The sequence below is a fragment of the Tachypleus tridentatus genome, chromosome 2, assembly GCF_004210375.1.
Source record: "Tachypleus tridentatus isolate NWPU-2018 chromosome 2, ASM421037v1, whole genome shotgun sequence".
Lineage (NCBI taxonomy): Eukaryota > Metazoa > Arthropoda > Merostomata > Xiphosura > Limulidae > Tachypleus > Tachypleus tridentatus.
This window is the reverse complement of record NC_134826.1, coordinates 99,084,539-99,228,717: the sequence shown is the minus strand read 5'-3', so window position 1 is coordinate 99,228,717 and position 144,179 is coordinate 99,084,539. Positions and strand designations below refer to the sequence as shown.

The window sequence follows — 144,179 nt, the reverse complement described above, 5'->3', positions numbered from 1 at the left end:
TCAAGTAAACAACTTCATCACTTTTGATCCACCAAGTGAACAATGTCATTCTTTCTGTTCCATCAAATGAACAGTTTCATTCCTTCTGATCCATCAAATAAACAACTTCATCCGTCTGTTTCATCAAGTGAACAACTTCATTCCTTTGTTCCATCAAGTGAACAACTTCTTCTTTGTGTTCCATCAAATGAGCAACTTTTATACTACCTCTCATCTCATTACTCTTCTTGAGTTCCCTTTATTTTACTTCATAATGAGAAAAATTAATCTCTGTTGATTTTCTAAATATAATAATTACCTAATAACACTTTTATCTGAATCGTAAACGCAGATTGATAAGCAGCTATGTTATATTTGGAAACAAAGAACATTTCGCCATCAAATAAAAAACAAGAGATACTCGTCAGCATTCAATGTGAGAAAAGGCTGAAATTAAATGGTTTACAATAATAATAAAACTACTATTTATATTTTCAGTATAATACATAATATTCAGGTAAAGAGAGAAACTCCAAGAAAATTAGTAATCCAATAGCAAAAGGTATGTTTTTCTTCTTTCATACAATCACTGACATTCTTACGTCGTTGAACCAATCTGTTTGTATCAGTATAATTTAAAACTAACTAAGATATGTTTACTGAAATTATGTTCAGTAAACTTAAACATCGTAAGGGAAAAGAATTAATAAGAGTGTTTTACAACTTAAAGTATACCGAGTGAACTAAATTCTGCTGATCTCATATCATATTAAAAATTAACTATCTGGTAGTTAGAGCGAATGATATACAACTCATATTAACAAGTTTTTATTTTATTTGTCTAATTTGTTGCATGTTTAAGAAGTTGTTGATCAGTATTTTTCTAAGACGTTTTATCTTTAATTAGGCTAAGCGCTGCTACTTACAAATGACTTGCTTATTTTCAGGACTATTGTTTTCCTTACGCCTGATCTGAAAGTCTTTCCTTATTGTTTCGCTAGCTAAATAATTTGAAGTATTTTCTGTATAATAAGAATTATTGTTTTTAATATAGTATTAAACTACTTATTAATGAGTGTTGTCTTTAAATTGTTGTCGGAACAAATCCAATAGTAATCCAATGCCTAAAACAAAAATCAAAAACATCACGCAAGGCACGTTAGAGTTGAAATGTTATAAGGCGGACGATCAAATTCTACTATTGTTCTAAATAAGAATAGCTCAAGAGTTGGTGGTTGGTACCGTTGACTAATTGTCTTACTTCTATTTTAGCATTGAAAAATAGGTATGCGAAAGAACATATATAATCCTGGAGTAGCTTTCTGTAAATATCCAAAAACAAAAACGTATTTGATATGTAAATATTTTATAAATTTATAATGATAAGTTCATTCAATATTTGATTTATTTATCTGGAATGAAGTGAAAACCTAAACAATGCACTACCTGTGCACTGCAGACCAAGGGTATCAAAACTCGGTTTCTAACAGTGTGAATGTGTGTGTTTTCTTATAGCAAAACCATATCAGGCTATCTGCTGAGTCCACCGAGAGGAATCGAACTCCTAATTTTAGCATTATAAGTCCCTAGACTTACCGCTGTACCAGCAGGGGACTTCTAGCAGTATCAGTCCGCAGACATACCGCTGACCCACTTGTGTGTTATCCAGTAGTGCAGAAACTTAGATAAATGATTCGTTTTGGCAAATATCTGTTTTTGTCTTTAAAGAAAACTACACATACACGATCTTAACTCGAAATTTGTTAAGCTGATTAAAAATAAAAAAAATATCATTGCTTACCACAAAATAAAACACATTACTTACACTGTAGATTAGAGTGTATAACAGTTAGTAGTCCGGTATGGCCAGGTGATGAGGGCGCTCGACTCGTAATTTGAGGGTCGCGGTTTCGAATCCCCGTCCTACCAAACATGCTCGCCCTTTCAGCCGTAGGGGCGTTATAATGTAACAGTCAATTCTAATATTCGTTGGTAAAAGAGTAGTCCAAGAGTTGGCAGTGGGTGATGATGACTAGCTGCCTTCCATCTAGTCTTATACTACTAAATTAGGAACGGCTAGCGCAGACAGCCCTCATGTAGCTTTGCCCGAAATTCAAAACAAAGAAACCACAAAATAAAACATATATTACTTATACTATAGATGGAGTGCATAACAGTTCGTAGTCCGGTATGGCCAGGTGGTGAGGCACTCGACTCGTAATCGCGGGTTCAAATCCCCGTCACACCAAACATACTTGTCATTTCAACCGTGGAGGCATTATAAAGTGATGGTCAATCCCACTATTCGTTGGTAAAAGATTATTCCAAAAGTTGGCGGTGAGTGGTGATGACTGCAATAATAATAATAATAGTAATGTTTCGGACTTAGGTAAATAAGCCAGAAAGGTAATTTTAGTGTCTTAGCTTAATTTGTTGCCAGCGAGAGCTAAGTTCTCAGATCCTCCTGGCAAATATAAATACTTCACTTCTGGCAACTCTTTTAGTTTGGTTTGTTTTGAATTTAGAGAACAGTTACACGAGGCCTCTCTGGGCTAGCCATCATTAATTTAGAGGGAAGAAAACTAGTCAGCACCAACTCTTGGGCTACTCTTTTTACCAACGAATAGTAGAATAATCGTCACATTATAACATCTTCGCGGCTGATCATGTTTTGTCGGTCGGAGACTCGAACCCGCACACGTCCTAGCCACCTGGCCACATAGGTCCACTTTTTTAAGAGCCTGTAAAAAAGTGATAATTCACAAATCTTGTTTCTTATAAAATGCTGATTTTTTTAAGTGGGGAAAGGAAAGAGAATGCTTCTTCCAAACTTAAGACGGTATTTTGGGTTCTCACCTTTAAATTTATAGAGTGTTTTGAGACGCAAATCCAAGGTCTGCCGGAAATATATATCATGTTTTCGAAAGCTGTAAACTATAAAAACAATGGAACAGTTTGTCGGCAAGCCTATACAACTTAAAAGATTGAAGAATGAATGCTGCTAGCCTATCTTACTGTACTATTAGTATGTTTAGAAAAAGAAGGATGATAATAAAGACAGTGAAGAAAAGTAGTAGATACATAAACTAGTACAAGAACGATTTTGTAACGAACTTGCCGCAATGATTATACCCTGAAATTATTCTAATTGTTCCTACCGGTCGAGACGATACGCATGATTGACTACAGATGATTTCCAGATTAAGAAGCGTTTATTCAAGTTACCTGAGCTGTAAAGTAATTGTGTCGTACATGTCAATATAATTGTAATAAGGCCCTATCCGTTGTGTTGCTGAGCTGTCTGTCTGATGTTAATGATATTATGAGCCATTGTTCAAAAAAAGAATATATATACACATATAAATAACTGAAACTTTTAGTGGTAGTTGTTAGTTATGCTATTAAAAAGCTGACACCACCATCTGTTTCTTTATTTTACTTTGTCTAGTGGCACAAGTCATCTCACTTGTGCACAAAAACTACTTAAAACATAATAAAAAAAAGTTTCGATATTAAGTTCTAGTATATAAATTGTTAATAAGAAATGTGCCCATATTTTTACTTCACGAAGTACTACATACGTATTGATAATTTGTCCACATTTGAGAGACATTTCGTTATAAAATACTCACATGTCTATATTTACATATGCAAATTCCGAGACAAAAGTAGCAGAAATCGAAGCATTTAGGGTTTTTGACAGCTGTCACAATGAACATGATTTAAAATATACTCTTCAAAACAAGAAACGCAAAAGGGATATTTTTATTATTTTAAAGAGAAATATATGTAATAACGTTACAAGCTCAGAGTATGTGATGCTACACGTGTTAAGGCACTGATTGTCAGACCAAAATGACAATAAAAGTTGTGCACTTTGAAAACGGAGGAAAACATCGGATTTTTCGCCAAAACGCATGCGTGTCCAATAAAGTTGTTTGAGAGATCTGCATGTTCTGCAAGTGCAACATGTGCAAAATCCCTATAAAAGTGACGGGTTCTCGGTTTCCATAGCTCAGTGTTAAGCCACCGACACGCAATACAGTTACGCCAAGACTGACTGAAGCACAACGCAACAACGCCATTGAATCGTCACCAACAACATGGATCAACTCGTGATCGTCCACGATCTGGCAGACCTCGTGTGACCACGCCCGCACAAGATCGCAACATCCGGTTAAGTCACCTTCGGGATAGGACCACCACTGCGACGTCTACTGCCTCAACCATACCAGGGCTGCGTAGGATTTCCGATCAGACCGTACGCAACCGTCGACGAAACTCTTAGGCCTCATGTGCAACTCATCATGGTGAACGTCAACGACGTTTTTCAACATGACAACGCCCGTCCTCACACAGCCCGACTCACCACTGTCTTCTTGAGACACCACAACATCAACGTTCTTCCCTGGCCCTCCAGATCACCAGATTTAAACCCCATCGAACATCTTTGGGACGAGTTGGACCGACGTCTGCGACGGCGACAACCTCAATCGCAGACTCTACCTCAGCTTGCAGCAGCTTTGCAGGCTGAATGGACAGCCATTTCACAGGATGTGATTCGTCATCTCAAAGCTTCCATAGGCAGAAGATGCCAAGCAGTTATTTATGCTTACGGGGTGCATACTTGTTATTGACGTTGAGTGACGTTAAACTTCACCTAGTGAGCGTGAACTTCGCCTTTGCAGACTTTGGATGTTCAGCAGTGAATGTGCAAAGTTTCACACATGTCATACAGAACTACCCGGAATAAACTTGTTAACAATTTGTCTCATATTTTGCCTTTTGCGTTTCTTTTTTTGAAGAGTATAGTTCGAACCTTACAGCTTTACTTTCAATTAATAACAAAATATGTGTCTGTAAAAGCTGTTTAATAGAGAGTTAAACAGCCTAAGTTTTTTCCCACATTTAGTAGACATCACTCGAATATATTAATAAAACCTTAGGTGCGCTACAATGATACGTTATTTCCTTCTACGTATAGGTATTGATGAGCTTTGGCGTCGTTAATACTCGTGTGTACTTACACTTCATAATATCAAACATTGACCATGTCTGATTTGTGTTAAATGTTAAGATGACAGTGTAATTATTTTAACATCGTTGTTTCTTTCAGAATAAAGCCTTTCTGTAAATATTGTTTCACCCAACCAAGTATGCTCCATATCCATTTGCTTTGGTTCTCATTTTCCCTCTAGGTCATTTAAATGGTGTTTTCAAAGATTTCTGTCTTATTCGCCTTCTGTACATTTGCATTTTCAGTTCAAATACTGACAAAAAGTATTATGTTTCGAGTTTTCCTTTAAGGTTCTAAAGATAAGTTATAAAGAAAAACTTGTAAATGTAAAATATTTTTAATTGCAGCTAAAGAAGTGAATAAGTTTTAAAAAGTTATTTTCATTACGTTTAACTAGGGTCATCAGATGACAATATTAGGAAGTACATCTGTTTCGTAAAGGAAGTGAGTAAGCTATGTTCAGAAAGTGGCTCTACTTTAGGAATTACACTTACTCTATATAATTACTCTGGGCCTCATTTAGAAAATGGGTCTATTTCAGGAAATACGCCTACTTAGATATCAGGCTTTATTCAGAAGGCGGACCTTCTTCAAAAATAGGGTCTATTTTAAGCAGTAATCTATTTAGTGGAAATGTGGTTGCTTTAGGAAATGAAATTGGTTTATATATGGTTATTCTTTATTACGAAGTTAGATATTTTAAGAAATAACCCTATTGCAGAACATTTTTTAGACAGCTAAATATTCAAGAACTAACAAAAATAATGTTCTTGTGTCCAGTCAGAAATTATGTTGAACGATAAGCTTGTTCTTTGAATAAATTTATAGTTTAAAAGTTACCTTTAAATACCAGTAACAAATTCCAGTATTTAATTTTCGTTGAAATCCAAAGATAATGTTTTACATTTGAGTTCGTGATGTTGTTGTTGTTATTTTGAATTAAGCACAAAGCTACACAATGGGCTGGCTATCTGTGCTTTGCCCACCATGGGTATTGAAACCTGGTTTTTAACGTTGGAAGTCCACAGATATACCTCTGAGTTACTGGGGGGCTTGAATTCGTAAATACATGGATATAAAACGTGTCATTTGTTTAATTAATGGCCTGGCATGGCCGAGCGCGTAAGGCGTGCGACTCGTAATTCGCGGGTTCGCGCCCGCGTCGCGCTAAACATGCTCGCCCTCCCAACCGTGGGGGTGTATAATGTGTCGGTCAATCCCACTATTCGTTGGTAAAAGAATAGCCCAAGAGTTGGCGGTGGGTGGTGAAGACTAGCTGCCTTCCCTCTAGTCTTACACTGCTAAATTAGGGACGGCTAGCACAGATAGCCCTCGAGTAGCTTTGTGCGAAATTCCAAAACAAACAAACAAACAAATTGTTTAATTAAGTTTTCTAGAAGTACAAACCTATGATAGTCGGTTGTTTTAGGTACTGTGCAATACCATATTGCACGTTTTTCAAGTGTGTACTATTTTATACTGCACAATTCTGTTTTACTTTAGGCACTACGTGATACTAAGAAATTTAGTTCTGTATTATGTGCAATATGGTGGATAAAGTTTGGATTTGGATTATGTTTTACATTACGCTACGAACATTGCGTTTGAATTAGAAGTATATAGCACGAAAAGTTTGAGTTTGTAGTAAATGCTGGTTGCACAAAACTTGGGTTTGGATTTGATGTTGGATGGGAAGTCTGCTTTGTGATTTAATCAATGAGCTAATCAGCTACCCGAAATTTATTTATATATTCCTACATATTAGAATTATTTGGAATTTTATTGGATAGTTAACATGGTTCACTGAAAAAAACTTTTGCTTTACGAATTTTTCAACATGCTTTGCAAATTTAGATAAGGGTGCGAGTGTAGATTTGATGTATCTTCATTTTCAGAAAGAATTTGGTAAATTGTCACATATAAGACTTGTAAAGAAAATTATCTCTATAGGTGTGATGGGTAAGTTAACTGATTAGATAGAAGTGTGGCATGATGGAACAAAAAACAGTGGGTTGTTATAAACGGAGTTCAGTCAAATTGGATTAATGTTGCAAATGGTGTATATCAGAGCTCAGTCTCAGAAACATTGCTTTTATTTGATATACGTTAATGACATAGATGAAGGAATGGTTAATAAACTACCTAATTTTGCTGATAATATCAAGGTATTGGGTGTTGCTGGATGTAAAGAGGATGCTGCAGAGTTACAAAATTATTTATATCATTTAGTGAGTTGGGCATAGGAATGGAAGATGGGTTTTAATTATCATAAATGCAAGGTCTGATAGATTGTTATCATAATTTGAATTATAATTTGGACGGGAATAACCTTAACAGTGTTGTAAAAGAAAAAGATGTTGGTGTAATGGTTTATCACTTTCTTAAGCCATGCAAGCAGTGTGCTGTTGTTAGTGTTAGGCAAATAGTGTTGATGCATCAACATTTTTCATACTTAGTAGCAAGAATTATATAACTAGGGGACTCAAATATAGATTTAGGCAAGGTAGAAGACATCTTCAACTAAGACTTTTATTTTTCAAAATGGGTAGTTGGCCTGTGGAATTGGTTCACTTTGGATGTTATAGAGGCAGTAAATTTGAGTGAGTTTAACAACAAACATAATAGTTATATGAATGATAAGGGCTGTCTTTAATTTTTTTATAGTTTTTAGTTTGGCTCAGAGGATGGGACATCCGAGACCCTTGTTAACCCAAAACATCATGTCATATTTACACCTCACGAAACTGTTTATGAGGGATTTTTTCAATTACAATAATGAAATATTCCTATAAAAGATACGCTTATCAGTTTTTAACACACGTTCCATCATATATTTCATGTTCATAATTGGGAAACATAGCTGTTTAAATAATTGCACTAGTCATTCAACATATTTGGTTTTAGTATAATAATTTAAAACCTACACATTAGATGAATACTAGTTAAAATAGAAAAGTTAACAGCTTCCGTTTAATTACAAAACTTAATGATATTAATAATCTTCTAGTTACTGCACATTATAGTTGCCACGTAACACCCTATCTCAGAGTCGAATTAATCTAAAGGCTTCCTAAAATGTATCTAAAAGAGTTAGTGTGGAAATTTACTTTTACTATATTATTACTGTATTTAAAGCACGAAGCTCCACTGTGTATAAGTTAATGCATATACCAAGAGGTTGATGAATACAACAGTTCACAAACTTTCACACTAAGGGACGACATCAACAAGCGTGAGCTCTTTTTTTTAGGCTATCCATTTAAAAATAGGGACAGATAAACGAAGACAACCCTTTGTGTAAATATTATGTGAAACTTCTAAAACTCATTATTATGTTGTTAGTGCAGAATTGTAAAGAAATTCTCGAGGATAAAAAAAAGTGAAATATCGTGTTTTAATGGAACTATTAGAGCTCTGAGGCCTCAGAAAAACTAAATTTGCATAGACTGAAACATCAATTGCCACACGCTAAAACAGAACCAAAAAGGTTGTCCCTATCTATACTACAACGTAGCGAGCAAAACGTTATATTCTCCTTCTTTCCAGCAAAAGTAGTCCATAAACTGTCACAAACGTCAATGAAATATTCTGGAAATATTTAAAAATATTTTTAAATTTATCGTTTTTCTTGATCCGTTTAAGTTATGTTAATGGAAATATCAAAATCAGGACACAGGGGGTGTTTCGCTTCTAATTTATATAAACTTATACGGTAATCTCAAATTATGATAAACATGAAAGTAATCCACAAGGTTCTACGGAACAACCTAGTTCTTTATGTTGTTATCATTTTCAACGTGGGCAAGATTTAAGCCTTCTGCCCAAGTCGGAGTTAACTGTTTTGTGAACCTTTGATAGAAATGATAATACGGTTAATGTGTTATTTATATCCTTAAAGACAAAACTAAACGAAAGTAAATAAGAGATTACAAGCGTAATCAATGATATAAATATCTTTCATCGCATCGTCATGTGAAACTATATACCAGAAAACTACAAACACACACATAGACACACACATAAATATAACAATCAAGTCTCTTTACAGTCATGATTTTTAACTTATTACTTATTACTATCTCTCCAATTCACCTGTCAGTGTAATTCGTTGGTTGAGTATTGTTACAGCTTCTAGAATCGCTCCCCATCTGTCTACACCACTTCGTCCTTTACAGACACGTAACCCGAGGAAACGCAATTTACGTTGTAGTTTTTATGTGACTAAAATTACTGTTATAAAATATTGTTACACGCAACTAATGTTATTGTTTATTGTCACTCTGACGGCAATGGTAGAAAAAGTGCATTTTGTTTCTAAACTTCAATTTTAACAAACCAGATATATATCTACGGGAATATTACTTGACAACGTAAAACGTTACGCAGGTTAGAATATAAAAATTAGAAACCCTATAACCTTCGAAAGTATACCTTTCTTCATTAGGGACAAACCGGCCTTTAGGGTAGCTAGTAATTAAGATTGCCCTTTTATCTTTATGTATTTGATTTTTCTTTCATGTACTTATTTCCTTTCATTCCCCTCTCTTTATAAATTATCTATTTTCCCTCCGGTAGCTCAGGAATAAGTCTGAGAGCTTACAGCTCTGAAAGTTGAACATCGATATTAACGATGGAGAAATGAAATAGAAAGCCTATTGTGCAGGTTTTTGTTTTTGTTGTTCAACAATAAACAAACATATTATTCATTTTAGTAACTTAGGTTGTTCTAATGTAGAATATGATAAAGGTTCATAGTTAAGTGATAAGAGGTAATCACACTTTCTGAAAACGATGTTTAACTAATATTTATGACCACAGATGCCTCCTATAAAGTCAAAGGCAATAAGTTTAGCAACTATGAATTTGGTTTAAGTCGAAATTTCAGCGATAAGATAATATTATGCAACCACAGATAGACTCGTATGAAAAGGATATAAGTGTATATGTGTATCGCATCCGTTTTCGAACAAGGATATTAGTATGAAATGATTTAAACGATGAATCAGAGAAACTGCTTTTTTCTAAAATGAAAATTTTCAGTGTTTTCTGTGGCAGTGACAAAATCGCAGAATAAATGATTTGTACAATACAAGATTCGAAATGACTTTCCAAACCAGGAACAGAGTCCTCGGTCGCAAAGTGAAAAAACGGTTTAAGTAAAATAACTTTCTGATCCAAAAGCCATTACTATGATGAAGCTCAGCATGTTTCCTAGTTCCCTTAATAAAATAATAAATAAATATTTGAAACTGATGAAAACTCACCAACCAAAATATTAGAAGTTTCAAGATATAACCCAAAACTAACAGTTGTTTTAATAGCAAAGACTATCAAATAAAGTACAATCACAATAATTTCATTTAAGTTCTCAGTACAGCATGAAAGTAATATTGTACTCTTGATTTGCTTAAACATGTTCTTACCCGATGTTTACATATAGTGGAGGATTTTTTAGCGTAAAGCTACACAATTGACTATTTGCGTTCTGTCCACATCGAGGAATCGAACTTTGCTTTTTAGCTTTGAAAATCGGTAATCTTACCGTTGACCAACTGACATCCCTTGTAGAAACTCGATAGAATAGAAACTGGAGATCTAGACAATAGTTCTAACCAAAAGAATCAAACTGAGCAAAATCTACAATGGAAAAATAATTCAAATAGCAGGCATGACCACAATCATCGTTTTCATAAAGTGTGATTATCTTGTAGTTTATTTGCATATAGAATATCTCGGTTTTATTTCTCATCCATAAACACATAAATATTTTTATGATAACTTTAATGATGTCAATTTTAGTATTTTATATCACAATAATTTAGTTTCATTATTATATTAGTTACCAAGTGTTTCGTCTCTCGCTTGGACAACAGTAAATCTTCAGAATTACTACGTTAAAATCAGGGGTTCAATTCCTCTCGATAGCCACAGCAGATAGCCCAATGCGGTAACTAAAATACATACCAAGTGTTTTATATGTGGATCTAATGGTGGTCTATAATGTGAAAAATCCTACTGTACAAAACATACTATTTGAATAATTTTACAAAATTTACTCAATAACTGTTGCTGACAAAGAGGTGATTTAGAGTTGTGAAAAATGCTTGGAATATGAAAATTGGAAGGAAACTTGGAAGTTTGAAACATAGACACATTATTGAAATAAAGTCAGAAACTTTAGATATGATCAAAATTTTAAAACATGGCTAAAATATTAAATCAAACTCCTGAATGTAAAATAAACAGAGGAATTCTTGAAACAAAACCAAGATATTAAAAAATAGGAATCTCAAATAAAGACGAAATTTGCATAACACAATAGTGTTTGAACAGAGAAAAATGAAACAGTGTCAACTTTTCGAAACATAATCAGAATACTGATAAATTCCGTATATTGAAGCAGAGAGTCGATTTTAAAACAAAAACAGAATTTTGTGACAAATTAAAATGTTTAAATAGAGAATATTATTTCACTGTTAGTTAGAAACTTTTAAATAAAGTCAGAATATTGAAAATATGATCAGAACTTATTTCGGACTCATTTGGTTGTTCATTATTTCGCTACTTCTAACGGTCTTATAGGGTTGGATATTCATTGTTTCGTAACTTGTGTTGACCACATAAAGTTATTTAATGTTTTATGACTTAAGCTAGCTTTGTACTGATTGCTCGGTATTTCATGACTTATAATGATCTTTCAATACCTTCAGTGTTTCATGACTGGTGTTAGGCTTACATGTTTATTCAGTTTTTTATAAGCCTTGTTGTATTTATAAGGTTTTTCAGTATTTCTCTTCTTATTTTGGTATTAAAAGTGTTATTCAGTATTTTATGATTTGTTAGATTTCAAAAGCCTAATTAGTGTTTTATTTTTACCATAGATGTAGTTTTACTTGTCTTACTGAACCCCGCGCGACTTTACTAAAATGTTTAATGTTTAAGTGATTAAATTATTCGGTCACCCCATAACGATTTTAAAAACAACCAATAAGTTTCCTCGCACACTTCCTTAAAAACTTTCTCATGCATATATTAATCACGCTAGAGAAATATGGATAGAAATTAATGAAATGAAATGAAAATAGAACGAAATCAATCATTCATTTTTAGCACGTCAAACAATTGTTTGTTTCACGCATAAAAAGATTTTTATCAATATATTCACACTTATTCTCGATTACTGAATCGATGTTTAATAGAGTTGTATCTGAGACTATCGTTGTGTTATCAAGTTAAACGTTTTCGTGGTCACTTTGTGTTAATTTTCTTAGCAATATACAGTGTTTTAATTCACATACTTCATTTAAAATTTCAAAGTTTAGTAACTACAATGTGGTTATTAACTATTCCCGACCCAATATAATCGAATAGGATTATTTCTAGCCTCATATATGGGGTAAAAGAAATGAAACCTGATATTTCATGTAGAATCACATAGAAATCTATATTTCTCAATAGAACTCAGTTTCAAATTTTGAAGAAATAGTTTAACACCCACTCATCCAAGCTAAACTGAAATCAATGAATCTTTCCTGAATTAGCTTAACGTTCACAAGTTTTAATCATGTATTTCCACTTTAATAATAAATAGAATTCCTAGAAATACACATATTGATATTGCAAACGTTTTGAGCGATTTGTATAGCAGATTTCATAAATTTTATATATTTGTATTATAAATTAAATAGGTATTTTAGTTTAATATTTATGTTTTATTGCAAGTGATGAAAATTGTTTTTAAATATATAATATTTCAATTTTACATGAAACGTTTAAGCGATACCAACAAGTACCAAGTGTTATACATATATGCTGATACATACCAATTACACGTGTACATTTTTAACTCATATATTAACATTCCCAACCATCAAAGAACACTTACCTTACGCATGCCATCATTCCCAATCATGTAACAACATTTAACATAGCCATACTGACATTTCAGCCATCGAACGATACTTACCATACCCATATTAATATTTCCAGCCATTTAGGAGCGATTACCTTACCCATACTTAGTCATATATCAAAACTTCTATACCTGCACTATGCTGGTTATCATACTAATGTTTGTTTGTTGTTGTTTTTAACTTCGTACAAAGCTATATTAATTTAGCAGCGTAAGACTATAGAAAAGACAACTAATAATCACGACCCACCGCTAAGTTTTGGGCTACCTTTTTACTAACGAATAGTGGGATTGACCACACATTATAACGCACCCACGGCTGAAAGGTCGAGCATGTTTTTTGTGATAAGAATTCGACCTCGCGACCCTTAGATTACGAGTCGAACACCTTAACTACCTGGCCATGCTGTATCATCATATAGTGAAGAGAGAATGATTAATTCTAATATTGTCAGTTAAATATAAAAACCGAAAACCAATTTACTATTACACAAAAATATTTTGGAAAGAATAACATTTCACTTGTGTATTAATACTTATCAGGCCAATTAAAAAACACAACAAGAACATACAATTAGTTTAATTTTTAAGGTTTCTTACTCAATGAAGAAGTATAAACGCTACTCACACTTGTGTTTCCCACATCATAGACGTAGTGCACCAAACATAAGTCATACTTTAACATCCATAGGATAAGATTTACACCACATGTACCGACTTAAAAAAAAGTCCAAATAAAACATTTTAAACTTATTAATCAAAATTAACAGTTATACACTACATTCTTCATCAGACAAAACTAAATGGGCCTGGCATGGCAAAACGCGTAAGGCGTGCGACTCGTAATCCGAAGTTCGCGGGTTCGCGACCGCGTCGCGCTAAACATGCTCGCCCTCCCAACCGTGTGGGCGTATAATGTGACGATCAATCCCACTATTCGTTGGTAAAAGAGTAACCTAAGAGTTGGCGGTGGGTGGTGATGACTAGCTGCCTTCCCTCTAGACTTACACTGCTAAATTAGGGACGGCTAGCACAGATAGCTCTCGAGTAGCTTTGTGCGAAGTTCCAAAACAAACAAACAAAACTAGACAGTCCTTAAACTGACTCTAGATATTTTAAATGATAATATAGTTTTAGATTTTGTATTGAATTAGTTTTAAATTTCTTCATACATAAATATGATGCATTCCTAGATTAAACTAACACTTTTGGCACAGCGGTATGTCTGCAGACTTACAAGCGGTAAAAATCGGGCTTCGATACTCAAACGAACAATAAACTCGCACTAAATTTCAGTTGGTCAGATAATTTTTTCTATACATGTTGGTATTTTTCTTACCGTGGCTCAAAACCTGATAAGAAAAAAAATCAAGCGTATGTTGAAACACCTTAAAAATCTCTATTTTTTCATCGAAATAAAAACAGCACAAATGGTTATACGAAAATAATCATACTAAGTAAACAAGTCACTTCTGAAGTAATTATGAAGTATTTCAGTTTCTATAATTGCGCTCTCAATAATAAACTTTTAATGAAGAAACGTTTCAGCAAGTGTAGCATCCAGAAGCTCGGTTATAGTAAGCACACATTCGACTGTTTAATGACAGAGAAAACTTAGCTTATTTTGATTATATTTATTTTGGACATCATCAGAGGTTAAACGAAGTAATGAGAGATATAACTACATATACTGATATGTAGTTAAATTATTCATTGTGTTAAAAGTTACATACTCTCAGAAATCATTTTAGATGCATGCATCTATGCCGCTTATGACCTTCAGAGTTTTGTTGAACTAGAAAACCTAATCAGCAGCAGATGTATCTTCCGTGATGACGAGAAAAACCCACTTGTAGAACCTGACGATGCCCGAAGAAGGTCGAAACGTTGTTCGCTCCTCTACTAGTTCTTTCTATAGCCATACCACCCGTTTTTAAATATATAGATGTACCTTCCAAACAATATACTTAAGGTGTTTTTATGAAGCAATAACGACGTGTTTTTGTGCAAGTTATAACTGACTAAACATCTGCACGTTTAATTTCAGAATCACATCTGAACTAAAGAAATATTCGAGTGTAAGGTAGGGTTATTATACGGGTATTTGCTGAAGGCATGATGTCACATATATGTCTAAGCCAACGAAATATTCACTCGCAACTTAGAACTTATTAGAACTTCATTTCACTTCTTTTAATTAAGAACCGAAAGTACAACAGTGTGTATCATGTCGGACTGTGGGTCCAAGGGTCAATCAAACGCATCATGTTACTTAGATAATATTTGCAAATCGTACACCACACTTTGAAGCCGAGGATGAGTTATAAAGGTGGCGTTCAAATCCCAATATTTGGTCTCAAAACTAGCTTTCGATTTGGTCAAGTAGTTCAAAATTATGAAAGATTGCGCAGGTAACCCTTAAGCATATATAGCTTTGCGCATGAATATCAAAAAAATATACACATTAAAAAAAAAGTCTTACTTACTCTCTTACAAATACATCTGAGCGAGTGAAATTTTGACATGTAATCTACAGCTTACCACTGGTTTATTTTCAAATTTCATCTCCTTTTTTTTTATATGAAAACGGATCCTTGTGTAATTGACAATTGATCAAATCCTTATTCATTAATAATTTCATTAAAATTGCAGTACGTACCATGAGCACTGACTATACAGTTGTTATGTAACTTCATTTTTGCAAACTCTATGTCTTATCTCATTTTTATAGACTGCAAGTGTGTTGAAGTCATTTCTTGAACTGTAAACTTAATTGTTTCTTTACTTTATAGTACATAGATACTTGCAGTAACATTGTTATTATCCATATCTGTTATATATCCTGTTTGTTTGTTTGTTTGCGTAGAATTAAGCACAAAGCTGCACAATGGGCTATTTGTGCTTTGCCCACTAAGGTATCGAAAACCGGTTTTCAACGGCGTGAGTCCGAGGACATGCCGCTGTGCCACTGGGGGACGTTTGCTCTATAACTTATAGCAAAGTAATTTTACAACTGGTGTAACATATTTTCTTAAACTAACAATACAATAATTTTTATATTTATTTATTGCCCATTTTGCGATTTTTATTTTTCTTCCTAACTTTAACCTGAAACGACCTCACCAGTATCAATAACCCTACAGGTAAAATCCGTAGTTTTTTTTTTTTAAATTGTTTGTTTTTACACGTATAAAACCTTTGAAATTAAGAAATCATGGTAAATTTTTCATCTGCGTTGATTAACAAAATAGGGGAATAAAAGTGTTTTATACTGATATGTTTCATCATAAGAAGTGAAAATACAAACAAAAGAGACACCTTTTATTTCCTAGTAGTGGTAAAACCGAGTGTAGTGGAGTACGGAAAAATAACACCTGGCAGAAACTTTCATATTTAAATTTAATTATATACTTTGTCAAAAGTCAGGTGCAATTTTATTATACTGCACTACTTTATAGATAAAGGAATCAAGAAATACATGTACTCTATATTACAAAGAACTATCTGGCTCTAACATCTCTCTCCTTTATTGTTAATACTTGCTGTGCACTTGTACATATTCGTGCACACGTAAAGTTTGTGAAAATATGCAACCTGTAAATAATGATATTATATTCAAATATATTCTCTTAGTATCAAAAATGCTTTGAGATAATTTTGTACAAATTATTTTATTAATAATAACTTGCTTTCATAAACAAGACCTTAAAGATTCTGTCATGTTTCTAACAAAAAATCAACACAGTGTTACTATTAACTTAACAAACATGTTTCTAACAAAAAATGAACACAGTGTTACCATAAACTTAACGAAACAGAAATGCTCAGTCAAATTATTGCAGCAGCATTTCCGGTCTTCAAGTTTTTATGGCATTACAACTGAAAACTGTAATTAAAGTCAAAATTATTTTATTTCAATTAAATGATAAGATTTTTGAAACGGAATATCTTTATTTGACACATGAATCATCTAAGTAAAAATCAATGGTACGGAATACAGTTTCGATAAGACGGGTAATTTTCTAAACTGATCTGTGGGCGAATAACCTCTGTCGGTGGTAATAAAGTTGTTCTAGTTTATTTTTCTAACTCTAACTCTATAAGAAGTGACATCAGAGGCTTCTCTAAGTTCTCCGCTAGTAGAGCGGTAAGTCTACGGATTTACAGTGCTAAAACCAAGGGTTCGATTCCCCTCAATGGATTCAGCAGATAGCCCGAGGTGGTTTCGCTAAATGAAAAAACACACACTGCTGTAAAACGTGACATGCCACGTTTTTAAAGTAAACTAAAACGTTTTTATTTTCTGTTAGACAAATGTAAGAATGTAGAAATGTCATATCTCATGCACACACGTTACGAATATCCTAGACATGATAAATCAAATATCAAAATCTATACGACAAATCAATACCACTAAAACAGAAACACGAACATTCACAAAACCACAAGACTACCAATATTCGTTTTATAATTTATAAATTAAAAGTATATATTGAGTGTAGGAGCACTAAATGACCAGAACAAAGACACTTAGAGCTCAGATGTAACCGGCGCTAATTTTTAGCAACTTAAACTAGCTGCATATGCCAATACAAGGGCTTTGTCCAGCTCTTTGAAACGGATAAAAGTTTTGATGGTCACAGTTACAACACACCCATAACTGAAAGTGCGCGAGATTTTCAGCGGATGGAGGCGTAAACTTTATCTGAGGCCAAGGAATTTAAAAAAACTATGTCACGCTTGGCCCTTAGAGTTATTAAGTCAAGGTTTTCGTTTTTAGTCTTTCGGAGTTGTTCCAGAAATCAATCTTCTGTCATTGTACCTGATGCATCCCGGACATATAGTATTCTGTATTTAGAGCAGTGTACTTATTGTTATCTTATAACTGAGAAGTTGTTAAGTAGCAAGTAAAGTGACTTGCGTACAGCGAAGTTACACATAACTCATTTCAAAAGGGCAACACATCATATTACCCATACAGTACGATATAATTATTAGTTCTCTAGCTTCTAATTTAGTATCTTAGAAATTAAGTTCAGATCTTTAACACATCAAAAGTTACTCAGAAGAAAATAGTTACTCTAATCTGACTACAGTTAGAACTGAGGAAAGGACACCCTAAAGGTACTGTATCCAAAGACTATAAATCCTCTCCTATTTATTGTAGCTAAGTCTAATTATCGGATGTTAACAGCCACGCCGTATCGTATTCCTTTAATTTTGGGTTTGACATTACCTAGTGATAAACATAATGAGCTGAAAGCATAAGGTCAGGCTCAGGTACGCGAAATACAGTTAAACACGTTTTATAATTTCATCTCTAAGCTCGTTATAAAGTTGTTGTCAATCTTTCTATTCTATTCGGCATAGGTGTTACTAACTCAAACTTCTCCCTGCACTCAACAGTCCTAAATTAGGGAGGGCTGTATGTCTGAACCTTATGCTCTCTACTCTAGACATTCAGCTAGTCCACTTGTCGAATAAGATACCGATTAGTTCGAAAGTACTAATTGGCATCAGTTTCCACCTAATTTTCGCATATATCGTACAATTCGTAAAATATTTTTCCTTCCCACCCTTTGGATAACTTGTTCTGTCATCGATCGATGATGCAATATTCAGCTTCTCAAAAATCATTCAGTATATATAAATATGTTTCATATTTAATGTGGCAAGACACGTCATGTTAAGAAACCACTCGTTGGTTCGATATATATCTATATGTGTACTCTATAAACCCTTAATACCAAAACTAAAACGATTATTGATTTGATGCACTCTAGATCAGTTTAAAAAATCTTGCGTAAGGAGTATGTGTTTTTTTGAATTTCGCGCAAATTTACACGAGGGCTATCCGCGCTAGCCTTCCCTATTTTAGCAGTGTAAGACTAGAGAGAAGGCAGCTAGTCATCACCACCCATCGCCAACTTTTAGGCTACTCTTTTACTAACGAATAGTGGGATTGACTGTACAATTATAACGACCCCACAGCTGAAAGGACAAACATGTTAGGCGCGACCTTCAGCTTACGAATCGAGCGCCTTAACCACCTGATCTTGGCGTACCCTTAGGTAAGAAACTTCCAAAGGTGTTTTTAGTGTGAATTGTAATCTTAATTTTTTGTTTCAATCTTTTATTTTGTTGTAAAATATACCAAAGAGTTATAAATCATAAAAATATTTCTTACGAATACCTATCCATGTTGCTTTGGAGGAAGTACGTTCTTTTATAATTTATAATAGTTAGACCTTTCTGTAGCTTTACGTAAAAATTCTATACAAGCGAAACATATACTTTTATGATGAAATTTGTTTCGCGTTATTTACAGATGCACTCGTAACAATCTTTTATGTATTCAGACGACCAAATAAGAATGATAAATCCTATCACAGCTTATTCCTCTTTAGAAAAGTGGTAAATTTAAGGACTTACAGAAAAAAAATTATATTCCTCAGGGTGGACAGTGTCACATAACTCACTGTGTAACTTTAAGCGAATAAAACAATTTAGTCCTGTTACAGTTGACTTTATTTTTTAATTCATAATTAGGTTAAAAATATATTTAATTTACTTATTAAAGCGTAATTATGTCGTGTACGTTTCTCAAAGAAAGTATACTGTTTTATTAAGTTGTTTCTAATTCAAGAATTCCTAACTTTCAATTTATCGATTAGCTGCAAAAACCACCAGTCTAAAATATTTTATTAATGCTTTACATTTTGCGTTTTATTGATAAATTTTATATCTATTAAATTGTTTGTAAGAAAACTAAATTTCTTCCATACTGGCTCACAATTATGCCCACCTAGTGGTATAGTAGTATGTGTGCGAGTGGTGGGCAAAGCACAGATAGCCTTTTCTGTAGTTTTGTGCTTAAACTACAAACAAACAATTATTACTCCTGAATAAATTTTACAACTAAAGAATGATAAGCAAAACCATCTGCATATCAAACTATTTAAATATTTCTTGTTTTTATTGTTTAGAATTTTAATTAATATGTTTGCTTTTACACGGTGTTGGTGCCTGTTTTCTTTCTTATAGAAGAGAGGAAAGAAACAAGTACAGGTTTTACAATATACGTATCTCTAGATAAAAAGATATACTTGATAGACTTCTGCATGTCCTAACAATATGTAATAGATACATGAATAGATATTGAATGGTGTACGTTGGTAAATGTACTCGTTGTAATACACGTGTACCAATAGTATTTGTAATTGTCATTTGTAAACCTACTTGGTCCAGTTTATAAATATGAATGACAAATGTCGTTTCTCAAATAATGTTGGGTGGTGTTTCAATTGATGTTGAATTATGACTGACATTGAATTAACTACAAGGGTGTATCTTGTTGTCTTTATCAAGGGATTTGCATTATATTCAGAACGTCAAGTCGTTGGGTTGTGTTTATTAAAAACTTTAAAAATGGAATGTGCAGGAATAACATTTGGTTTTTAAAGACAGCGTGAATAATAACATTAAATATGGATTTATTTATTGAATAGAAACTTCTAATACTAGTTTTTATATAAAATGTGAGATAAGCGTTTAGCGGGGCTTCTGGTGAACTTTTCTACATACCAAATATAGTAACGATAAATATCTACCAGGTTATTTTACCGCTTCACCTATTTTTCACAGTGTACCTTTCAAAGAGTAAATACTTACAATATCGAAACTGCTGCTAACGTTTTCTGATCAATGGTGCAAAATTAAGGATAGTATTGCCCTGAATCCTGATTATCTCTGACGAGGCCGAAAAGGCTTCGTGGGCTTGAGAGTGAAAAATTAGTTCCAAAACAACATCTATTATAAGTTTTATAAAATTATTTATAGACTATAATATAACGTGGACGTTTATTTTTTTCTTTTGGTATAAAGTGTTTAGAAAGTACAAAATATGCGAAAACATTATTTGATAAGAACTATATAGGCATATCGTTAAAAGACTAAGAGAAAGTTAGTGATGTGAACTAGATATATGTATTTTTAAAACCAAGATAACATTATTTTATATCAACCATATATATATATATATTAAAGACAAAGAGAACGTTAGTTGATATGAACTAGATATATATTTTTAAAGGTCAAGAAAACTTTATTTGACATAAACTAGATATATATATTTTAAAAAAGGCCGAGAGAACGTTTATTTATATCAACTAGATATATATATATATATATATATATTGAAAAACGAAAAGAACGTTATTTGATATCAAGTAAATCTATACATTTTAAAAGACCAACAGAAATTTATTTGATATGAACTATATATATATATATTTTAAAAAACGAAGAGAATATTATTTAATATTAATTATTTAATATCATACATATTTTAAAAACAAACAAAGAAGAAAACGTTATTTGATATACACTAGATATCTATATATATTTTAAAAGACAAAGAAAATGTTATTTGATATTAACTGCCAATTAAATGCCAAGAGAACGTTATTTCATATCAAATAGATATACATATATATTAAGAACGAATAGAATATTTTTTTAGATCAGATGTCATGAATAAAAACGATGGAATCATAATTCTGGGCTAGTTTAAAGTTATAAGACTAAAAATCATGTAAACATAATTTGATGTCAGCGTATCACATTAATTTGAAACACAATGAAATTGTAAGTTGTACTAGCTTAATATACCCAGAAAGCATTGTTTCTACAAATGAGAAATTCATCATTGGAAATCATCATAACATATCCAAACTAAAAATCGTTAATATGCAAAATGATGTTATATAAATATGTACAGATTTGAAGAAAAAAAGAACGTTTTCGATGTCAGCTTAATATATCCAGCCAGAATAAAAACCATCAAACTTCTTTTGATGTCAACAACCACATGTAACAGTTTAACGTCTCCAGTCTAGGAACATTGTCAATATTCTTGACTTAGAATTAGCATAGTTATTTTTTTTTAAAAAAAAGATAGACTAATGATGTCATCTTGTAAATCTTATAAATCATGAAAATGTCATTTGATTAAAAACCCACTTGAAATAAAAATAACAAAACACATTATTTAACACCAAATTTATTTAAAAAAACAGGCACAAAACTAAAGTCCATGTGGTCAGCTATTGGTCAGTTACCTCTTTCTTTTTTTGTGAACCTGACGATGACCGAAAAAGGTCGAAACGTTGTTCAATGATTTACATAAAAAAAATTTCTCAACCCATACCAGCCGTTTTTACATATATAAGGTACATACTATGCAAAAATTACATAATTTATAAAATACAATGTAACAACTGCCACGACTTATATATTGAAGAAACAAGCAGAAAAATGGAAACTAGATTCAACGAAACCAAAAAAACAACATCTTTACACGTTTTTGAACAAAACAAATAAGCATAAAATAACCGTAGTAAACACCCAGATACTAAGTAGGGAAACAAATATAAACAAAAGCAAAATCAAAGAAGCCTTACTTATACAACAACTAAAACCACAATTAAACGAATATAAAGGAACACCTTTATGCCTATACTAATTGATAACCTAACATTTAACTTTAACGCCCCTAAACTAAACTAACGTGGCAGGGGTTCAGTTTAGAGAGAGAGAAATCAGAAGAGTTCTCTCTCCAACTGAGGTGTTCAGGAACTTTGTAGTTTTTCATCGGCTAAAAATATCTAGTTTAAAGAAGAAAATATTATTCGACGCTATCCTAAAATTTCCAGATTACAACTATGATGATAACATCACTTGAAGTCAGTGTAAGTTATCGATATTTGACTTATACATGAAGTATACATTATTATATATTTGATTAACATATCTAGTGTAAAAACCGATGAAACATAGCTTAATACCATCTTAAAATATAAAAACTGAAAATCAGGGAAACCTCATTTGGTCTCAGATTATCATTACCTTATTAACAACAATGAAAATATCTAGTTTAAAATAACCAAAAGATCAAATGATGCTATCTGAATGTGTACAGCGTAACAACCATTAAATATATATATATTGATGCTTAACATAAACGGATAAAATATTATGAAAAAAAGTTATTATAAGCTTAACATATCCAGTCTGAAAACTATGAAAATATTATTTGTTGACAGCTCAGCATATCCTCATTTAAGCATTGAAGTCATCAATTTATATCAGTTTAATGCGTCTAAATATAAACCATGAAACGTCATTTAGTATCAGTTTAGCATATTTAAATGTAAACTATAAAATATTATTGATGTCAGTTTAACACATTTAAATATAAACCATAAAACAGTATCTGGTGTTAATTTAAAATATATAAACATGAACAATAAAACATAATCTCGTGCCAGTTTAAGATATCCAGTCTACAGACCATGAAAACACTATTTGTTGTCAACTTAATGTTTCAAGTCTGAAAACCATACAAACATTATTTGATGTTTGCATTGAATACCATAAAAACACAATTTATTGTAAGTTTAAGGTACTTAGATATAAAACTATGAAAACATAAAGTAAATCATTTAACATATCCAGATAAAAGACTGCGAAAACGTTTTTTGATGTCAGTTTAACATATGGAGATTTAAAACCAAGAAAGCATTTCGTGTCAGCTTAACGTCTTTTAAACCCAAGTTGTTCTAGTCACTCTTAGATGATATAATGATGTTTTACCATGCGTTCCAAGTTGTTGTGAATGTTTATTCAATACTCATCTTGTGAATATTCTTCATCAAATATATAAAAATAACTATTGACCAATATTACTACTAGATCATCTATTATTCCAAGCTCATTATATGTTACACGTATCCAAAATGACTTTTATTATACTATTAAATATAATAGCACGGTTCATGTAGTGAGCCTATGTAATATTCAACAAAAGAAATATTTTCTGAATAAGAATGAAATGATTTTTTTTTTCAGCAACACATATTTCTGATCATACAATTGTTGTGCACAGACATTTCTAGGCCATATATGACATGATAACTTTAAACATAACGTAATTAGTATGTACTCTGCGCTACTGAGGTTCATGATTAACTTAATTACATCCTAATAGATGTAACACGCAATTAAAACTTTTGTAATCGCAGTGAATTGTAAATTACGTCTGTTGATATCAATTACCTAACTTTTATAAGCGATAAACAGAGTGGCATTAAAAGACTAAACACAGCCTCTTCTATTCTCATCTCTTTCTCTTGTTACCAAATAAATGTTCACGTCTTCTACTGTTAGTTACATCACACAACAGAAAATCAACTCCCCGAAACGAATTTCTAAGGTAGAAAGGAAATAGAAGTGTTGACACTAAATGGAGGAAAACAGGCCTTCAAAAATCTCATTCCAACAAACAAGAGTTACCATTGTTATCATTACTCTATCATAATGCAACGATTAAAGTGGAATCTCTGCCCAACAATTACACTCTGATTCTCTCTCTGAGTAATAACGTACATGGAAATAACAGCAAGTACTTACCGTGGTTTCCGAACCATTGTATGTAGATGTTAAGCGTACAAGTTCCGGGGGAAATCAACCCCTCTCCTCTGGGCCTTCACACACCAAATCGCTTAAAATATCATGTGCAGGATGTCTAAGTATCACATAAAGTACTGAGCTAGTGGAAGCGTAAGAATGGAATAATACTTCAATTGGTTATTAAATGGATACTTCGCCGTAACTTATAAAACTATGTATCATTTACTTGTAATTACAGCTGTTTTATGGTGCGGATGGAATAAATCACCACTAAATTCGTCAACCTTCATGCGAGAGCGTTAGAAGAAATGTTCCCTTACAATTTCAAACTATCAACTCATGATCATGTTGGTTTCATCTCGATTTATTTACGACCTGTAATTGAGATAAAAACTATTCATTTTTTAGCAAACATGTAGCCAAGCACTTTAAAAAAAATCAGTATCGGTTTAAGACATTAACAAAATGCTAAGATAAAACAGTCAACATTACAGTGATGTCGAGAAACCCACTTGTTGAGAAATTTATATGCAAAAACGGCTCGTTTGGGTTGAGAAAATATTTTACATAGAAGAACGAACAACGTTTCGACCTTCTTCGGTCATCGTCAGGTTCACAAAGAAAGAGGTAACTGACCGGAAGCTGACCACATGTTTGAAAGGGGTTGTGTAACTGTGTGTCGAAATGTAGAGGGCGGTATTAGATGTTTGAATATATAATTTTATTTATTTTATTATATTAATATAGGTATAAAGGCGTTCCTTTATATTGGTTTATTTTGGGTTTAAGTTATTGTATAAGTAAGGCTTTAATTTTGCGTTTGTTTATGTTTGTTTCTTTATTTAGTATTTGAGTGTTTTCCATGGTTATGTTGTGTTTATTTGACTTGCAGTGTTCGAAAACGTGTGAAGGTGACTTTTTATGTTCTTTGAATCTGGTTTCCATTTTTCTACTTGTTTCTCCAATATAGAAATCGTGGCAGTTATCACATTGTATTTTATAAATAATGTTGGTGTGGTGTTTGTCAGTGTAGTTTTTACATAGTATAGACCTCAGTTTTGTGCCTGGTTTTTGAATAAATTTGGTATTAACTGGAATGTCATATTTTGTTACTAATTTTTGCCAAATGTTGGTTATTTGTTTGCTGATGTCAGGAATATATGGTATACAGCAGTAAATGGTTTCGTGGTTTTTTGATTCGTGAGCTGTATTTACTTTAGTTGGTTGATTTTGCTTTCTGTCTAGGTGTGTGCGTATAATGTTTTCTACGGTTTGTGGAGGAAACTTATTGATGTTGATGAAGTATTGTTTTATTTTGTCTAATTCATCGTTAATTTTATCTGGTGAGCATAGTTTTATGGCTGTGTTTATTTGGTTTCTTAGTATGTTGAGTTTTGTTTTGTTTCATGTGCTGAGTCCCAAGGAATGTATAGTCCAGTATGGGTAATTTTTCGGTGGATTTCTGTTTTGAATTGTGTGTCAGTTCTTGTAATTTTGAGGTTAAGAAATGATATTTGATTGCTTTCTTCCTGTTCACATGTGAAGTTAATGTTGGGATGTATAGAGTTAATGTGATTGAAAAAATTAAGTATGTGTTCTGTAGATTTGAATCCCGCAACCGTGTCATCTACATATCTGTACCAGTATAGTGGTGGATGTAATGCTGTGTTAATTGCTTGTGTTTCAACTTGTGTCATAAAAATATTGGCTAGAACTGGTGATACTGGGTTGCCCATGCTTAGGCCATTTGTTTGTATATAGTTTTGGTTGTTGAACATGAAGTTTGTCTTTATCGTGGTGAATTCTATGAGGGTTGCTAACTGGTTACTGGGAATTTCTATAGTTGGGTTAGGGTCTCGGATATAAAGTTCTAAGGCTATCTTGCAGGCTTCAGTGGTTGGCTTCGTAATCTGAGGGTCGCGGGTTCGCGCCCGACTCGCGCCAAACATGCTCGCCCTCCCAGCCGTGGGGACGTTATAATGTGACAGTCAATCCCACTTTTCGTTGCTAAAAGAGTAGCCCAAGAGTTGGCGGTGGGTGGTGATGACTATCTGCCTTCTCTCTAGTCTTACACTGCTAAATTAGGGACGGCTAGCACAGATAGCTCTCGAGTAGCTTTGTGCGAAATTCCAAAAACAAACAAACAATTTTACATTCGTGTTAGCCAACGGGATATTGTCCTAACATAATTATACCCACTAAGTATAAATGAAGTAGCAAAAAGTATTTACAACCAACTGAAACCTGATGTTTTTATATTACTTGAAACGTAATTACATCACAATACATCAATTGTAAACAACTGTTTTACTAAGCTCACTTTCATTGCATAACATTTTGGAATCGCGATTAATTCCAGTTTTAGAACATAGAAAAAACAGGGCGTATCATAATATTTAACTACTTCTTGAAGGTGTAGGAATCACTGAAAAGTAGATTAAATGATTTATAAACGTTCGCTGTAAATATATAGGCCTGGCATGGCCAAGCGTGTTAAGGCGTGCGACTCGTAATCTGAGGGTCGCGGGTTCGCATCCCCGTCGCGCCAAACATGCTCTACCCTTTCAGCCGTGAGGGCGTTATAATGTGACGGTCAATCCCACTATTCGTTGGTAAAATAGTAGCCCAAGAGTTGGCGGTCGGTGATGATGACTAGCTGTCTTCCCTCTAGTCTTACATTGCTAAATTAGGGACGGCTATCAGAGATAGCCCTCGAGTAGCTTTGTGCGAAATTCAAAAACAAACAAACAAACCTGTAAATATGCTTATACTGATTACTTTATGTTAAATTAATTACCTTTGTTGTTTATAAAACAAAAGGTTACGTTATTCTATATTTGCTGTATAGTGAATGTGACCCAGTTATTATTGTGTAGGACCGTGAATTGAAAGGTTCAAGTTTTGAGACCTGATATACTGCTGAGCTTATTCTGCTGTTATGTCTGTGATAGTCAATACAGTTATTCGCCTAAAGCAGCTGCGTAGGCAGTGGGTGCAGCTGCCTAGGTGTTCTTAGTGAAGGATGTGCTTGAGCCCTGATATCTTCGACCTTGCTGCTACTGTGCCGCATAGAATGCTGTTCAAGTGGAAACATCGAACGTCAAAACTTTGGGTTTACCAGGTAATATTATCTCCTTTCGCAGTATTGTGATACCAAACAAACTTGTTCTTTCAATCGTGGAGTGGTTATAATGTTTCGGCCAATCCCACTATTCGTTGGTAAAAGAGTAGCCCAAGAGTTGGTGGTGGATGGTAATGACTAGCTGCCGTCCCTTTTAGCACACACTGCTAAATTAGGGACGGCTAGCGCAGATAGCCCTCGTGTACTTTGCGCGAAATTCAAAACAAAACCAAACCCAATCACAATATTGTGAAACAAAGAAAACAATAATACTTGTCACAAAATAATAGGAAAATGTTTTGCATATCTTGAATTCTCAAAATTTAAAGACTAGAGTAAATAACATCGAACTCGCTTTTGTTCTATTTATTTAGCCACCTACAGCAAAGGTTTTCACTTTGTAAACTACGCAAGCTCCGTGAATGAGATAAATTAATAAATCACTTTGCCGTGTTGTCACAAGCACATTATCTTCCCAACATACACAACCCTGATTTAAGGTAATAAGTAATATTTTGCGTTTATTTAATACCTTAACGCTTATGTTATTTTTATTAGGTTAATTGTTTAGTTTATACAAACTGGTGTACACCAACGTATGATGAAGACGTGTAAAACCTTGTGGATTGACAAATGATACACAAACGAACACCAACTAACTAGGTAATTCCCAGGTGCCTTCGAAGTTTGACAGATATTATCTGGAACACATGAGGGAAATATTCTGTCAAATTCGAACGTGCATCTTGAAGATAACCTCGAAATTTTTAGATCAATAGACTGTTATAGGGAACACTGAGTAGGGAGGCACCCAGTGGGTAACATAGGGGTATCATATCTTGTTGCCAAACCTACTATTCCAACCACAGTCTGGAGTGTCATATAGAGCCTTTAAAGTTATGTAGGTATCAATAGAACAACACAGAGAACATATAAAACACTGAAATCTGAACGCTATTCCACTTCCCCACACACACCGATCTGATACTCATCGAGGGATCTTAATGATGCGGACCACGTTTCGTTGAGATATTTCAAGACTATAGGCGTAAAAGGTTGGCATGCAGCTAGACAATGGTACAGAATCCAAATAAACGCCAACATTCCTATGATACTTCAATGATGTCTTAAGGGTGTGTGTCAAAATTGGTACTTTATTTAATGCAAGCAGAGATTGGACAGGGGCAGAAATATTCGGGATAGAGTTTCTTTTCTTGAGAATTTGACAAGCCTTTAGAGTTCCTTGTCTTCTGATTGCACACACAAATCTAACTCTTTCCAGGTACTAATTTAATCACTGAATACAAAAGTGACGTATTCAGATAATAATAATGGTTCGAAATAAGGATGGTGTTAAAAATAAAAATTAATATTAAATTTAAAAGGTGTCCCCCGCTGTGACAGCGGTAAGTCTACGGCTTTATAACGCTAAAATCAGGGGTTCGTTGTTCCCTCGGTGGACACAACAGATAGCCCGATGAGTCTTTGCTAGAAGAAAACACAGACATTTAAAGTAAAACTTAACAATTAAAATGGTCAAAACAAATGCAAACTTCTTATTTTTTACTCATTTAGCATACTAATTTGTACATCTAATTAAAAGAGAGCCTAACATTAGCATCGCTTTACTTTCGATGACACTTTAAAATAACTAAAATTAGAAAGTGTTGTACATAGAAACTAGAATACCAACTTCAGTATAGCCTGCTGTTATTAATTTTATATTAGTTCACCAAACCTAAGTATCAAATGCAAAAAACATAAATAAAAGACAACCAAAATGTGATAGTTAAATATTTATGAATAAGTATTTCTTCTTGTTTAAACAGTGTTGCAGCAACACACTTTTAGGTAACGGTAAAGATATATCTAACTATAATTTGGTTTATTGTAGTAATAGCATTACTTAACAAAGTTATGTCTAAACTTACTGAAAACATTTTACCTCCATATTATGAATATTGTCAAAACACTCAAACTGCAATATGACTCAATGTTACATAACTATATGATGACAAAGTGTTTTTAAAATAATCAAACTATATTATGTTTGAATGTAGTGAAAATATTTAAACTATAACATGACTGAGAACTTCCTACCTGTATCATGACAAAGTTTTGTTAAAACAGCAAGGTAGTATAGACACTATTGTACGACGTGACAATAACACTGTAATACAAAGTGATATGTATATTTTAATATAAACAATATACATACTATGATACTAAATAATGTAAACACAGTACGATATCAAGCGATATAGACATTACGATACAAAATAATATAAACATTCTTATGCAAATTGATATAAGCACTGTGATACAAGTTGATATAGACACTGCGGCACAAAGTGACACAGACACTGTTATATGAAATAATATATGTGCTGTGATACTAAAAGTGATCTAGGTACTGAATTATAAAAAGTGATCTAGACAGTGTGATACACACTTATATAGATACTGCAATTCTAAGTGTTGTCGATATTGTGGTACGAAGTGATGCAAACATTGAGACTAGGGTGTATGTCAGTGTGAACCCTTTTAAAACTCTTAAATCTTGTATACAAGAGAAACTGTTTTCTTCACTTTAAACTTCATATATATTTAAATTAAGCTGCGGTACTCTTTCTTTGTTACGGTTATGAACTTAAAAAACTGTTGCGGGTGAATGCCATAGGAAAATTTTAGCTTCCACCCAATTTAATTATAACATAAAGTTTTAAGAATTCATAATATACATAAGCTGAAAACGTAGTGTATATACTCCCGGTTTCTAGCTTTTCAAGTCTGAAGACATACTGCTGTACCGCTTGGGACGAAAATTTTGCAATGTTACTTAAAAGACCAGCATTCATTGTTTCAACAGTTGATGATATTTTCGCCTCTAAGCCTAAGAATATCTCAAGGTGTTCAGTCAGTTTAATATAATTATATTAATTCAATATAATCACATTAATCTAGCGTTGGAAACCAATGTAAGTAACAAAATTAATATAATAAACATTAATAATAAGAGAAATAATAAGCATTCTAATAAACACCTGTGATTAAATTCTACGATTCAAATATACATAGTAGTAAAGTGCATTGAATATTTTCGGATCCTAATAAAAAGAAAGACTTAATGGAGTTATTTACAAAGTCTTTTAGTAAAGAGTACTGTGCCAGGGTTTTACAGGTCCGAGATTCTTTAGAGTAGGTGTAAGTTGTTGGCGATAAATTTCAACAATAAATGGAAAGCACACAATCCACTTGTTTTAAAACAAATCAAATGTTCGTACAAAAATGTGTTTCATTATTCGTTATCACGGTTGTATCTCGAGCTTTAACTAATTGTTTCCTTTTCGTGAAAGTCCACACGGACACAAGCGGGTTCAATAATTTTGACAAGAAACACACTTTAAAGATTGCCCATGACGGCTAAACTAACAAATACACAATCTAACTTCACTTTCCCTAACTTACCTTTTACTAACTTACTTTATTTTCTTCTTGTACTTTGTATCTGCAGTATTTATAACACGAAACAAAAAAGAATCTAGATATGTCTAGCCCTCTAGTGACAACAATATTCGCATGACGAGAAAAACTAAGGAGCTTGGAGTAAGTTGACGTCAAAAATATTACAAAAGCCTATTACAACATTTATGTTTAGTTTGTTCTGAACTTTACGCAAAGCTACACGAGGGCTATCTACGCTGTTTACAACAATTAAAGTACATGCAGAACGTATGATATGTACGGAGCAACGTAATGAAACTTGTCATAACTATTTCTTTTAAAATAATTACTTTTTACATTCATGTTGCGAAACTGAACAACCATTAAATATTAAATCATTAAATAAACTACTGGAATTCACAACAGTTTTGCATATTCAATAAAAATATCTTCTTCAAGAAAAGTATTTACAACTTTCTACACCATATAAAAAGCCTGTTTTCAGTTTATACATCATACCTATTTGTACAGTCTGTGCTAGCGTTTGCAATCCCTTTCATGGCTTCAATGTAGAGCCTACAGTTCTGTAATTACAAAGCCCACGTATGCAAGGGTCTGATTTTCCTTCTATATGATGAACTCCTTCCTGTATAGATAGTTTCAGAGCTTCCGGATGGTAAATATGATGGTTAGACAACAGCATTGTACTTACATAATTTATTGGAAGCATTCTTTCTTTGTGTTATTGTAGGAATGCTGTTCCAATTCTAATGTCTGAACAATAAATTATTTGTTGAAGTCCATCATTTTAAAGAATGGCAAACTTCGCAATATGCTCTTTAACTTCTAGAATAAGGCCCAACATGACCATATGGTTAGAGCGCACGACTCGTAACCTGAGGATCGTGGGTTCCAATCTCTGTCACACCTAACATTCCGGGTTTTTAGCCAAGGAGGGCGTTATAATGTGATAGCCAATCCTACTATTAATTGGTAAAAGAGTAGCCCATAGAATTGGTGTTGGATGATGATGATTAGGTGCCCTCCCTCCTGTTAAATTAAAGAATGACTAGTCCTCGTGTAACTTTACGCGAAATTGAAAACAAACAAACTTCTGGAATACCAGCTGTTGTGATTATTCACTTCACCTTATTGGGTAGACCTTTCTTGGTCAGGTCAGTCAAAGGTGCAGCAACTACAGCATACTTTGGGATCAACTTCCTGTAGTACTATGGTAACCCCAGAAAGGGTCTGACGTGCTGCCTAGTTATTGGTGATGGTGCACCTTGTATATGGGTCAGCTTTTACTCTTCCATAGCTATATGCTGATCGGCCACCTTGTTTTCAACAAACTATAGCACAGGATAGCTGATGTAGCACTTAGATGCTCTGGTGGTCAGACATGTTGCCCTCACACATCTTAACAGCTCTCTAAATATCTCCAGCTGGTCTTCCTAGTCGGTTTCTGATGTCTAACATGTACTAGTGTATTTTCTTCACTTCTGCATTTCTTTCTCACACCTATAGCTCTTTTAACGTATGCTTTAGACCTTTATTGGCACATCTTCTTCAGTATGATCTTTAAGATTCCATTAACTCTTTCACAAAGTCTGTTACATCTAGATTTGTACGAGGTGATAAAGAGCTGTCTAGTACCAATGAGTCTGCACACCTCTTGTATCAGTGCCGAAGTAAATTGTGTCTCTCTGATACTCAGGACGTTTTCGAAAGCCTACTCTGGAAAACACTTTTAGGAGAGCTTCCACCATTCTCTCTGTCTCTATTTATGCAGTGTTGTAGTTTCTAGACAGCATATCATATATTCGACTACTATTAGCACATACCTGTTGTTCTTGTCAGGAACACGTGCTAATGGTCGGGTCACATCCACAGCTACTCTGATGAATGGCTCCTCAATGAGAGACATTTCACCCAATAGCACCTTAGCTGCCTTCTCACCAGGTATTACCCTCTAACAAATGTTATATGACCTGCAAAATTTGCTAACATCGCCGATAATTCCTGGCAAAAGGAAGTTGCTGGTGATTCTGTCTACCATTTTATTTGCTTCTAGATGTCCTCCTACAATCGACCAATGAGCTAGCTTCCTCACTTGATTGTGATATTCTGTTGGTACTATGATCTGCTTAACTTCATCAGTATAAATACCTTCATAGACCCGGTTCAGTACTTTCTTCTAGTCATCCAGTCTGTAAATTGCTTTCTCATTTTGTCTTGTGTTTGATTTTCTCTCAGGCATCTTCTCAAACTTTTCGCAGTGATGGGTCTTTCTTCTGGGCTTTTTTTCATTTCCTGCAGACCAACATTTGAGATATCACATGTTTTTGCTTACAGGAGCTTGAAATATTGCTTGCTCTTCCTTCCTTGTGATCTTATATTAACTACAAATGCCTCACCAATCTCCTTTCTCTATGATTCCTCCAAAGTTCAACTTCATGGTAAACTTACAATTATCAAGACATAGATAGATGCCTTCATCCACATGTCCTCAAGGTATCCCATATTATAAGGAGCCTCTAACTTTATTTTTGCCATGGAAAACATTCTTACTGTTTTATCAATCAGTACACAAAAATGTATCTTGTCTGTCATTAGGTCTTCAGGTACAGAATTGTTTCTAATTGCTGCATTACTGCACCCAGTGTCTCCTTAGACCTTCACTATCTTGTCCCCAGCAGAGTCGTTGCCTTCTGGAAAGCTGATATTTGTTGGCACCTCTCAGTGTTTGTCTCATACTCCAATTACTACTAGTACTATTGACCCATTTGCTAACGTGAACTAACCATCAGTAATACACTTATTGATAACTGAAATAGCACTTTCTTTCTGTGATGAATCTGATAGGCCTCTTTATTCTGTTTCTTCTGGTAGCATCATCTATGGTGATAGTACCTGTTTTTTGTTTGTTGCCAGCACTGTCTTTCTGGGTAACTCCAGCTGCTCTATGTTGTAATTTCTGCTGTTGTTTATTGATGACAGACCTGCACACACTTGCAATGTGCCCTATTTTAAACAAAGCATTGCATCTCCTCTACCTTCCGCTTCTGATTAACCACCCCTGGTTCTGACGTTAACTGATTGTTCTTAGACCTGACAGTTATACTTTTTCCATGGGCTTTAATATACTGTTCTTCCAGCTTGATCCTTTCTTCCACGTCTTTTGATGATCTCTCTTGTAGAAGCAGTGCATGTTAATTAGATCCATGGTCATGAACTTTTCACATATTAGTAAATTTGGTAATCAAAATAATTTTCATACTTGATCTTGTCAAATCATCTTGTAAAGTTTCGCTACAGACATGCCACAAACTGAATTACCATTGCTTTAGTATCACTTTTTACTTTCCTGAACTTTTCAACGAAACCTTCTTTGGTGAGTTCATAGATTTCAGCAAGGCTACTTTTAACTTGTCATATTCCATGTCATCGTCTGATGTCATGCTTACGTATACTTGTAGGCCTTTTCCTGAGAAAAAAACAATGACATACTGCCTTATCACCTTTTTCTTAGTTCTGATTTTTGGAAAATTTTTCATATCTCTCCAGGAAAGCATGCATGTTGTCTTTCTGTTAATCAAATTTGGGAAGCTTGAATATTTTTCTCTTTATTTAGAGTAAGCTTGGTGATCTTAGTTTGAGGTCTTATTCTCTCTATTTCCAGTCTCTCCTCTCTCTCCTTTTCTTTTTCATTTTTCTCATTTTGTATTATTATTTTTGCTTTCTTCATTTCCTTTCTCTCTTTTGGTCTTTATTTTTCTCTTCTCTGTCTCTCCTTCTCTTTCTTTTGTTCCTTCTAATCTCTGTCTAGTTCTAACTGTTGTTGTTTAATAAACTTTAGTAGATCGTTATTATTAGGAAATACCTCTCACCTCTCTCTAACGATTTATCAAAATCAGCCAACATGACTTTATAGCGTGATTCTAATTTCTATACTATTTTCGCTACCACTACAGTTGTGCGTATACAGGCCTACGTACACAGTTGTTCACGTCTTCTTTTACTACCGTTTACAACTATATAATCCTGGCTATCTTGCCAAATGTCAACTTTGATTAGGCTGGGATTCTTTACGTTAGGTGTCTGTGACTTGTTGGCAATAGATGTCAATAATAAACAAAAAGCACACAATCCACTTGTTTCAAAATAATATATTCGAAACAAGTCAAACATACGTACAAAATTCGTTACCCTATTGGTTATCAAGTTTGTATCCCAAGCTTTAAATAACTGTCTCATTTTCGTCGAAGTCCGCGTAGTCAGGTTCAATTACTTTGACAAGACAAATTCTTCTTCTTTATCTCTGTTGTTCCAATACAACTCTGATACGCACTTTAAACGTTGCCCCTCAAAGCTAAACTAACAAACATGCAGTCTAATTTTATTTTCACAAACACTAACTTCTTTTTGCACTCTGTATCTGCACTTATTCATAACAAGAGCCAAAATTAATATCTAGGTATATGTAACTCTCTAATGACAACAATATTTACATGGCGAGAAAACCTGGAAGCTTGAAATAAATTGGCTTCAGCAGTATTACAAAAACCTATTGGAACAATTAACCTGCATACAGGACTCGTAAAGAGTTACGTAACAAAGTTTGTCATAACTATTGCTTTAAATTAATTAGCTTTAATGATATTTTTATTTCAACTAAATAATCATTAAATATTAAAGTACTAAATAAACTAACTAATAACTCCTAAACTAAAAATTATTATATATCCAACATACTCGAATTTGCTTTAAACTTTGAAGTGCTTCTACGAATACTAGTTGTAAAGTAGATCGAGTTATCAAAGCGAAAATGTTTGGTGTGATGGGGATTCGAACCCCATTATTCGAAACCCAATATGCATTTTTGTAGAATTACATTTACAGAAGATCTTGAAAAGTCTTTTCTTCAGTTTTAATTGTTTAGTTATATTCCTATAATTTCTCAGTAGTGTTAAAATTGAAATTAAATATCTATATATCCAAAAATGTTACAAAAATACACAGCCTTTCATAGGGTGTCCTACCTTTTTCACATGACTGCACTATATCTGTATTAAGAAAAGGTCTTGTGTGTGTGTGATTACCATAATTCCAAGAAGAAAGAACCTAGAAACTGAAATTTTAAACTCATACTAAGTAGATTTTGAGAGTATGCACATGGGTATGATTATTTATCCACATGCATGCATGAATACATTTATTCTTGAGGTAATCAATCGAAAATCCATATAAAAAATATATGACTCGCCATAGCTTCAAGAACAAAGAACCTAGAAACCTAAAATTTTACATTCATATTAAATAAACCTGGAGGATGTGCACCTGGGTGTTATTACTTATTTAATAATTACCTTCATTACAAATATATATATTATGTGTTTGTGACTATAATATTTCACTTTTAGTAGACAATATACAGTAAAAAATTAGAATTAATATATATATATTATAATAGAGTAAAATAAATTGTTCGCTGAAACACACTGCTAATTAATCATCTGGAAAGAGCACGGACATAAAATGAGTACTAACAAGCGCATTTCTTATTCACGAGTTATTAAAAATCGCAAAAACTCCTGATCTCAGCTTTCCAATCAACATACTTAGAAACATAAAAATACTCACTATTTTTATTTGTTTGTAATCTATTTTACAAATGAAGTAACAAATAGCAGTTGAACATAGCAAAAAACAGCGTAAAACCACCTGAATAAACAGCACATCTTATGATCGCATATCAGTGACTCCTTTTCACGTAGTATTACACTACATTTTAAACTTAATTCATATTCTTAAGAGTTGCACTTCTACTACCCTGCATTAAACCCATGGTAATTGATCATAGTGAAAAAGCGAACGACAAGGCCTGTTTGAATATGACAGATGGCAAGGTTAATGATCTGTGTAGCATAGCAACACCCATGATCTTTAAAAAACATGAGCTTGGCACCCGCCCCTCTTTCTTTTCAATTAGAAATCCCCCATAAGTATTATGTCGCAACCTATGCGCCATCTGCTGATCAGCAACAGCATTTATAGCACTAACAACTATAAATTAAAGAATAATAAGAAAATAAGGTCAATAAAATAAGAATACAATATCCAAAGTTTTTACGTAACTGGACTTCTCCTTAACAGAGAGTTTCTTTCGTTTGGTTCTTAATTTCGTGCAAAGCTACGCAAGGACTATATGCGCTAATCGTCCCTCTTTTATCACTGAAAGACTAGAAGAAAGGTAGCTAACTAATCATCATTACCACCACTAAATTTTGAGCTATTATTTTAACAAAGAATAGTAGGATTTATCCCCACACGGCTGAAAGGGCGAGCATTGTTGTTGGACGAGAATTCGAACCCGCGATCCTCAGATTGCTCGTCAAGCTCACTAACCACCTGGTGATCCCGGCCGAGATGAAAGTACTGTAAAATTATAAGTTACATCTGGAAATGGTTGAGTTTACATGCGGAGCACAGCTTTTGAGCCATTTTTATTCAATTGGAGATGGATTACAGACACACAACTCTTAGCCTTTTTTTGTTTACTTGAAGATAGCATTCACACCTTCACCTCTTAGACCATCTTTGTTCACTTAAAGATGACATTCAGACACATAACTGTTAGACAATCTATATTCACTTAAATATAACATTCTAAAACTCCTAAGACATCTTTATTTATTCGTATGTTACATACAAACACATGAATTTTATTGAAACCCATCCTTGCTTATTCGGAAATAACATACAAACACACAGGTCTTAAGCCATCATTATTCATTCGAAAATAATATACAAAAACAATTTTCATACCATTCTTGTTTACTCTAAATAATATTCTGACACAATTTTTGAACTACCTTTTTCATTTGAGGATGGCATACAAATACCCACCTATTAAGTAATCCTCTTTTCAGTAGACACATCTGTTAGACCATTTTCTTTTACTGGAGATGATATTCAGCTTTTAAACATCCATGCTCATTTGGATATGAGATACTGACACACAACTCTTAAACAAGCAATGACTCATGCATTGAACGCAATTTGTCTGGTTAAAATCTAGAAGTATCTTATTCAGTTTGTATCCTAATCACTGGCTACGTGAAACTCAGTGTGCTTTAATGATTGTTTGTGTAATTACTGTAATTTTTTGTTATAAGGATAGAAAATTGATTGATGATTTTTTTCAGAAACAATCTCTTTATAAACACAATGGTCAAATGAGGGAAATGTTTTATTACGTTATGTACAGATATATGAATAAGCATACTTACAAAAAAATTATTAAATAGCGGCGAGCCAATTTCAATAAGTTTTTCAGAGAAAATAATATTTACTTGGCTTACATTCAGAAATGAAATATAAACGTAATATTACTATTACGCATCATATTACTGTACTGAAAACCAGATTGAACCAAATTGTGTAAAATTTACACTACAACATTAAATACGTTTATATATTTTAAGACATTTATAAAATATTGTAAAAGTCACCTTGATAACCGTATGTTTAGGAACAATCTCACTTTGATGTACTTCACACCTGTTATTACATGCTACGATTTGCCCTCAAGTAATAAAGTTATAAATCTCATAATTTAAAATTACATACTTTGAGATAACACATCTAATTATGTGATAATTATTTCCACGTGTTTTCTTGTTTTAATCAAGTAACAACACATGCATGCAAACAAAACAACGATTTTTCTTAAGAACTCAGTAGCTGTTCCCTTAAACTTTAACCCGATGTTATATTGACAGAATTCCATTCTTTGAAATATAGTAACTTATTTCTCTACAGGAACTTTAAGTATGAGATTCCACGCAATATTGAACAACTGAACATTGTTAGAGCTTTCAGTTTGATTTTCCTCAAGCTAACTGGTAAGTAAAGATTGAAGAAGTTTGTAGTTTGTTTATCCACACACTAATGGTGGTTAGAGATTGTAGGAGTTTTTTTTAATTTCATTTTCCACACACTAATGAGTAAATAGATTTACAGAAGTTTCCAGTTTAATTTTCTGTATACTGATGATTAAGTGGGGATTGCAGTAGTCACTAATGTGATTTTCTTCACGCTAATGGTTAATTGAGATTTACAACAGTTTTAAATATACTCTTCAAAAAAGGAAACGCAAAAGGCAAAATATGAGACAAATTGTTAACAAGTTTATTCCGGGTAGTTCTCTATGACATGTATAAAACTTTGCACATTCACTGCTGAACATCCAAAGTCTGCAAAGGCGAAGTCCATGCTCACTAGTTGAAGTTTAACGTCACTCAACGTCAATAACGAGTATGCCCCCCGTGAGCATCAATAACTGCTTGGCATCTCCTTCCCATGGAAGTGATAAGATGACGAATCACATCCTGTGGAATGGCTGTCCACTCAGCCTGCAAAGCTGCTGCAAGCTGAGGTAGAGTCTGCGGTTGAGGTTGTCGCCGTCGCAGACGTCGATCCAACTCGTCCCAAAGATTTTCGATGGGGTTTAAATCTGGTGATCTGGAGGGCCAGGGAAGAATGTTGATATTGTGGTGTCTCAAGAAGACAATGGTGAGTCGGGCTGTGTGAGGACGGGCGTTGTCATGTTGAAAAACATCGTTGACGTTCACCATGATGGGTTGCACATGGGGCCTAAGAATCTCGTCGACGTATCGTTGAGCCGTAAGATTCCCTCGAATGTGCAAAAGGTCTGTTCTGGCATTGTAGGCTATGGCAGCCCACATCATGACGCTGCCACCACCATATCTGTCAACATCCTGCACACAGTTTGCTGCAAAACGTTCACCTCGGCGACGGTAAACACGGGTCCTTCCATCCTGCCTACGAAGCATAAAACGTGATTCATCGCTGAACCAAACATGCCTCCATCGTCGATGAGGCCATACCCGATGTGCTCGAGTCCACTGCAGCCGTGCTTGACAATGTTGCTGGGTGAGGATGACGCCTCTGACTGGACGTCGAGGTCGGATTCCTGCATCTCGTAGACGGTTTCGTACGGTCTGATCGGAAATCCTACGCAGTCCTGGTATGGTTGAGGCAGTAGACGTTGCAGTGGTGGCCTTATCCCGAAGGTGACGTAACCGGATGTTGCGATCTTGTACGGGCGTGGTCACACGAGGTCTGCCAGATCGTGGACGATCACGAGTTGATCCATGTTATTGGTGACGATTCAATAGCCTTGTGATGGTGCTTTGGTGGACACTCACAGCTCTGGCAACATCTGATCGAGATTCGCCTGCTTCCAAGTGACCAATGGCGTTTTTGCGTTGTGCTTCAGTTAGTCTTGATGTAATTGTATTGCGTGTTGGTGGCTTAACACTGAGCTATGGAAACCGAGAACCCGTCACTTTTATAGGGATTTTGCACATGTTGCACTTGCAGAACATGCAGATCTCTCAAACAAATTTATTGGACACGCATGCGTTTTGGCGAAAAATCCAATGTTTTCCTCCGTTTTCAAAGTGCACAACTTTTATTGTCATTTTGGTCTGACAATCAGTGTCTTAACACGTGTAATATCACATACTCTGAGCTTGTAACGTTATTACATATATTTCTCTTTAAAATAAAAAATATTCCTTTTGCATTTCTTGTTTTGAAGAGTATATAATTTTTCATCAGTTACAGAGTAACTGAAAATCACAAGACACTAAGAAATTCACCACTTGGTCTTGGTAATGCTAAAGGCTTTAGGCATTATTTATGCGAAAAAGTCTCACGACAAACCACATTTTAAATATATATATGAATAACTGAAATTGATGACTATAGTTCTATGAAATTATAATAAATTAAATGTGCAAAAATTAGTTACCTACAAAACTAATAATAGGGCATTCTTTTGCTTCAACATATTATATATGTATAAGGCTATACAGAATAAATCTGTAATAGTCTATCTAGTATATTGTCTGGATTTATATGTTTGGAGCGTTGTGTACGGTTGTCTGTACGTTGCATATTTATGTTGTCATTTAAATAGGTATTTGAAGAAATAAGTTAATAGCATTAATACTACTAATTCATTCTTGTGAATTACTGTTTGAGGCATAATTTTCTTCAGTTGTGCATGTTACTAATGAGAGATGGAGTTCCCCAAAACCTGTCTAACGACGCATCGAAGAATAGATTGGGCTGCACGTTTCTTACTCATCGAGAGAAAAAAAACAAGTACATTATCTTAGGTTGTTTACATATTTTGTACACGCGAGAATGAATACAACTTAACAAAGTAATTAATGTTATATCGTTAAAGCATTTCTATTGAAATAGCTTTTTTTTTTCTCTTACTGCGGTTATTCAGTAACTTTGTTGCGTAAAATAGAAATCCTTTAACTGGGGCTACACAAAACTGTTAAGTTATTCAGTGTCTACAGATTCAGAAGGTGGTGAGCCTCACTTAGGATGCATGATGTAACGAGGACCTTTGGCTGAGAAACCTTGGAAACCTCTCGGTGTAAATTTCTTTGTTAAGTTATAACGAATTAACTGGAGAATAAAAGTGTTTATTTAACCAAATTAGTATTCTTCCCAGTGTTCGTTATTCTACGTAAAACTAATTGTAACCTTTGAAATGCAAAAGGATTATTTTAGCATCAGTTATATATGAGATAATGAAATGTGGCTCAGTAACAGTGTGTAGGTTTAAGATCAACTTGGATACTCGTTGTATTACTATAGTTTTTCCATGGTATCCATAAGAATTTAAAATACAAAATCATCAAGTGATCCATAAGACTCATTAGAAAATATTAGATGAACAATAAACATGTTCGAGAGACCACTTTAATTAAAATGAGAACCATACAGAATGTTGAAAGTTATCTAAGGAATGCAGAATCCAAAGAATCTAGTTTAGTCCTCTTGAAAGAAGAAGAAAAAAAGATGAACTATTTCGTCAATGGAACTCATTCTATACTAGTCGTACAGAATAATGTTTAAAATAATCCGGCAGCATTTAAGAAGGGTATAAGACCAGAAACTGTTCATACACATTGATAACCATTAGATAGTCATCTCCTGAAATTCTACTCCTTGACGACTGTATATGTTTATCCATTAAAACTTTGCCCTAGCACTGATAACATGTATATATATTTGCAATAAATTTATACCAAACCAAACTTTGCCTTTTGACAATTAAATATGGTTAATATGGTTATCTAATAACGTCTAGCCCTTCGAGACTGAAAACGCTATTTACCTAAACTCTAGAATTTGAGTAGTAAACACAATATTATTCCAAAAACTCTAGAAATTACAACTGTATACAATTATCTACCAAAATTTTACTCCTTGGCGATTATATACAGTTGTTTCCTAAGATTGCTACGCCTTGTCAATTAAAGCAGTTATCCATTAAACTTTATGCATTGACAACATCATAGGTCATCCGCTAAATCTTTGAGCTTTGACTAATGGATATGGTCATCGACTAAATATTTGTTCGTTGTCAACCGACAAATGTTATCTACTAAGTATACATTTATTTACTGAAACTGACGGCCTTCAAAACCGATTACGGTTATCTGCTAAATATTTAAATCTTGACCAGTGAATGTCGTTATCGATTAAAACTCTGGTCTTCGATGAATTAATACGGTTTTCACTGGACAATTGAAATTACCAAACAAAATTCAACATGTGTTAATTATCAGTGTTCATTTTATTTTTCCAATAACGTATCCAGGTTTTTCTTAATTCAAACTGACAAACTCATTAGATACTGAAACAAATACATTCTATTCAGTACAAAGAGGAAACAGTTGAACTGAATTATATGAAGTTGAGTTGATAGATAACCAAAACTAGTACACCTGCCACATGTTAAGAAGTAACTATTGTTTCACAGCTAAACACTCAGTCGTTTAGTCCTCCATTGGGTTCTATGTCTAAAATAGATAGCAGGAATACTCGCATGATGATTTGTCATGTGATGTCACTGATTACTACTGACAGATCAGCATGAAGCATCCACCAATGCGATGATCGTGAGTGAAGATAAGGTTTTCTATGTTTGTTATTTTACAGGTTTGGTACGATGAAAAATTACACTTTACATATGTCGCAGTACATCACTCATTTCTTCATTTACAACGAAGATATATAACCACTGATGATGCGTTTCAGTTGTTTCGATGATTGTCGAACAAAGAAATTCACATAACCAAAAGTATTCAGAACGTAGCTGTTATGAATCTACCGCATCTCAATCTTTTTAACTGTCAATGAAAAAAATCGCAAAATAAAATATATTTAATTTCCAAGTGTATATAACTGTAGCTTCTGTTTGTAGTACTTTGATTGCTGCAATCCAATCTTGCCTAATTTAAAAAAATATATTTAGAGCTGCAACACATGCATAACCATAAACCAAACTGAATACTCCTTGAAATGAAGTTTTTTATGTATGGGTAAAATTATACTTGAACTTCAAGAGATTAATCTATGAATTTCCATAGATAAAGGATATAGGATCGTGGCAACATAATAAATCCTAATAACTATACGAGGGCTGTTCAAAAAATACGCGGACTGACGTCATAAAACAAAATGTACTTTATTTAAAAGTTACATGTCTGGGACCCCTTCAAAGTACTCTCCTCCCCAACGCACACACTTATCCCAACGGTGTTTCCACTTGTTGAAACAGTCCTGGTACGCTTCTTCTGTAATGTCCTCCAGCTCCTTCGTAGGATTTGCCTTAATCTCGGGAATCGTCTCAAATCTTCTTCCTTTCAAGGGTATTTTGAGTTTGGGGAACAAGAAAAAAATCGCAAGGAGCAAGGTCAGGTGAGTAGGGGGGTGGGGAAGAACAGTGATCGAGTGTTTGTCCAAAAACTCACGCGTTCTGAGGCACAAATTTCGCAGCAACGCGGTGCATCTTCAATTTTTCGGTCAAAATCTCGTAACAAGATCCAACTGATATCCCACACTCTTCAGCAAGCTCCCTGATAGTCAGACGTCGATTTGCCCGCACCAGGGTGTTGATTTTGTCGACGTGTGGGTCGTCAGTTGACGTGGAAGGACGTCCAGGACGCTCATCATCTTCAATGGACTGTCGACCATCCTTAAAACGTTCATGCCACTTGAAACATGCCGTACGCTTCATAGCAACATCACCGTAAGCTGTGTTAAGCATAGCAAAAGTTTCAGTCGCAGATTTTCCAAGTTTAACACAAAATTTCACAGCAAGTCGTTGCTCCTTCAGGTCATTCATTCTGAAATCAGCCAAACGAAAAAAATCGCACTTCATTTAAAACCGCGTAGCTAATACACAAATGAAGACATCTGCAATCGGGAAATGGCGTCGTAATCAGCTGATCTGTGCGAACCTAGCGACACCAAGCGGATTCTCCTGGAACCAACTGGAGCCGCGCAATTCAAACAGTCCGCGTATTTTTTGAACAGCCCTCGTAATAAATCCTAATAAATCCTAATCACAATAATCCTAATATAATAACAAATCCTAATAATTAATCACAAAAAAATCAATGCAGATGGAAAAATTTTAAGCAAAAAAGTAAATTGAACCTCCTAAAAATATAATTGTTCGGATGTCAACAGATTTGTGAAACAGTTAAAGACTTTAAATGAAATTGTGCTCGAAAACTCTCAAGTCAAATAAAGCGCCGTGAAAAACAACTTTCCCTGCACTATGTTACTACATATTTCTATTTATCGCTGACATACGAATCTATATTGATATATGTATTTTACCTTTATGGAGAGAAAATAAGTAGGAAAGAGAAATAATGCACTTAAAACATAAGATATTTGCTCGTTAAAAAATCAATCCAAATAATTAAAAACAACGCAATTAAGTCAGATTAAACTAAATTATTTTACCCGATAATAATTGTGTAAATTGTTAAAAAAATAGTTTTTAATATAATATGAAAATATCTCACTAAACCTCTAAGTGATATTTCATCAAATGCACTAATCCTTGCACAACGAAAATAAATTGAATATATTCATATAATATTTTAATTTCTTCTTATTCAAATGTAATCGCAGAAGATAAATGGAGCTTTAAAGGAATTCAGTTTGTTTGCTTACTTTAAATGAAAGCCATATCCAGTGGTGCTGTGGTATATCTGCGGACTTACAACACTAGAAACTGAGTTTCGATGCTCGTGGTGGGCAGAGCACAGATAACCCTCTGTGTAGCTTTGTTCTTAACTACAAACAAACAAGTCGCATTGGGCTCTCTTCTGTGTCTGCCACAGGGAATCGAGCCCGTATTGTAGCATTTTAAGTTTGTAAACTTACTGCTGTACAAAAGGGGAACGAGAGCTCGAAAATATCATTTTAGTCATTGTTCAAGCTGAATAAACCAACAATTTATGTAGTTACAATACCGCATTATTTACGAACCACCACTGAATGTTTCAATTCTAGGCTCTTATTATTCTAGCTCCCAAGTGGTACACTGGTATGTATGCAGACTTACAAAGATAGATACCTGGTTTTGATACTCGTGGCAGGCAGAGCACAGTTAATTCTTGATGTAGATCTCTGCTTAGCTGCTAACAAACTTATTACAGTAATTACTCTGTACTTCTTCCACAAACACTGAAGAATACGATTATATATACTGTAATCAAAATGCTACTTGTGAGGAGAGAGGAGAGGCGGTGTCACCTTGTTCCTGGGTAATATATTAACAATAATCTAATCCTTTGTTTTTCAAGTAGAGAGAAGACCTAAGGGTGTTCAAGGGTTCTCCGTAGAAACAGCTTAAGAGCAACTTGTAATGTTAGAAACTTCTGAAGAAGGGAAAACCGAGACCAGGGAGTGAGGGTCGAACTTCTGGGAGTCTGCTTGGCGCTTGAGTAGCTGAACAAAACTACGTGGTCTCAAATACTTAAAATTTGAATGCTCACTCCATAAGACTATAAGGACGAAACTTGGCAAAACTTTTAAGCTATGCTAGTTGATTCAAAACTACATTATTTTCATTTGGCTTAAAAGTTACAACTATAAGAATTTCAAAAGCAGAATACTGTAATCATGAGGTGCGTAAAGAAATAGAATCGCAACTGAACGCCGTGCTGGTGTAGAGATGATTAAAAAAGAAATTTCACATGGTCAGCCTGTACGTTAGACGCCCAGCGAGGTGCAAATAACTTACAGCGATGGTACTGAGAACATATCAGTGGACTAGTGACACGTGGAGTATTGTATATGTATATACCGTATTTTCCGCCTAATAAGCCGAATTTCTGGCCCTAAATTCTGGACCTGATTTTTGGGGGTCGGCTTATTGGCCGATCACTCCTTTCGGAAATTTCTTCTTCTTAGGAAATGTTTTTCTTTTGAAAATTACCATAGGCGGTAATTTTGTCCCATCAGCAAAGCACGTTAAGACTACAGTGAAACGTTGTTTCTGGAATTTCATTGGTTACCTAATTACAGTGAGTGGAGCCAATAACGAATGACATATTGATTCCATCTCTGTCTCAATACGACACGTTCTGCTTTACTACAGAACGCCAATGATCACACACAACATGCATGCTGACGCTGAAACGAGACTAAGAAATCATTTTGAAGAAACTTGTCACTTCTTAAAAATGACTTCGGCTTATTGGGCGGTAATAAGCAAAAACCCTCATTTTTTAGAGCTGAAAATTGGCCTCGGCTTATTCGGCGATTCGGCTTATTAACCGGAAAATACGGTATATATATATATATGTATTCATAAATGAGTTGTAATTTGTCTTGGAGCCAGGTAAAAGAAATATGCATATTTGGGAAAACTATGGTTAGAGAAATATAAGGCACGTGGCGATAATGAAAGTATGGTAAAGACAGGAATAAACTACAGTATTCATATTGATTGACGTCTACATCATGTACAGTTTTACTGTTAACACTACATAATATAGGGATCACGTTGTACAATACTACTATCCGCTGGTGTAGCCTGGCATCAGTTTTATTGATAATAGCGCCAGCATGACAAACTGAACGACTACACATTATTTGAAGAAAAGACGATTCACTGAATATAATTGTGTGCATATTTGCAGCTCTTGAATACTACTGAGCATATATATAATGTTCTTTAGAGACATGTAGCATTCTGTAAATTGACTCCAAGCAGTAAAAATGCTCTGGAAACAGTTCTTTCAGAAAATTGGTCAAGGATATCTCAGAGCCTCATCAACACTGATATTAATCATACAACATCGTATCAAGTTATCCTTGCTGTTTGTAGCTATTTTGATCCATACTGGGATGTCATAAGCATTAATGATGTAAAGACATTTCTACAAGGGTATATTTATGAATGTAAGCTGAATGACGTGTCCATCAGATAACTGATTTACGAAGAAATAAACTTAGAAGCCGTATTGACATTATATTGTAACAGTGGTCTTAACACAATCAAATTATCATAAATTATTTACATAATCGTCGCTAATTGTGGAAAAGAAACCAGAGGGAAGGCAACCAACCAACAACATCCACCGTTTGGTACTTTGAACAAAATAATATAATTAATTATCAGTCTTATAACACATTCTCTTCTGAAGTGTAGAACATGTTGACATCACTTCTAGAGGTCCCAACCATTTAATTTACAGACAGATAATTTAAGTAAACAATGACAGGCTAAGTATAATAATGACTCGTGAGTGTTAACTTTCTCTCCAAAATAAATTAAATATTATTTACGGTCCTAAAATATTATAAACAGTTTAATTTTCCTTTCTTGTTTTCTCTGTCTGAATATTCAGCAGTCATGAAAACATCATCAGAACAAAAGTGTTTTACATTTTTAAAATAGACAAGGTAGTTAAGGCACTTTCAAACCAAACCATTTTTAAAGATAGACTATTACGTTGTTTCGTTCATTTTATTTTAAAAACGCGTATTATACAAATAGCTTTGTTTATTTGTTTATTTTTTTTTAGTTTCGCGCAAAGCTACACGAGAACTATCTACGCTAGCCGTCCATAATTTGGCAGTGTAAGACTAGACGGAAGGCAGCTAATCATCACCATCCACAACCAACTCTTGGGCTACTTTTTTACCAATGAATAGTGGGATTGACCATAACATTATAACACCCCACGGCTGAAAGGTGGGCAGTTTGTTGTGACGGGGATTCGAACCCGTGACTCTCAAATTACGGGTTGAGTTTTTTAACCACCTGGCCATAATAATGATTCAATTACAATCACAGAAACTCAATAATCTAAGTATATGAAAAAGCTAAGTTTGCTTTCTTCAGAGGTGAAATGGAAAGGAAAGAGAAATGCTAGATCGCTACCAGTTTGACAACTTTCCATAACTGGTATAAAAAACTAAATAAGTAAAATAACTTTATGAAATATATCAGCATTTTGTGTTATATTGACAACCGTTTAAAACTTCTCGTAGTTTATCAGTACTAATTTCCTCTTAGAGCCAAATATGTATTTATAGTGAAACAAAAAGGCAATATGCAATCAGTATATGTTATTAAATATAATTTTCTTGCGTTATTGTTTATAGGGATGAGACAGAATACATTGCTTCATCATTTTAATATTATTACCCATTTCCCCTCTTAATTATATTTTCGGCCGTTATCCTACTAATATCTCAGGAGGTTTGACCCGTTTAATACATATAATATTTTACCAATATTCGACTATCATAATTAATTCAGACTATGTTTCCTTCGTTATCTTTAATTAGTTTGGTTACTTTGCGTTTCTTTAGTGTGCAAAATAACAGTCATGTTGTCTTCATCATCAGTACCATTCTAAGTGATGAAGAACAATAAATGGTAATTCTACATTTACGTCGTCCTGCAATATTTACATAATATCTTGCACCTGACAAATGCCGATGCCTACTGCTCGGAGCTGTTTCTTTTATCATTTTTCGTTCTTGAAGTATTTTATTGTAGACGAGGCCGTAGGCCATCACTTCTTCAGTAGGGGAGATCAGGTAGGAATGGTTGATACACGCTCTCGTTCTATATCGTGTAATTACTTCCCGCCATATTATTATTACTCGCTTTTTACATTGGCCCTTCGTATGTTAAATTACTAGTTCAATGCCAACAGATTTACGCAGATATTTTGTTATACGTTTGAAATGAGTTAAAATTATAGTACGAACGGAAAAGACAAGTTATACTATATTTAAAACTTATATAGATTGTTCTATACTAGTTGCCACAACACCGTTGTTTAAGTCTTCAAACTTTGTACAGTGGATTTGTGAACCTACAACCAAGTGACAAGTGAAATGACTCAACAAATGTTTAGTAACAAGAGATAATGTGATTTAAGTGATTTAAGGTTATTTCCAGATTGTTGAATGACTCAGCAATATATGTTATTGAATACAAATAAACGACACATAGAAGCTCAAAATCAACAGTGAATGCTACTGATATTTAATACCTATGCTAATAAGAAGGTTGAATGAAAAGAGTTCTTTATTTCTTAGTTTTGGCGTTTTTTATGTGTATTATAAAGAGTAATAAACAAAATAAATGTTACAAAAACGTATTAGTGAATATTAACTACTTGATTTAGATAGTGAGTCATTGACATTACACAATGACTTCGCATGTTACATGACAACAGGAAGTACATCTGTTTGTGTATAATTTTTAAAGTTGTATGTTTTGTGTTTCCAGTTGCCTTTTACTCACCACAGTGAACATATATTTATAAAGCGTGTGAAGAATATATAGCAATTATTATATTAACCTGGTTTCTAGCTCATTCAGCTACTTCAGGTACTACAAATAGATAGGAAGTCAAATCTGTCTTTCGATTTACAACTATATTATAAATTACATTAGTTTCAGGAAGTTCTGTCTCTTTTTAATAACCATGGACAAGATAATATGGAGAAAACAAGACTAAGCATTTCACTTGTCTTTTACTTGCCACAATAAACCTATATTTCTTTCGGGATAACATGCAACATAGAACATGCAATCAATCATTATACGAATCCAAGCCTTCTTTGTTTGTTTTTTTTAAACTCACCGATGAGGGATGGAAATCTCTGAAAACAATGTAACTCAGTAACAAGTTGTAGTAGACAAGGCTTCAAAGGTGTAAAGAAGTTGTTGTCTGTTAGGTTCAAAGATGTGATAAAGCTGATGTTTGCCAATGTTGAAAAAATATGCTTACTGTATTTCAGTCTATTAGGTTAAAAGATATTAATATACTTGCTTTAGAGTGTATTTTACTTTATTACGTATGTTGACTTTATTTCAGTCTATTCGGTTCAGGAATACAAAGAGGCTGTTGTATGTTAGTGTTTTAAAAGCATGTTTATTTTGTTTCAGCCTATTCGGTTTAAAAATGTGCAGAATCTGGTGTTTGCTAGTATTGTATAGCTTGAAATGTAACAATATATCGTTGGAGAACAGTTTGCAGATTGTTTTTACATGTTACACGCTGCCTTGTATAGTGTATGAAGAGAAATTGTAGAGAGACTGGAGATGAGTTCTAGTGTTCATTAAAATGTATTTTGTATCTATCTATCAACGTGTACTTCACAGAAAACGTTAGTAAATATAGTGTTTCGTATTTCGGATGATGTTACTAGAGAAATGCCTCTTGTTTGTTACACTGTTTAGTGTACATTAGTCGGGTTATTGTAGATTAGGTTATACTTAAGTTTCTAAGCCCATGCGTACAACTTTTCAACAATGAACTCCAAACTCAGTGCCCTGTACATGCACGGCCCTCGAGCTCACGCGGACTACACCCATTGAGTTGCAGGAATTTGGAGCTCAGGAAAGACCCTCATACGATAACTGATGACTTCACTAGCAGTTAGAGATTGCATATGAGGGCAAGTTCGAAATCCAAGCAGTGATCAAGGTGTTGGAAAACGACCCTCCTGAAAGTTCAGAACGTAAAGTGTTCTAGACTGTTGTTCAATGTATTCTACGACGCTGGGTTTCTTTAATCACTGATTGTAGAAGGTGTGTAGGCAGACGTTCTATATGTTCAGCTAAAATATATTTTGTAAGTTTACTTATTTCTAGTAACGTAAGGAGAAGATATTCTTATGCGAAATCTAAAACTGACAAAAATTTCTGTAAAGAAAAACAACTTTCGACTGGCCGAAACAAGGACCGCATCCTTTTCTTTCTCTTACAGCGAATTTCTTTGTGTCATGCTATAACCACATCTCTTTTTTTCTTGATAAGCGTTTCTCTTATACAAAGAAACGCAAGTATCGCTGGTTTATAAATTATATAGCCTACGAACAGTTTGAAGTTTCCGATGTGTATATCAAATCTAGCTTTGTAGTTTAAATTGCATAAAAGCCTTCAAATATTTTCCCATCACGATTTTATTTTAAAAGTCTGTTTCTGTAGCTAGGTGGCTCACTTACTCCTTGAGGATAGTAGCGGTTAACCAAAGACTGGAAGAGGCCATGATAGGTAGTTTGTCAAAAAAGTTAGAATTCAGAAATAATTAGTAAAACAAGTACACACCTAATCTGGAATAACTTACCTCAATATTGCCTTACCATTTTATGTGCTGTTGTTCTTCCGAAGGTTTGAACAGATATGACTACATTTACTAACTACACGCTGCCTGATTCACTCACTGTGGAGAAGGTAAATAATATATTCTGACGTTGTAACTGATTCTGATTACAAATATCAGCTTGTGATCATAACTCGATTACCTCTGTCATATACCTGTATTTACCATAGGTTACGTGTATCATCTGTTAAGTAAAACAGTTATATATGTCTCTAGAGTTGCTGTCCATCATAACTTATTACAATTGTTGTTTTCTTTTCACTTTAACACAATGAGAAAGTATTATCATGTATTCGTAAACACTGCATAAAATAACTCATACTACCTATAATAAACGATCTAACTTTTTCACCATCTAAAGACAAGTAGAGTTTGTTTAGATTATAGCATATACAGAAATCCAATTATATATATTATAAGGAAATAACTACAACGTCCGTTTTGTTTACTATTCCCTATAATTACATGCGCAAAATCTTTGTTGTTAATTAGTTTTATGCTAATCCAATCTTATGTTTCCTCACGTGTTAGTCGTTTAGTACCATTTATAACCATAATTATTTTTATTACATTTACCGACTCGGTGAGTGATTTTTAAAACACAGCAATAATACACACTGAAGTTATAAAATCTATACTGTCTTATGAATAAATAAGACAAGCACTGAATCATTTGTGCGGTTGAGGCACCCCACTACCCATTATTTAATGTATCCCGAATCCTTGTCCTAAACTATCGAAAGATAAATTTTACATTCTCCTTAACCTGGGTAAATGTGGTGAGTATTACTTAGGGGTGAGATCTATGTTTCCTCAACACGATTTTTAAAAAACGTACTTGTAAAATATAGATATTTGGAATTTTGAACCTGAGCGGATCTGAACGCGACACTTATGCTACACGGATACGCTAAAGACCACTAAGGTTTGGGCAAAGTTACCTCTAATTTATATTTGCTTACCAAAGAAAAGACAACTAATCAACCTAATGTAGCTAGAACAATGAGACTGACTGTCGCAGTTACGTGCTGTACTGCTTAAAATTTGTTCAGCGGCATATCACGGCTCGAACCTTTGATCTTCCTATTTGCAATTCTAGCTGCTTACCACGAGGCTATACCCAAATAATAAACATTATATTAGGTGTGACATGCGTACTACATACATCCATCTAAGAAACACTTCTTCGTTGGCTGGGCAATATATAACTATTCTTGTGATGCTAGAATACCACCATGTTTTTTTTCAGTAACATCAAGTGATAACCATTTGGAACAAAATTAGTACTTAACGAGTAATCTGGTAAGAAAACTGCAGGTTCATATTATTACTAAGCTTACCGATGTATAAAACCAAAGATAAATGTTTAGTTCACGTTATAGAACTGTTTTATTAATATTTCACTAATGCAAATCGCAATGTTCAAATATGAATAATCAAAGTGGTGAACATTCAAGCCTCACTGATAGAAAGTGTTAACTGCCCCTATTTAGTAGAAAATACATTCATATACAAGAGCACAAGAACGATACACGAAGTGTTAATGTATAACTGAATGGAAATGTACGTGCTTAATTAACCTAGTAAAATCACTGAAAAAGTCAGGGTCTCATCAGCTTTTCAAGACATTTTTTTTTCCAAACAAAATACAAGTCAAATTATTTTGAGGTGACTAATTTCTTTGGCTACAGGGTTCCTAATAATAAAATAGTCACACAAACCAATTAAGGAAAAAAACAACTTTAACACAGCAGCTTATTACACTAATTACTGCTGGTGTGCCCTGCCCTTGTCTATGTTACCTAGAAAATGTGTGATTTTATTCTTTTTTTTTTTTTTGAAGTGTCAGTACTTTACTATGATTGTTGTATCAGATATAAACATGAAAGTATTCAATATAGAGCAATATGCAGATTCCAAGGGCTCTGAACGATATAAAAATAAGTCGATACTTTAAAGATTAAGAAATATTTTTTAGCTTTTATTTAGATATTTTATTTGAATAATGCACAATTTTTAACAACAAACTACTCTGTACCGTTTACTCGTTTATGTTTTCTGACACCTATAAAACAAGGTTGGAATGTTTCATTATTTAGACACAGGCTGCTGGTCTCTACCACATTTTTATTGACTACGTGATCTGTATAAAAGATCATGTCTGTTACAGTCATTCGGTCATTATCACCTCCGTATTGTGTGCAATTTAATTGATATTTTCTACGTACTAGTATTTGTGTTGTTGTACATAAAAACAAAAATAGAAGAAACTTCATCCATTTACACTCATCAGATTTTATTTCTTACGGAACGTTTAATGTTCGTGTCAGTTTTCAGTTATTCAGTATATCTATAAATGCCTGGACTACAGCAAACTTTTTTACGGTTGTTTTCATCTACTAATTTTGATATCATTTAGTACAAAAAATTTTAGAAAATTGAAAAATACGAAACTACTTTGAGCATTGAAGTAGCATGCATTACTTTTCTGTATTTGTTTTTTTACTGATCCGATATTGGTTTTCTGTATGAACATTACGTTCTGGGACAACATGGGACCTATTGGTCAATTTCAGCTATTCCATCTTCTAAACTAAATTAACATAATTTAAAAAAAATGTAAAGCCAGCTCTTATCAGTTATATAGTTATCAAGCTTTTTGTTAAATTCACTTAAATTTTTTGCCTCTACAACATCTCAGAGGCCAACTAACTTGCAAGGAAAATGAAACTGTCTTTACTCAATCAAGATGACTCCTATCCTGCCAAAATTTATATATGTCCCCTTGTCCTAGTATTCTCAAAGTTAGTAATAAATGTATTTCAACTGTTCACATTATAAGGTAAATATTAGTTTCACTAACTGGTTGGGTTAATATTTAATATATTATTTTCATTCATTGTTATTAAACATTTTTATTTACAAGGGTTATTTTGCATCGTTAGCATGTATTACCATAGCTCTATTTTCTACTCAAATAGTTGCTAGTTCTGGTCTAAATATATATCTTGATTTGATAACAGGTTAACGACAATAAGGTACTATTAACTGAACAACGTATGTAGCAATACATTCAGTCTTTATAGTGCATCTTCTCAAGATACATCCTTGGCTAAGTATGATTAACAAACTTATTAAGATTTAGATTAATAAATCCATTAGGCTTAGATCAATAAATTCATCCTATATCTATTATCAATGTTATTATTTAATTTAAGTGGGAGAAATAGATTTAAAAATACACTGTGTTTGGTAATATTTCAATTCCATTTCTGTGACCTAATATGGATATGCTAATAAACACAAAGGTAATAAAGCTAGACTTGACTTCTATGTAAATGAAACGGCAAATTGTTCAAATATTTTCGTATTCCTCTGATTATTTTAATGTAAAGAAACGATGAAAATTAGCTCGCAAGGTACACGAAATGTTAAAGTAAGATCTAAAACTCCGATTTTGATAATAACACAAACAAATTAATTATGCAAGTAATAATACTTCAAGCTAACTAATTAATATAAACTAATACGTTATGTCAAAAAAAATTATAAGTGGCTGACTACGTTTAATATCGTCCAATGGTGTTTAGTAACGCAAAACCACAGACTTGAATTGCACAAAACTCAGTCATGTTACCTGATTTATACACAAAGTCTATGACATTTTAGTCAAACATGATTCAAGCAAGAAGATGAGATTAATGTCAGCGAAATTACAACTAATGTCAACACCAAGCATCACAACAACCTAGACACTTTTAATGTTAACTAACGTCATCAACCAACGCATAACTCCAGTACGTTAAGCACTTATTTCAACAATGATACCCAAGAAGTAAAACACACTTAATGTCAAGTAATAACACCTAGCAAAACTAAATTCTTACAAATTAACCAGGCATCGAGAAATTCCGGGTGCCAGGTTGCCACGGAGACCAAAAAATTCAGCGTGCGCCAAGTATTTTCTTCATTTTTTATATAATATTAACTCGAATTTAGAACAGTTTTGGACTTTCGAAAGTCCTGAACTATTTACGCATTTTTTGAATCCTAAATCGAACTTTGTTTCTAGGATTTTAATGACAGATTCAGTACTTCATGTTTTTTTTTAGTAATGAAGTGCTTTGGTTGTACAATACATTTCTAATTTCACAGCATTTTAATTTTCTTCTTTCTCTCAATTGAACCAATTATTTCGCCTGTCTAGACACATATAGAATCAAAGGCAGTTAGCTCAGGCAATACTATCAAGTAGTTACTGATATCATATAATCGCTAGCATGCATGTGTTGCTGTGAAGGTAAATAAGTATACATAAACTCCACTTCCCGGTACAAAAAGTAGAACTTGAAATTATTTCTCGTGGCTTGCATTAAGTACAGTTATATCAGTGATACCTAGTACAAAAAAACACTAAGTTTAATATCAAATATCAGTCAGCGATACACAGAAACAAAGAACTCCAACAGGTTAAATATGTTTAACACCAACCAATAAAAGAATATTTAATCCCAATTCACAACACCTAGCGTGCATTGATACTATATATGTTTATGTGTTTATTTGCTGCTTTATCTGTCTCCTCTGTAGAATTAATTGGAACTGTATGTGTTTATATGTAAAAAGTGACTGGTTTATTTTTCTCTTCTGTAGAGTTGATTGGTGTTACATGCATTTACGTGTGGGTCTGTGTGTTAAGTGGCTGATTTATGGTTCTTCTCACTGTGTTGAATAAGAGAAAAATGGCCAGTGGTGTATCTAGAAATGTTCAAAACTGCCTTTATACTGTACACTTTCGTTAATGACTTCCAGAGGTTGTTGCTGTTTTGAATTAAGCACAAAGTTACACAATGGGCTATCTGTGCTCTGCCCATCACGGGTATCGAAACCCGGTTTTTTAGCGTTGTAAGTCCACAGACATACCGCTGAGCCACTGGGAGGCACATCCAGAGGTAACATTACGTGAAAAACCTACTGCTCTCTCCAATTAATGTTTCATAATAATTTAGTACATATGTTTTTGGAACAGTAGAAAGACAAAATTTCACAAAAATGTGAAAAAGGGCAAACACATTATATATATATATATGATTACAAATTATGTGACATTTAACTGGTTTGTCTGTAACACTGAACAATACTCCTTAAGCCGGAAGTGTTAATTGAAAAAAAAATACAGATGGCTATTATATTGTAGTTGTATAAGGAGCTTCTTTTCATATTATTTTCTTAACCCATTTAACGTACAGCTGTCCCTATAATAACGTGTACAACGTCTGGTACACATCATGTCTATTCACTTCGATACAGGATTAGCCTGTAGGTAGCGCCACAAGGCAGACACACTTACTGCAAACTCATCTCCACCAATGACAACTTGAATCGCATGGAAAATCTAACTGTTGTGTATACCGCATAATTATTATTCCTTCGAGCCTCTGTTTACGCCAAATAGAACGTTCTTTGTACACTATTTATTTAGTTGTGAAACGACCAATCACCACTAAGGATAATAATAAGTGGTACCTTTAATCAGTAATTGTCCTATAAAAGTTAAGTAAAAAAAACAATAATAGCTCCCTTTTGTTTGTTTCAAATGATGACACAAAGTCGTCTATTCCAAGCCTTGGCATATACCTAGCTTCTTTCATAGTCAAAGCCAACAATTTGAAGACATTAGACGGTGAGAGAAACCTGTAAGTTGAATCGGAGACAAAGACATAAACTGACGAGAGACAGTATGTTACCCCTTGCTTCAAATCCCACTTTATTCACTGTAAACAAACCCAAACTGCCTTTTTCAATTGATTCCTTGATGGGAAAAGATAGTAATGATAATTCACAATTTAGTTCTTCCAACAAGTACTCATTTACTCAACACAGCCGTCTTCCTGTAGTTCCACTTCCAACACGACAGCAGGCAACCTTTCATGCTGTCCAACCGATGGGCGGGTTCCGAGGAAACGCAGAAGCGGCACATTCCTACCACTGTACACGCGTGGACCCTTCCTTCCATTCCGTCTCACCGTGGCTACAAACACAAGAGTCATACCAGTTAAGCCAGTGGGTGACTGCAGGAAGATTTTCCCCTTTCGTTCCATATTTAAGGCCAAGTAAGTCATCACCTTTGTTTAGGCATACAACACTTGCTTCTTTTTTTTTCAGACTGTATATCTATTACTGGTTTCATAAAATCTTAGACAAGTATTTCATGATTGAAAAACTGTATCCTACATTTTGTACACTGCGTTAAACGCAGTATCACTTACAACCTTTTTAAGTGGCAAAAGAGGGAGAGAGAGAAAAAATTCCATTTCTTGCAGAAAATAATGAAATGTTCTCTATTAACATTTCGTTCAAAACAACATCACCGGTTTTAACTTTATCCCTGAAGAAAAACGTAGATACTGACATACAGACTACACGTGCATTTTAAACCAAGACTAATTTTATCATATGGTATAAAATATTTGCTCTGTAATACTTAACTTCTTAAGAAAATATATGAAGGTGACTAATGTAAATAAAACTTTAGATGGGTTCAACAGCTGTCTTATCTTTATCTTTCAACTGACAACAGAAGAGATAGCTATACGGATAACTTACATAAATAAGCTCAGGGCCGCGGGTTCGAATCTCCGTCACACCAAACATGCTCCCCCTTTCAGCCGTGGGGGTGTTATAATGTGACTGTCAATCCTACTATTCGTTGGTAAAAAAGTAGCCCAAAGTTGGCGATGGGTGGGAATGACTAGCTGCCTTCCCTCTAGCCTTACTCAGTTAAATTATGGACGGCTAATACGGATGGTCCTCGTGTAGTTTTGCACGAAATTCAAAAATAAACAAAAAACTAAGTACAAACAATATTATTAACAATAACGATAACGAAACATCCTCAAAATATAATAAATTCTTGTAAATCTTAATTCTGGAACGATCATTTGGAAAACTGAAGGATTTGTCCTTGAACTCTCTCTCTTTGTAGTGTATAGTGAGTAAAGAATCTTTTGTATGTATTATAGAAATGCGTAAATGAATAAATATTACATATATACATAATATTCTTATGTATTTACAAGTGATATTTCTTTATATGTAAACTTTTCTATATATTAATTAGATATGCAATAAAACGTATTAAACGACATAGTACAAGAACCTTATTCTGATTGTTTACAAAAGACATGTACGTAATATCTACAAATGCTTACAACACTAAGAAATATAGTATACTTACTTTTCTTGACGTTTTTAGGTTGTGTTTCCTACAGCTAATACAAAACATGTTCTAAAGAAATACTTTAAAATGTAGAACACTATAAATGAGATAACACAAGTTTAAGAGAAGGTAAAAAGAGAGGAAAGGGTTATCGTCGTACAAACATAGGAGCGAAAACGAGTGCTTTAGGCCACAAGCTTTCTTTCCTTACACGCGTTAGCGCGGGCGGATGCTCCTGTGACTGTTGTGGATAGATCTAATTGCTGTAACTGGACGCCTGTCGTATAGCTCCTAGGAGTTATTATCATACTGCCATAAGAGCGACAACGGGTGATTTAGTCCACAAGTTCCTTTGTCTTACCGCCCGTCACTTAGTGCGGGCGAACACCTACCATATAACCTCCATGAGGTATTGTTATACAATCATAAGGTCGACAACGGGTGATTTAGTCCATAAATTACCTTGTTTTATTGCCCATCTCTTATTGTGAGTGGATACTACTCGAACGCTTCTATGCCAATAAAAATAACGGGTTTGTGAAAATAGTTTTGTCCTATTATGTTTAATGTTGTATATTAAGGCAAATTTCAAGTTACACAAATTTTCACAGATTATTCCTTGGTATAAAAACGTCATGATATTATATCATGTTCAGTAACAATTAATGTCCACCAGTTCATAAGTGCGCGCTCAAAGTTTAATAATATGTTTGTTTCCATGTTTAAGCGTAGAGTCCAAAATTTATAGCATAAGACGGACAATGACTCATAATGTAGGCGTAATGTAGCACAGTCCTTATACATGTTGGTCTGTAAACTAACTAAAGTTGGCCCACAAGGATTTAAGATTTGAGAGGTTTTATTCATTTCAGTAGTTGACAAGCTACAAGTTCATCACGTTCTCATCGTAATTTCAAGAGTTGTATTAAGAAAGCATAGCTGTCCTAGCCAACTGTTTTCACAACGTTTCGAAATGATGTAATATTTTTCTGACATACCTTACAAAGTGCAACAGCAACATTTTTCTGAAATAAATCTTTTACTATAGTTAATAACCAAAGAAATGTAGCCACAAATCTAGATGACAAATTGAGGCATACTGTTCAATGAAAAGATGGACATTCCACCTCTTACCTTCCTCTGTAAGTATCTCACAGAAGAAAGCTTTAACGTTCATATTAGTTATTAAAAAATAAAGATGTTTTGGAATTTCGCACAAAGCTACTCGAGGGCTATCTGTGCTCGCTGTCCCTAATTTAGCAGTGTAAGACTAGAGGGAAGGCAGCTAGTCATCACCACCCACCGCCAACTCTTGGGCTACTCTTTTACCAACGAATAATGGGATTGACCGTCACATTATACGCCCCCACGGCTGGGAGGGCGAGCATGTTTAGCGCGACGTGGGCGCGAACCCGCGACCCTCGGATTACGAGTCGCACGCCTTACGCGCTTGGCCATGCCAGGCCCAAAAATAAAGATAACGTGTTCAACAAGTATGCTCTGATTTTGTTTATTGGCATAAACGTCAACCAATTTTAAATTTCTCTAAATTTCAACATAAAACTAAATTACCCAATTACAACAAAGGTGAATCACATAATAAAATATAAAATTGAACCCTTTACCTGCATCACCATTTCCATAATTACTAGTGTTTTATTTAGCTCCCAAAATCGCAGTCACTAATTCCATAGTTATAAGTGTGACTTAAGTCCAAAAATCACAGTCGTTGATGCCACAGTTGCCAGGATTTGAATTCATTTCAAAAACCACAGTCGCTGATGTCATAGTTACCAGTATTTGCTTTAACTACAAAAATCTTAACAACTGATAACTTAGTTATCGAGGTTTGATTTCCAACCGCTCAGCTTTTTTAGGGTTATTGTGTTTATAACTCAGTAAAAAAAACAAAAAGCATTTAAAAATGATATATATTTTTATTGCTCAAAAGCAAATGTAAGAAAATAAAACAAGCTTAAAAGATAAAAAATCATGAAAAAAATGTTTCAGGAAGTTATAAATATAAGTGGCGTTAATAGACTGAAATAAGTTAAAACATGTATGTTTGCTTCAGAACAAAGTTGAGAATTGGCTATACGCGCTGTGCCTCACACAACAATAAAATTCTTAATTTACTACCATAAGCCTTCAAGTATCCTGTTGAGCTTCTGAGCAGGAAATTAGAGCATAGAAAATATTTAAAGTCATAAGATATATTTTAGTCGATTACAATGATTACAAAAAGAGATTTTTCTTCAGTGGTATAATTAAACCGTTAGTTATATGTTTCTGTTATCTAACTCATTTTGAAAATAATGAATTGTTATTACGTTGTTCTTACGTAATAGAGAAGTACTGTTGAAATGAAATTATTTGTTAAACGTTCAGTTTCGTTTATAATTTTAAATTATCAAAAAATCTACGAACATTTTAACCTTATGATATTCTTATAGTCATGCATTAAAGTAAAATAAAAATGAGAAACAATTCACATAAAAATAAGTCATACTTGAATCACATAAAAATATTGTAATTTAAATTACCTAACTTGCCTGAATGGATTCTCAATAATATTGAAATTACGATATTGCTCATTTTGCGTTATGGTTAATTGTAGTTTGTTTAGTTCATATAATCATATTCTCTGTAAGGGCTGTGTAATGGAAAGTGATCTCTATTGAATATCTTGCATCGAATGATGTTAATTTCTTTGCAAAGTAATTTAACTGTACATTACATTGATATATTTTTGTTAAATTTCACTAGGGGCCCGGCATGGCCAGGTGCGTTAAGGCGTGCGACTCGTAATCTGAGGATCGCGGGTCCGCATCCCCGTCGCACCAAACGTGTTTGCCTTTTCAGCCGTGGGGTCGTTATAATTTGACAGTCAATCCCACTATTCGTTGGTAAAAGAGTAGCCCAAGAGTTGACGGTGGGTGGTGATGACTAGCTGCCTTCCCTCTAGTCTTACACTGCTAATTTAGAGACGGCTAGCACAGATAGCCCTCGAGTAGCTTTGCGCGAAAAACAAAAAAAAATTTACTAGACACTCTTGTTAAATATTTTAAATAATGCATTTTCTTAACGTCGAGTGTTTTTTTAGTATTTAGCTTTCCCCGATTCCGAAAATTCAGTGTTCGCGTCCCGTTGTTAAAAAAAAGTTTACCATTGAAGGAATGGGGGTACAAGTAACTATTAAATCACCCAACTATTCGTCAGACAAAGGTAACCCAAAAATTGACGAGGGATACTGTTAACAAGCTGTGTTCCGTCTCGTCTATTAATACAAAGTTAGGAACGGTTATGCTGGTTGTTATTTTGTCTTCCTCTCTCAGATTACTTATTAAAATTATTATTTAAACTCTTCGATTCTTTTACTTATTTTGTCGTTTTACGTGAAACAAAAACAATTAAATTCTCTGCAAGGTTATTTTGAATTAACGTATTGAAAATATGTTACTACACACATTGAAACTATAGGTAAGACCTATGTAAGAGCAGTTATGTAAATGTTTGTCATTTACGCCGGCTGAATAACATAAATAATTTTGATCAATTTATGAATTATCATAAATTAGACCACCAATCAGAAGGAAAAACAACGAATTAACGTATCAATTAATTCTACGTAATCATAGAAACAAACATTTTTCTCAGTGACCGAAATAATTCTTAATCAATCTTTTTTTTTTTTTTACAAAATTCGTGTTTAACATTGGCAATGAGCTTACGACGGGCGACAATGATTTTTTTTTCTTATAGCTGTAAAAATGTGTTGTTCTGTTTTACTAATTATTCTGGTTTAATGGATAAGGAATGGAATTTCAGAGAAATATATTTTGAAAATTATGAGCGGTTTGTTTGTTTGGAATTTCGCGTAAAGCCACGTGAGGGTTATCTGCGCTATTATAGACAGAAAAATGTAGTAGCATGTAGTTTATCCTTGATCATTATTCCCTTCTTACTCGTCACTAAATATCAATGTTTTTCTATTTTGAGTTTTAGCAAAATCCTCAATACTTTATCCTCTATTTTAGCATCACCGCGCATTCTTACATTTCAGAATTACACCTACATACTTGCTTATTAGTGTATTTCTAAGATGGAACAGTTACGACTTAACCATTCGTTTTCAATCGTAGTAGATGCTCAAGACCAAAGTTGGCATAATAGATGCAGTTGTTTTAAATCCAGTGTATACCCAGAGTCAACGCAATAACCTAGTTTATAGAATAAGAATGTTCGTTATTCTCAGTCTATTTCATTATCCATTTCCAGGTTGGTTTTGTTTAAAAAAATTACTAGCGTCATTATACTGTGGATAAATTATTATTTTATGTTTTAGAGAAATCATTGAAATCGTCCTTTTTAAATATCGATAAAATGATATATAACTAGAGAGAAAGGTTCCTTTTAAAACAAACAACTAAAATTATAGGATTTTATTTACTCATCCTATCTTTCCTCTCACCATCCCTAAAATTATTCAGTTTCTATAATAATAGCACATCTCTCTTGGAACATGAAAAATTTTGTTCATTAAAATTATAAAAAAAACACTGTAGTTCTCTTTCACTTTCTCTAATACTAGTTAATAGTATGATACTGTAATAGTTTCAGTAATATGATTCAGATTTTTTTTTTTCCGTAGAGCCTGTGTATGATTCTGTGAACAGAACCTATTTTATTCTATATGTTCCTTATCTCGATTTCAAGATTTGGATGACCTGAAAATCTCCTTTCACATATTGGGTTTTTCGTGTAAAAACTTATTAATAATCTTATATTGTGATGAATAAGTTAAACCTGCCAATGGAAACTTTTATTATATTCCGAGCAATGATGCCTCAATAATTTTAAGAATAAATGAATGTGGAAAACAACTCTGAGAAAAAAAAAATTCTAGAAAAGGAAGACAAAGGCACAATCAGCATAATTGCTAGTGTGTAACAAATTAACGGGGAAAGGGGATATGTTTTTGAGCAGCAAACAATTAATTACAATAGTCTTCTAGTAATCAAGAAAACTACAATGAAGGAAAATGTATAACAGATATGTATACAAAATATAGCAAAATAATTTTGAAATTAATAAAGAAGCAAATAAATTATTATTAATCCTAGCGAGCAATAGAGTGAAGGACGATGAGTGTATATAGCAAATTAACAAATGTTTAGATTTTTTGCAAAACTATCTGCACTAGTCATCACCACCCACCGCCAACTCTTGTACTACAATTTTACTAACGAATACATTGACCGCCACATTATAACTTCTTCAAAGGCAGAAGGAGAGTATGTTTGGTGTGACAGGGACCTGGACCCATGACCCTCAGATTAAGAGGTTACTCTTTTCCCAACGAATAATGGGATTGATCGTTACTTTATAACACCATCACGGCTGTAGGGGCGATCATGTTTGGTGTTTTGGGAATTCAAATTCACGACCCTCAGTTTACGAGTCGGATGCCTTAACGACCTGGTTATGCCGGGTCTAATAAATTATGAAGAAATGAAAATATATAGCGAATAATAATATGAAGGACAATGAAGTAACAGATTTTTAAACCATTGGTATTGAACTGAAATACAGATTTCACAAAAAGCATTTCTACAGTAAGTGGGTAAAGAGACAGACAAAGTAAAAACCAGCGAAAGAAACAACACAAAAATCAACAGTCTAACCAAACCAATCAAAACGAAAGAAATTTATGAAAAGATGAAAAAAAACATCATCAAGCAAGTAGTTGATGTACACATTCAAAATAACAATCGTTAAATACAACCATCAAATTAGGAGTGTTCGACAAAAAAAATAAAAGATAAAAAATATCTGTAAGCTCCAAATATTTATAAATCACTTTTTATTGCAATCTATGTTCCGCCATTAGGGCTTCACCAGGACTTGTACAAAAGCTCAACAATGTAGATGTTGTGGAAACAGACAAAATGGTAGGTATCATACAGTGAGTTTATAAGGAAATAAAGCAACAACCGTAAAACAGAGTTATAGAGTGAGAACAGCAACAACTAACCAAATGAGTATTCTCAGATAAAAATAAAATAGCAATCAGAACTGATTTTGCAGCTTGAGAAAAACAGCAGTATCACCAAATTTTGTTTGCTAAAAACCGGTTCTTGTTATTATTACTAAATAACTGAACAATAAATGTCAGACCCAGAGTCCTTACGGTAATTAAACAAACAACAATACGAGAAAGTATCGTTACTCAGACAAAATCCTGATTGTCAGAGTTAGTTGGCTAAGGTAAGCTGAAATAACTAAAACTACTTCACAGATTTAACCAAAACAATGATCATCAGAGCGAATTTTTCTATAGTTTGTCTGCTTTAGCTCAAAGTCGCATTGGGATATTTGCTGTGCACACCGCAGGAATTCAATCCCTGGATTTTAGCATTGCTATTTTGTAAAGTTAGTATAACAATTAGTAGTTTTATTTCAGCATATATCACATTTAAGAAAAAAATTGTATGTCTGATGTTTACGTAAGTCCTGTTTTTAAGTTACTGCTTAACAAATAATATGTTGTGTTTCCTACGAGAACATGTTTCACGCGTGTTTCAGGCCCGGTGGTTAATGCGCTCGACTCGTAATGTGAGAGTCCCGGGTTCGAATCCCCGTAACACCAAACAAGCCCGCCCTTTCAGCCATGGAGACGTTAAAATGTTACGGCCAATCCCATTATTCGTTAGTAAAGAAGTAACCGAAGAGTTGACGGTGGGTGGTGATGATTAGCTGCCTTCCCTCTAGTATTACACAACTAAACTAGGAACTGTTAGCGCAGATAGCCCTCGTGTAGCTTCGCACGAAATTAAAAAAACAAACAAAAACAAATCACTAACCAAATGTATATACAGGTACTCAATTGGATGTTTTAGTAACAAACGTAACTGCTAATGGCGTTTCATCGAAAAACCTGAGAGGTACCTGGTTGAATAAGACTACTTGTTTTTGTTGCTTGCTCATTCTCCTGATAAAAAAAAAAAAAGATTTTTGGGTCGTAGTCGGAAGCTTGTGAAACTTCATCATTTTCAACACCTTGTTTCTATCTTCTTGAAGGAACCAGAAGACATGCGTGGCTTCATCGTGACGTTTGTTTGTGTTGTTATTGTTTTTATGTTGTTCTTGATGATATATTTGTTTTTTGACTCGGAGGATTGTCTTTCATAACTGTTGCTTTCACTTTGTAAATGAAAGTGTTTGTTCTCTTCAGCTTTAGATGTAGTTTGGGAGCCCGTTACTATATAAACACATTTGTGTGTTTTGTTGTTGCTGTTTTGTTTTTTCTGGGAGAACATTGAATTCTCCTTATTCGAAATTGTGTTTCTTTCAGCAAAAGATCATTAAATAATCGCACTTAAATATTTATCTAGTCATAATTGCAATGTCGAATAATCGTGAATCTGTTAAGAACAAAATATTCAACCAACGCACATAATCCATAAGAAATTAAAATTTTGCCCTTGAGAATTTAACTCTGCCATCTCCATGATGACATAAATAAATAGGTCCAAAATCTAAATACAGCTATAATGTAAAAATACTTCTGTTCTCAAAGGATAAGGTAAAAGCAAGGCTGTTCACACTTAATAAGGTAACAATAAGTGAATAAGTTACCTATACAACTATCCATAGGAAATTAGATAAGAATATTTCCAATTCCGCCAAATATAAAGAATGGACTATTGATGTTGCGAAGATAAGTGTGATTGTTTGGCTTGGTTTGAATTTCGCGCAAAGCTACACGAGTACTATCTGCGCTAGCCGTCCATTATTTAGTAGTGTAAAACTAGAGGGAAGGCAGCTAGTCATCACCACCCACCGCCAACTCTTGTGCTACTCTGTTACCAACGAATTGTTAGTTTTATAGGGTCAGCATAGTTTTGTGGCTGTGTTTGTTTGATTTCTTATTGTGTTGAGTTTTTGTTTTGTTTTATGTGCTGAGTCCCAAAAAATATATAGTCCAGCATGGGTGATTTCTCTTTGGATTTCTGTTTTGAATTGTGTATCGGTTCTTGTGATCTTGAGGCTGAGAAATGATAGTTGGTTAAATTTTCGTGCTCATGGGTGAACTTAATCTGTATAGAGTTAACGTGGTTGAAAAAACAACTAAGTGTACGTTCTGTAGATGTGAATCCAGCAATTGTATCGTCAACTTATCTATGCCAGTATAGCGGTGAGTGTGAATCTGAATCGATCGTTTGTAGGGCAGTCCCGTGTCATCAATTCTAGCTAATGTTTTCATACACAGATTGAATCCAAGACCCCAACCCATTGATATCAAGTACTAAAGCTATCATGCAGGCTTCAGTTGTTGGGTCTTCTATGAAGAGAGAGATTACATGAAAACTGGCCATTAAGGCTTTATGATTTAGTTGATTAAGAATATATTTAAAGTTAAAAGCGTCTTTGAAAAATGAGCCTCCTGATGTTACATATTTAGAAAATGCCCACGTTATGTTTGTACCGAGATTGTAATTAAATGATTATTAGGTCGACATTATGGGTCGTAGGGGAAAATCTGGTTTGCGAGGTTTGGGGGTGCCCTATAGGTGTGGTGTGCGTGAGTCATTTCTTCGTAGGTAGGTTTTCTGAGATTGTGTTGTTTTTTTCTCATTTGTACTTGTATTTTGTTTGAGTATTTCCATGTGCTTTTATTGAATTTGTGTGTATTGGTTTAAATTTGTTTGAATCTGATAAGATTTTATTCATTTTTTTGGATGTACTCATTTGTATTTATTATAACTATAGCATTGCCTTTATCTGCTTTTAGAATTTTGATGTTTACTTTTTTGAGGCTGTTTATAAAATTAATATCTTTCTGTGTGAGGTTGTTTTCTAGTTTTATTTTATGCAAAATTATTTTGTTGGTTTTGTGTGAAAATTCTTTGAAAAAATTCGTTAAGATACTCTTTCGAAATATATGTTTTCAGTCCAACCAGGAAAGAGAGGTTGTTGGTTACCAATGGAATTGTTGTCGAAGTCGTCTTCTTTCTGGTGGTTATTTTCGTTTGTTTTCTTTTGTGTTTTCGGTTTGTGTAGAATGTATCATAGTCTTTTAGCTAGGTCTTCCAAACAGGCTTTCATTTGGACGGATGGAATATTACTAGGTGTTACTGCGAAGTTGAGTACTTTATTGAGCAGATTTATCTCTTCATTGCTTAACGGCCCAGCATGGCCAGGTGCTCAAGGCACTAGACTCGTAATCAGAGGGTCGCGAGTTCGAATCACCATCGCAGTAAACATGCTCGCCCTTTCAGCCTTGGGGAGGCATTATATTGTTTAGGTCAATCCCACTATTTGTTGGTAAAAGAGTAGCTCAAGAGTTGGCAGTGAGTGGTGATGACTAGTTGCTTTTCCTCTAGTCTTACACTACTAAATTAGGGACGGCTAGCGCAAATAGCTCTCATGTATCTTTGCGCGAAATTCGAAACAAACCATTGCTTAACTATCAGTCGGATCTGTTACTGTTGCTGTTTTGAATTAAGCATAAAGCTACACAATGAGATATCTGTGCTCTGCCCACCAGGGTATCAAAACTCTGTTTTTAGCTTTGCAAGTCCGCAAACATACCGCTGAGCCACTGGTGGGCAGGATCTGTTACTATCACCTGTTATTAGTACACTGATTTCACCTCATCTTGAAAGATTTCTTCCCAGCAACTTTCATTGAATCGTTTGTAATAAGTAGTAGTATTTTATACTGCGGTGTGTCATTTAGACAGCTAGACGATCATAGATGAACATTGAATGCAAACAAGGATCACTGATGGTTGACACATCTCAGTTATAAAGTAATGCCATACCAGTTTTTAACAGTCTAAACTAATACACAGCTACAACTATGATTCAGCAAAAACAAACTTTGACAACATTTGAAATAAAATTTACCACTTCTTAAAAACACAGTCTGGCCAGGACTTGGCATTAATATTGAAGAACGATAAAACATAAATAATAACATTAATTATTTCAAATAATATTTTCAAAAAAGAACTAGAAGAAGAAAAGGCGTAGTTATTGGAAATAACTTTTATATATTAATAACATTATCGAGTGAAAACAGCAATATTTACTAACTTTCTCTTGAATAAGCTTATCAAATGTATGGTTAGGTCAGGAAAGTACATCTCTTGTAATAATAAATTTACATAATATTTTGCTACACTACAGTTTCCATATCCTTATTTTTAACTCGTTCTTTATAATGACATCATGAATTTTTTATAGTTTAAAAAGTAATAAAAAATGCAGTTCGTGTTTTTGAATCTTTAGCCTTTGTTTTCGAAACTAGTTCGGCTTACCCAAAGTTTAACAGTTTGAAGGCAAGATAACTACGATAATTAACCTTATGATGTTGTCGCAATGTCTTTGGATGAGAAGACAGAGTTAGGTCATTAGTAGGATTCGTTGAAGGATGGGAAGTGACACCCCCCATCAGGAGTAGGGAATAACCTCCAAGTTTATTTAGTCGACATTTTTTGTTTTGCTCCAACTGCCTAAGGTTATTACTGTCTTCCTCAGTGTCGACAGAATTTTTAAGGGAGAAGTATATATATATATATATTTCTTTATATAAGAAATTTGAAATCGTCCTATAACTGCACCTGATCTAGGATATTTTATTTCATGCACTAATTGTGTAACTTCAAAAGGTTTATTCCACCATGGAGCACATTTTCCAGTAAAATTATTTACTTCAAAAGATAAAGACTTTGTTCTTAATAATATTATATCGTCTTCTTTAAATGTGTTTTGGCATCTCTTATGATTGTAGACTTGTCACTATTGTTTCTGAGTCAATTCAACATTGCATATTTCCTTCTGAGTGACATCTTGTAAGGCTGCTGTTTATTCATCTATAGTTTGAGGTGTTGTTCGGTATTTCGTCAACTGGTTTCAAAAAAGGAAGACATAGATAGGGTTTGGCTGCCTTGTAACCTGTAAACTCGTGAATAGAAGTTTTAATGGCTACAGAAAATTCAAATTAATAAATATCTAAAATTCGATTTTTTGTCATAATATAAGTAGACACCTTTCTATCTATATTTCTATTTACTCTTTAACTAATGTTAGACTGAAAATAATATGTAGTTGTAAAAATGTGTTTAATTTCCGTAGCTTTACAAGTCTCATCCAATAAATTTCACGCAATTTGTGGCTCTTTATTTGATAGAAGAGTATTTGGAATACCATGTCACATAACTAACTATTCATTAATTAGATTTTCACAATAACCTTTGCATTTATTTGTTTGAGAGGAAGTAATTCAACCCATTTATTGCAACAATCTGCTACAACCAAGAAACAACTATTCCTCGTACAGATGTATGATAAGGTTCCATGAAATCTACTTTTATTATCTCCCAATATTCCATTAGTTTAGTGTTTTTCATAAGGCCAGCCTGCTGCTTCACATTCAAATTCAGTGGTTTGGCAAATATGACATGACAAAACGTAATTTGTAATGTCCTTCCTGTAATTAGACCAATTACCGTGCATGGAGGCTTTTTTCTAATGCTTTTGGGCACCCATATGATCAACTTTGACTAACATCATCGGTCTCAGTATTTTGGGAATAACTTATTCTAAGCTTACCGTCACTAGCAACACTTTTTTGTTGTATTCAAAATATAATTTTTGAATTTAGTAAAATCGTCTAATAATAGTTCAGTTTTCAAATAGTAGTAAATACGCTTGTATTCGTCATATTTAGTTTGTTCAGTAGCCTATTGTTCTCTAGTGTTAACATGGAAAATGGAGAAAAACATATGTGATATCATTTTTGGAGTTTTTCTTGGGGATCAGTTGGATTCTAAATACAGCATCAAGTAACTGATTTCTTTTCCTTTTTTGTGAAGTAGTTCAAATGTTAAAACGAGCAATTTTAATGACCAACGCGTCAATCTACAAGTTAACTTTGGAGCTGTCTGTAACCATTTCAGGGCAACATAGTCAGTTATAATTGTAAAATTAATCTCTGTATAAATATATCTTAATTATTTCAACAACCTAGAGCCCTAAACCATGGCTAGACATTCTAACTGTGTAGTAGTATAGTTTTTTTCTGCAGTGTTCAGTGTTCTACTGGCATGTGCTACGACACTCTTCTGACACAGAATTGCTTTTGATCTAATATTTAAAACATCAGTATTCAAAAAATAATGTTCATTTTTTTCTGAAAGTAGTAAAACAAGAAATTCGGATAAAGCCTGTTTCAATTTTCAGAAATAATTTTTCTTCTTTCATCTGAGGTTCAATTTTTACCTGACACATTTTCTCCGTAATTGACGTGAAGGTTCAGCAATCGTACCAAAGTTTGAAATTAATTATTGCACCAGGCCAACATACACAAGAATATGCTTAAATCTCTACAGTTTTTTCAAGTTGGGAAGTTTTTTAACAACTTTATACTGGACAATTACTACTTTACTCCACGTTTTTAGTTGAAGTTTCGAATCATTTCTCTTGATTTGTTGCTATATATTTTCATTTATTACTGAATAATTCAACTCAGCATTTATACGACCTACTACATTCACACAATTAATTTTTAGGGCTAGATATTAATTGTGGTTAAATGTAAGATATTAATTGTGGTTAAATAGTTAATGGAGAGTTTTACCTTCATGGACTCATACCTCCTTCTTTGGTTCCAATTCTCGTTTTTCGATCGCTGTCCTTGGTTTTCTTATTACCTGTTTACATATTTTGTTTTCTTGCAACAATGAATAGATTTTCCTACAAGTATAGCATCGCAAAGATCTATCATGAAGTTCAATTACGTTAGTCTCTTCACTATTAGAGTTCGGATTCCCATCACACCAAACATGCTTGCCCTTTCAGCCGTGGGGGCGTTATAGTGTGCGGTCAATCCCACTGTTCGTTGGTAAAAGAGTAGCCCAAGGCTTGGCGGTGGCTGATGGTGACTAGCTGCTTTCCCACTAGTCTTACACTGATAAATTAGGAACGGCTAGCGTAGATCGTCCTCGTGTATCTTTGCGCGAAATTCAAAACAAACCATTGCTTAATTGTTGATTGGATCTGTCACTATTACCCGTTATTAGTACACTAATTTTATCTGAGACGTCTATATTTTACCAATCTTCACTATTAACAGTTTCTTCTTTATTATTATTGTTTCGTAGATGTTAATACATCAACAATAGGCACAACAAAGTGGCATTGTAAGTATTCTCGCAAAGAAACTTGCAAGTGTGATATCATACACTTTACAATTTCTCTTTCTGCAGCTTCCCGGTTCCATAATTTATAAGTTTTTACGGTTTTCAAATAAATGTCTCAATTGACTCCCCTACAAGGTACTTTCTACTAAATGGTTATTTAGCTAACTTTATATTATCTAACACTTTTGGATAGAAATTAGCCAGTGTGTCTTTAAATTCTCCCCAGTGTTTTAAAGTCAGTTCTGATTCAAAACAAGAAGCTGCTCTTTCCATCCATTTTTCTCAGGAACTTGATACAATTTAAAATGCATTTCCAAATTATTAAGACGTACTGTCGGCTGACTGTGGTGACGTAAATCAACGAATTGTCTCTAGGGCTATAGGTAAAATGAATTCGAGAAGCTTGAGGGAAAAGGGAGGAAGACTTCGTTTCTCTCGTAAGTATATCAGTCACCATGCAGATTAGCATTTTCACCTGTTCCATCCTTACTGACATAGATTGTTCTAAACTATCCCCATCGGTTCCATTCTTCGAAGGTGAGCTAGTGTTTTAAAGTAACTGAAAATTCATAGTAAACTAAATGATAGAAGAATTAATATATGAGCAATAAACAAAAATCATATCTAAAAATATAATTCATCATGTCACGCTTTGCCAGAAAAAGCAGTGTTGTCATTAAAAATGAGGCTTTTAATAATTTTTCTTTGGTCACAAAACGATGGCTTGAAAATCAGGGCATTACCACTCTTCCATGGTTATCCTAGTCACCAAATGTGAAGTTATCTAGCATTCGTAACTACACCATTAAATAAACAAGGAAAAAAAATCCAATGATACAAACATTAAAAATATATTCGTAAATTTCATACTTGGACTCATAAATGCATCACAAACACAAGACTGCATAAAATTACTCCTTTATACAGTTAAAAAAACACATCACACTAATAATACCTTACACATTAACAAATATTACGGACTACTTCTCATAATCCACAGCTCTGTAAATCAACGTTCAAGGTGCGCTTGTTTGTAAAAAGCATGAGATATAGGAAATAGTCAGACATGCGAAAGTAGACGTCATTTGTATATTGGAAACAATGATTTATAACTCAAACTGATAGACATTTTTATAATAAATCTCGATTAGGAAACACAAATTGGACAAGGAAGATCCAAATAGAGGTATAGTATTAACACATAATATTTTATTATATGTTAAGGAAGTTATTTTATTGAAGAATAATGAATGTATAGTCATAGAAGTATGCTGAACAATTTGTTTGTTTGTTTGGAAATTTCGCACAAAGCTACTCGAGGGCTATCTGTGCTAGCCGTCCCTAATTTAGCAGTGTAAGACTAGAGGGAAGGCAGCTAGTCATCACCACCCACCGCCAACTCTTGGGCTACTCTTTTACCAACGAATAGTGGGATTGACCGTCACATTATACACCCCCACGGCTGGGAGGGCGAGCATGTTTAGCGCGACGCGGGCGCGAACCCGCGACCCTCGGATTACGAGTCGCACGCCTTACGCGCTAGGCCATGCCGGGCCATATGCTGAACAAATAACACTTTGTAACACAAATTTTGTTCCTGGACAGTATGTGTTATCACTTAATTGCTTATGTTGTGAACGTACAGAAAATGGCCATTATTCCCTTTAAACTTTACTTTTATGACCTGGATAATGAAATTTAGAAATTATCCTATTTTCTATGTAAAAACGGGCAAATTTACACATTTTCATTTACATAAGGTCTGAATAAAACAACATATGAAACAAAATGTACATGCATTTATATTAAAGTTAAACAAAAATGTTTACAAATGAGTATTTTTTCGAGATTTGCGACTGTAATGTAAATCACTTTCACGTATAAGCCCCCAAATATAGTCTCCTATCATGTTTTAGTTATACGCTCCATGATAGCGGCGTTCAAAGTCCAGTACATCTTGGTGGAAAAGCTCGCCTTGCTCCTCTGAGTATGCTTCCATGTTCTCCTTGAATTTTTCAAGATGTGCGTCAAAGATATGGACTTTCAGAGACATCCTCCAGCTCATTTTGCCTTAGTCTTCACCAGAGTCTCAACCAGTTCCACATAATTTTCGGCCTTGTGATTACCCAAGAAGTTCTGAACCACTGTGACAAAGCTGCCACAAGCTTTTTTCCTTCCTACTGAGCTTCTTGGGAATTATGAGCACTTTAGGATCTTTTTTATTTGTGGTTCAACGAAGACACCAACTTTGACCTTTGCCTCAGACAGCTTAGGGAAGAAGCAGGTGACAAATTGTTTCATAAGACCCAATTTTATGTGCAATGGTGGGAACAACACCTTCTGGAGGTTTACTAGTGGCTTACACTTCACATTGTGCCTCCCCACAGAGAACTCGGACCGTTGTGGCTAATGCTTCCTGTTGTTGTGCGCTGCGGTGTCTCTGCTGTCTCAAAGTCACAGATAACAGGGAAAACTTGGTAAAGCCCCTTGGAGACCCATCAGGAATGCCACCATTTTGAAGTCGCCAATAACCTCCCAGCTATACTCATCATACTTCAAGGCTTCTAGCAAAGTCTTGACGCTGTTGTGTTCCTCTCTTTGAGGTGCACCGAATGAGCGAGAAGACGAGACAGATACTTATTCTCGTGACAGAGCATCACAGCTTTGAGGCTTCTGGATGAGCTATCAATGAAGAAGCGCCACTCGTTCGGGTTACAGGCTATTTCAATTGCCTTGCACAGACCAAATGCATTGTGGCAGAAGCAGAGCCCATTTTGACGAGTGAAGAAGCTTGATAAGTGTCGCCAACGCTTCCTCTGACTTGCGACATTCTAGAAAACTTTTGAACATTCTTATACGTTTTACAGCATTTTAGAAAGTTCTTGAAAATTCTTGTAAGTTCGAGAAAATTCTCTATCACATCTCAGCACTGAATCTACCTGGAATGTTCTGGAAAATGGGTAAATTTGAAAATTTCATTACCCAGGTCACAAAAGCAAAGATTGAAGAGTGTGTGTGTGTGTGTGTTTTCATTCAGCAAAATCACCTCGACCTATCTGCTGAGTCCATTGACGGGAATCGAACCCAGATTGAAGAGAAAAATAGGTCTTTTCCATTTACTTTAGGCATAAGCAATTGGGAAATAATACTTTCTGCCCAGGAACAAGAAAAAGTAAAAAATATGTTACATATGGTAATAATCACATGTTAATACCCGCTATATTTTTTTTACTCCTCAAATTGAATTTTCAATATACGTATGCTTGAGAGCGTTTATCAATGTAATTAAAAGTATATTCTAATAGGAAATCTAAACAGTAACCATGTAGCATTTAAATAGAAAACTACAAATACTAATAGTGGTATGTTACTTATTTTTGCTGATAATATAGATTATATTATTTAGAATGATGGTACATTAACGCATTATTTAAATAACAGATATTCTTTCATGGACATGCTTGATTTTTGTCTGAGTTCATTAAATCTCAGATCAGTAATAAGTGCCTATCTTTCAATGTAGATTTTGACCTAGATAGTGACCATCTACCGATCTAGTGTATCTTCGATCTCGCACCCTATAAAACAGACCAATCCGTACACAAAAATTTAATTATCTAACGAAGTTAGACAACTTCCTACCGAAAACATTTTATGGATAATATTGAAGATGCGTCACAAATAGATACATATTGTCGAACAATCAGGGAGTGTCTCATGAATGCATTATATAATTTAGTTCCTAAACACACACAAGATACAAATAAACTGACATGGCAAATTTACTCGCGACCCATAAACATCATTAAAGAACGAAGACAATTCCGTGTATTATACATGAACACTGGGGATCCCCAAATAAAAATGCAAATAAATATAGAACTCAACAATAATAAAGAAATGAAATAAAACAATTCGAAAAGTCAAGTTGGGACGACTTTTGCAATGAGCTCACAATCACACTGATCCACAACAATTTTGAACTCACTTATAACGTTTCACAGAAAAAGGAAAAACAATATATTAAACATTAAACACAAGAACATAAACAGCGACAAACAACAAATCAGAGCACACATAAAAAAATGTAAAGGCGTTCGGAGCATACTTACAAAACATTTTTAAGACACCAAATTAAGGAACATGTCATAACTACAAATCCCAGTCCAAAACAAATGCTACAAAGACTAAAAATGCACCAAAACAAAAGCTAAACCACTTCGCGTGAAGAATAACCAAAGTAATTGCAGTGTTGGAGGCGATACAATCCATACAATTAACCAAAGTTCTGGAAGAGGATGGCGTTCAAGCTATTCTCTTCAAAAAAGCTACTCAGTTATTCTTTAACTCTGGATACATTCCGGCATCTTGGTTTGGTTTGAATTTCACGCAAAGCTACACGAGGGTTATCTGCGCTAGCCGTCCCTAATTTAGTAGTGTAAGACAAGAGGGCAGGCAGCTAGTCATCACCAACCACCGCCAACTTTTTGGGCTACTCTTTTACCAACGAATAGTCGTATTGACTGTCACATTATAACACCCCCACAGCTGAAAGGGTGAGCATGTTTGGTGTGACGGGGATTCGAATCCGAGACCATCGGATAACGATTCGAGTGCCTTAACCACCTGGCCATGCCGGCCAGTTCAGTTTAAAACCATAACTTAAAGACGTCGGAACGTTTTACAGCTGCCGTTCATCTTTATGGTTCCAAATATTTAAATGACTACATTAACTCTTTAGTTTAAACCATAACTTTACTGTTGGCAGTAAAGATATATTAAGGAAATTGTTCATAAGTTTCAGGTATTTCTAATGAAAGTCCTTGCATGTTTGGATTCATAAAGAATGTGTGTAGATTTTTGTTTGTTTGGAAATTTCGCACAAAGCTACTCGAGGGCTATCTGTGCTAGCCGTCCCTAATTTAGCAGTGTAAGGCTAGTGGGAAGGCAACTAGTCATCACCACCCACCGCCAACCCTGGGGCTACTCTTTACCAACGAGTAGTGGGATTGACCGTCACATTATAGACCCCCACGGCTGGGAGGGCGAGCATGTTTAGCGCGAACCCGCGACCCTCGGATTACGAGTCGCACGCCTTACGCGCTAGGCCATGCCGGGCCACTGTGTGTAGATAACGGTCCCCCGCTGGTAGAGCAGTAAGTCTTCGGATTTACAGAGCTAAAACCAAGGGTTCGATTCTCCTCGATGGACTCCGCAGTGCCTTAACCATCTGGCCCTGCCGGGCCCCAACCTCTTAATTTTAATATTCCATAAAGAAGGAAAACCAGAAAATAAACTATAAAGCTACTGCCCGATCAGTCTGACTAACTGTTTAAGCAAAACCTTAGAACGCGTAATTATCAACTATCCACATTTCGAAAGTCACCCTAAATTACCAGAAATACAAAACGGGTTCAGAAAGCTCCGACGAACAAAGAACCATCTACTTCGCTTAACCGAAACAATAGTGTCTACTATTTAATAAAACAGAATGCACTAGCGCCTCCTTTCTCGATAAGGAGAAAGCTTTCGACACTGTATGTAACAATGGCCTCAGGTTTCGCGTGGTGCAAATGGAATAACCGTACTGTATTATTCGCTGGTTGCCATCTTTATAGAAAACAGAAAAATTCAAGGTATACGTGGAAGAAACCTACTTTTAGAATTTTAGTCCCGAGAGATGGTTGGTTAATCCTATACTATTCGTCATGTAAGTTATCAATAAGTCTCTTACGGACCCAAATGCTCGCTTCGCCTCTCATTTTGCGGACAATGTGGCAATTTGGAAGAGTTTCTATGCCCTTTCTAGCAGCTACAAGTACAAACATATATAAATAAAATATTAGAATGTTGTCCGAGATACAGAATAATAATAAATGCTTTCAAAACACAAGTAGTACTATTAACCAGATCAATCGAAACCAGCATACATCCACTCGAGATTTACTTATGCTAAACTATCCTCCAGGCTGCTACATCCGCGTCTAGGGCTGATCTATAATTACAAACTAATGTAGACCAAACATGCAAACGAAATTAAAAATGAAACATGACAACGTCTACATTACGTTACTAATTTGTCAAGTAAAATTAAAGAAACTTAAGCGAAAAACATTATGAAAATATACATTACATACAAACGACAAGTTATAGAATACACAAGTCCAGCATGGATGAATTAGTGTCGCACACATATAAATCATAATTAAATTACAAAAACAAACACAAAATATTTTTCTAACGTCAAAATTCAGAGAACCTAGATTAGAATCATCAGCTTTCTTAAATAAATCCGCTGATATAAAATCATTACCTAACAGACCCATCATATAACCTAAAAATACTTTCAGAATAATCTGTATGTAGACGAGCTTCTAAGCACATACATCACTGAAATACACCTACATAAGTACCTCTCCCAAAAAAGAAAAATAATCTACAGTTGGCACGTAATTATATGATTAGAATGAATTATTATAAATGTACTAAAAGGACTTTCATATACACAATACATTTAATGAAGATTAAACTTGTGAAAAGTGTGCGATTATCAAACGAAACTGTTTGTGGATGTGCAGGACTTTTGTGCAAACTTAACATAAATGAGGTGTTAATACCACATTAATACTAACGTTGTTGCGTGCGTGAACATGGTCCAAGAAAATGGGCCAGAAAATGTACCAGAGTACAAATTCTGGGTACAAATACTGACACGTCATGCAGTAATAATATTAGAATTTTGTACCTGGCTTTTCACTTCAAGACAATTCATTCGTTCGTTTTCTGTGAAATATCCTTAACACTCACTTCCTCGGGCAATCACATCTTGTTTCTTTTCAAGGAATGAGACTCAATTCTTAGACCTAAGTTTCATGTTTGACAAATACTGTGTTTCCTGCCTGCTATTATCTTCTAAATACTATTGGCCACCTTGCATACTGTGTTTGATGCGTATTGACTAAAATCGCATTCTTTCTGAAATATTTATCTGTTTCTTTGTTGAATATTCTGCAAACTACTTAAGGACTATCTATACTACCTGTCTCTAATTTTGAAGTAATAGCCAGATAAAAGGGCAGCAAATGAACATCACCCACCGCCAACACTTGAACTAGTCCTTTTCCAACGAATAATGAGATTAACGCCTCTATGACTGAAAGAGCGAATATGTTTAGTGACAAGATTCGAACCAACCATCCACCTAACAACTACAACCAGCAAACCATATCAGAAATTTTCTAGAGTACTTTTTTATCTGTTTATTTATTGGTCTGCCATATAAGACATATAAATCGTCTTGTATCTGCGATGATAGGCTACAGTATAAACATGCAAAAATAATTCACTATTCGAGATCCACAGTCGATATCATCTATATCAAAGAATCAATATTTGAATGATTGCCATTGCCCTCTATATCTCATATTTAGTTCATTCTAAGAAGAAACAAAGTATTACTAAATGCGATAACCTTTAATTTTGAACTCAGACATTTTATTTTTACACATCCACATAATTTATTCAGTATTATGCATTGTAATATCTTAAGAATCATTTAACGTACTCATTCAAACTACAGTTCTGTTCTGAAGGAACCAACACACTGAATTGGAGTTCAAGAATTGTTTTATAATGTACCTTTTGTTATACAAACAAATCGTCCGAATGTGTATCTTGTTATTCATTATTTTCTAATCGAATAACGTATCCTGAGTTTGTGTTTTGGAGAAAAGACGTTAAAGCTCGTCATGGCCATCAGGTTAGGGCGCTCGACTTCTAATCTGAGTAGCGTGGGCTCGAATCCCTGTCGCACCAAACATACTCGTCCTTTCAGCCATGTTGGCTTTATAACTTTACGGTCAATCCCACTATTCGTTGGTAAAAGAGTAGTCCAAGATTTGACGGCGGATGGTGATAACTAGCTGCTTTTCCTCTAGTATTACACCGCTAAATTAGATACGACTAGCGCAGATATTCCTCATGTAGCTTTGCGCGAAATTCAAAAACAAATTTTGGTCACTTCAAACGGATGCGTATAAATAAAAAAAATTCAAAAAAATATTTTCAAGTATTGGGAGATGTTGCTTTTACGCCCTCTTTCTCATGGGTGTTAAACTTAATACAACTATCAAACAAATAGATAAATAGACAGCATTTTGGACAGCAAAATAAATGACAAATAAACGTTTAAGGTACAAACTGACATATATTCAAGGTATAACAAACTATAGTAAGAGAGATGTCTATCTGAAGATATACACATACCCTACTGTATGGATACGCCTTTTATCAGATGTAACTTATATTAGAAAGCCTCATATGTGAAAGTAAAAAAATTATAAACTTTAGGATTAGAGATAGGAGCTGGTGGATGCGTCCATTCACCCATGCATGTATTTTGACAAAACTTATACATTTATCATGCAAAAAGATCAAAGCTAGTTAATTTAAAACATTATTTTAGATTGGTGAATACAAAAAGATAAGCTTTCCAACAATATTGCCTAATTTATTTTTGATTAATTACAAAAGTATGATAGAAAGATACAATAGAAATCATGAGATATCATGAAGTAAAAACGTTTCTGCTTACATTAGTATACCAGGCAAAAGTGTAAAGAAAGCTTCTAGTAATAAAAGCTAATAAAAATGCCTCATGACGTCTCCTGTATGGGGACCGGTTGTGTAATTTAAGTAGCGTCAATGGAAGTAAACCTTACTGGAATATCTTTTAACTGAAATGTTGCTCCATTTGTTGTTTCACAATACAAATGGAGTGTGCAACCTTGAACATAATTTCTGTGGCACAGCTGGTCGACCTGAAGTAAAAGCAATTTGCTATTGGTTAAGCTGACTTAATTTACTATACACTTTCAATTTGATCTACAAATGATAAATTCTATATGCAGCTGTGTAGAGCTCAGATAATGTGAGTTTTAATCTATACATCGCTCTATTCTTGGTCTTTGAGAGAAATGCGACTTGTTCATGGGTAAAACATCTATCATATGTGTTACACATCATCAACGAACTCTGTTTCACGTTTCTATGGCAAGAACCGAGTCACTGTATAATTATTTATTCTTTTATTTTCATAGCAATAATTAATATTAATAATTATGAATATTTTTAGTGATGCCAAGTATAATTTTAAGATGAAAAATGAGTTGGAATTTCAAGCACTCTCCTTCTATAAGAAAAATCTGCTATACACTAAATATAATCGCTGACCAACTACAGCTGATCCTCTCTTAAGAACATGAATTCATTACTCAAATAATAATATAAACCGCTTTATAAATCGGACACAAAATTATGTATAACTTCAGGACGAAAAAAACCTTTTGCCTAAACTGTACAGCCTGATGACAGGTACAAACACTAATGTTTAACGTATATATTGTATAGTTTAATAGTATATACAAACACTAATGTTTAACACACACACACACATCTATATATACTGTACAACCTGATGACACGTACAAACACTAATGTTTAATATATACACTGTACAGTCTGATTACGTGTGTCAACACTATATTTTAATGTGTACAGACTGGTGACGTGTATAAATAGTAGTGGCTCTCGAGTATCCTGTTCTCATTGAGTCTTCCGTTTGTGTAAATTCAGGACTGTATTTATTTCCCAGAAATGATTTTTTTATGTAATAAAAATATGAGTAAACCCAATAGTTACGTTATGTTTGTATAAAGACAGTATACAGCAAGCACGTTTACACCCGTTTAAGTAGGTGTGCTTCAATCTTTAAATATTAGCTGGTGCAATTTTGTGTGTTTATAGATCAGATGTAAAGATGAAATGGTGAGTTGTTGTTTTAAATACACGTCACGTTCGGTTCTTGAAACACAGCTGGCTCAAACTATATGTTTCCGTAAAATAGTCATCAAGTTCTCTTCTGGATGCGAAAAGTAAATTAATGTTTACTCTTCGTGATGACAAAAAATCCCACTTGAAGTAAAAATGTGTTTCAAGATGGCTGGTATAGGTATTAGTAATTAATTAAAATAAAGTACAGAACAACGTTTCGACTTTCATAGTTCATCTTCATGTCGAAACGATAGTCTCTATTTTAATATAAGTTTTAATGTGTACTCTAACTGACTCTTCGGAAAAATATTAAATTACGAAATAGTAGATTTTATTTTGTATAATAAAGAATGAAACAGGTGGTGTCTTGAATTTGACAAGAATTTTCGGCCTTCTTGTTTATTCCACGTGTATTTTAAATATCGTGTCTAGAAATTGTTTCTAAAAGGGATGTTTGTAGAAATTGTTCGCAAGCTAAAGCAAATATGGACAAAAAAATAATAAAGCATATTGTATGTAAGCTTCCCTTAATGTATCTTCAAATACAGCTATCGTTCTGTGAAAAAAATAAATTGGTAGTTTGTATAATTTCAAAGATATATAGAATAATAGTGTATGAAAATGTTTACATTTGGTAAGAAACGAGTGAAACATCACACTTCCTTTTTTTAAGTAGTTTCAGTTAAGTTTAACTGTTTTTTTACGTTTAAGTGGTAGCACTGTTAATGTTGAATAAATGACAGCATCAGTAAAATTATCAGATAGAGATATAAAAAAACAAGTTTCAACCAGAAACTAAACAATAACTTTCAAAGACAGACAATTCAACAACTTCTCAAATTTACGTAAAGATGAATAAAACAACAATCGTCGAATATAGACAAAATAACCGTTGGAGAGCGCATAGAGAAATGTAAGAGAACAATCGCCAAACAGAGACAGAGAAAAGCTGTTAAATAGAGTTAACACACCAAACATCAAATGGAAAGTTTACTAGTACAGATAAACCAAAAGTCGGCAAACTGACTGTTCTTTTACTTTCATTCGTTCTCAAGACGCAAATCTACCATAGATGAAGTTATAAGAGGTGGTTTAATTGCATGTGCTCACGTACATGGTTTCTTGAATTTGAATTTCATTTATTTAAAAAAAAAACTACTGAATATCCCACATCAACAGCTAGTAGTTTTTGTTTAGATAGACATTTATTTCAAGAAAATCATGCCTTTGACGTTTGAATATATATAATAAATAACAATCTTAAAATATATATATTTCATCTTAAGTTGTCTGTACAGGTTGTTTCTTAAAAATATATGCCTGTACATTACAAAAATTATACTTTATAATTGACATTAAATACGTATAATTTTTCATCTTTACCAAAATGTTTTTGCACGTCCAGTGCTTTTAAATCCCATAATGCTGAAAAATTACGTCATTCCTCTTTTATGTTTAAAAATAGGTCTTTCTAAACTTGGGAAGAAAATGTTTGGTCATTGAGGAGTATTACATACAATGAAGATCAAATCTATTGATAGTTCAGCAGTAGATTTCAAAGCTTATAACGATAAACTGTAAGATTTATCCCTGTGTTGAGCTCATCGAAGTAAGCCTGTTGCGTAACTTTGAGTTTAAAAACAAGTTTGAGACAGTACGCTACACGGTTTAGGGGGCTGGAGCATAGTTCATTTAATGCAGTATATTGCGTAATAATTTACAGTTACGACAGAAAGTGTTGGTACCCCTGCGTTGTGAGTAGTTTTTTCCTCATAATTTAAAAAGTATCAGGGTTAGGATAATGAAAGTAAGAAGAATTATAAATATTATACTAACACATATCTACATAAATTTCTATGAAAATTGAACGAAAAATAAACTGTTTATAAATAAATAACCAAACATAGAAAGGGCAGAAAGTGTTCGTGCGTCTACTTTAATGGTCAGTTGTGTAGCCTTTCAGGTGAATTACTTGGCGCAATCTCTCCTCATAGTCCTCCATGATCGTTTGACAGTACTCGACTGGTATTTTCTTCCATTCTTCTTTACAGAAGGCCTCCAACTCTTGCAAGTGTTTCGGATGACGCTGATGAACCCTGGTCTTCAACTCATGCCAAATGTTTTCAATTGGGTTAAGATCGGGTGACTGCGGTGGCCACTCCAGAACGCTTATATGGTTCCTATGCAACCAAGATTGCACATATTTTGATGTGTGCTTAGGGTCATTGTCGTGCTGAAAGATCCAACGACGTCCAAGCCGCAAGTTCCGAGCATCATTCTTAATATAAGTGCCTAATATATCAACGTACTCTTCTTTTTTCATGATTCCGTTGACGCGGTGAAAGCTGTTTGCACCAAAAGAGCTGAAGGAACCCCATAGCATGATCAAGCCACTTCCGTGTTTTACTGTAGGGACGGTGTTCTTTGGAAGATTTCGTTCCCCCTTCTTACGGAAAATATTGCGAACACCATTGTGGCCGAAAAGCTCGATTTTAGTCTCGTCTGACCAAAGAATACTCTTCCAACAGGTAAAGGGCTTATCTACATGCTTTCTTGCATACCTCAATCGTGCTTCTAAATGAACAGGCTTTAAATATGGAGTTCTACGAGGACGGCATGCTTTGAACCCAGAAGAGCGTAACACGTTCGTAACTGTAGAGGTGCTTACTTCAACCCCAGTTTCCCTTACCAGTTTCTGTATGTCATTACGTGTTAAACGTGTTCTACTAACTTCTCTGGGAACCTTCCTCTTGGTTCTCTCTGGAATTTTGGTTGGGCGTCCGGAACGAGGAAGGTTAGCGGTTGATCCTGTAAGCTTAAACTTGGCAATTATGCTTTGAACAGTAGATTTCGGCACTTAAGTTGTGTAGCAATACCGAAAAGTGACACACGAGACTCGTATTTTACAATAATTCGGTTTTTTTAAATCACTGGACAGTTGTTTTCTGTTCGCCATGATGACCAAGCAGATAATGACGGAGACGGCGCTAAATTGCCGGAAGTACATTTTTTGCTGGCTAAATTCCAATAATTATGAACCCAGTGCCTAGTTCTGGAATGGTATAATGTAGTTTATTCCCCAAACTAAATAAAATTTTTACGGGAATATTCAGTTTTTTCACACGTCTGAAAAAAACGTGTCGGGCCCGGCATGGCCAAGCGTGTTAAGGTGTTTGACTCGTAATCCGAGGGTCGTGGGTTAGAATCCCGGTCTCACCCAACATTCTCGCCCTCCCAGCCGTGGGGGCGTTATACTGTGACGGTCAATCCCACTATTCGTTGGTAAAAGAGTAGCCCAAGAGTTGGCGGTGGGTGGTGATGACTAGCTGCCTTCCCTCTAGTCTTACACTGCTAAATTATGGATGGCTAGCGCAGATAACCGTGAAGTAGCTTTGCGCGAAATTTAAAAATCAATCACTTTCTGTCGTAACTGTATAACTAATATCACATATTATTTTCATTTGCTGGACTTGTTAGAAGAAAAAATTAAAATATTAGTAACTTTTACTAGTATAAAATATGAGCCATCCAGAACATCAGTATGTAACTTATAATATTCATTTTCAACTCATTAGAAAAAACAAAATGTCAGCACTGATAGCCCTGTAGTGTAGCTTTGATAATCCGTAATTCAGAAGTGATAGACAACATGGCAGACAGCTAGTCAACACCAACTTTTGGGCTACTCTTCTATCAACGAAAATCGGAAATGTCGGTTAAATTAAAACGATTCAACGATTGAAAGGGCAAATGCAATCAATGAGAGATTCGAATTTGAGACCCAAAAGTTGCAAGTTGAGTACTTTAACCGCGTTGATCGCCATAAGAACATTTTATTCTGAAGTACTTCAATACTAATGAAGTACACACTCTAATTTTGTTGTTTTTAGACAGTTGTGGGGATCTGATTTGTGAACAATTTCAGAATAATGACAACGTCTACAGATTATTCTGTGTTCGAATTATTTCAAGTAACTGTTAACGCCTAGAATTTATTCTGTTATTCAACTCCTTCAGATAATGCATTTAGTTAGTTTTCGAACTTCTTCAAGTAACTGAACGCTCAGGATTAATGTTTCTGAACTCTTTTAAGTAATTGGTAACTCTTAGACTTTACTGTTTCAAACACCTTGAAGTAACTGGCAACACTTAGACTTTGTTCTATTTTTAAACTCCTTCAACCAAATGATAATGTCTGGACTTTACTCTCCTTTCCCGACCTCATTTAAGTAACTAATGACTGCAGCCTTTATTTTGTCTGTAGAAGCCATCAGAATGTTATGCATAATGCTTAGAAATTTTCTTTTGTGAAACTTCAGATCGGCCGTAATATGCTTTTATCCTCAATTTGTCATAACAAAATGAATTAGAGAATATGTTTTTTAATATATTTGTGGGAAATATGCATAAATATTTCTAATATGACAGTGAAGTGTATTCTCAGATCGAAGATAACTGCTTATATGAATAAAATAAAACAATATCATATCACTTGTTTAAACCTTGTGAGATTCATACCAGTATGCTAACATTCAGGCCACTACATTAGTATTGTAACCTTTAAGTCACTATTAAGTTACCAGGTTGTGTTTGTATTTACTTTCAGTATTATAACCTTTAGATCACTGCTTAGTTTGCCTAGGTTCACATGATGTTTTATGATCCTTATTGATACAGTAACATTTAGGCCACCGCTACGTTTACCCAACTTCAAATGTTGTTTTATTATCTGTATTAGTATGATAACATTTAAAACATTGCTTGGTTTAACTAGGTTCACGGACTGTTTTTTATAAAAGGACTCTAACAACGATTTCGGGTTTAGTTTGATCTAGTTTTCAGCGTGTCATGTTGCTCTTAGAAATGTTCAAAATTCGAGTCGCGATGTCAGTAAACAACTACAAACTTTCAGCTGGTTACACGTTATAAGAATGGCAATCAACTTGTTTATTAGTTTCAAAGCTTGGCAAGACCAAAGTCGTTCCAGGCGTTGATGAATTACTGCCTACCTTCCCTCCGATCAGCAGTTTGGCAATAGAAACGACTATACCCGAAGAGAAAGGGTTTTCGATCTAGTAGTTTCACTGACATGTTGCAAAAAATAACTTTCAGACTCGACTCAAAATTCAAAATATTTGATAAGGTTTGCACGTTTCATTTAGAAGCATTTGAAAAAACATTTCTAATAAATAAACAGAAGTAATTTTATACTTTTACTGTTATGGTTCAGTGTTGAATGAAGCGAGAGAGCCTTGTGACTTCGTCCAAGTTAGTACAATTTATAGTGGTTCTTCAGTTATACATTTTATTAATCACGTTCGTGAAAGAGCAGAAACACAATAAATGTGATAAGCAAATCTTAAAGTCAACGATAATACAGTAATCCAAATACAATAACTACACGCCAAAAGCTTTAAAAAACACGAAAGCAGGTTTGCTGGACAGCTACACGTTATACTTTTACATCTCAGTCAAACCCTTTTGTAAGAAAACATGAACTTTAATCATTCACATTAAATTGATATGTTTAGCCGAAGTAACAAAATATTCATTAAGTTATCCCTTTCTTGATTGCTGAATGTAATATAAAACGTGTGTTGTCAACTTAAGTTTAAGAATACTTGGGTTCTTTTCTTAATATCAAAGTTTAATATTTTAAGCGGTTTTCTTTTGCCTTGTTTATTAAATACAAATCTGTGCTCTTCTCACCCTAGGGCTCGATCGAAACTTGACTTTTTTAGAGCTTTAAGCCCTGAAGCTTACCGATGAGCCACCGGCGACGTTTTTAACAACAATAACACAAAATGTTTTTGAGGGTTAACGATGCCGGTGAAACACTCCAAAAATACATTAAGAATCATATTTCCTTCTTGCTGAAAGTGAAAAGTTGGGTGATGAGAAAATTCACTGCATTGTGTTAAACGTTCAGCCTTCTGCAGCTGAGCTTTGAAAAATGATTAATATCATTGTAATATTACTTATTATTTACAAATAAAGGTTACCTGTTATGAGTAAAGGACACTCCGAATATTATACATACCATTTCTGAGTTGTTTTGCGATAATTCAAATTAACACTCTTTTACTGATGCTTAATATCTCAGATGTAAATTATTTGATAACCTTTGTGATTATTCTTATTACTTTAATCTGATATATTTAGTTCCTGGATGTAGTGGTTTATATTTCGACCCATTCCGCAAGCCCAAGAGGATCAGAACCGCCTTTTCTCCTTCTCAGCTACTCAAACTGGAACACGCCTTCGAGAAAAATCATTACGTAGTGGGTGCTGAAAGAAAACAGCTTGCTCAAAGTCTAAATCTTTCGGAAACTCAGGTATGGTTAAAAAAGTCCAAGCCTTACTGAAATTTAGATATGGTTCTAACAAAGTCTAAATTTTGCTTAAACTCAAACATGGAACTCTGTCCATTCCTTAAAAGTGTTTGTTTTATATTAAGGTATAGATTGAATCTCACATTTAACTTACATGTCAGCAGAGTTATTTAGTAAATAAAACTTTGGAAATCTTTTTTTTTTGTTATTCACAATATTTTTCTGTTCTGACTCTTCGTAAATTTGGTGCAGTAAAATTATTTTTCTGTAATGAACAACTTCTTTGTGTGGTATTCTATACGCCTAACATAAATTAAAAAAATAAACACGTGTTGTATTTAAACTTATCTCGTTTTCCACTCACAAAAATGGCAGTGCATGTTTACTAGGTTCACCTGCCCATCAAAACTATGTAGAAGCAAAAATAACGTCTTTATCATTGTGGCAGTGTGTAAGATAGCGTGATAAGTTTTGCAACCGAACCCGTTACTTGTCTTACTAGTGATTTCTGTTTATAAAAAACAAGAAGAGCGAGCGTCACGAATTTTACAGTGCAACAGATGTTTGTAGGGATTTTCATTTAAAACTGTTTAATTTAATGCAAACGATTTTAAAGCTAGGCTATTCCATAATTGTTTTTGTTTGTTCACTTGCTTCCTCAACGCAATATATATGGGCTAAGCATGCAGGTGAGCATCTTATAAAGGCAGATCGTTTTGTAGACAAAACTACGCGGATTATTCAGAAAGACGTGTGCCTAAGGGTTCTCATTGAATCTGTTGTTTTTAGGCTTACGGTTACTACACAATACTCTAGATTCAAGCCTTGTTTGTAAATAGTGAAGCTGACTTCTGATTAGACTGGAGCGCCTACGAACCAATTTTCAACACCCAGCATATGTTTGTGTATATTAGTGTGGTTCCACCACCTGCCTTAGTGAAGTTGAAAAGAATTAACCATAATCTCACGGTATCCTGTGAGAAAAACTAATAGTTTTGAACAACTATTTTTTTTTGCCAACAAAAAACTAAAAGAAGCCTGGTGTTTTAAATTTATGCTCATTTTAATGCGAAAAAAATTACATTTTAACAACTCTTGCAACGCTAAAATAATACTCGATATAAGTTTAATCAGTGAATGTGTATTTAAATACATGTTAAAAACTTCGTTATTTCTGAATCTCTTAAGACCAACTACTGTGAAAATGGTTTCAAAATATTGAGATATTACCATAGAGATTATACTTTTCAGTATACTTCAACTCTCTAGATAGGCCTTAATTTTAACTTTCCTTCAATCAATATACATCATTTTATATTCATAAATTCACTGATTTTTCGCATTTTTTTGAGGCTAAGGAAATATTGCTATACTTTTGTTCTGATTATTGTTGATTTAATTATTGATTCTATTTTGATTCGTTGTCTTACTTCCGGTTGATATATAATCTCTTTTGTGACAGTGTGAAACTCCTTAAGCTCACCATTGAAGTAACAATGTTTTAACTAAATTTACTGGCGTTATTTGGTGACGAATGATTTACATTTTAGTTCTATTTTACCATACACAAAAAATGGTACTTGTCGATGTTGAGGCACATTTAAAGATAACAGTAATGTTTGTACGTGATACCAATATATATAAAAAAATTAGTATAGAGCGACTTAACTAAAACATTCAAGGTAAAATCACGAGAATGGCGTTATAAAGTGGTTTAAAAACGACTAAGGTCACTACTTTTTTGAAGTGAAAAAATAATTTGTAAATAACTCAGTCAGTTCTACCTTTAGAGTAAAGAATTTTCAAACCGACTTAACTTACTCTTACTATAGATTTTTTTTTTCAAACTAAAGATACACCTTCTTTCTATTAAAGAATTTTAAAAAGTGGTTGAGTGCACTCCTTCTGTGCAGTAAATAATTTTAAAAAGACCTGTCCTGATCATTGTTTTAAAGAAATGACTTCAATAATAAATTATCTTATTCCTTTAAAATAAAAAACAAATATAAAAACCAAGTTACACTTTCTTTAGTAAAGAATACTAAGGTCAAGTTGAACAGGAAACAACTAATTAATATTAAATATTAAAACAAACAGAAAATGCTTTCCATTGGATCAAAGTAAAAACATGCTGTTAACATGGTTTACGGCTGTGATTCATTCAGCACATTCAATTAAATCTTAATACAGAATACCAAAAATGACTCGAAGTAAATACATTTACCACCATCGTAATTATGCATATTAAAAATAGTATAGAATAGTTAAAACAGCCTTAACATTGAACATTACAAATAACACAAAATACGTTTAATACAATTTTAATGTTAAACATCTTATGTGCCTGTTTGTCGTCCTCGATTTGAGAAGCTGCACATGAAGGCAAAGTTCAACATTTTCTTTTGAAATGACGGGAGAAAAGACATGAATATTCTGATGCCAAATTTTAATTCGCAATCGAGATATTCTATACTAAATTGTTTGGAATTAATCACACTAACGTTCATATATCAATATGTTACGTAACGTAAAGAATGAAAATGCAAAGTTAGTGTCTGGTATTGTTGAGGAAATGTGTAAGTAGCTTTGGCTCTGTGTGAAACCAAGAGTGAAACACAATCAGCGTTTTTATACTCTATGAAACTATTTGAATTGATAGTTTATCTTACACTTATTCTTACTGGGAACGGGTACTTCTGCCTGTTTGAAATAACACTGAATACACTTAACACCATTTCAATGAAGAACGTGGTATATAACATAGAATGCAATTAACAAAAATGTTAATAACAAACATTGTTCATAATACAGAATATGTTTCACATAGTTTTACAGATGAACTTTTATAAAGACGTACAATACATTTAACAAACATCTTTATGATGAACGCTAAAAATAACAGAGGATATACTTAATACTATCTTGATACTAAACATCTGAAAATATCACCGACTACGTTTAATGCCAACTTGCCATGACACGTATAGTAACTATTTTAATAGTAAGTATTGGAAAGAATACAGAATGAAACTACTGTGTTATATGACTTGAATAATTTCGCTAAGGAAAAATATTTTCTGGAATTCGATTCGAATCTAAGCTTCTTACTCTGCTGAAACCATTGAAATTACTTAAAAACATTAAATATTTATCCCACATAGCATTACAAATATTAAGGCTAGAGTTTTTTTTTTTAAATTGCAAATCGCCACTTTACAAGTTATGTACAAAATATAATCTTAATGGACAATGAAAATGGTTAGCTTCTACGTGGCCGAGTGGTTAGTTGGGGTGTCGGAGTGCGAATCTGAAGTCCCAAAGTTCGAGGTGTGATGCTACTGACACGCTTTATTTCTTCTTTGTCAGGATTCTGTCCATGTTTTGGACAAGGAGGGTGAGGTGCAGCTTTGACCTTTTCATATTACTAACTGTGGACGCGCTTTAAAAGTGGCGGTTAGTCCCTGTACTTGGCTAAGAACCAGATAAAGCCTATTCAGTAGCGATTGTTGCTGGCTGATTCCTTTATCTCTGGTTTGTAGTTCAACAGTAGGGACGACTATACCTTTCTAATCCCTAAAAGTATCTAAGTCAGCCGTTAGCCTTTGTATGCGTAAAGTGCTACCCATATTCAGTTGTTCAATTACGTGTTTCGATATGTCTAGAATAATGGAACATGTGTTCATTATTCTGCACATTGTTAAGAAAACAAAACGTGTTTATTTACTTAAACGTACCGGATCAACTAGACTACTACCATTTTATTAAATTACTTATTTTTATACAATACAAGAACAAAAACTACTGGTTATATGATATCTAAGTTTATATTCATACAAAAAATAAACCTTATTATAATCGCTTTCAGATAAATTCAGCTAAAATTCAGGGTTCTATCCCAGCTTAGTTCAAAGCTTAGATAGTCTATTATACAGCTTTGCACTTAAAGTTTCATTATGGTTAGTAATAACGAATATAGAAATTTGATCATATTGAAGAGCAGTGATTAGACCGTCTTGAATACATATTCTAGTTTATGCTCAAGACTGGTTGCACCATTTTGATTATATATGATAATAATGAATACACATTCTGATTACAAAAAAACTGATTGTGTTTAGTAATAATTAATACAAATTGTGGTTTACGTTCGACACTTATTACGTTACAATGAGTATGTTCATTGATAAAGAACACGTATTATAGATTATGTTCAATAATGATGAAACAATGCGTACGTCTCATTCACTACGGAGGGCGACAAGAACAATATCATAAATATTATATACCTTGTTCTAATATACTTAAATTCCTCATTGTTATTAGTTAAACTTATGAATTTGAGAAGGGCATGGCCTAGTTGTTAACATGCTCTGGTCTTTCAAGCAGAGAATTTATCATTTTTGTTCCATCATCGCAAAAACTATCTCTGCACTTCGGGACTTTAGGTGCATCGTAAGAGCGAAGCTCGGTCCAACTTTATCATTAAGCAAAAGAGCCCAAGAGTTGACGGTGAGTATTGACTGTCTTTCCCGTCATTTCAAAATTAGGAACAGCTATGTGCAGGTTATGAAGCTAGCCCTTGTATTGTTCCGTGCGAATATTCTGTAACAACAACTGCAGCTTATAAATTTGTAAGATGATGTAACCTTTCTTGTCGTAAGATTAATTTCATATTAAAACTTAACGTCATGTAGGAGAAAATATAATTTTCCTTTTTTGAGTCCGTAACTTAGCCATAAATGTGAAGCCGTTTAACATTAGCTTATTAATATTTTTCCATAATGATGAGTTTATGACGCATAGAAATATGCAATTAAAGGTTACGAATAATTTAATATTATACATTAAATATGTAAAAAAAATAAACACTCTTCGGTTAATTTCAAAAACTAATAATTCGACAAGATTATAGAAAAGCGTTTTTTAAAGATAATTCTAATGATATCACTTTAGTATAAATTCATCAGTTGGTGTTTCCACTTTGAACGACATCTCAGGTGACACTTTGCAAGACCTAAGATCCAAAAATAGCTAAACCTATATGAAACTGTGTCTATTCTTAACCAAATAGTAGAAAGTGTGGCTAGAACGTGAAAACATTTTCCAAACCATAACTCGAAACACAACCAATAAGCCTCGCAGAGCCCTCAGAATAAAATAAAAAAGACTAGTGTGATCTTGTAGCTCAATGAGCACAAGTCTTTGGAAATATTGGAGAATAATAAACTTATTCTCAATAAATGTTTCTTTAGGATAATTACTTGTGTCAAAACAGTGGTAACACCATTTTGGAATGTGTAGTACATTAAGTTACACATTTTCTATTGTAGTCTTAAGTTTTGGATGTTTTGCTTTAAAGAACTCCAAAAAACATGGTATTATGGTGTGCCTTGTTAACTTACTTGCAATGTACACAGTTTATGCTGATCTGGAAAACTAATTTTTCATTTATTCTTATGTACAAACTAATTTACTAAAAACTAAATGCTCTGAAATTTCAATCGTATCAGTAAAGATGCATTCCTAATGAACAATTTATACTTCGTTAGGCTAACCTATTGACCAAATAACGTGAAATGAGTTTAGGAAATAAATAACTAGTTGTTTTTCATATACATTAATTATGAATCTCTTTATTCATATTCTAGTACAACTACCTGCACTCCTTTTTGTCGTGGCTCTTTGTTATAAGTTCATTATATTTGTTAGAAGCCCGTAACTTCTCAATGGCTATTGATTCGTTAAGACCGATTACCCTCTGCTCATCTAAACACTTTCTTTGTCATGACTTTCGTATTGATAACGTATTCCACGCAGGCGTTGCAGGAACAATAGCAAAGAGTCTTCCAATTAGGAACCTGTGAGTTCTGTTGCTTTGTTCTATCCACAGAACGTTTAGTTGCCAATACGAATCAGGAGGAGCGTCTGAACTGTAACTCATTAGTGCTGACGAGGAACATCACCGGGCCACTAATTTGTGGGTGGAAACCAAGATGATAAGGCAGACAGGAAACTGGTATAATTTATCTATTGAAACTATCACATGTGATTGCATACAGTTAACAATTTCCGTAATTTTGCATAACTTGTTTTGAAGTGTCCACACCCAATGACGAGCTGAAGAGCTGTTTAATCCGCTCTTTTATCAAACAAGCATTGTTATGAGTGAGCTGATAATATCTGTAACTTCAATAGATATCATCGTCTCTTCCTGCTCTTACTAATTAATGACCGAAGACAAGTGTAACCTGAAATAGACTCTTCGACACATTTAACAAGCTCAAAGCAACTTACAACCTACACATTTCTAAAAACCAAAAGTTCGCTTACATCTATGTTCAACGCATTTTTAGGAATCAGAGACGCTTCTGTTGTAAAACAAAAGCAATATATAACAAAAGTTGTACTGCTCTGATGTTTCTCTAAAGAAGGTCATTAGATGTCGATATTTTGCAAACTATTATCACGAGGTGGGAATATTTCGCTTACTAAGATGAAGAGGTTATTCGCTCAGTGAATCCATAAAATGTTAATATTGTTCTCGCATTATTATTGAGTATAGTTTCCCATTATAAAAATAACTAATAACAAAAGAATTATGAGAATAGCGAAAGGAGGTCAACTTCTTTTTGTGTGTATTTTCAACCTTAATAACACATTGTACGACACATGAGCTAAGCAGATGGGTAACAAACTCCAAAGTCCAGTTAGTTACAACGACTAACGAGATGAAGAAAAAATAGTCAGTACCACTCGTCACCTACACGGCAACACCAAATAATGTGGGTGACTGTCATTTCTATAACGCGCTTTGATGGTGTTCACAGTCTAGTTCAATTGTAAATTAAGTACTCTGTCCGCTTTAATATTTTAAAAGAAACAGTTTCATCAGTAGTGACTTACAAATGAAAAGCTTATTGGTGAATATATTCAACAGGAACATTCAATAAAGTAATCGTGATGATGAAAACATTATAGTTATATCTTACATTTAAATTATCATAATTTGTTTCAGCATATCATTTACGATAAACCCACGCACCTTTTCTGTGTATTTTATCATTTTATAACCTCCTCAAATTTCGCCGCACGATGGCGTGCTGGGCTGTGCGTGCCAACGACCGTGTTGACAAGTGTTACGTAATTTGTACAACGCTTAAGCCCTTTCTTTCAGAACAATACTCAGTGAAATCCAGTTTCGTTGTTGTAAGTTTCCCAGGTGTGCGTGATAACTCCCAAAGTCAGTTTCTGCAGCTGTAGTATGAGTGATTTTTTTCTGCTTCCGACATATCAAATATTGCCTCAGATATTATTGTAGCAAATGTCAATTTTTAAGTATTAATGTTTATTTAATTTTGAATTTTTCTTACATTTTTAATAAAATAGTGAACACTTAGCACGTATTACCTTCACCTCTTTATAATAAAAGAATTTTGAAAGAATCATAAAGAAGAATTTCAAAAATTACAGAGCCAAATGATATTGAGATCTCTCAGATCTGATCGAAGTTATTTTTTGGAATTAATATGTAACGAGCCATTTGATCGTTCCCCCGTGACAGAGCTGTATGTTTACGGACTTACAACTCTCGCAACTGGGTTTCGATACCCGAGGTGGGCAGAGCACAGGTGTCCTATTATGTTGTTTTGTGCTTAATTATAAACAAACAAATCAGTTGCATCATCTACATTCAAATTTTAGAAATTTTCAAATTTAAACCTCTTTAACGTGGTCGTTTAAAATATGCACAATTTTGTATATCCTGTAAGCCTTAAGGCTAATTTACTTGTAAGTGAGCAAATTTTTTCAACACTGAGTACACTTTTTCTTTCGCAAATATATCAGTGACTAACCTAACGTTTCTCATATTGGAATGTAAGTCAGACAGGGTTCCATTCTGAGATGATCACACTATTTCTTATGTTTCCTGTCCTTATCTTATCAAACTCTTCGTTTTCCTTGTTTAGTTTTTAGGAACCTCCTCTAATGTCATCACATGGTTACATGTCACGTTCGTTTCACGCTTTACATTCATCTCGGTGACATCATCTTCTAGAAACGAGAAAAACAAGGATGTTTATAAAACTATGTCTTCGAAGAGAAACTAGAACCAAGTGATTTTTCTGTCGAGCTAATTTTCTTTATATTTTTCCTTTTTAAAATGCCCAACGGACTTTAGCATAAAATATACGTTGCATATTGATTGACTAAGTGAGACGGTTGTAAGGTTAATAGCTAGCATTTAGCGTATTGGTTGTATTCTCTCTTTTACTGGTTCTAAATAAAACAAAAAAAAATGAAGTAGTTCGATAGTTTAAGTTTTTACTAAATGTTTTGCTCTATATCCATCGATTAACCCTTTAGCTTAATACAAGAGAGGTATACGGATCAATTCCAAGATCATAGAGAAATTTAAGTTTTTGGTCGTTTGATAAATACGAAATTATGTATGTGAGAGGAAGGTGGTTGTTAAAAAGTATTTTGTTAGCATTAGCTACGGCCCTTTCAATTAGATCTACAATACCATAACTGTTTGACTAATCTAGCAATAAAGGTCCTCTCATAAGAAGATCTGTTTGACATATCACTCACTATATGGAAAAAACTTCATTCCTTAGATATAGTCCATTCTCTCCCTTATAAATTACAAGATATATTAATTATCTATATTCTACACTGTAGAAAAAAAGATAAATTTATATATGTCGCAAAATATCATGGGCTGAGTTTTTACAGTTTTAAGTCAAAGAACAAAGAACTTTAGCAATTTTAGAACCCGGGCGTGAGGAAAGTTTACCAAAGAAACAAAGTACTTTGTTTATTTACATAAAAGTCAACTGAAGAAAATCTATAGCAGTTGTGAAAGAAATTTCTTAAATGAAAATTCCGAGAAAAGAGGATGAATTAACTTTCAAATTTATATTACTTATAATACCAACAATGGTGAAGTGTGGTCTTTGTTATCTTAGTAAAAAATAACTAATAGCATTTCACCTGCACACTCTCTGTTTCTTACGCCGTAACTGACGAGACAATTCGCAAACTGCTTATGTCGACTGAGCATTCACACACCTCAATCGATTGTTTGTTTGTTTTTGGAATTTCGCACAAAGCTACTCGAGGGCTATCTGTGCTAGCCGTCCCTAATTTAGCAGTGTAAGACTAGAGGGAAGGCAGCTAGTCATCACCACCTACCGCCAACTCTTGGGCTACTCTTTTACCAACGAATAGTGGGATTGACCGTTACATTATAACGCCCCCACGGCTGGGAGGACGAGCATGTTTGGCACGACTCGGGCGCGAACCCGCGACACTCAGATTACGAAGCGCACGCCTTAACGCGCTAGGTTATGCCAGGCCCTCACCTCAATCGAAACGTTGTTTATAAAAGGTCTAATAAAGAAAAGTTCCTTACAATTTATTATTAAACTTATTGTGCTATAGTATTGCCCAAACTAGCTAAGACGTTTTGTCGTAAATGCATGTAAATAGTGAACCGTTGGATGGTTGGTTAGAGAAAACTTTGCGATAGTCACGGATAGTGTGTATGTACTCTATGCACTGCAGGGAACCGAGTACCGTATTTTAGCGTTGTGAGTCCACAAGGTTATCGCTGACCCATTAAGGGACTCACTTCGCTTGGAAAAGATTCGAGAACAAAAAAATAGATAAAATAGTATCAGAAAAAGTGGGAAGACAAGCTAGCAAGGCCCACATTCGAGTGAGACATTTATTAGAAAAAGTGATAAGTAAAATGATAATGTTGTAAAAGATGTAATTTATTAAGAAACGACACATAAAGCTTAATAGTTCTTAAAAATAAAGCAGTAAAATAATTGGCCAGCGAATGTTAATGAATACATAAGTAAGTGATTCAAAATTCCTTCTGTGAAGAGTTATTAAAACACAAGAAAACTAACAATAAAATATGTTACATGGTGAATTTTACTGAAATACAATGAATTTTGTAAATACAGAAAATCATTAAAATTATTTATTTAGTGTGAGACTGAAGAAGCTATTTTTACTAGAAAAATTTACTAAATAAATGTTAAGAAAAATAGAATAAATCTAAACAAAGAATTATTAAGAATATAACGACTATTGTTTCTGTTTCTTTTTTAATTTCGCGCAAAGCTACACGAGGGCTATCCGCGCTAGCCGTTCCTAATTTAGCAGTGTAAGACTAGAGGGAAGGCAGCTGGTCATCACCACCCACCGCCAACTCTTGAGCTACTCTTTTACCAATGAATAGTTGGATTGACTGACACATTATAAAGTCCCCACTGCTGAAAGGGCGAACATGTTTGGTGTGACGTGTATTCGAACCTGTGACTTTCGGATTACGAGTCGCGTACCTTAACCACATGGCCTTGCCGGGCCGTATAACGACGAAACACTGTATTAGAAAACTTTTAATTAAAACACATATAAAGTTTTTTTAAATATTTTAAAACGTCCACTTTGATGAAGGTGATGGTGATGAACACATATATTAAGAGGTAGGTTCTTAAGCAAAGAGCAAAATGTTGTGAAATTACTATTAGTAATGATATTTAACGCCACTGAACTAGATACAACGCTTAGTGTCAAACTTGTATTAAAGATCATGGTTACTGTCTGTGTTGAAAGTGACAGATCTTGTGCTTCATACCAGTAGGTGATGGATTTTGAGTATTTGTCTTTTATTCAATAGTGGTTGAAACAATGGCTGGGAATAAACGTTTTTATTATAACAGTGGCTGTTGAATGATTTGCTCTTGTTTGGTGTGGTTGGTTTTGAATTTCGTGCAAAAGGTACACAAGGGTTATCTGCACTAGCCGTCCCTAATTCACTAGTATAAGACTAGAGGGAAGGCAGCTAGTCATCACCATCCACAACCACCTCTTGGGCTACTCTTTTACCAACGAATAATGGGATTGCCCATAACGTTATAACGTCCCCACGGCTGAAAGAGTGAGCATGTTTGGTGGTATGGGGATTCGACCCCGTAACCCTTAGATTACGAGTCGAACGCCTTAACGCACCTGACCATACCGAGGCGCTAAATATACTGCAATATGCTTTATTCTTTTTATACTGCAATATGCTTTATTCTTTTATGACTTTTTAACACATATTAAGTTTGACTTCAGAAGAATAACGTAGCAATATCAACACTGTGTGTTCTGTAAATACTATAAACATGTGCGTTTACAGTGATGAGTAAAAGAAAAATCAACACACAACACATTCAACTTCTTAAAGTACTTGCTATACGTCTCTTTTCCCAAGTCAAGTGTTGATTGTTTCCACATGGTGTCCACTGACTGTTGCGTTAAATGCAATAAGTTGAAGCAGCGTGTATTTAGAATTTTAAACTGGGGTAACATAAACGTGTCAGCTGCAAGGAGAAACTAGCACACCGATAGATTTAATCGAACGAACACGACAACAAACCGAAGATCATAAACTGACAGTTGTTTAGTTACTTTATCCCTAGATAGCCTTATCAGTTTAATTATTTTATAATCAATAAAGATAGTCCCAATTGTCGCTGTGGGTAAAACAATTTCCTGTATGTAACTGTATACAAAAAATACAACGAGGCGCATATTCCTTCATATAATTGATAATCAATAGAGCAGGTGTCGCTTTTGCGTGAGCAGATGATAGGTAAATGGTACCAGAAGCTGAGTGCACCGACACATGCCATAGGAGCAGGTGAGTTCCCGCAATAATTGTCAGACTTGCGCCGTGGCCGATGGAGGTAAGCAACGGTTTTTGACTTGCTGTGTGAGCTACGTCTTAATGGTTTTTACCAGGTAAAACACGATTACTTCCTTGTCAGTCCAAAACAACTATTTTCCGCTGAGGTGACCAGTAAGCCAACCATTAATTCTCTTTAATTGGACTCCTTCTTAAATTAGGTTAAATCGACAACACCTGAAAATGATTATGTCTAATCGCTACAAGCACGTCAGCAGAAAAAACGACACAAGCCTTTAACTGATAAAGACTCCAGCTAATTTCGTTTTGACGGAGTTTTCCAACAGACACAGAGGAGAATTCTATTTAGTTTACAAACAACCGTCACCCACCTACTCTTTCAGAAAGCCGTTGTTGAAATTATATTTCGACCATCTTAATACTTCCTCTTTAGTTTATTCTTACTTAGATATACACATGCGAATATTTTATGGTTTAAAGCAAATACTCTTTCACATGGTTTCACAGACAATTCTAAATGTAATAAAATGTACAATGAATTAATGTGTTCCAGTATCAAAATTTAGCATTTTCTGGCTTTATGTTTAGATTTGTAAGCGACTTTAGAAAAATACTTAGAAAACTAGCTCATGTTATTAAAGAGTATTGTATAGAACTAATGGATAGCTGTAGTATGTGGAATTTTCATTTACAGAATCTTAGTTTTCAAGTTAATTCTCAAATATTACCCTTTCTTTCTATGTTAGCCAAGTCTTCCCTCTTGAACGGCCCGGCATGGCGAAGCGTGTTAAGGCGTGCGAGTCGTAATTTGAGGGTCGCGGGTTCGCATCCCCATCGCGCCAAACATGCTCGCCCTTTCAGCCGTGGGGGCGTTATAATGTGACGGTCAATCCCACTATTCGTTGGTAAAAGAGTAGCCCAAGAGTTGGCGGTGGGTGGTGATGACTAGTTGCCTTCCCTCTAGTCTTACACTGCTAAATGAGGGACGGCTAGCACAGATAGCTCTCGAGTAGCTTTGTGCGAAATTCCAAACAAACCTTCTTGAACTCTTTCTATGTAGTAATTAGGGAAATTTTCAGTTCAAGGACAATCCTATTCAATACTACCATTACTTTCCATATAATAAATTTCATCTACACAAAACCAGTTGAATTATTTTAATAAAGAATGTGGATTTTACTACTCACTAGTTACTGAGACAAAACTAGCTAAGAACTAAAGCCAACATATTCTCAACGTCTCAATGCATATCAAGACTAGAGATTAAGTGAAAATAAGTAAACGTTTCACCCCTTTATCAATAACTAACGAACGTATTCTCACTACGCTTTTAATTTATTTTATTGGATCAACGTGGATGGTGGAACCATATGCATTTGCGCAATTTACTGGCATAAAGACAGTATAGAGGGAGAAAATTGAAATAGATTTCAAATTCGTAATAATTAACAACAGAATAAAGTAAGGAGTTTTCTATACATGTGGGACATACCCGAAGAATTCTTGAAATTTTCATCATGAACAGAAATCGAGAAGTTCGAAAATGTTCTTGACGGACAAACAGATATAAAAACAAACAAATTTATAGTATGGGATACATTATTTTTTATGGTTATTAGTGTTTACCATTGTCTTCGTCACATACAGCTTGTAGCTCAGTATTTAACCAGAAAGTATTGAATAATATATTTACAAAATATCTTTGAAGCCCAATGTAACAGTTATCATTCCGTTTTGTACCAATTAATAGTTTACCATCGAGATATGTTGTACTGAGATCAAGGGTTTCAGGACTTGTGCATTGATTATCGTTCTTCTAGTAAATTATTTTAAAATTATAAGCTAATTCACTACACTGGAATGACTGAAATTCTTCAGTTGAGTGTCAGTTACTAATTAAATAATTATTTAATAGGGTATTAGTATTTTGGCATACTAATACTAAACTAAGTGTTTATAATACGTGCAGTTGATTCCTGTTGAAGCAAGTATTTGTGAATCAGCAAAATGTTGAACTAGCAAATAGACTTTTCTCTAGCTGTTTATGAGTTATTTTTATCACTAATTATTTTACACATACAGAATTTATTTCTTATAGTATTTGTAGTGTCGCATTTCTCTTGTTTCGTTACTGAAGTACAAGATAACCCGAACAACTATTTTCCGTTGTTTGTTTGGAAGATAATGTCATCCATTTATCACGTGTTTACCTGATTTGTAATTAGAAATAAATAAGAATTGTAAGAAAAATGGGCGACAAACAGTAAAAAATAAGCATTGTAACCTAAAGCAAATATGTAAATATGTAATTTACGCTGAAATTGTAGAACACTAAAGTAAAAATAAAAGAATCATACAAGTGATTTACATAAACCAAACTCTATAAATCTGACATACAACTAACTCATTATATTTGAATAATTTGAGAGTTATAAATCAGTTTACAAAGAACAGAGTTTGTCTCCCTACGGATAGCTGTTACTTTCATCCCCTGCATAATATCGTGTTGTGGTTTTTATTATTGCTTGTTTAAATCCAATAACAAGAATGCATTTTTATTATACATTAAATGTGATATATTAAAAAAACGCAATTAAAAATATAAAACGTATGCTAAATATTTCTAAATATTACATATATTATATTAATCAAAATAATTTGGGATTGTTTAAGACTTTAAACGTATTATATGATATTATAACTATTATTAACAATTATAAATATCATCAATTATTACAAGCGCTATGATTTCCAAAGGGTTTTAAAACTCGTAACGGCCACCGCAAAGATTGTTAATATAACCCACTTTCGTAATAGCAGATAATCAGTGAAAGCTATATGACACTGTTACATTAATTACTTTCTGAATATCTATAAGAAATCTAGCTAGTTTCTACAGCGAAATGATACTCATCTCTTCTCACTGTGACTGATCGTTCGTTAATAGTCTATGTAATCACTTAAGTTTAATATTAATTAATCAAGTGTTTTTATTACGACTAGATAGTAATTACTAATTACTTTATTCAGCATGATGGTTGTTGATCAGTTATCGTCGTCAGGAAAGTCTTTAGAAGGACTGTTACTATGTTGATAGTTGCCGGGATTTGATGACTCCTACCCATATAAGTTATCGATCTATGTCGCCGTAACCTACCCTTAAGTTACACTATCTGTGGTACTTAATCTATACAGTTATTTAAAATAATATTAGGTATATTTTTATGTTTATTTGCAATATAACCGACTTTATGTAAACTATTAATGCTTATAAAATTAGACAATATATTTACCTCTTCTACGCTACCATTACAACCTCGATCGAACAATCTCCACGTAACATATTTTAAACTAAAATCGTCCATTATTAAAACGTCACTATTATCTTTGAAAATACGTGAGTCTATAGGGTCATAAAATAAATTATATACTTTCATGTAATATTTATACTAAAAATAAATTGATATACATAGATGTTTAATTATGTCCAATGTTAACTTTGATTCAATTATTTTTCTGCTCACATTATAATTGTTTGTTTGTTTGTTTCCTAAACAGAAGTTTCTTCGCCACATTTAACATTCCCTAATCTCTGGATTTGAGAACTCCATATACATATCGCCTAATAATTCACAACATTTGGTACTTGAAAGTTATCATATTTCTGTCGAGGAAATTCAAATCATGTTTATTAACCAAGAGAAGAAAATCGTAAGTTTTAGGTCTCAGACCTCTGACATTTTAACAATAAAAGTTACCTGTGTAGCTTTTAAACAATTCATACTTATTTTAGTAGTATCTTGTTGTTATCTACAAAGTTACACGATAGATTATCTATACTGTGCACATCAAGGGTATCGAAACCAGGTTTTTATATTATGAGCCTTCAGACTTATTGCTAAACTATTGGGAGTTTATTTTATTTATTGAATATTAAGTGAATCTATTTAACCTGTCTATTTTCAGACTTTATTAAGAATATTGTTCTATTCCTGATCCACACTGATTTATTTGTTTTATTATCATGGGTCTTTAACGTTTCTTCTACCAAACTTTTGTTAAAAGTTTCTGTTAAAAACCAATATCTCTAGATGGTATGCCCCTTTCGATTTTACACTTTTTTAAAGTTTCCTTTTCCCACCTTCATGCCATTTCTAATATAATTCCTATTACGGGGATCGTAAATTGATTGCTCCTTAAGTAATTTGTTATTACCGTCTAACGTTTAATTAATATACATTTAATAATTCGCTCCTTCACTATGTTTATCTTTTATACTGTAAATGATTCATTCATTCTGTTTTTCTTTAAATGTTTTATAAAATAAAAGGCTGAGTACGCTATGTTACAACAATCTCAAGCTTACGAATCTGTAAATCACATACAGAATAAAGTAGCGCTAAAACGAAATACAGCATAACTGCGTTCTGACTGCGTTTCGTACGTAGTGTGATGCCTTCAAAACTGATCACCTTTGGGAAGGGTATGTAACACCCTTAGTGAAACTGAGCATAAAGTGAAAACAGTAAACAGTTTATGCAGTATGTAGTATCTTACAGTTGTTTTTATTTTGGAAGTTTTCTTATTTTTAATTTAAAACAAAATTAAACAGGGTCTGCGTTTCAACTTTGCTATGTTTCCTTGTCTTACCCGAAAATAGCTTTACCGTCTGAGTTTGGGATCTTTCGTTTTGTTTTTCTTACAAAATAACAAACAGTGCTAATTTAATACACCTAGTAATTCCGAAACGCTTTTCGCTTTTTATAAGCTTAGTACTGATGTTTTGGAAAAAAAGAAGTACTTCAAGTTTAACGTTAAAGATTCTGTAAAGGAAAATTTTGTTTGAAGTTTGTTACAAAATTACACAATGTGTTAGCATCTGCTCTGCCCACTACTGGTATCTAAACCTGGTTTCTAGCGCTGTGAGACCACAGATACACCGATGTGCCACTAGAAGGCACAAAAGCAAAGCAATACTATTTATTATATTTGATGTTAACCTAATTTTTTTCGCTAGTTCAACAATATCCAAAGGGAAGAAATAAAAAGTACATTTTACTAAAATCTGGAACGTGTCTAACCTCTTGTAATTATTAACAACATAAAGACACTTGTTTATTATTTCAGATATTGAAACTGTCTGCGACGTTTTCCTTCACAAACTTTAGTAAACGTTGTCACTTGGTCAAATAGACTGTTTTTGTTTTTTTTACCTTGGTGCTATGTCATGGAACCCTGTCACGAGTTAAGCCTAATCTCTTATATCGAAAGCTGGTTCTTTCGGATGGTTACAACATGTGGGTGGTCAGAACATATCCTTATCTATCCTGAACTCAGCGACGATGATATTTCACACGCACGTGCACAAGCACACCCAAGCGTGTTAAGAGATTTCCCTAAAAAAAAAGTACAAATAAGCAAAGAACGTTTAAACTGAATATGTTGGCACGCTATTCGTTTGAGAGCCCGAACTCATAACCATTATCATCAGTGAAAAGAAAGATAACGTTTTGTAAATATTTTGGCATTTAGAAACACAAATGTATATAATATTTCGTAAATAGTTCATTTGTGCTCTACAACAGCAACTTGTCAATCGAATATTTGTATTACAGTTGAGTCTCACTCAACTCCACATATAAACGAACTCCATATCCTGAGAAGCATGTTGAGAATATTTATAGCTCAACATGTTTAATTCAGTTGTAGAACTTGTATATATTGTATGTTACCAAGACGATTAGTCTTAAAAAAACACGTGAGTGTACATTGAAGTTCACACATACTGTTGTTAGGTTCGTCATAAATATAACATTCTCAAGAGAATTTAATCAGTTTACTTACGCAACTATCGTTAAGAAGACAAAATCATTATATAACTTTTTTCATTTGAGCAAAGAGATGACTGACCACGAATAGTTCCATATAAAAACAAAACGAATAGTTTACATTTCCTGAAATTGTGATATTTATTTTATTTAGTTTCTTGTATATTAACTAAAAGATAAGATTCACTGTGTGAGACTCAAGCTACATGAGAAACCGTGATGACGAGAAACCTACTTGAAATAAAAGTGTATTCTCAAGACGGCAAACTCTCTTTGTTAACCTGAAGATGATCTAAGAAAGTCGAAACGATGTTCTATACTCTACTTTAATTAAAGTTGTAATACCCATACCAGCTGTCTTGAGAACACATTTCTACATGGGAACTAATCTGGTAAAAAAATGGAAAACAAAAACTGAAATATACTGCAATAAACAAAAGGATGAAATGGAAGCTAAGGTCTTGTAGTTCAGTTTGTTCACATTAAGTTCAACCATCTTATAAGAAAAATATTTCATATTAGTTACGGGAAATATTAATCAATAACAGAAAAATGGAGCACAATTGTAGATCACAGTCATTGGAAATCACATTTTAATCAGTATTATTGGTATAGTGCACTGGTAACAATCCAACCCAATGCATATTAAATGTCTAATTACACCTCAAGGAATATTTTAAAAACGGGGAAATTTAAGCTTAAAGCAAATAAAAATTATCCTGTTTGTTGTTGCTAAATATATGTAATATGATAATTAACTCAATTTCTTGTGTTCATGAAATATTCAAATTATTAGAAACAAAACAAATCGTATAGATCGAAAAAACGTTCATGTTTAACTTTTATAATCCCAAAAGATGACCACAGATATTCCTTTTAATCATGAAACTATTCCAGTGTTTTTGTTAAAAATAATTCATGGTTCTGTTAAATAGTTACTTTTGTTACTCGTATTTTTTCTGTTATTGTAAAAAAGTAAACATGGAACAAGGTAATCAAGCAAAATTAATGTAGGTAGGTAAGTGTTACTTGTCATGTGGCAATTTCACAAAAATACAGGTCGTATTATACAGAGAATTTCTCAAGGTTTTACGTCATCTTGTGAAACTATAAATCTTTATAATTGAAAAATGAAATCGCGTAGGATTCAAACCTGTGCATCTGATATATGATCTCATTTTTCACCTTCTCAGAATGTAATTGTTGAATAAATTCTTATTTTTGGTATTCCCATATATACATGTTATTAAATGTTTGTTTTAATTGAAAGGGAGAAACAATCATAACAAGTATAATCTGTTTTAAGATTTAATCATTACGCCTGAAAAGTAAAATAAATCGTCACAAAATGTTAATTGTAGTATATCCCACATGGTAAATAGCCAATCAGTTACAACAGTATTGTTTAACATTTTACAAGAAAATCGTACATCGAGTTTGAAAGTGATAACTTAACCTCGACTTTCTACAGTTATCAGGCTGACAAAGAAAACGCATTATAAATGTTCCTCTTACTGGTCATTTTAAACTTACTGTTTAAAAGTAAAACAAGTAATTAATCTTTGACTTTTGTATTCAAATGCTCGTTTTTCTACTAAGAAAAAAATTCAAATGTAATAATAAAAATAGATTTCCATTGAATTTAACGCCTTTTTTTTTTTTTCCTTTTGAGAGTGTTTGTTTCAGAATTTCGCACAAAGATACACAACGGCTATCTGTGTATGGCCATATCAGATTTTGAAGGCAGCAGTTACCAGTTACCACTCTTGCCTGATTGAATAATGGAATTTGACCTTTAATCTTATAGAGTACCCACGCCCTCTGAGTGCAGAGCGCATTTTTGTCGTAAATCGTGACTCCTCGTTAACCGTTAACTATTGCTGTTCTCATCGTATATCCTAAACAAATCCTTAGCATCAAACATGTGGCTCTTAGAACAGCTCTTAGTGCTTCAAAGCTAACAGCACGAAGAGTTACCAATGATACATCACTATCACTTTTGTAAAGGACTTAAGTTCATAAAAGCTGGTAAAGGGAGCAATGAGTTCAAAATTCCCTTCCAATAAAGGTTACACTCTTTGAGAATCATCATGCATGAGCCTGTTGGGAGTTGTGGATTCAATAATTTTTATTTCTTTACCTATTAGTTTTATTTTATTTTTTCAAAACTTAGGGGTTTTTTAGCAATTGGAATTAAGTGCCAGATCCCTGTTTACAAATAAGGGCTGAGTTTTAGAGATGTATCTTAGAACGGCTGGTATGGTTATTAACACTTTTATTGATAAGGTGAGAACAACGTTTTGACCTTCCGAGGCCATCTTCAAGTTAAGAAGGATAGAGTTTGAATGTGACCATTGCCGGACACACGTCTTAGGGACGAAAGTATAAACGGGTACGTAATTGTAGGGGGCGTTGTAGTACATGTTAGATTATTAATTAATATAGGTATAAAGGTGTTCCTTCATATTAGCTTAATTTTGGGTTTTGAAATTGATTATTGTATTTCTGTTTTCAAATTATCAAACAAATTGGTTTTGGATTGGATATCAGGAGAAAGACGATCATTGCAAATTTACGTATATGTTTAAAGACCAAACAAACAGAGATAAAATTGATAAGCATTATATAGTAATAAAACAAAAGGTTTATCATATGACTTCAGTGAAGTATCTTCTTTAATCATTTCGATTTCTGTTACACGCTAGCCATTAAAAGTTGTTCCTCATTCATCACATACAGAAAATATACTGTTAATAGTTACGCTTCAAGACGTGTACATAGTTTAAGCTTCTTTATAATCTTAAATGTGTACTTAAAACACTATTATATAGAAAGCACAAACGTTTGACCAGGATGTACATCATTACTAAGATATTTGAAAGGATATTTCTACCAAACGAAACAGACTTTGTGACTTCAATGTAAATGTTAAACCTAGTGAGAAAACATTGCTCAGACTTAAAATACCCATATGTATAATTGGAGTTATTTTACCTCCAACCTAAATCGTGCCACCTTTCATGGTTTTTCTATTGACTGTTTACACCTTATCAATTGTATTTTGTTTGTTTTTTTACTTTCGCGCAAAGCTACACGAGGGCTATCTGAGCTACCCATCCCTAATTTAGCAGTATAAGACTAGAGAAAAGGCAACTAGTCATTACCACCCACCGCCAAATCTTGGGCTACTCTTTTACCAACGAATAGTGGGATTGGCTGTAACATTATAACGTTCCCACGGCTGAAAGAGCAAGCATGTTTGGTGTGAAAGGGATTCAAACCCACGACCCTTGAATTACGAGTCGAGTGCCTTTATCACCTGGTCATGCCAGGCCACACCTTATCAAAACGCTGTATTTGCTATTCAACCCTACATTTGACACCAAATCTTTGTGAACTTATCGTATTAAATATTTATTGTTTTGCTTTATTTATTTATTAACTGCAAAAATTTGTTTTACTATTGAAAGCTTAACATTTTCAAGAGAAAAGAGGGTAAGTATGCTATAGTGGGTACTAATCAGGACTGTAGACGTTAACGTTCAAGGCTCGAGCCCTAGTAATTTACCAGATATACCAAGCATGAAGATCAATACGCTATTTGGTTAAGAGAATCCCTCTGGAATGCAATTTTTCCTATTTGGTTGCTACCTTTCTGGTTCATAGTTCTAATTCCAGAAAGGCTGTTCTTAAATTTTATCATCTTAAATTTCCCTGCATGCCAGGTGGGTTATGGCGTTTTGTCATCCGAGGATCGTGGGTTCGAATCCCCGTCGCACCAAACATGCTCGTAGTGGCGTTATAACGTTATAATGTGATGATCAATCCCACTATTCGTTGGTAAAAGAGTAGCCCAAGAGTTGGCTGTGGGTGGTGATGACTAACTGCCTTTCCTCTAGTCTTAGGGACGGCTAGCACAGATAGCCCTCGTGTAGCTTTGCGCGAAATTAGAAAAACAAACAAAAAACAAAACAATTATCTTCATTATGCCGTTTAGCGCAAAGGTCATGTAAGGTGTTGTTCAGGTTCAAAATGCCAAATGCTTCTAATTTAATACAATAATAGACATATTTATTTATGCACCAAACTACACACGAGTCTTCGTAGATTACTAGATTTTTCAGTAATTATATGGCTCACAACCCCTGTGTATTTAACGTGTGAAATGAATAATTTCACTCAAAGTTTTTGTCAGATTTTTATTCTGAGTGTTTTAACAGCTGAAACATAAACATTTTCATATACTGTACGTCATAAAAACAAATTGCTGATTTTAGGGTTAATTAAGATATAAACATACTTTTTCTCTGAGCTTAGAGCAAGATATAAGTTATAAGCAAACTTTTAAGGGTGTGAGGTAGACATATTAACATCAAATATGTAATTAAACACTAGTAAACTCTGTATTAAAAAGAATGTTAACTCGCTTCAATAAACCTTTCCGGTTTTTTTAGATTTTTATTAGGGTTAATTTTTTACGCACTCTCTATGACAGGTTTGAAACCCATGTGACCCCCTACTCAGGGTTTACTATCAGCAGCTTAATTTTTCTTTTATTTTCTGTGAAGGAGAGGGAAAGAAACATCTAAAAATATTTAAAAATTTTGTAATTATTTATTAGCAACTTAAATCACATTGGTCCAACCTGAATTCACAAAAAGAACATATATTTCTTAAAATAATATTAACATAGGTTTGAACAGCTATCCAACCCAGCTAGTGAGATGCCTGATGTTGCATTTCAGCAGCAAGCTTTGAAATTCGTGGCCTAGCGTTTGTTAGAGCCAGTCTCATGTCATCTCCAACATCCAATCTGTTCCTATTCTTTGTTTTTATATTGACAAGAGTGGAAAATCCTGCCTCACACAAGTAGGTAGAAGCAAATGGAACAAAAACATGTAAAGCTATCATGCTGACTTTGGAGTATGACTGATACATAGCGCACCAGAACTGAATCACGGATTTCATCTTGAAGAGATCACGAGCTGAAGAGTCGTTCCTTAGATCCAGAAATTCATCTTGGATATCATCTGGGATGCTTGATACATCAAGTTCAGTACAAAATGGGTTCCTTACCAGGGCCTCCTGTTCCTGTGATAGCTCAGGGAAGTAACGCTTGAGTTCCTTTTCTAGAGACTGAAGATGTTCGGTAATCTCATCCTTGAGGAACTGATCCAGTTGAATTTGATACTCATCCGTCATTCCACAAAGTTTTTCAAACATAGCGATGTTTCCAAGATTGGTTTTCCGACGCCAGTTCTGCAGTTTGGAAACAAAGGCCCGAAGACTATCTTGAAAAAGGAGAACATGTGCTTCCCTTCCTTGAAGCTTCAAATTGAGCTTGTTCAGCTGGTCAAAAATGTCGGCTAGGTACGCAACTCTTTTATTCCATGCTTCATCTTCGAAGTGAGCTACAAGATCTTTCCTTTCTTGAGTCTCCAGGAATAGCTTTATTTCATCTTTCATTTCAAAGACACGATTAATAACGTTTCCTTTCGACAACCAACGTACTGCTCTGTAGAAGAGAAGGACTTCGTGATCAGCATTCATGTCTTTGCATAGTTTTTTAAATAGGCGAGTGTTGAGTGCTTGAGTCTTCACATAATTTACAATTTTGATTACAGATTCAAGCACTTCCTGCAGAGAGGCAGGGAGAGTCTTACTGGCGAGAGTATATCGGTGAATCACGCAGAGGATGCCCTTTGCTTGAGGTGCTAGCTTCTTCACTCTCGACTGGAATCCTGATTTCGATCCCAGCATAGCCTGTGCCCCATCCGTACAAACCCCACACACGTTTTCCCATTGAAGATCTTCGTCTTGAAAAAAAGTTGAAACTTTTTCCATGACATCATCAGATTTTGTTGTGGTTTCAAGTGCACTGCAGAATAAGAATTCGTCTTTGATGTCACCTGAATTAATGTATCTCACGAAGACAAGCAACTGAGAACATGAACTTACATCTGTTGACTCGTCGAGCTGAAAGGAGAACCCTTGATTGCAGTCAAAACCTGTTCCTTCACATCCATAGACATTTTAGAAATGCGCCTCTGTATAGTATTATTTGACAGGGATACTTGCTGCATCTTCTTTGCACTGGCTTCTCCAAGAATAAGATTTACTGCTTTCATCATGCAGGGTTTAAGAAGTGTTTCTCCAATCGTGTGAGGCTTTTTTTGTTTAGCAATTTCAAATGCAATCTCATATGAAGCTTCCACTACGGCTGCACTCTGCTGCTGAAACGACCCACTTCTATCGATTTTTTAGCTTTTAAGACACCGTTCATGCCGTTTGAAGAAATCCAAACCCTTCTTTGCGTGTTCTGGATGTTTCATCTCGAGATGACGCTTGAGTTTTGATGGTTTCATTGACTCTGCACTCAGGACAGCATGGCACAAAACACACTGTGGTTTCTCGATGCCGTCGTTGGCGAGCACAGTGGTAAAGCCAATGATGAGGTAGCATTCTGAGTATCTGTGCCGTTTAGCCATGGACACAACTCACCTCTACTTCTTAGTTATCTCCTTGTTAAAATAAAATAAAAATGTTGAATAATGAACGCTTTGGCAACTGTAGATCTTACACTGACTACTTGTGGGGGGTACAGGTAGAGTAATGATGGGGTAAGTATTGGGAGGGAAGGAAGCGTGGCCAGTCGCGCGATTCGTCATCCACCAATCAGCAACGGACATCTGACTCACGTGTCGACAGCGAGCGCACACACACTTAATCACAGCTAAACAGACACACAAGCATACGCACATGCGCGTGCACTCGCATACTCACTACTCACAAGTACACACATACATACAGTTACAGACACATACACATTCACACAGGCACATTCACTCACAGGCACGCATACATACACCCATAATATCACCTAATGACATTGAACTAACGTAGCACACGTTTTGCTTTGTACCGAAACAAAAAAAAATGTAAGGGCATGAAAACGTAATTGATGAAATAAAATTAATGTTATCCCAAGCTACTTCTAACAAGGCTACGCGACTCCCCTGCCAAGGCTTTGAGACCCCCATGCCAAGGCTTCGCGACCCCCTTGGGGTCGCGACCCACCGGTTGGGAACCCCTGCTCTATGATTTTATACTATGTTTCCTTTTTTATAGAATTAAAGTCAATAGATCTTAGTGTAATACAGTTTATTGCTGCTTTTTTATGCTGATATTTCTTATTCCCTGAGTTTTAATTTTTAAAATTTTTGAATTTACTGGAACATAATAACTCAGTTTAGGGCTCTGAGTTTTTGTTGCTTTGTGTGAAGCTTAATGTATAAGATTATTAAAGTTACCGTAACTAAGTTTAGGGCTATTGATATCCCTTATTTTCTGAAGTTTAATTTATAAAGTCGCTAAGCTTATCAGAATCTGCCTACGTAATGCTACGGATTTATACCGTTATATTTCATTATTTGAACTTATAAAATCTTAAATTCACTGGAACATAGCACAGTTAATAATTATCTATAACTTAATTCTCAAAGCGTATAAAAGTGAAACAATTTCAAAGCAATCTAACCATTGTGTCGGGAATATTAACAAACAGTGGGATATGCGCTGCATTGTGGGAGTTTCCACAGTGTCAAACAGTACAGTCAGTTTAATGCTTCAGGTTCCCAAAACATTAAACTACTAGTGGGAAGTAAATCGTCATTCTGAGATTCCAAGTTAATTATTTATAACCCACTGAAATATTTTACTTCATTGTTAATTAAAGAAAGCAATGTCGTTTGTTGGCACAAAAATGTGAAGTAAATCAAAGTTAAAACAAAAAAACAATAATTTTAACCTTATTTAGTATTCAGTAAATTTGATTTTAGCAAGAACGTTCTTTAACAAAATTATCAGCTCAAAGAACCGTTATAACAAGTTTGTTGTTTAATCAACAAGTAAAACTGTAACATTAGTTCTCGTGTCTGAAGGTATCAAAATGTACCTCTTCAAACTTTTAAAACATTTCTGAGAAAAACAAAAATATGTGATCAGGAACTAAGAGAAATAATTGATAGTAAATGTGTGGTAAACAAAAGTTAATTTTGGCATTTGCCTACAAAACGGTGACTATGATTAGTAGGTTTTGTTTTGATATTCGCGCAAAGCTACAAGAGGGATGGATATCTGCGCAGATTATTAAAACGTTATTTGGAATTTATCCCAAGGTCAAAGCAGTGTATAACATCTTTATACCTTATATTATTTTTAACGTTTTGCCATTTTTAATAAATCGTGACATCACAAATAAAGATAGATGTTTTGGTCAACAACTAGCCCCTAGGTAGAAACACCCTAAGGTTGTAATAATCGGATCTAACGAGAGCCGGTCAATAGTACCAAGTGCCATAAAGCCACAGTGGCTTCTAACTTTCAACTACTGACGAGAATGATGAAAGACAGCAACAGCGAGTATCACAAAATGTTATGGTACAGTCGAATCTAGCTCTGAACGACTGGCGAGAAGATCAGAAGCCAATCAGCAGTAATAAACACGGAATAGAGTTTCTCAGTCCGAACTGAAGAAATAATTAAGTATCTTATATAAAGCACTTATAACTGAAAGTATGAAACACATTTAGTGGCATTGCGGTGCAAACCTTGGTATTTTGAGTCCAACGTCTATTCTGAAGTTTGTTAAGTAATATATATATATATCTAGAGTTGGCAAAGGATGACATTGATCAGATGTTTTTCCTTTAATATCTCACTTCGAAATTAGGGGATGCTACCGCAGAGAGCCATTAACAAGTTTTATATAAAATTCAACAAAAAAGTTTGTTTGTTTGTTTGTTGTTGGAATTTCGCACAAAGCTACTCGAGGGATATCTGTGCTAGCCGTCCCTAATTTAGCAGTGTAAGACTAGAGGGAAGGCAGCTAGTCATCACCACCCACCGCCAACTCTTGGGCTACTCTTTTATCAACGAATAGTGGGATTGACCGTCACATTATAACGCCCCCGCGGCTGAAAGGGCGAGCATGTTTGGCGCGATGGGGATGCGAACCCGCTACCCTCAGATTACGAGCCGCACGTCTTAACACGCTTGGCCATGCCGAGCCTAGATGAGTTGCGTAAGATCTAATGGTTGGCGTGTCGGGTGTCGGACCTATAGGTTAGGAGTTCAGCACGTGATGTCGCTGAACACTTTTAGCTATGCTCAACCACATTATTCGGCCCGTGCTACTGGTTGACTGACTGACTCAATATGGATGACTATACATGATAGGTAAGATCCCTAATCTAAATGTGAAACCTATGTAGCTTAAACTGTTGTTCAAGTTGACTAATTATAGTTTAATTTAAACTTTGTGTGTGCTGTGTTGCGCATATATAGACATAGTTTTCGATGAGTGTTTAGGAACAATATAATCGTTTTAAAGCCTCTTATCGCCTTGTAAGTCCTGCACTGAAAATAAATAGTTTTTGGTTTTTTTTCAGATGTTGATCAGTAAATGTTTAGAACAGACACAGGTTTTTAGATGTTTGTCAACATATACCTAAACTTATTCTTTGACACTACCTCTTAATCCTTCATATTAGATAATAAATTTCTGATTTCATTCAGATATCTTTATACCTTTTAATCTATAAAAATCCTTTTTTATCCTTTGATTTTTCAAAGACGATTTTAGAAACTACTAAAATAACTACTATAATTTTGTCAAATTAAAGGCCGTTTTGAATATAATATGCATTTCGAGTAAACATTTTGTAAAATACGTACAGTTTATATACACACGCATATAGCAAAAAAAGAAAAACAAGAACTTTAATATCATTATTCAAATATGTAAGGCTATCGGATTATACCACCACAACTGTACTGTTTGTACAATCAATTTATTAAACTTATACGGGAAATGCGTGGCCCTAATATATTAAAATGACTATACCGAAACTACAGTTTTTTTATGACGTACTTAATGGCCAGAACATCCAACAAACAGCATCAATTAGTACAACAGAACAGCTCTACAGCCCAATCACCCAATAAGCATAATTAGTTAGTACAATGCAACAGCTTTGTGGTCCAATCACCCAATAACCACAATTAGTTGGCAAGGAAAGGAAACTCATAACAAGCGTTCTCAGCAGGGAATCTTCAGAGAAAGAGAGCCCCTTTAATCAAGTGTTTCGGCTCTTAACTTAATTACACTCTAGGGAGAACGGTTCACACTCTAAGATCAGCCGAATGTTCCCCTGGTGATTTTTTCACGTAATAATGTATGAACTCTGGCCCATTGAATTACTAGATATTTGGAACCATTCGTATCCTATTTCTTAACCTTTCTGCCACAGGTTCCATTGGAATTTACGATAGTTTTATTCCTCGTAACACAACTCTCCAGTTTTTATCATTTTGATTTGCCCATTTGCAACGTGAGTCCTTCTGTACTGTTTCTGCCAATTATTTGGCATTTTTTATCTCATATGTCTATAATGTTCGAGTAATTTCATTAATTCATAGACGGATGTGCTGAATAACCCTAATACCGCCAGTTCCACAACGAGCAGTTGTGTCGTAGCCCTGGCTCCGGATTTGTTTCATAGGTTCCTCATACCTCGCCAGTTTGTACTCATGAGTTTCACTAATTCTTGGCTCATATGGCACTGTCAGCTCAATAATTCAGCTATACAAGTTTATAAAAATAATATTCATTTTTTTCTACTGCGTAAGGATGTTTTACAAATTGAAAAGAAATAACTCTTACTTAGATCAAATTTACAACAAATATCACAGAATTTGTTTCGGTCTTTTACACAGCTATATCGAAAAAAATGTCAGAGTGCATGCACAAACAAATACTGTCCAAAAATGACACGTCATGCGGCCTGTTAACTGTTTATATAATAGTGGTGTGTTTCTCGTGGGTTTTAGAACGATCAGTAAGACTTTAGTGTCACGATTGATCAACATTGGTTGTCAACATTTTAAGCATGATAAAGTGTTATCTGATTTCAATGAAAATGATTCACTTATGTAAAAGTACATATGACGTTTTGTGAAAAATCTGTTGGTAATGAAGAAAGAGAAAAAAAAAGAATTTCTTTTTCGGATTTAGTGTACAGAAATTACTGCAAAACCTTTAAAAATTTCAAGACAGTAAAACAATCGAAGGTCTGTATTGTCTCTAACTCTTGGCTTCTCCCTATACCTGGTGCAATATAAAAGTGTTTTACGGTCAAATCACCAATAAAAAGAATTAGTTAAATAAACTGAAATTTAAACACTCTGTGGTCAGATTACCAAATAAATACAATTAGTTAGTATAATAGAAGAATTTCGTGGCCTAATCACTCACTAAAAACAATTAGTTTATAAAGAAGAAGAGTTTTATTGTCTTTATTGAATATTTAGACCGTAAAACTCTTCTTCTTAATCAACTAATTTGTATTTGATGAGTGATTAGGCCACGAAACTCTTCTATTATACTAACAAAAGACCTATTTTTATTGTATAATTAATTGTGCTTATTGGGTGATTTGGCCCAATCACTCAATTGGTTAGTACAATAAAGCGTTTTACAATTCAACACTCATAAACATCAGTACATATAGAAAAGCATTATAAAAGAATCACCCAATAAGCCCAATTAATTTGCTTATTTAATATAACAGAAGAGTTTTGTGGCCCATTCATCCAATAAGCACAATTAGTTCTACTATAGATGAGGGTTACACCCCACTAACCGCTTAAAAATAATTAGTACAATTAATTCATTTCGCATGTAAACTAATTATTTCCATTTCATGCGCTTTAATACAGATAATGTGATGAAAATGATTATGAAAACTTATATTAAAGTCCACCAAAGATGCCAAAAAAGTGTTTGTTTTAGAATTAATACAAAGATGCCTTCACAGATATTTAAAAAAAAAAATTATTTTTGGCTCTGTGAAACTTTGAACGTGTTGACTACTGTTGAAGCTGACTCTTACCGTGACATTATAGCTAACAGAAAACTATGCAACATGAAAACAATAACGTTATTCACATGTTCTAATAATGAGCTGACTGTAGTATAATGTTTAGGGACAACAAGGGCAATCTCGGATGCTAAACCTTCTAAACTAACTTAAACCTATTATATAAATAAATACAAATCTTTAAATCTGCCCTTATTATTCATACAGTTAGTTATCACGCTTTCTCTTAGAGTCACTTAAATTTACTGTCTCCGCAACATCCGAAGTCAACCTATTCCAGAGGCCAACCACCCTGTTAATTAAATAAAACAGTCTTAACTGAAGATGACTCAACCATTAGTGAGTAAGTTTTGCAAAATCAGTTGCGTCAATTATCCTGAACTGAGAGAAAACTTCTACTTCATTGAGATTCACTTTAAGTGCTTTCGTTTAAGATTCTTTGTGTTACGTGTCTACGGCTTGACATTTCTCAACTAAAGGTTAGTTTGTTCAGACATACAAAATTTCTTTTAAGTGCTGCCATCTACAAGTGGTGGGTGGCTTTAAAATGTGGTATTTATTGATAAATATTTGTAAATTGATTTAAATCAAGTTTCAGAATGACAAATTTCACATAAGTCGCTTTAAATAATTTGGGGATTGTTCGAGAATGATGAAATCTCTTATAGAGATTAACAACACATGTTAAGTTGTAAAAAGAAGATAATTTCCTAAACATTACTTCTATTACTATTAAAATCTTTAACTTATGTCTGTAACGACTGAAGTCCTTAATCTATATTTGCTAACAATGAAATGTTTAAAATTACGCCTTTTTCAGATATGTTTTCTGATCTACGACTACTTTCAGTGAAATATTTAGCATAAATTTCTTTAGAAATGGAGTTTTAACGTACAGTTGTTACCACATCTCTCCTGTTAATAAAGTTCTTTACTTGTTTCTATTGTGAATGAAATAAGTAAGATGTAGGTGGTAAAAGTGGTAAAATACAATTCTGATTAGAACAAACAAGAAAGCTGGGAAAAAGTTCTATGACAGTACGAATCATGACTAGTCCGTCTGCCTTTAAGAGTATTCTAATACAGTTCTGATAACAAATTATCCCTAGGCTTTCTCCAAGAACGTTCCGATACAATAAGAATAACAATTGGTCTGCAGCTTTTCGGGGGTGATCTCCTACGACACTGATTACAATGATTCTCTGCGCCTTCAAGAAGGTTCTAACACAATATGATCACAAATGGTCTCTGAGTCTTCAAACATTCTTATGCAGTATTATCACAATTGATTTGCATCCGTTTAGAAATATTCTTAAACAGTGTTGATCATAACTGGTCTACAGTAATTCAGAGCTATTTTCCTACAATGCTGATTACAGATAGTCTACACCAATTAAAATTTTTTGTCATACAGTGCTGATCACAACTGATTACAGCAATTCAGGGTTGTTCTCATACAATGCTGATCAGAACGGTCTCTAGGCCTTTAAGAAGGTTTTAATACAATACTAATATTGGTCTGTGGACGTTCAAGACGTTTCTAACACAACATGCTTCCAACTGATCTTTGGGCCTTCAGGGATGTTCTATTATATTAATGAACATAATAACTCAAAACCTATACTAATCACAGTTGATTAAAGAACCTTAAAAAATCCTTTAATACTATAGTGATTACAACTTTCATGTTAACTGTAAAGAATATTTTAACTCAGAACAAAAACATTACCAATACGTTATTCAAAGTCATAATGGCTACATCTCATATTGCTATTTCTCTCTTCGTTAATTTATTGTTTAATATTCATAAAGAACATGAGCAACGTTTTATATATAACCAATCACACTCAATTTATTGAACTTGAATGTACTGAACCTGTATTTTCTCATAATTTTACTGATTTGTTTAGAGCCAATCAACTACTTATAAGCAGATAAATAAGATTTATTTAACATGCTACATGAACCCATCCGTTAAGTTTGTTAATTTATAAACTCTTATCAGCCAGAATATCTTACATATTACAGTATGTCAAGTTATAATTCTATTTGCTACAGACAATCAACTTATTATTCTACTGAACAAAACTAGTTAAGTTAACTGTGTATGTTACTAATAAAATTGCACCTAGTTACCATTATATTATCTCAAGTCGATCAAATTATTGTTAGATTGGCTAAAGGTCAGTGAACAATCAACTTAATTTATTCGCTACAGTTTATTTGCGTATATTACAGATAAAAGGAACTCAAGGTATATAATGACCACAGCCAATGAATCCATCCTACTGATTAGTAATATGTTCGAGAACAAAATTACATGGGTGGTCTTTAATCACTACTTTTATCTGTTGTGAAATTCTCTTAAAGGCTGGCCAGAGGTTCTCGGAGGTTTTTGGATTTGATCCAACCTGTAAGATAGGAAGTTGCGGGTGAAGTTAATTGTCTGATAATAAAAAAAAAACAGCTAATGAAACGTATTTCGATATCCTGACCAAAAGAATTTAATTAAAATATTAGTGAATAACGTCAACATTTAAGGCATAAATAAAGGTTTTTGCATCATTTCAAAACACTCAGTAAGTCGTGCACAAAACGTTCACTCTATCTGTAAATGCTTTAAGTAATTATCTGTACCGCCCTAGTCTAGCCTATATAAGTTATTAGTTATTACAATCGTGCTTTTACATTGAAGTTATAGTAAGCTTACTCTTTTTAAAAATGCCAGTTACGTAGTAAGTATTGTTTTCATATTACTAGCTTAATATAATTCTGTCAACCCATTGTTAGAGAATGACCACTCGGCCTATTGAATAAAATAAATAATCAGGTAATTCTTTATTACCAATAACCAACCCCTTATTAAAAGAAAAGAATATAGAATTATTTTGCTCAACTATTTAATAAAAAAATCATAACTAGTTTATCAGGCAAATTATATATGAATACACCACAACTTATGCAAGTATACTATTCATAAAACTATACTAGGAACCTATTCAACAATGGAATGTATACATAAACTTAAAAGGACTTATTTCCATGTCACAAACTTCAGTTTAAATTATAAACGTTAAAGTATTGCTCATTAATATTCTATTCACAATTAAAGAAAATTGATAACTCAGTCGTTCGAGGAAGGCAAAACGTTAATTTCAAAAGAATAACTTGGAAAAAATGAGAAATATTTATAACACGTCCGTGTTATCAGCATGGGTTATTATAGTATTATAGGTATCTATGAAATAACCTAAAATCATATAACGAGGATTCACACTTCTGGCTTAACCTCACGTTGCTTTTAAACAAGGCAATTCAGACTTCCGAAGAACGTCAGCAATCATTTTAATTTTGATTATTGGTGTGTAAATATTAACTCTAATAATTGTTGTAGTTTTTACATTTTCAGATTAGCATGAACATAAAATATTTATTCGTTTCCACACTAGAGCAATTCTAAGAATAATTTAGATATTGTGCAAAACTATTTTAAGATATTAATTTTCATCGTTTTATATCAGTAAAAGAATGCGCGCATGTGTTTGTAACAATTTGAATTTCATCATTAAGAGCAAACGACGTGAAGTCATAAATGATTACGATGGAATTGACAATATTATTGCTGTAGGAACTGTTGTGGTTAGTATAATAATATTATATGATAATAACATTTAGAGTCGCAACTCTGGGAGATTTATTTGGTGGTGGTGACAGTGTTTCAAAATCCAAGTTTCCTGCAGAGCTCTCCAAATAATGGATATCATCTCCTGACACTTGTAGACATAATATACCAACAAGTGAGAAACGAATAAATGTCATGCCAGTTATGGAAAATAATAAGGCACTCAAGTACAGCAACTTTAGTTCTAAACATTAGTTGATTTTACCGTAATACTGTGCATGTGTAAAATAATACTAGTCCATTTATCCTTACTGATAGGTATGTGTCATGTAATAATTGATTTATGCTTACCGACACTTACGTTTCAGATACCACTAGTTGCTTTATTCTTATTGTTATTATATGTGTATGTACCACATAATAATAATTGATTTATACTTACTACCATATATTATATATCTCACATACCACTAGTTGCTTTGTTCTTACTGTTATGTATGTGTCACACAATACTAGTTGATTTATAACTACCATTACATATGTGTCATAGTAACACTAATTGATGTGTCTCTTAGTATCAAGTTGTTCTACTGGTTAAAAGAAGAAATAAGAACTCCGTTTCGTTTATTGAAATATCTTTTGATGTTTAATTCAACGACCAATGAATACAGAATTACTGTACATAATGAGTATCTTTTAAATATTATTTAGCATGGCAAAAGCCGGAAAAATACGAAAATAAAATAAAACGTAAATCAGAGTAATTGTTTATTTTTTTATCTTTACCTGGCAGCTCATTACTTTACCTCAAGAAAAATGTAATAACCACGAATAAGATTTGAGATGGAAAAAATTATTCAGTGAGTTAGTAAAATCTATTTAATTTAGAGTAAAGTTATCGTAAGCTCAAGGAGATCGGAGTTAACTTTGCAAGCATATGACATTTCATAGAAAGCTCTTAGGATCGTGGCAACCCTAGAGAACCGTGCATTATCTTAGACAATCGACTATTTGTTTCTTAATGTTCGTAATCAGTACTTTCCTATTTTTGAATTATCTGTTTATAATTATTCGTGTGTTTGGTTGTTCAGGTTAAAGTGTGGTTCCAGAACCGTAGGACTAAACATAAACGACAAGAAGAGGAAGATGGAACTTTTTCAAACGACCAGAAACATGAACACAATGACAACGCCGACACCGACTCCAAGTCTTCCAGTCTTGTCAGTCTTCCAACCACTGTGTGATTTTTCTTAAGAGATTTGTAACCTACTGATTTGATCCACTAGATGGTACTTACATCTAGCGCCAAAAGTCTACTGTGTGATCGTTTTAAGTACTTGTTGAACTGTTTGTATCAGTAACTAGATGGGGTTTTTCATCTAGTACCAATGTCCATCGTAAGGCAAACCATTAATGATTGGACTGCTGATGAACAGAAGCATAGATAAACTTTAAGAGCGGGTTGTCCTTCCTGCCATTTGTTCATCTACTGTCACCTGAATAAATCAACTATTTTATTTTTAAAAAATAATAAAATAAACAATGCAGGTTACCTCTAGGAAATGATCTTATACGACAATATGTATTTTGTTCTACCTATTTCCGTTTATTTTTCGAGGAAACATGAGATTAATTAAAATATAAGGATTAATATTACATTATCAGCATAAATATTTATCTATAACAACCGATTTTATTCGCTTCTATTATAGATGACAACTGTGACCACAGTTTTTAATTCATTGGCCCATCGTATTGCACCACTTTAGACTTTCATTATCGAAAATACAGAAAGTGGTAGCTTCACAGTTCTTCAGTTGTATGCTTCACATTAATATTCTAAACAAACAAATAGCAAAAATAAAATTAATGGTGAAATAAACATGGCATCGCACGAAATATTAAATGGTTTTAAGAAGCAGGTCTAAAACTATTCACATTTGTCAAATATGACTATGATTGGATAAGAGAAAATATATACAAGGTTAAATAAAAGTAAATGCTGTGTAGTTTAGAGTTAGTTAGTGGACTTCTGACACCACAGATTTCTTCAATATAGATTATCGTCTTAGGAAGGAAATTACTCGTCATGCTCTAAATTATGTTAACACCAAGCTAAGTAATCATGATTTTGAATAACTTAGATTATTTATTAATGGCTAAAAGAAGCCAGTAAATATAAGCGCATTTAATATGGTTGTTCTATCATGTTACCTACCGAGAACAAAATTTAAATGATTCTCTTTGTGTTTTCTTATAGCAAAGCCACATCGAGGTATATGCTGAGTCGACCGAAGGGAAAAATTTAAATGAAGGCGATTCTGTACATTGAGAAGTACAATAGTGACCGTTAAGTATTTGTTAAATCTTGTTATCACGATGTAATAACCCACAATTTTATTCTTTTGTGAACGTATTTGTTAACATCTGTCTTGTAGTTTTGATACGATTTGTATTTAACTAACATTCACTGATGACTCTATCTCAAAATAAAAACATCTCTCAATGTTTAATTTTGTTTCAATAAACGCGAGTTTCAGGTGTTTAGAGAGCAGAATTATTATCAGTAGTTCTCTGTGGCTTGTTGGCAATAAATTTCAACAACAAATGGACAAACAAACCAAACGTATGTGCAAAAGAATCGTTACACTATTGATTTTTGCAACTGTATCTAATGTTTTAAGTAATTGTCCCTTTTTTCATCAAAGTCTAAACAAGCAGGTTCATTTACTTTAAAACACTCTTCGAGAAGGAAAATTAGTCTGCTTTATTGTGAAACTCATTTTAGAAATCGTTCATTACGTCGTAGAAGATTCAAATATTGTGACATCATTTCACACAAACTGAACTACACAACAAATGATTCGTAAACAATTACATAAGCAAACTTGTCATAAGTACAGCTTCTAAAAACAACTTACTTTAGCACTGGCACTATGTAAGCAATCTACTTAACATTCACATTAAAGTTAAAAAGAAAATGAGACAATCATGTATATTCAACAGCGAGAAACATTTGAAGACTTAATTTTGGCAAAACTACAGTATTTTAAGTCATGATCGGATTTATTACGCTTTATACAAATGATAGATATATGTTAGTACATTATAGTGCTTCAATAATAATAACAATTAATACAAATATCTTTGTTACATCGTATAATCAAATTCTGATCCAGTAAATATTTCAAATATAATCTCGATCGAAATTACATTTGTTGACAATTAGAATAATAAAGGTATTCCCTCTTTCCGAGGTAATAAAAGCATATCTTTTAACCCAAATTAAGACAAACCATTATTTATCACTCCATACGTAGGTATTTTCTTTTATCTAGAGTTTTAAAACATTTCATGTCATTCATAAAAATTAAGAACATTCTTTACAACTTAGAATAATATTAATAAATATTCCCTGTAACTAGGAAAGTGAAGTAACTTGTTCCAAATAACAATACGAGCATCTCTTTTTGACTAATAGTCAGGCAATTTCTTAATAAGAAATATAATGAGAATGTACTGTTTCTAAGAACAATGAAAGCATTCCGTTATAATAACAAGGATTCTAATATATCTTGCTACCCCTGAGTTTTCTTGTTTAATAATGGGAATGACATTCAGAAAAAACAAACATTCCTTGAATATTGAGAATAATTATAATGTGCTTGTTTTTTAGTGTATAATATATCATATAAAGGATGTTGTTTGTTTGTTTGTTTTGGAATTTCGCGCAAAGCAACATGAGGGCTATCTGCACTAACCGTCCCTAATTTTGCAGTGTATGACTAGAGGAAAGGCAGCTAGTCATCACCACCTACCGCCAACTCTTGTACTACTCTTTTTACCAACGAATAGTTGGATTGACCGTCACATTATAACGCCCCCACGGCTGAAAGGGCGAGCATGATTGGCGCGATGGGGATGCGAACCCGCGATCCTCAGATTACGAGTCGCAGGCCTTTATGCGCTTGGCCATGCCGGGCCAGATCTTGAAAGGAAATTAATGTTTATAAAATTCATTAAGACGAACCCAGTGGAGGATATACACCATGTAGATAAATAGCCTTACTGAAAACTAGATGTGAGATTCCAGCTTTAATTCTCAGAATACTACAGCATATATTTTTCTAATAGTATTATTTCACAAACCTATTGGATTGGATGTGTGTTTTTTAACGTTTGGCTTTGTAACCGAGGTCGCTTTTATACTTGTTTCTAAGAGTTACTTCTTAGCGATCAAGTTTACTAGTTTTATTCCAACGATCTGTTACGCGGCAACTGTCTCTTAAAGCATGATATATGTTTTACTTGACCTTGTTTATTCTCGTTCACCTTCGGTATTTATTAAATTACTATCTTTAAATAATCTATCCATCAAACGTTATTCGTACTTGAAACAGAAGTACTAATCTCCATATAATTTTCTCTTTTTATGATGTTAATATGAGATAAAGATAAAAGATTAGATAAATAAAGGCATTGAAAAGTAATTTATACTGGGCGTTCTTAGATACACAGTGGACACCTTATTTGCCACACATGCCAAAAGAGAAGTTCAGAAGCATTTCCTAGAACGAATAAAAATAACGTTATATGTCGACAGGCTTTTATCGATATATGATGAGCGTAGATTCGGGAGATTCGTCAGCACAAGAGGCTATTATAGTTATTATTTTTATTATTTTCTTTTACCTTTCTTTATTGTAAATCAATTCAGATGCAACAGTGTTGAAATACTTCTTTTTGTCTCGGTCTATGTACAGAGGGTTGAATACGTTGTATTAAAACGATTTAGAATATGCAAATCAGCAAGTCACTTGACAGTAACAGCCAATATAAGGACGCAGTGGAACAGGACGTGTCCAAACTTTTTCATTTCGACAAACATTTTCATATTACTTAATATTACGCCGATAATGTGATGTCCCCGAAAATTAATTGCTTTTTAGAAGGATATGTAACAACCTTTTCCTACGCAAAATATTCAGACACTCAAATAATATGAAGTTGTTTAGTCGATATTTATAGTTTAAAGACCAGTATACTAGCTGGAATTAGATAATAAAACATGGATCAGCTTCGATAACCATGACCATCCAAAAAGAAATCTGTGACAGGCCATACCTCACACATGATACGGAATATATAGAAACCTTTTCGAAAAGAAATCACGCTGCAGCATTATTTTCAAGATGCAGGATTGCCAGATAAAGTAAAAATTTGAACTGTAACGACGTGGTTAGGCTTCAAAAGCATTCTAATATAACGTATTTGTAATATTATTTCGCAGGTCTTTTGAGTTTCGAATCCTAAAACGCCTAAAACTAACCATATAAATTAATAATCGTACACAAATATACTTAAATTTGTTTTAAAATAGTATCTTATTTTATTCTATGCCAATACGTTTTCGTATTTATTTTTATCGCAAGTACTCCTTACTTAGATTGAAATAATAGCACTTACATGTGCTAGAATAAAAATAAACAAACATTGATGTTCAAACATAATGATAACGTTTATTCCTAACTTCTAATATATAAATTGCTGCTTTATTAATTTAGTGTGACAAAAGTCTGTTGCATATTGACTACCAGATCTCAGACGAATCCTTGCTCTTCATTATGACAGTATCTGTGCATATTGGTGGTCTGAGAGAGAAAAATCATTGAAGAATTTTTACCCTTATTAAATATGCTGCAGCCCAGAAAATACAAAAGAAAAGTTAATCACTCTGATGACGACAACAGTTATGACCAGAATGTAGTTTGGAATTCACTTGTGTGCAGCAAAAGTAAATTCAGCAAGGTTCAAACTATAGATGGCGAAGAATGTTGCTATTACCAATGCATGTGACACTTTCCGTTTTGCATGGTTTGAGCAGCATTGCTGTAAGACAACGGATACTTACTGAGAAAGAGGATAGATGAAGAAGTAATGGAAACTGAAATCAATTATGACAAGAGTCACTGAGACCAAGAAAGATTGCAGAAGACATGGCCACTGGTAAACGTCAAAAGTATTGAGTGGGTGAAAATGTCATTAAGTTAAACACAATGAAGATTCTCAGCAAGATATGGAAGGAAAACTTGGGCCTTGTCAATGTTTAGAACAGATGAACTTGGAGAGACAGACACTAATCACAAAAACGGATAACTTTATCAGAAAAGGTGTAAATGCATGAAGCTGTGTTCATTCAGAGCAGAATATACTCTTAGCAAACTTTCTAAACTTCATCATAAAATTAAAGAGAGGTTTTGTCCAGAAAACAAGGGTAAAAATCTCTGAGAGATAAGAAAGCTCACCTGATGTTGACCAATATTTTAGGCCAAAGCGACATATATTTTTTTTGATATATGGTTTAATTTAACATGCTGTATAATTGAATTTAAAAGTAAACCATCTATCTGATGAGATGTAACCTTTAAGCATTCTTGTGAGAACTCCGGTTATGTCGTTAATAAAATCGTAAGTAAACTAGGGAAAAGGGAAAAAATGGAACCGAGAGTATAGTAGTAAATCGAAAGTCTGGAAGAAGGAAAGTAGAAGCATGGAAATGAAGCAAGCTTAAACATATGTGGAAATGACAAATACAACTTAAATTAGATATAAACTGGCCATAATTACTAGAAACATCTTAAGGAGATTATTAGAGGCATTAGAGGCAACAGTTCAGATAGAATTTTGCAGTTCCTAATTCGTAACAACGATCACAAGAAGACGCTCGGCCAGCAAAAACCATTACTTTTAATTGCACTTTATTATTATTATTTATCTTAAATATGTATATTTAATTTTTTATCACCAAACACATTAATAAATGTTCTGCGACGGTCTCATCAATTTGACTGAAAACAGTCTGTTCTTTGATTGGTGCTAAGGCCATCTAGCATATATATAGATAAATAAAAGTTGGAAAAATATGTTTTATTTTAGTAGAATAAGGTACACCAAAACTAGAATAATGTGATAAAAATCTCCATTTTACAGTATCACAGTATTGAACCGTCTGCTCAACAATTATACTGTTATTTCTTAACCCTAAATGGTGTTTAAGCAATACTCTCAGCTTTGAAAGGTGAAAGTGAATTTCACAGCTTTTACAAAATGTTACTAACATCCGAATGCAAAGTGAACTTCACAGGCTTTGAATAATGTCTAAGGAATGTTCTCAATTAATAAATTAGAACTCCAACCTTGATTGTGAGCCAGCTATTGTTTAATTATATATATTTTTAAATTAGTAGAGACATTTAACCTGAAATACTGAATATTCTTAACTGTCGCACAAAGCTACTACTCTTTTAAAAATTTAAGTAATTTCATAAGCTTTAGTTTTACGTAAATGTTTTAATTTCAATGAGTAATATTTTCAAATCGAGAACGTTGCATTTCGTTTCGGGCTTCTTCCTTCCTGTTTAAGGTACCATAAGGTAGAAGAACGTTGTTGTAAATTACAAAGAGCGTATAAAGGTTCTTACTGTTAAAAAAGCCGTATAACGCTTTTCCCCCCGCAACCATCTGCTGCATGGGTGAAAGCATGTAAGTAAATGGCAATAATCAACGTTTATTAGTATGCATACTGTATCACAATCACTAACCATCTGGTAAAGGCGTTTCCAAATCATTTGTCGAAAATGAATTCCCTCGTCCACTGAGTTAATAATAATTATCACCAACGCCAAGATGACTACGGTTATAATTTATATGAAGACGTATGTTCCAAAGATGTGTAATAAAATTTAAACTTCAAGCTGCAACAGTTCTATTTGTGAAGGAATCATAAATTATTGTTTGACTATGAAAAGCTGACGACATATTTTTTATTCTAGATAAATTAAAGTTATGTAGAATGAGTTCTGTGACTTAAAAAAGAAAGTTGGCCTTTACCCAAATATTGGCAGATCAACCTGAAGAAAAAGATGACTAGTCTTATCATCAAAACAATGTTTTGACATATTAATAAAATTATCCTATCCAAGCTAGAGAGATGATTAAAGGATGTATCAATTAATTTTAAAATGTTCGAAAGAAGATATAATAAGAATAAGTTGCTCCTAAATATGCAAAGTACAAAATTATACTTTATTGTTTCACTAAAATAAATTTACAATAATGTGTTATTTGCTTGTTTTCACATTCATTAGTTGTCTTGAATAAACTTAATCTTTGCTTGCCAGGGCTCCTCTTTTTCGTCTTAATAAACTCTCCATCAGCTTAGAAGAATAACAACTTTTTAGGCTTATTCTAACAAAATTACAATGAAAGAAAGGATATAGACATAAACCAAAGTGTTTCGCGTTTTAATTAAAACTGGTGAAAAACTTCTTGAAGCAATTTTTGTTATTCCAACAAAATTAGTTTTGATGCATTAGTTAACTTTCATTAATGCAACATACTTAACTAGCAAACAAGTACTGGAATAAACACAAACAACTATTGTAATAAGCACAAATAACTACTGGAATAAACCCAAACAAGTACTGGAATAAACACAAACAAGTATTAGAATAAACACAACCTGCAAAATTATTTTCAATAAGAATTTTTAAAAATAAGAAATTAAAGACCATGCGTCTTCACAAAACACTGTCACCAAATAACTGACTGAAGTTTAAAGCTACTGTTTTATATTTTGGTAGGACATCACTCAAAAGAAAAAACACATTTGTTAATTAAACCACTAACGTGTAAGACAAACAGTTTCATGTTTTATAGTGTTACAAGTGAAGAGAAAAGAACACTTTCACCAAATAAATGAATAAATTATAAAATTCCTATTTGATGTTTTAGTAAACACAACAACAAATACTTGATTCAGACACGTTAAAATAAATAAGAGAATACGTGATAAATACTAAATTGTTGTGTTTATTTAAAACTACACACGTTAACAACATACATTCACGGTATTTTTTAAATATTACAAATATGAAAATTACTAAAATTATTTAAACTACAGATTTTTTCTAGTTTGATCTAGTTTTAAAACAAAATCCAAATCTTCTGTCAGCTTTTAATAATTTCTTTACTTTAAAATGAGGGATTTTGCTAGAAGCTAGGGCCCGGCATGGCCAAGTGCGTTAAGGCGTTCGACTCCTAATCCGAGGGTTGCGGGTTCGAATCTCGGTTGCACCAAACATGCTCACTCTTTCAGCCGTGGTGGCGTTATAATGTTACGGTCAATCCCACTATTCGTTGGTAAAAGAGTAACCCAAGAGTTGGCGGTGGGTGGCCTTTCCTTTAGTCTTACACTGCTAAATTAGGGTCGACTAGCGCAGATAGCCCTCGAGTAGCTTTGAGCGAAATTAAAAAAAAAACAACAAGCTAGAAGCTAATTTCAGCAAATCAAATGGCCAATCATCATCTTTTAAAAGAATTATGGAAAACAACAGTTATTATTGTGCTACTTGTATGCTATAGAGTGTCACGTTTGTATAATTTGAATCAAATTTTTCAACATTTACACGTAGTTCATGTGAAAGTAGTTCCAAAGAACACTGTGTTTAATGATGAAACTAAACTAAAAAACGACGTATTTGTTCGATTGATAATACGTTCCTACTATGAAATTAGATATAAATATTAAGAGAAGAGGGTCTTCGCTTTATAAGTACTATATACCTCTTTTTAATTAAAGAAATACCTTTTGTGAAGTTCAAATGAATGGTAAGCAAATATATAATTACAAATCAGTTCTCAGCCAAAGAAAACTGTCAACTATTAGAATAAAGCTTAAAGAAGACTCGCTCCAGATTTCTAAACACGAAAACTGTAAAACATATACGAAATTATTTTGTAATTAAAATCAATGTGTTAATGTTATTTAAAAAACAAACAAACAATATAGAATAAATAGTTATAATAAATTATCTAATTGCTATTGATATTCACTGTTATTCTATAATTAAACCCAGAAAAATATTTTCAAATCTCTAAGCACAAAAATAAGTCTTTAAGTAAATCATACGACCTCATATTACAACTTTTGAGGAAATCATATTCCTGAATATTACAAGTTTAGTTAAGTAGACCATGTGGCAGAATACTACAAGAATTGGAGTACATTATATAGTCGAATACTACAAGTATAGGGGCAGTTCATGTGGTCGAATAATAAAATTATAGGGTTAAATCATATGGCTTTGTTTGTTTGTTTTTGAATTTCGCACAAAGCTACTCGAGGGCTACCTGTGCTAGCCGTCCCTAGTTCAGTAGTGTAAGACTAGAGGGAAGGCAGCTAGTCATCACCACCCACCGCCAACCTTTTAAAAAGTGTGTGTTTGTGTGTTTTTCTTATAGCAAAGTCACATCGGGCCATCTGCTGAGCCCACCGAGGGGAATCGAATCCCTGATTATAGCGTTGTAAATCCGGAGACTTACCGCTGTACTAGCGGGGGGATAATCATGTGGCAAAATACTATAACTCTTTAAGTAAATCACACAGTCAAATATTACAAAATATTCTGTAAATAATATGGACGAAACTTAAAGATGTCTTACATTATTCTTTTATCTTTTCAAGAATTAAAAAGACTGGTAAATTATATTTACAAACTAATGAAGACTATTATTGCTTGCCATACAGAAAATTGACTAAATTATTTTTATTTTATCAAACATTTACATTTGATTTTAGGCTTAGATTTGATTTGAAAATATAGATTAGTAAAGATAAAAATCGTTTACTTTTTTAGTAGTAAAACTCGTATTTGACATTGTTAATTATAACAAATTCTGTGATTAGTTTTATACATGTTTTTAGTTTTCGAAGTAAAAAAATCAAGAGCGTACAATGATATAATATTATGTTAACTATTCAATTATCAAATTATAGAAATGTATCAAAATATGATAAATTTATTGGTCTCACGTGAAAAACATGTTGAACATATATTAACTTTAATGAAAAGATTCGTTTTCCATATTACTGTACCTTTCTAAATGCCTTATGTATATATATATATATTTTTTTTTTTCATATAGAAGTCAACAGTAATTTATTTCTTATTTCGTCGGAAGTTATGAATTCTCAGTAATATAGACTTGAAAATCTGTAAGTTGCGTTAATACGACGTCAATAACTATCCAAATACCTAAAGAACTTATGTATTTTAAATATCATTTAGTAACGAGAAGCGATCGTGACATTAAACATTTAATTCTCTTTTAAGCATGTCTACGGACTTACATTACTAGAAACAGAGTTTTGATACACGTGATGGGACGAACACAGATATCCCTTTGTAAAGCTTTGTTCTTAAGTACAAACAAACAATAATGTTTCAAGGAAATACTTATGGCTTTAGAAGTTTGGAGAAACATTATTGATTTGCAAACATGGAAAAATCACTTCTAAATCAAGACAAGAGGCTAAACCCCAGAGAAAGTTTCATTTTTAATAAAGACTTTAACAAACAAGATATATTTGTGTTCTTTTCAGCGTATTTCTTCTTAAAGAGTTGTTCCCTTTTTCAGATGCAAAACATTATTTGGATACAACATCTTTTTCAAGGTTCTATAAGTGAAAGGTATTACTAATGTTCTATAGATACGTGGTCTTACTATGCATATTGTGTGTGTGTTTTACAAAGGTAGATGTGTTTCTCTAGGTAGCTTGTGCTACTGTAGTCCCACAGAACTCCATACAATTTTCAAATAGTATCAACTTATGTATGTAGTTGCATTTCTATATTCAGCTGTATTACGCATGTTTTACAAATACAGATGGTGGTACAAAGTAGATCATGCTACTAAGGTCCTATAGTTCTCAGAAAAGAAATATTTAAAGGACCTGTGTTTGATGGCAGCCTTCAGGTCTCATACCATGGTCATCTGGGTGTGCTGTCAAAATTCCATTAAAAGGAAGGAAGAACACGGTTAGTAGATGATGATAGCAAAAAACAACTTATATTCAATCTAAACATACAACGACATTTTTGGAGTACCGGTACATTCACACACATAGCATCTCTTTGTAAACCTAAAGATAACCTAAGATGGTCTATATGTTTTTCTGTACTTTATTTAATTAAAGTTTTAATACCCATACCAGCCATATTTAGAACATATATTTACTTCAAGTGGATTTTTCGTCATCGTAAATTGCATTGATAGCATTTTTCTTTCAAACAAGGAAAAATGTAGCAGAATCTGGACTGCTTGTATACTTTACAATGCACGCAGCTGGCGACAAAGCCTTTTGCACAGTACCAGCACTTGTTAGGTTAGCTGGAACTGAAACACCTAAAGGTAGATACCTCAGTAAATGACTAATATAAATAGTGTTTTGACCGAGACTTAATTACATTTCCAGCTCACACAATACGCTCTGATATCATTTATAATTTCTTCACGAGTAGGTTTTTTTTTTTTTAGCCTTTGTTGTATCTGTTGTGTCTTTTAAAAGTGTTTGTGGCTCATTCTGAAGCCTGAAAGTTTGCAACACTTATTTGTAAAGATAGTCTGGAAACATAATTTTATAAAGAGAGAGAAACATCTTTATTTTAAAGATAAATTTTATGGACTAAACACAAATTTCACGTTATATCTAAAGTACCTTTATTATGTTTAAAAAAAGCTTTGTAACACTTGAAATAATAAATTCATAATCGAAGAGCTGATGTTGTCTCATTAGGATTATAAAAACATCTGAAGTGATTGCCTTTGAAAGAGTAAAGTTTATTTGAAATGCTTATAAAAAGTAATTACATTATTAAACCAGTAGAACGAAGTGATTTTGATTTGATGACATTTGCATTACACGCATAATGTTGTTATAAATCTTTACATATTTAAGAAAATAAAGAGGATCATAGATAAAATAGCAATGCTCTTATCGCTATTTGTTTGTTATTATTTTTAAAGAACCTGACAGTTTAATGATATATTTACATGTAACTTTCCCCACAGCCTCGTGTAGAATGATCATTTCTTTGTAGTTCGTTTTACAATAATTGTCGAGTAAACAGAATGTCAGTATTGTTTAGCTACTCTTTTGCCAACGAATAGTGGGATTGATCGTCACATTATAACGCCCCCACGGCTGGGAGGGCGAGCATGTTTGGCGCGACGCGGGCGCGAACCCGCGACCCTTGGATTACGAGTCGCACGCCTTACACGCTTGGTCATGCCGGGCCCCACAATGTCCGTATAATTGAGTATATCAAATTAGACATCCAAATGAAAATGCCATAACAATGTAAACTTTTTTAGCATTTAGCTTATAAATATGCCTTTAATTACCGTTGTATTTCATAAATTGCATATTGCAATGTATTGAACACTTGTAGGTATTTTCCTGTTAGAGTAATTGTAAAGAACCGACAGAAAACAATTAGCGTAATCGTTTATGTTCTATACAAAATATACAAGAAACCACAGCGCTTGTGTTATTAGTTTCATTATTGATGGCATATTTTGTTGGAACTCGTATGTCATCAGGAACCTTGTAATCAACAGAATCACGAACTTAGAAGCAATTTCAAGCGCAAAATATTTCGAGAAATATTTTTAAAAATTCGGTGAATTCATGAGGCTTATCGATAACTCTGCTATTAAATTCCACTTACAAAAGTCTATCTTACAGGCCAGTTAATTCGCGCTAAACAAACATCTTAAACATGTATAATGTAACCTTTAATGAGTAAGAGCGATTTTATTAATTTATATGGAAGAGCTGGAAGATTCCAATTCTAAGAGATATCTTCTATCTAGGGTTAAGGTTGTTATTTGGATCCACACTTTGATCCTTTTTCTCATATTCGTGTTTCTATTTGTTCAAGTTGCAATAAAAATGGAAGCGATTTATATGGATCAATAATTTTTTAAAATTTGCAAAGTGTGGATGTAATTAACAAAACATTTGTACAAAACGTATAAAAGGTTTGTTTGCAGTCAGATGAACCAAGATAACACCTGTTTTCTGTTGGATTTTTAAAATGATTGAAAAATATACATTTAGGTGGTAATTACTTAACGAATAAATCATTGTGTATCTGATGGTCAATCGATTTAGTTAAGGAGGACCAGGCCAGAATATCAGAGAACGAATTCAAAATTTATTATCCTCGTCTCCGTATCTTACTAGTTTATAGCTTCGTGTCTTAATCTGGGTATCTTGTCTTTGCCATTCGTGAATTCCCTAGCCCACCTACCTCTAACTTTATCATATGCCATAATCTTTACTTAAACTGGAAACACCAGGACAAGTGTTTATAATGATCATACTATAAGAGATCTTTCTGGTAAAATAAAATAAAATAAAATAAAAATCACAGCGAGCATGCATTTTAATGCCTGTTTATAAACAAAGCATGCCTTTGTCCTTATTAACAAAACATGTTGTGCCCCGAAGCTTGCAAGCCCTCTTAAAGTGAGTAAACAGTACACTTAACACAATATCGTAAGTATATGTTTATATAATTTGTGTATATAAAGAAGAAATTGTTTTTTCAGCGATATAGTATAAAAATAACCAATCATAAATGAATTATACTCTGTCATGAAGGCTACCTTGTAAAATTATGCAGGCTTTATCAGTGATAAATATTATTTTAAATACTTGTTGAGCAAATTAGGGAATAACTTTATGTTTAAGTAAAAAAGACTTAATATATGCTTCATGTTAACTACATCAGTTAGAAATGTTAAAACGATCAAAGCTTATTCAACATTTCTACAACCACATAATTGGAGACTATATGTGAGGCTCAAGTGTGTTTCTGGAAAACTGAAACGGCGTTCTTCTTTTTTTCGTGTTCTTTTATATGCACAACCATTTTGCTATATGTTTCAGTTTGAAACGGGGTGAGCTTCGATTTGTTTGTTTCAGAACTGAATACAAAGTAACGTAAGAGCTATATATGCATAACTGTTCTTAATTTTCAAATGATATCTAAACGAAAATGAACTTCTAGTTAAACATTCCTGTCATTGGACCCTTATCCAATCGAATAGTGACATCTGACCACCACCTGTTTATTGCACCCACAGCCTTACGGTGTAAAGCATTTTTTGTGGATGTATGCGGTATAGGGTTGCGTACCATAAATCTTAGAATATACAGTCTAACCACTCTAACTACTGGGACAATGTTAAGCGTTCTTAATGGGTTTAAAGAATTTTAACAGTTAGAAAATAATATTCATCATAAACATCATAGAAAAATAGCTTATTTATACTCTAAATACTTGGTTATACGTTTAGAAAAAATTATAAATAAAAACCAAAGTAGAATGTCATTGTCATTTTCTCACCTCTTGTTTTGGATCCGCAAAGAGTTTGGTTTGGTTTAATAATAATAAGGAAATCGTGTTATATTTTTGTAGCTAAGCACAAAGCTACATAAGAAACTACACGTGCTCTACCCACCATGAGTATTATAACGCCTCCACGGATGAAAGGGGGAGTATGTTTGGTGTGACGGAGAAACGAACCCGCGACCTATAGATTACGAGTCGACTGCCCTAACCACCCAGCCATGCCGAGCCTGCGAGTATGGGAACCCGATTTCTAGGAGGGTAAGTCCGTAGACATACCGCTGTATCAATGGGGAAGGGGGGATCTATAAAAAATCCTTTAGGGTTTCTATGGGAGTCATGAAGATATATGATAACAGAAACCTACCAAATTCCCACTGGCAATTAAGATATGTTTATTGTTTTAGTATATTAGTATCTGGCGATACACACATATAAAATACAGGCTAAGAGTTAAAGAGGGCGATGGATATGAAAATCAGAATAAAAGGACTTAATACCACACTAACTAGTGATAAGCAATTGTATGTGAAATCCTGATCTACTGTATCAAAACTAGGAGGTAAAAACCCGACATTTTAATACGTAACTGTTAATAATTATGTGTATAAATATACAATACTGTGGAGAAACGCTATTAGAAATAATAAGGGTGTGAAGTTTTCAAGCTAGAACTTTATCTGCTTGTTCTAACATAATCGCATAACATTGATAACTATATACAGTTATATCGTTTGTATTCCATAACATATTATGTTTTGTTTCAGTAATAATTGTGTTAATGATTTACTCAGCTAAACAAATCATCGGTCATAAATTGTTCTCTAATACTATGCTGTCAAGAATCCGAAAACAAATTAGCAGTTTTTTTGTTAAATACTTGATTTTTCTATCAATCGAACAAACTCGGAGACCTTAAGATATCAAGGGAAGACATAGATAAAACAATTAAAATGAGTATAAGATTGGTGGCTGAAAAAATATCCATGCACAAAATACACATATCATTTATCAATTTCTAACACCTTAAACACGAGAAATCAAGATATCTTTACACAACACATAAGATAGCATGCACAGTAACTTCCAAATAGTGGCATATTGTGTCAACTGTTAAAATAACTGTTCTTGCTTCTGAGTAGTTATTAATACGTCTTCCAAGCAAAGCTTATGTGGTTTTCTTGCTCGCTTACCTCACAAAAAGATGCACTCTCGCAAACACACACACACAAGTAAATAAGAAATAAAATCCATGTGAACACCCTCAGGATCCACTTAGTACGGGTGCAAGATTTCAGTTTATAGGTTATAAGAACTATGGCACTCACGTATTCTTTTATATATATTTTTTCACTTGCTTACCTCAAGAAAATATGCACACGTTCAAGCATGCACACATGTAAGTAAATATACCCAGGTGCACTCCCTCAGGATCCACTTAGTATATTTGTGTGCGACCATCATAGCTTCAACAGAAAAGAACCTAGAAATTTGATTTTTTGCACACAAACATAACGTAGCTTCAAGTGAGTACTTAAAAAACTACTATACGATCTCTTATAGGAAATGAAACGTTATGAAAAAATTAAATCATTCTGGCTACCACTGAGAGTTGTATTATTCAAGCATACATGAGCCGTGGGTGCTTTTAATTGGTTATATAATAATGTTATCTCACTTTATTAGCGTGAACGTATGCGTGATGACAAACTCAGTTACATTTACTGTCAACTACGTTACAGCTATAACTTACAAAACAGTAAGTAAACGGCCTTCTGTTACTCAGTTTTTTGTCTGATGTATAACTTCTAACGGAACTATGTGGTGATAGTATCAAGTAGTCAGACTGTAAAGTATAGAAGTTTAAGCTATTTATATAAATACATGTACTTTTGTAAACCATACGACTTTACATATCTCTGATGTTATACATATATGAATGCATTATAAACAATATTATGAGTAATTTAATTTATTCTAAACTACCGAAAGTACGACGTTTTGCTCAGACTATTAGGTTGATATATTCTAGAATACTATATGCCAGAAAGAATATTTCGATTACTCTCTGCCCATTACGATATAAGTGATGCACGCACGTAAGTATGTAATAATACTCAGATGTAAACCTTAATAGTCCTATTTGGTATTGGTGTAAAATTTTAGGTTTCAAGTTTCCATTATCTTGGAACTGTGGCGGGCATTTTTATATAAAAAGTTGTGATCGTGGGTGTGCGTATGCACTTAAATAAGTAATAATACCCAGGTGTACACCCTCAAAGTCTGCTTAATATAAATGCAAAATTTCAGGTTTCTAGGTTCTTTGTTCTCGGAGCTATGGCAGGTCACATACTTTTTTTTTTTAAAGTAATCATAACTTTATGCATACCCGCAAATTCCACTTAGTATGAGTGCAAAATTTCAGTTTCTAGAATCTTTCACTTCAGAATAATGACAATCACACATACACACACATATTTATTAATAGAGATAATGATAGAGTGTATTTACGACATTAGTATTTACAACAAAAATAGACCCACTATAGTCGGGCGCTCGACTCGTTATCTCAGGCTAGCGTATTCGAATCCCCGTCACACCAAACTCAACCGCCCTTTCAGCATTAGCATGTGACGTTCAATCCCATTATTCATTGGTAAAAGAGTAACTTAAGAGTTGGCGGTGGGTGGTGATGACTAGCTGCCTTCCCCCTTAGTTTTACACTGTTAAATTAAGGACGGCTAGGACAGATAACATTCGTGTAGCTTTGTGCAAAATTCAAAACCAAACAAAAATGTGTGAAAAACAACAATACACACAGTTAAATCTATTGAAAATCATAGTTGACGAAGTTTACTGTAGTTTCAACAATAGTATAATTAAATGTATTGGGAGAAGACAAAAGAAGCTCTCAAAAAAGCTTTTCATTTACTATGAAATCTTGCAACATTTATGTTTTATTAATTAATTCATTTCATTTTAAATCTGAGGTACTGTAGGTATCATTACAATAATTCAGTTTGAGGTTAAGGTTGCTTAATATTTTAAATATTTAAAACTGCTAGAACTTATTCTCTAGCAGCTGTCACTGTAATATTCTGATAACTTAATAATTTTTGTGTTGAAAAAACATTTATACAATAAACCAGTTAAAATAGGTGCTGTCTTCTAGTAGACCAAATAACTTTGTTTATTATATTAATTTGACTTCTATGCAGAAAAACTAGTTGTATGGTAAATTGCTATTTTTCTCCGTTTTTACAACACAGTTTTTTACCATAACAGTGACATGAAACATAAAAGTTATGTGTTATAGAAAGAAAAATTGAAGATGCAATGGTAATAATACAAAACAAAAACTAAATATTTAGATGAACAACAATGACCCTAGTCAAACCAAACGATTTTGTTTGTTTGTCTGTTTACTCTTGCGCAAAGCTATTCGAAGGCTATGTGAGCTAGTCGTATCTAATTTTAAAATGACAGACAAGAGGAAAGACAGCGAGTCGACATTACTCTCCGACAAATCTCGGGTTACTTTTTGGAAGCAAAGAAATGTATGGACCGTCTTATTATAACACTTGACACCGGCGAAAAGACGAGCATGTTCGTCGACGGGATTCGAATCCGTACGCCCCAGATTGCGAGTCGAATACCCTTACCATCAGCCAAGTTAGGAGAAAAGATACCATAATTCTCCTACTGTAAATGAAGTTAAAAACTTAGTTCTATAAATGTAAAGAAGAAAATTTAAATATGTTACTATAATATGAATGGTTATTTCTCTTAATCTCTAACAGTTGTTATAAAGTTAAGATCTTACTCTACAAAAATGAACTAAAAATAAAAATTTATGTGAACCAGCAACCAAACCCCATGTGGTGGAAAGAGTTATTTCTTTGTTTAGAATTCAGCACAAAACTACACATTGAACTATCTGTGCTCTGCCCACCACTGGTATCGATACACGGTTTTTATGTGTGAATCCGGAGACGAATCTATGAATCTGTGCCACGAAGAGGCAAAAGAGTTGTTACTACTACTACAGAAATGTAGCTCATTGAATTATTCGGAAGGTCTTTAAATAATCACCATACATTAAAATGTAAAGACACTCGACTCATAATCTGAGGGTCGTGGTCTTCAACTTAATATATTTACTGGTAGAACTTTGTTTTTAGGCGGTCGTTTTCTTACAGTGTGTTGTGTCCACTCTTCAAGCGGAAGAAGATTAAAGTGATTTTACGAGATTTGTACTGCTTATTTATCTTTATCTAAAGCAGATATGAAGAAAATGTTTTTAATATGATATAAAAGTGTTTTGATTTGTTACAAAGCATAAAAATGTTGGCATTCCAGCAGTTATAAAAGGGATGTCAACACACCAAATTTGGCCAAAATTTCTATATATCGTTTTATGTAAAATAAAATATAAGTTTACACATAAGTTCACATTTTGTATTTTTGAATATTATAATTAGGACAGAAGGTTATAATATCCGGCTTAAACATTTAACATGTAGAAAAAAGGACAAGAGAAAATAGGGGGGTCAACCGTCTAAAGATATGGTATCAGAAAAGAGTCAAATTATACATGGGACAAACCGCATAAATATGTAAAGCAAAAGTTGTTAACTCAAACTGTAAAAATTAGGTAAACGCGGTTTCCCCTTTTTATATTCATATTTCTAATTGTTCAAGTTGCAATAAAAGAAAGGAGGGTCAGGTTGTCTGCATTTTTTCTAGCGATATGCGTGGTTATGTTTCCTTCCTTTTTATTTTTTCCAGGTGTGGCCAAGTGATTAAGGCACTCGACTCATAATCTTAGGGTCGCGGGTTCAAATCCCCCTCATACCAATTATTATTATTCGTTGGTAAAAGAGTAGCCCGAGAGTTGGTGGTGGATGGTGATGACTAGCTGCCTTTCCTCTAGTCTTACACTACTAAATTAGGGACGGTTAGAGCAGATAGCACTAGTGTTGCTTTGTGCGAAATTCAAACAAACAAACAAACCTTTTTAGTTTTTGTCTTCTAATAAGAGTGAATTGATGTCTGGATTGTGATAAATAATTGATCTTAGGAGGAAAAAGAAAGTTTATAATGCTTTTCATTTTACTTTTTTTTTCAGGTTTGATAAGCGTAATTTTCAAATAGTTGTTCAGTAAGCCGAAATTAAAAAGGTTAAATATACTTCTCACAAAATTATTATTACATTTCTTTTTAATCCCCGACTGTTTTCTAAAACACAAACGTATTGATTTGAAGATACACCCGCCAGTTAAAAATCAATTATATGCAAATTCATACCGGTATAATAAGAGCCTAAACGTGGCACGTGCATAGGTTGTGCTCTCCATGAGCTGCATATAAATCATTTCTTTCACTTTGCTGCCATGAATTACCACAAAATTAACACTCTTTTTGTTCAGTACTCATTTCATTCGATCAACAAAACAATCTCGAGAAGTCAAAGAGATCAGGGACTAGATAGATAAAACAGTTAATAGGTGAAATGGAAGATAAGCTGGGTGGATGAAATTAAATACGCATGTACAAAATATACATTCCATTTATCAGTCTCTAACTCTTTTGATAGAAAAACTGAGAATTCAATGTGTATTTAAGCAAAATATAAGACAACATGCACAATAACTTCCAAATCAACTGAAAAAACAGTGGAATATTTTAGCAACTAATAAAATAACTGTTCTTGCTTTTGCGTAGTTATTAGTTATTCATCTAATCAAAGCCGATTAAAGTTTAATAATCTGTAATTATGTGATTTTGTTTCCCGTTTCACTCTTGAAATAAGACTAATCATAAAGCAGTTTCTGTACCTGTTTGTCATCTATGAAGGTAGGACTAACACAAAACAAATTTGATTTTTAGATATTTCTAGATTTAAGCCTAATCTAAAATGATATAGCTTTCTTTTTCATATCTTTGAATATTAACATGGCCAAAACAAACCTAATTTTTATATCGTTTAGTGCTTCTACTTTTTAGAACTAAGCTGGTTCAAAATGATCCATCCTTGTTCATGCTATTCGTATGACTGGTTATTTCGCTGTTATATCCTCAGTTATACTTTTAAGTATTAATATAGCTCAATAGGATTTTGATTTTCATGATCTCATTTTAGTATTTGCTTGACTTTTAATGATTCAACCAAATGTTTGAGTATTGATTGATCTAGTTCAATATTACCCAATTTTGATTGTATCTCAGGACACTGATTGTCTTAAGCCAACACTATCCAAACTTGATCATATCTTGGAATATTGATTGTTTGTATTAGCATTAACAAACATGGTTTATATCTTTACGTTATGTTTCGCCTGATCCGTCTCTATCTAACCTTGTTTATATATTTAAGTAGTGACTGGCCTGAGCCAGAATAGTTTGAACTTATCTAAAACAGTTTAAGTCCATGGGGAGAATAACAAGCATCAACCGAACAAGTAAAAACTATTTACCAAAAAGACTCTTTTTAGTGTTATTAGAGAAGTAAATTAAAAATCTTGCATGTATTAGGTTAAACAGCTTTTGGCAAAAATTGCAACTTTGTATATGATCTATGCTTTGAATGAGATAATTTGTATGAGATAAATGAAAGTTAGGTCAAGGGAAACATGATGGAATGGTTTTGTTACTTACAATACTTAGCTCTAAAACGATACTTTAAAAAAACATTCACTGCATATTCAAATTCGAGGACAAGAATAGGGTATGAGATAAGAGTTATCTTCAGAGAAATAGATATACTGAATTTCAGCTGCGGAGCTATCCACATGGATAGCTGGATGGCCGCTCTTTAGTGAAGAACGGTTATCATTAATTTTATTAAACAAATATCTGTAATGTCAGCACTTCTGTTTTCGTTAGCCACAGACTGTTGGTTGAAGCCACGCCCCCTTATGCTGGAAATTGCGTTTCACGCTCCACCCTGCTTGCAGTAGCTAGACGGGCGCGCTAGCGTCTCCACCCCTTCGCTAAAGTAGATAGATGACGAAGCTTTGTCAGTGGCGATTAAAGACAAGTCGTTAACGAGTTAAGGAGAGAATAAGGCAACAAAGATTATTTTAACGAAGCTAAACACGCGTTATGGAGCGATTTTATGTTACAGCACACACGTGGAATGTAGTTTGAATCGTGTTTTGTATTAATAATATTTTCTTACCTTACGGGCTTGTAAAGAGCTTCGTACTGCTTACAACATTTCCTCGGTTCAGAAACAAAAATAAAATAAATTCATGCATGAATGGCCTGGGTGCAAACCTTTTTATTGTTTTTTTTTTTTTATAAATGTACATTATTAATATTCACGAAAGATTTTCTATGAAACAAAGAGGCAATATGGTAGGTTCTCAGTAAAACGCTCCCCGCTAATACAGCGATAAGTCTTCGGATTTACAACGCTAAAATCAGCGGTTCGATTTCCCTTGGTGGGCTCAGCAGATAGTTCGATGTGGCTTTGCTACAAGGGAAACACACACTCTCTTAATAAAACACGATATAAAGTAAAATATTGTAAATATAAAATTAGAACTATATTTTTGAGAAGTTAAAAAAATGTTAAGGCAAATGCCACGAAAGATTCATACAAACCAAGAATTGTAAGTTACTTATAGATATATATTTTTAAATTTCGATTTGTTCATAAACTAATAAAAAATGAGCATAAACGGTATACATTGTTTTAGTTATAAAGAAAATACATAGATATATTAC

The 144,179-nt window shown here is 33.7% G+C and overlaps 1 protein-coding gene and 1 long non-coding RNA gene across 2 annotated transcripts; one reads left to right on the top strand and one right to left on the bottom strand.

The window, feature by feature from the left end:
* Positions 1 to 28,041: 28,041 nt before the first annotated feature.
* LOC143244673 (uncharacterized) lies at positions 28,042 to 59,082 on the bottom strand. Its single transcript, XR_013025272.1, has 3 exons — positions 58,738 to 59,082; positions 29,599 to 29,668; positions 28,042 to 28,986 (listed from the first exon to the last, which is right to left on the bottom strand). It is a non-coding gene; the product is annotated as an uncharacterized LOC143244673 (long non-coding RNA).
* On the top strand, positions 56,927 to 123,701 carry LOC143244672 (homeobox protein EMX1-like). Its single transcript, XM_076489769.1, has 3 exons — positions 56,927 to 57,613; positions 87,920 to 88,092; positions 122,280 to 123,701. Exons 1-3 carry the CDS (start codon positions 57,241 to 57,243, stop codon positions 122,430 to 122,432), a joined length of 699 nt encoding a protein of 232 aa, XP_076345884.1. The 5' UTR covers positions 56,927 to 57,240; the 3' UTR covers positions 122,433 to 123,701.
* Positions 123,702 to 144,179: the final 20,478 nt, after the last annotated feature.

Bases quoted from the DNA above. Each gene is read 5' to 3' on its own strand.
- LOC143244672 (XM_076489769.1), top strand. From the start codon at position 57,241: ATGTTACCCCTTGCTTCAAATCCCACTTTATTCACTGTAAACAAACCC. The intron at 57,614-87,919 runs GTAAGTCATCAC...TGATATATTTAG, and splicing joins CGTTCCATATTTAAGGCCAA to TTCCTGGATGTAGTGGTTTA. The intron at 88,093-122,279 runs GTATGGTTAAAA...TTGGTTGTTCAG, and splicing joins TAAATCTTTCGGAAACTCAG to GTTAAAGTGTGGTTCCAGAA.